The sequence below is a fragment of the Lynx canadensis genome, chromosome A1 (assembly GCF_007474595.2).
Source record: "Lynx canadensis isolate LIC74 chromosome A1, mLynCan4.pri.v2, whole genome shotgun sequence".
Taxonomy (NCBI): Eukaryota; Metazoa; Chordata; class Mammalia; order Carnivora; family Felidae; genus Lynx; species Lynx canadensis.
Genome location: NC_044303.2, coordinates 151,039,357 through 151,183,535, shown reverse-complemented (window position 1 = coordinate 151,183,535; position 144,179 = coordinate 151,039,357). Strand labels below are relative to the sequence as shown.

General features: G+C 36.3%; 1 protein-coding gene and 1 long non-coding RNA gene across 3 annotated transcripts; one reads left to right on the top strand and one right to left on the bottom strand.

Annotated features, from left to right (window-relative positions):
• Positions 1-30,605: 30,605 nt before the first annotated feature.
• Positions 30,606-32,334, bottom strand: LOC115520206. Its single transcript, XR_003970722.1, has 2 exons — positions 32,271-32,334; positions 30,606-32,033 (listed from the first exon to the last, which is right to left on the bottom strand). It is a non-coding gene; the product is annotated as an uncharacterized LOC115520206 (long non-coding RNA).
• Positions 32,335-32,457: 123 nt separating this feature from the next.
• Positions 32,458-103,491, top strand: TMEM161B (transmembrane protein 161B). 2 transcript variants are annotated; one of them, XM_030324354.1, is made up of 12 exons: positions 32,458-32,580; positions 56,123-56,226; positions 67,814-67,897; positions 69,983-70,080; positions 74,107-74,263; positions 93,630-93,781; positions 94,300-94,360; positions 94,849-94,989; positions 97,686-97,799; positions 99,847-100,021; positions 101,089-101,185; positions 102,381-103,491. In XM_030324354.1, exons 1-12 carry the CDS (start codon positions 32,578-32,580, stop codon positions 102,656-102,658), a joined length of 1,464 nt encoding a protein of 487 aa, XP_030180214.1. In that variant the 5' UTR covers positions 32,458-32,577; the 3' UTR covers positions 102,659-103,491. The 2 variants fall into 2 exon arrangements, with proteins under 2 accessions (XP_030180214.1, XP_030180224.1); XM_030324364.1 differs by lacking the exons at positions 32,458-32,580; positions 69,983-70,080 and adding an exon at positions 65,065-65,129 and having other exon boundaries at positions 56,139-56,226.
• Positions 103,492-144,179: the final 40,688 nt, after the last annotated feature.

The following is a 144,179-nucleotide window of genomic DNA, read 5'->3' as shown; positions in this document are numbered from 1 at the left end:
TCTGCCTCAAGAGGTAATGACTGGTTCAGATAAGGGGCCCAAATACTTCACGTGAAACATGACTCAATCCAATCACCTCATCCCTGATTAGGAGAGGGAAGCCAAGGCAGTTTTATCTAGAAAGCACTAGGGTAAGCCCTAGGGTGAGAACACAAAAGCTGCTTATGGTCCTTAGGAACTGAGGGCTGAAGAGTTTGCATGGCCTCCAATTCTGTGCATGTAGTAGATTATACTTTGCTCAGCCTTTCTCTACTATAGAATATATTCTTCGTAAGCATTCTGAAAAAGTGAAAATTGAAAATTAAAACTGGTGAATTAAGCAGGGCTAGATAAAAGATGGCATTGCTCCTTAGAAGAAAGGATAAGACCCTACACAGTTTAGGTACCTCAAGAATATCAGGAAAACAATGAGGGAAATTGTCTCTTTCTAAGAGTGCCAGAGGTCAAATTTAATGCGTGGGTATAATGAAGGAACATTGATATTTCTCAACTCTTACTACATCCCAGATATTGATGTGTTTCTAGAATTCATCTACTAATCTTAACATGAGGAGGTCACAGAAAGACTCCTAATGAGAAAAACACCAAAGCACATCATTAGCATGGAAAATAAATATTCCTCTAAACTGCACCTTAACAGTTAATTTAAAAGATATTTTCTTATGGTTTTAAAAAAATGATAAAAGTTTAAAATGGAACAGTGCCTAGTTCACTACACAACTCATGGTAGGTGATCAGCAGATGTTAGTGTTATCTTACTCCCTTAATCAAAAAGAATTAATAACCTTCATCCCAATTATAAAGTAGGTCAATTATAGAAATTTGGAAAGTTCTAAAAAGCATGAAAGAGAAAAAAATCACCTTATAATTCCACTATTCAAAGGTAAACACTTGAGATAGTGCTTATTCATTTTCTTACCAACATTCTAAATACTTCACACACACACACAAATCATTGAGCAAACTTCTTTTTGTGATTCCTCCAATAGTTAGATTTCAGGGCTAACAGTGATCCTTTAAAGAAACATAGTGAGATTCATCACACTGTATAAGTGAAGGGGATTGTAACAGAGGTGATAAGAGCTTTAAAAATTAGGCTCCACAAGACAGGGATGTCCACTCTCGCCACTGTTATTCAACATAGAATTGGAAGTCTTAGCCTCAGCAATCATACAACACAAAGAAATAAAAGGCATCCAAATCGGCAAGGAGAAGATCACACTTTCACTCTTTGCAGATGACATGATACTCTATATGGAAAACCCAAAAGATTCCACCAAAAAATGGCTAGAACTGATCCCTGAAGTCAGCAAAGTCACAGGATATAAATCAATGCACAGAAATCGGTTGCATTCCTATACACCAATAATGAAGCAACAGAAAGAGAAATCAAGGAATCTATCCCATTTACAACTGCACCAGAACCATAAAATACTTAGGAATAAATCTAACCAAAGAGGTGAAAAACTTATACACTGAAAACTGTAGAAAGCTTACGAAAGAAATTGAAGAAGACACAAAAAAATGGAAAAATATTCCATGCTCCTGGATAGGAAGAACAAATATTGTTAACATGTCAATACTACCCAAAGCAATCTACATATTCAATGCAATACCTATCAAAATAATACCAGCATTCTTCACAGAGTTAGAACAAACAATCCTAAAATTTGTATGGAACCAGAAAAGACCCCAAATAGCCAAAGCAACCTTGAAAAAGAAAACCAAAGCAGGAAGCATCACAATCCTGGACTTCAAGTGGTATTACAGAACTGTAATCATCAAGACAGTATGGTACTGGCACAAAAACAGACACTCAGATCAATGGAACAGAATAGAGAACACAGAAATGGACCCACAAATGTATGGCCCACGAATTTTTGACAAAGCAGGAAAGAATATCCAAAGACTATCCAATGGGATAGTCCAAAAGACTAGGATATCCAAAAGACGGGATATCCAAAGACTATCCAATGGACAGTCTCGTCAGCAAGTGGTGCTGGGAAAACTGGATGGTGACATGCAGAAGAATGAACATGGATCACTTTCTTACACCATACACAAAAATATACTCAAAATGGATGAAAGACTTAAACGTAAGACAGGAAGCCATCCAAATCCTCAAGGAGAAAGCAGGCAAAAACCTCTTTGACCTTGGCCATAGCAACTTCTTACTCAACACGTCTCTGGAGGCAAGGGAAACAAAAGCAAAAATGAACTATTGGGACCTCATCAAAATAAAAACTTCTGCATGGTGAAAGAAACAATCAGCAAAACTAAAAGGCAGCCGATGGAATGGGAGAAGATATTTGCAAACGACGTATCAGATAAAGGGTTAGTATCCAAAATCTATAAAGAACTTACCAAACTCAACACCCAACAAAACAAATCATCCAGTGAAGAAACGGGCAAAAGACATGAATCGACACTTCCATTCCAAAGAAGACATCCAGATGGCCAACCGACACATGAAAAAATGCTCACTATCACTCATCATCCGGGAAATACAAATCAAAACCACAACGAGCTATCACCTCACACTGGTCAGAGTAGCTAACATTAACAACTCAGGCGACAACAGATGTTGGCAAGGATGTGGAGAAAGAGGATCTCTTTGGCACTGCTGGTGGGAATGCAGGCTGGTGCAGCCACTCTGGAAAACAGTGTGGAGGTTCCTCAAAAAATTAAAAATAGAACTACCCCATGACCCAGCAATTGTATTACTACATATTTTTCCAAGGGATACAGGTATGCTGTTTCAAAGAGGCACATGCACCCCCATATTCGTAGTAGCACTATCAACAATAGCCAAAGTATGGAAAGAGCTCAAATGTCCATCAACAGATGAATGGATAAAGAAGATGTTGTGTATACACACACACACACACACACACACACACACACACAATGGAGTATTACTCAGCAATCAAAAAGAATGAAATCTTGTCATTTGCAACTATGTGGATGGAACTAGAGGGTATTATGCTAAGCAAAATTAGTCAGTCAGAGAAAGACAAATATCCTATGACTTCACTCATATGAGGACTTTAAGACACAGAAGAGATGAACATAAGGGAAGGGAAGCAAAAATAATATAAAAACAGGGACAAGGACAAAACATAAGAGACTCTTAAATATGGAGAACAAACAGAGGGTTACTGGAGGGGTTGTGGGAGGGTGGATGGGCTAAATGGGTAAGGGCCATTAAGGCATCTACTCCTGAAATCATTGTTGCATTACATGCTAACTAATTTGGATGCAAATTAAAAAATAAATAAATTATTTTTAAAAATTAGTTTCCATCCTTGGCAAAGGGAGAAGAGCTCCTATTTAAGCCAACTGTTCCACAAATAACAAAAATACATATGGAGAAAATATGAAAAACAATTATCTGAAGACATGGGAATATGACCAAAAGCAATAAAAACTGGAAGGGAGTGGAAAAAATTAATTGATAGAGTTAATGACACTAAGCTTCCTGTTTTTGTGGTATTTTTGGCCAGCTGGTGTCATACTTGGTAACTAAAAACTAGATAGAAACCTGCTGTCTTACTGCCTTAAATAACTAATATTCAATTAGGCTAAAAATTTTGAGTAAGTAGACACAGAGGAACAAAAAAAAACTGATGGAAAAAAAACAAATAGAAAATAAGTAATAAAGTCATAAAATTAAATACCACCAGATAATAGTTATATTAAGTATAAATTGGTTAAAAACTCCAGCTAAAAAGCAGGAAACAAAAAACCAAAAAAAACTCTTTGAAAGGATTAACAAAAGTGATAAACAGCTAGCTGAATGATCAACAGAAAATAAAAAGAAAACACAAGTTTTCAGTGTCAAGAATAAAGGGTGTATCACTACAGATTTTAAAGACAGTAAATGGATACTAAAGAAATATGTAAATATCTTTATGCCAATAAACATAACAGTTTAAATGACATAGACAAATTTTTTAAAATATTACTTTCTTTAAAGGGATGCCTGGGTGGCTCAGTCAGCTAAGCATCCTACTTTGGCTCAGGTCATGATCTCAAGGTTCATGGGTTTGAGCCCCATGTCGGGCTCTGTGCTCACAGCTCAAGAGCCTGGAGCCTGCTTTGGATTCTGTGTCTGCATCTGTCTCTGCCCTTCCCCTGCTTGCTCTTTCTCTCTCTCAAAAATAAACATTAAAAATTTTTTAATAATAAAATATAACTTACTCTAAAGACAAAAAGATGAAAAAGAAAATCTGAATAGCCCTTCAACTGAAGAAACTGAATTTTTTTGTGAAAAACCTTCCCATAAAGAAAGCTCTAGGCTTAGATAATTTCATTGGTGAATCCTATTAAACATTTAAAGAAGAAATAACACCTGCCATATATAAACTCTTTTAGGAAAGGTAGCAGGAGGGAGCACTTCTCAAATAAGTAAAATGTAGCTATTTTAAAAGCAGTGCAATATAATTTTAACAGAGAAAACATTAGACATTTGAGCCTTTAACAAAGTAAGAAAGTTAACTGTCTTAGTTCATTTGGGCTGCTATAACAAGGTACCACAGAATGAGTAACATAAACAACAGAAATTCCTTACAGTTCTAGGGGCTTGGGGAGTCCAAGATCAAGGCACCAGGATGGTTGCATTCTGATGAAGGTACCTTCCTGATTCAGAGCCCGTGCCTTCTCGCTGTGCCCTCACAAGGTAGAAGGGGCAAGGGATTGCTGTGGGATTTTTTATAAGAACACTAATTTCATTCATAAGGACTCCATGTGACCTAAGCACCTCCCCAAAACCCCATCTCCTAATGCCATTACCTTTGGAGGTTAGGGTTTGAACGTATGAATTTGGAGAGGAAACAAAAAATTTGGATCATAGCACTATCGTTTCTAGTATATAAACAACAGCAAAAGGGATAAGAAGAGTTCTCTACATGGCTTAATAGTTTACATTTTCCTTTTGTATTTTAAAAGGTAGCTTTAGGGGCACCTGGGTGGCTTGGTCGGTTAAGTGTCTGACTTCGGCTCAGGTCATGATCTCACGGTCCGTGAGTTCGAGCCCCGCGTCGGGCTCTGTGCTGACAGCTCAGAGCCTGGAGCCTGTTTCAGATTCTGTATCTCCCACTCTCTCTCTGACCCTCCCCCGTTCATGCTCTGTCTCTCTCTGTCTCAAAAATAAATAAACGTTAAAAAAATTAAAATAAAATAAAAAAATAAAAGGTAGCTTTATTATTGTTTCTTTGCTCATAAGTTGAATAAGTTATAAATATAAAGAGTAAAGAAAACAAACAAAATAATAATACAAGCTTTAACAGTTACAAGAATGTAGACAATGAAAGGGAAAATCTTCTCCTTCACTTGCCATCCTCTAGTCTCCATTTCCTTTCCCCAGAGGCAACCAGTTTTTAATTTCTTTTTAGTTTTTATGTTGATATCCTCTGCATGCATAAGTATATATGTATGTATATATATATATATATATATATATATATATATATATATAATTTTTAAGAGACTTCCTTAAAATATAAAATAGTGGAGGGGCGTCTGGGTGGCTCATTAGGCTAAGCGTCCGACTTCAGCTCAGGTCACGATCTCGCAGTTCGTGGGTTTGAGCCCCCGCATCGGGCGCTGTGCTGACACCTCAGAACCTGGAGCCTGTTTCAGATTCTGTGTCTCCCTCTCTCCCTGACCTTTCCCCGTTCATGCTCTATCTCTCTCTGTCTCAAAAATAAATAAACGTTAAAAAATTAAATAAAAAAATATAAAATACTGGAACATTTTAAAATAATTTTATTTAAGTAATCATTTGACCACTTTATTTTCTGTCTGTATTCTCTGTTATACTTCTCAAGACAGGGGGAATTGGATAGTCATGGGTACTTTTGGGAACTGGTGAGGGGGCAATTGAATTAAGGAAATCATTTAATTTGTATTTAGGGGAATATATTTGGGTGGTTCATAGTCAATTTGTGAAGTTAACTTTTCTTACCAACACTCCCTCATGTAGGAAAAGCCTTAGGAATTTTTTTACTGTGCTGACTCATCCAGGAAAACTGTGGAGCCTGGAGTTGTGATGTGAGTGTCTCATCTACCTAGTGCTAGAGGTTATATAGATGGCGTGAGGTGGTGGAAGATGAATAAGGTTGATATATACACAGCTAGAAGACAGTTTGTAGATTAGTCTTCCAATAATCAGAAATGCAAAATTATAGGGATGCTTGGGTGGCTCGGTCGGTTAAGCATCCAACTCTTGATTTCGGCTCAGGTCATGGTCTCAAGGTTCATGGGTTAGATAGAGCTTTGCATGGGGCTCTGCACTTACAGTTTGAAGCCTGTTTGGGATTCTGTCTCCCTCTCGGCCCTTCCCCCGCTTGCTTGCTCTCTTATCTCTCGCTCAAAATCAAAATAATAATAATAAAAGAAATGCAAAATTTTAAGGAAAGTAAATGAAGAGTAAAAAGTACTATAGAAATTCCAGGCAAATGGGGCACCTGGGTGGTTCAGTTGGTTAAGCATCCAGCTTCCACTCACGTCATGATCTCAGGGTTCATGGGTTCAGCCTGACTCGGTGTCAGGAGCCTGCTTTGGCTTCTGTGCCTCCCTCTCTCTCTGCCCCTCCTCCACTTGTGCACGCTCTCTCTTTCTCTCTCTGTCTCAAAAGTAAATAAATAAACATTTAAAAAAAAGAGAAATTCCAAACAATTAATAAAAATAATATATTATTTTTTCTGAATTATTTTACATTTGTAAACCTATCTTTATTTAAGATTTATAAACTTGTGGGGTGCCTGGCTGTCTAAGTCTGTAGAGCAGGTGACTTTTGATCTCAGGGTTGTGAGTTTGAGCCCCACATTGAGTATAGAGATCTCCTTAAAAAAAAAAAAAAAGTTTAAAGATGTATAAATTTGTAAAATGTTACAGTTTGTTCTGATTTCTTTTTCTCATTCTAAATATTCACTTTTTATCCAACTTTTAATTTTTGAATTTCAAATTGTTTTAAAGAGAAACCCCAAAGTTGTATAAGCTTCAGACTGTACAAAAATTAGATCTTCCCTGTTTAAGTTGTAGGAGAAACTAGGGAAGAAAGACGTGAAATTGATCAAGGGCAGGATACAGATGCCCCTTAATTCTATACTTTAAGCGAAAAAGAAGAAATATATATATATATATAAATATATATATATACATATACATACATATTTATAATGGAAGTTAAAATTTAAATGTCTAAAAGCAGAATACAGTAAGATACATAATTTCTAAGCCACTAAAACAAGAATGCAAGCTTGACTAATTCCACAGAAAGAAAGAAAAAAAAAGTAAATAATATAAAATAAAATGGCAGGAAGAAATATAATCACAATAAATATAAATAAGTTAAATCCTCCTTATTAAATAAAACCCATGTCTCTTGGGCTTTCAAAAATCTAGCTATATACTTTTGAAAAGAGTAAAGGAAAATGGGCTTTTGAATTACATTGGAATACACTTCTATCAGAATCACTTAGGAACTTAATACTAGAATCACATAGGAAAGTCATTACATTAGAATCAGGGGGTAGACTTTGGGATAAAAGGATTTCCTTTTTCAGGACTGTAGAAATTAAGTAGTATGTTTGGTATATCTGGCACTGACACTATGACTGCTTCTGGAGAACGAAATGGGGTACTGATGAACAGGGTAGAAGGTCCATTTACTTCCACTCTTCACCATATGCTTTTTGGGGCCCTTTTGAACTTAGTCTCATCTTTTTTTTAATTTGTTTTTTTTTTTTTTACCAGTTGAAAAATTGTTCACCAATTGAATAATTGTAATGTTTACTCAAATAATTAATAGGTTTAATAGAATATTTGGGAGAAGTCATCACCCATATGCAATTATGTGATTTATGACAAAGGTTCAAGTCACGGGAGGAGAGGGTGATTTTTTAATTAAATGATTCTGGATCAAATGGAGTTCTATATGAAAAAAAGAACTCTGACCCCTTCCTCACACTATATATAAAATTAACTTAAAATGGATAAAGATCTAATGTGAAGAGTAAAACAAAGAAACTTCTAAAAGAAAACGTAAGAGTATAGCTTCATACCTTTAAGGTAGCCAATGTTTTCTTAAACGCAAAAAGCACTAACTATGAAGGAAGAGACTAATAAAACAGACTTCATTAAAATTAAGATCTTTTGGTAAATAAACCTATCTTAATAAAAGGGTAGGGAGATTGTTGCTCTGGAAGGTCCGTAGTTCTGGCATTTGCAGAGGCCCTACCTATAAGAACTACTAAGTGTAATTTGTGGTCCTTTTGGAAAGGACGTGGCTTTGGGGAAAAAATCTCTTTAAAAGACAATTGGGACAATTATGGGTGTTTGAGTATAGATGAGCTATTAAGGAATGTACTTAGTTTTAGAGATACATGCTGAAGTTTTAAGGAGTGAACTATATCTAATTAATTTTAAAATGTTTCAGCAAACATAAGATAAAGCAAATATGGCAAAATGTGAAATTTGTCCAATATAGACAATGGCATGTGGGTGCTCACTTTTCTTTATTATTCTGTGATTGGAAATAGGAACTTTAATAAAGGAAGGGAAAAAATTAAGATCTTTTGTTTATCAAAAGACACCTTTAATAGCATCAGAAAACAATCCACTGAGTGGAAGAAAAACCTAAAACAACTATTGACAAAGGACTTACATCCAAAATGTATAAATCACTATTATAAATTAAAAAAAAAAGAGACAACTCAATGTTTTAAAAAATGGGTAAGACTTGAATAGCCACTTCAAAAATGTAGATATCTAAATGGTCAACAAGTAGATGAAGAAGGATTCAATATCATTCTTTATGAGGGAAATACAAATTAAAACCATAATCAGTTACCAGTATATATGAAAGCTTTTAAAATCAGATTTCAAAAATCAGATACCACAACTCTTGTACACTGCTGGTAAGGTGTAAATCCATGCGACTCCTCTGCTCCTATCATTTTTATTTCCCCTACTCTCACTAGCAAGTTCTTATCATGCCACAGAATCCCTTTACTCATCGTAAGGTGATAACTTTTCCTTTGTAGTTCAACTACCGACATCGAGCACATAATAATAGTTAAGTGTATAAATCTGTATTCCCTCCTTTCTTATTTATTCGTCCTACCTTTACTTTCTGTATGCTCCTTAGTTCCTTATTATAAATCAAAGGGGCCTGTGTTTCCTCACTTATTAATGAAGGGATTCTCAACCTATCATATTCAGCTTAACAGGTAAATGGTTTTGCATTGATGTTACTAGCAGAGACATCATTTGGATAGCTCCTTAAAGACAGAAAACTTAACATTTTGTATTACCCTTCAGGGGCTCTGTATGTACTAATCACTCTATAAGGAAGTAATAAATTTAACATGATTATGGTCAGAAAAAAATGACCAAGATATTATGGAAGTGAAGTTGCTCTCATAGTCTTGGCATGACAGGGGAATGACCGTCCTATTTTGTCTTGGTGTCACTTTCATTCTTTTTTTTTTTTAAATTGTTTTTAACATTTATTTATTTTTGAGAGAGAGAGAGAGAGAGAGAGAGAGAGAGAGAGAGAGTGCGAGCAGGGGAGGGCAGAGAGAGAGGGAGACACAGAATCCGAAGCAGTCACTAATGGGGCTCCTCATACGGGATACACTAACTTATGGTGGGAATTACTAAATGCTCATTAGCAAAGCATTTCTGCAGTGGGGTATATAGTAAAAAGCACTTATGTTGATTTTTATTTTCGAAGATTAATCATTTAAATCTATATTATAGAGTCATTTTGAGAATTATGTGAGTTAATAATTTCAAACACTTAGGACAAGTGCCTGGCACATGGTAAAGCTGTCAGTAAATGTCATGGTGATGATGATGATGATGAATATCATCATCATCTAAAAATTTCAGATAGATTCATTCTTCTATGATTATCATTTGTCCTGGACACTGAGGCAGATTCCACTGATACCAGATTCCTCTTCAGAGCTAAAGGTCTTGTTTCTCCAACTGCTGGGAATGCTGTTGGCTCACAGCTCTCAAGATGTGAGCTTTATGCAGGAACTGCCTATCCAAGGTCACATGCACTCGCTGGGGGCAGTCTTTATCTAATGACTGGTTATTGATGAGTATAAATACGTCTGGCTCCCTACCTCAACTTGGAATACCTCTGAAGGGCCACCCTGGCTTCAGAGCCATCCAGAAGGTTGGCTTAGGCTTTGTTATAACTCTATCACAGCCCAAATTCTCTCTCTACCCAATCCGGCATTTTACCTGCATTAAAATTCCCTAATAAGTTTTCCTGAAATGCAAATCTCTGTCTCAGGTTCTGCTTTCCAGGGCACATAACTAGAAACATCAATTGTTACTTAGTGGATTAAAAGACTCCATTAACAAATGTATCCTTTTTTATTCACTGGTAATTATTAACACAAGGTTCAACTTTGATATATATATATATATATTTAAAAGATTAGACATTTGATATCTTAAGTTGGTGGCAGAGACTAACAGAATAAATTATTAAATGAAATGTTTATCCTATTAAATATGTCTATTTTTAAGTTTAATTATTTTGAGAGAGAGAGCATGAGAGAGCATGATCAGGGGAGAGGCAGAGAAAGAGGGAGAGAGAGAATCCCAAGTTGGTGGGGGAGAGGTGCTCGATCCCACCAACCCTGAGATCATGACCTGAACTGAAACCAAAAGTTGGATGCTTAACCAGGTGCTGCCTAAATATATTCTTATTGGAAAAGCTGGCAACATATTCAGCTATTTATCTGATGTATAGAAAGCATGAAAGGCCATGTAAAGTTTTGTTTTGCTTTTTGAAAACTTTTATTTAAAAATTTTTTTTTCAATACTTTTTAAAAAGTTTCTATATGTATTTTGAGAGAGAGAGAGCATGCACCGGAGGGTCAGAGAGAGGGAGAGAGAGAATCCCAAGCAGCTCTGAGCTGTCAGCACAGAGCCTGGTGCGGAACTCGATCCCACCAACTGTGCTTAACCAACTGAGCCAGCCAGGCGCCCCTGTTTTTTGAAAACCTTGAACACAGGCAAAGTTAGTATACAGATTCTATTTGTCATGACAGGTTAGGTGATGCTGCAGTAATAAGCTGTAACAAAATCTTAGAGTCTTACACATAAAAGTTCTTATTCAGGCAAATCTACTAAAAGTCCAGGAACTTCTCCAGGGCAGCCCTTCATGTGGTGGCTCAACACTCAAGACCCACTTTGTTTTTTTGGTATCTCCATCTCATCGTGCTGCTTCAGGATTCTTTGTTCCAGGAAGGACAGCATGGTGAATAGTGCACTAGAAGTGACACAATGCCTCTGGCCATTGTCTATCTTTAGACCTAGTAACAGGACCCCATCTAATTTGGAGAACTAAGAAATGCATATAACCATTTACATATCCAGGAAAAGGAAGAGAATTGAAAATATTGGTAAACATTGGTAATGCCAGTCACAAGGACAGTCTTAGACACTAAGAGAGGCTAATATTTTAGTGTCCATAAGGGTCATCTTATAAGACATTTCACTCTTGAAACAAACTCTCAGTATAGATCTTATGCTAGCACTGGAATTAATTTTAAGCTCTTGTGTTTATCATGAAATTTGAACAATAGTAAGTTTAGTTAACTCTAAACAAAGACAATCAACAGCTAAAGTAGAACCTGACAAGACATGGATAGTCTCTTCAGTCATAAGATAAATAGTAAAAAACAGATCACAATTGAATGAGCTGTGAAAATTTATGTAAAAATCTCTTCCAGAGGCTTCCTTGAAAATGTGATGTAAAATTTAAAAACAAGAACAAAATATAAGTAAAAATGCGATGTGCCTGAATTTATTTCACATTTGACCATTTACACCTCTAAAGAAAAGGAGTAAAATTACCATCAAGTAAGTATACCTCACACCCTTCTTTCTATGCCATTCTTCAACAAGAAAAAATGTTTCATATGAGAAACATTTCACATTATTGATTACAAGACAGTTCAGAGCTAAACATAAAAAAGTCAATGAAAACAAAAATTGAATATAGATACAAATTTCCTTGCTTTCCAGAAACTCGAAGAAAAACATAAATTTCTGTGTGTTTGTCTAGTTCTATAAAATTTACCGCATATCAGAGATTAATGTAGTGTTCATCACAATTAGGATATAAAACTATTCCATTACTCCAAAGTAACTCCCTCCTGCTACCCCTTTATAGTCATACCTTCCCTCTAACTCTAACCACTGGCCCAACTGATGTGTTCTCCATCACTCTAATTTTGCTATTTTGAGGCTGTTGTAGAAATGGAATTGTATCATATGTAACCTTTTGATACTGGCTTTTTTTCAATCAGTATAATGGCCTTGAGACCCATATAAGTTTTTGTGTATATGGTAATAGTTTGTTCCTTTTTTTATTGCTGAGTAGTATTCCATGATATGGATGTACCACAGTTTACTCATTCACCCGTTGGGTGGTCTCCAGTTGGCTGTCATAAAGATTTAATGAAAATCTATACACAGTGGCACCTAGGTGGCTCATTCAGACCTCCAACTCTTGATCTCAGCTCAGTTCATGGTCTCACAGTTCATGATATCGAGCCCCAGGTGGGGCTCTATGCTAATAGCATGGGGTCTGCTTAGGATTCTCTCCCTCTCTCTCTGCCCCTCTCCAGCTTGCATTCTCTTCCTCTCTCTCAAAATAAATAAATAAACTGTAAAAAAATCTGGACACAGATTTTTGTACGAATTTAAATGTTCATTTCTCTAGAGGAAATATCCAGTAGTTGGATGTAAGTTTATGTTTAACTTCAGAAGAAACTGTCAAACTGTTTTCTAGAGTAGCTATATCATTTAACATTCCCACCAACAAAGAATGAGAGATACAGTTGCTCCATATCTTGGTAGTACTTGGTATCATAAATATTTTTAATGTTAGTTAGCCATTCTAACAAGTGTGTAGTGGTATGTCATTGTGGAGTTAATTTGCATTTTCCTAACGGCCAATGATGTTGGACTGTAATGCTTTACACTTACATAGTGTTTTGCATTTTTACAAATATTCAATTAATTCTCACAAGTATAGCTATGTATTTCAAGTGATAAAAGGCTGATATTATGTAAATCTGGAAAAGACAGACAAATGTAATTATACCAATGCAGAATCAAAACAATTTAAAACTCAAAAGGAACTGGAGGTAATTTAGTCAAACTTCTCCATTTTACAGAGAATAGAGTCTCAGAGAGGTTAAATGATTTCTCACACGGCAGGAATCATACAAAAACCACACTTCTGTTGCTCAAATCTCTTCTATAATGTCCAGTCAAGTAGGTGACAATTTATGCTTGAATCCTTCAAGTGACTGGGAATTCACTCTTTTTTTTTTTTTTTTTTACCCAGTTCTGTTACGAAGTGTTTCTTGACATTGGGCTGAAATGGCCTATAAACAAGTGAACAAGTCTGTAAGTGTTTTGACATTGAGCTAAAATGGCTTACTACAGCTCCTGCCAATGGATCTGGTTTCATCCTCTGAGACTTTCCTGAGGAAATGTGGTCCCTTTCCACATGACAGTACTTCACATATTTGAAGACAGCCATCATGCTCTCTAGGCTAAACATTTACATTTTCCTCTAACCACGTCTTAGATGAGCTCCTTTATCATTCTTCTTGCTTGTATTAAAACGGGTTCTAGATTTCTTACAGGGCAAAATACTGTACAAAATATTTCTAGTAACACAGCCAGAGTGTATGCATTTTCCAATTATACATATTCACTGTAAGAGATAATGAAATTTCCTTGCCTTTCAGTTAGTGTGACTATTTTAAAAATTTAAGCTGAATACTTTATTTTTAAAATTGCATTTTTTGGGGATGTGTTATATGCACATGGCACAAATTCAAAACATCCAAGATGGTTTACAGTGAGAAGTCATGATCGTTAGCCTTCTAGTTATATTAGCCTTCTAATATAATAAAAAATAATATAATATAATAAATATATTGCACACATCCTATTTTTAAGACACATAATACTGATTATGATTATGACATCCCATCATATAGGCTGTACATATCTTTTAAATCATTTAATTCTTAAATTTTTTGCTGATATAAATAATCTGTTATGGACTTCCTTATGTGTTCTTTATGGATATATTTTAGATTATTTCTTAAAGCAGGTTCCTAGAAAAAAAAAGCTACATAGTATAGTGTGACTTATATATAATAACTTTCCAGGGGTACCTGGGTGGCTCAGTCGGTTGGGCATCCAACTTCAGCTCAGGTCATGATCTCACAGTTCATAGGTTGGAGCCCTGTATTGGGTTCTGTGCTGACAGCTCAGAGCCTGGAGCCTGCTTCGGATTCTGTGTCTCATTCTCTCTCTGCCCCTCCCCCACTTGTGCTCTGTCTTTCTCTGTCTCTCAAAAATAAATAAATGTAAAAAAAAATTAATTAAAAAAATAACTTTCAAAAAATTACCATTTCATGTTTATTCCAATGGTATTCCATTTCACCACATCTCTGCATACATGGAATACTATTATTTATGGATTTTCTTTAAATTTGTTGTCTTGATTTGCTTGTAATTGAGAATGAATGCATTTTTAAAATATGTTTTTGGGGCGCCTGGGTGGCGCAGTCGGTTAAGCGTCCGACTTCAGCCAGGTCACGATCTTGCGGTCCGTGAGTTCGAGCCCCGCGTCGGGCTCTGTGCTGACTGCTCAGAGCCTGGAGCCTGTTTCCGATTCTGTGTCTCCCTCTCTCTCTGCCCCTCCCCCGTTCATGCTCTGTCTCTCTCTGTCCCAAAAATAAATAAACGTTGAAAAAAAAAAATTTAAAATATGTTTTTATATCTTTATTGGCGATTTGTATTCCCCGCTTAGGGTGTTTAAGACCTTGTTAAGTTTTAGAAAATCAATTTGTGTGAGCTAGAATATCAGCCCATGATCATATTCTTGAAAACTATTTTCTTTCCAGTTTATTAAACTCCTAAAGGTGTTTTACACACACACTAGGGTCTGTCCATCCCGCTACTATATGTAGTTAATTTTTAAAGAATTTTTACCAAATATGAGGCTTTACAATGAACACTTATGTTGTAATACAATTTATCTCTTTATAAGTCTGTTTCAGTCAACAGATTTTAAACTGCTGCAATCCAAGGGCAATACTTTAATCATCTTTCGAAAGCCTAATATAGAGTTTTGTACAAAGTAAATGTTCCATAAATTTGTGACATCTAAATGAGGGAATAAACTTAAAAATCCCTACTAGTTTGTTAGATTCTGCATGCATGGTTACAGACTTCCCCAATTTTATAAATTCTAATCATGACTATCTAGAATTTAGCCCAGAGTCAACATTAAGCTGTTCAAAGGCTTGCAAAATATTCTACCCTTTCCAACTTTAAACTGGGTAAAAACCTGATAAATATGTGTTCTGTATCCTCTCTCAAGTCAATGAAATGCGGTGTTGACCCAGATAGGGTTTGTGATTCTATACTAAAAAACCTCTGGAGATGCTGACTGCCATCTAGAATTCAGTACCCTTCGGGTGTTAAGTCATTCCCTGAAGGTACTATCATGTAGCTCCTCCCATCCCCCTACCCCTGGCCCCAGTTACTCATAAGTATAGACAAAAAATGTCAGTAATGCCTGTTGGGCACAGATAAATATTGTCTACTGTATATTTTATTGGTGTACTAGTCTAGTAACCCTCGGAAAAAAACATACAATTAGACAAATGAATTCTGATTTGTAAACCCACACTATATTTGGTTGATTACTGCTTTCTTTTATAGATATTTACAGAGCATTTTTGTAGCAAAACCTTTTAGATTCTTCCCTAGGTCAGTATGGTCCTGGCAGATAATTAGAGATGTGAGGAACTCTAAGTTGAATGAATAAAGTCTGGGTCAAGACAAGATTGAAGGTAATGTTTCCAAGTGATTGGATCTCCATTATTTATCACTGGAACCTCTTTACTTGTCCATAATCCTTTCTATTTATGAAAGTTTGTGACTTCCAGGTAATATCAAAAAAAAAAAAAAAAAAAACTTTTTCCTAGGGAAGTTTAGACAGGATTGAGTAAAATATTGGCATAAGGACAGCTATTACTACAGCGATTACTACTGCAAGAGGTGGGGTAGTAAAAAAAACATTTGTCAATCAAACAGAAGCTCTCTCAGATGACATGAAATACTCTTTGGGGAAACGCTGAATATTGGCTTGGCTTCCTGGTTCTGTCAATGCATGGGGTAACCCTGTCAGGTCTCTGAATTTCTGACAATCTCTGTCCAAGCAGAGACTGTATGGTCAGTATTTTGCTAACTCCAGTGTGGTTCACATATTACCTCCACAGTGTCCCTCAGACTTTCTCCACCCTCCACTATCCATTTCACAACCACCTCCCCAGCCCCACCCATTCCTTCCACCCCAGCAAAACCTAATCTACTAGGGACATTACTAGATTCTCTTTAAACTCTGTGCAGTAGCTTTGTAGGGCTGCCATAACAAACTGCCACAGACTGGTGACTTAAAACAACCGAAATTTATTATTTTATAGTTCCAAGGCCAGAAGTCTGAAGTCAAGATGTTAGCAGGGCTGTACTTCTACTGAAGGTCTAGGATAAAACCTGGTTTTTGCTTCTTCTAGCTTCTGCTGGCTGTCACCATTCCTTCACTTGTGGCCACACTACTCCAACCTTAGCCTCCGTGGTCACATGGCCACCTCTTCTCTGTGTCTTCTCCTCTGTCTGTCACATAAGGATACTTGTCATTGAACTTATGGCCGGGCAGATAATCCAGGGTGATTTACCTCCTCATCTCAAGATCTTTAACTTTGTTATGTCTGCAAAAGTCCCTTTTCCCAAGATTGTAACATTCACAGCTTCCACAGATGTACGACGTGGACATCTTTTTGGGTGCCACCATTCAACCTACTATATCTTGCTTAAGGATACATTTTTTTCCCCTTTGTCTTTCAAGCTGTACCTCTTGAAGCTTTGAAGAAATTAAAGAGGCCTGTTCTTTTTCTTTTTTTTTTTATCACCTTAGCTTTTAAGACTTATGTCTTCACTTTAAGCACTTCTTTGGAAAATTCAATCTATTCCTTTGTTTCAGTGGCTTTCTTTTGGGATTCCCCCTTCCCTGGGCACTAATGGGAGGGAGTATCACCAAGTCAAAAAGCAAATCATTCCAGGTTTTAGATTTCTACTTCTTACCCTGAAGGCAGATATTTGTCCGTGTTTCGAATAGGTGAATAATATTAATAAGTTGCTATTTATTGTCACTGCTCTAAGCCTAGCTTAGTTGTGTTTTGAATGTGTTACTTCCATTATTCAGAATAATGCTATGAAAAAGATATGGTTTTCTTCATTTTATAGAAAATGGAGGGGAAAAGGGGGAAAAGGAGACCCAGGTTCACATAACTACAAAGTGTTGAAACAGAGAATTAAACTCAGATTTGTCTGACCCCACAAACACACATAATTCTTTCTACTGTGTCCACCTACTTCTCATGTTTCCTTTGTAGAGAATGAAGCAAAATATTATTAGGGAGTTATGCTTTCTGTCAGCTGTAACCTTACACCAGAAGCTGCAAGTGGGCTTTTCCCTTCCTTGATCATCTTTTGGCTCTGAATAGAATTTTAAAAAGCCCATTCTTTGTCCTTTCTTAGCATTTTTTTGCAAGTCTCACCTCATTTGGGGGCTTCAGTTTCCTTGACACTATTCTTTTGGGCCCATGTTACCTTCTTATAATTATCCTTGGTATGTGGTTGCTTTCTCCCAAGGTTTCTGTCACTTCCAATTAGCCAGGCAATTCCTCCTTGTTGGTCAGAATTAGGTTCCCCAGTTGCTCTGCTGGGACATCAAATCATGAGAAAGGCAAATCAAATACTTGTCAGATGTTTTGCTTTTAGCTCAATGAAACTTTTAAAAGGTATCCAGTTATTTAAACTTTCTTTTTTGATTGGTGCACTGCTACAGGTATTGACAAATAGTATACTGTAGGGCACTGAGGTATCAATAATGAATTCTTTTATAAATAATTACATGTGGCAGTACATATTTGGAACCAGTTTTAAACCTCTGAAATAAAACATTCTAAAGCAGTTCCAAGCTCCCCATATACACCTGATTATACTAACACATTCCTGTTTCTAATCCCCCGCTCAGGTTCACCACATGGAGAAATGTATACATATATATTTTTATTTCTAATAAACTAATGCTTTGTGTATCTTATTTTTCATGTAATCCCAAACCAGAAAGTGGGAGGTGGGGTGAAGAATATGAACTTTCTGCAGTAAAATATATGTCAGGAAGTCTATGAACTAAAGTGATAACACAGAGGGCTGTGAATTTCAATGAAAAAATAGTATACCTTAAGTTTTGCTAACCTTTAAGTGAAATTTAGAATTTCTTCCAATTGTAACATAGGCAATAAACCATAGTGTTATTAGAAGCAATGGTGGCTTTTTCACCAATAAAATCACAGATATTTTCCTATCATGTTACTATAGTCAGATAGGATAGTTATAGTTGCATACTGTAGTAGAAATCTCAAGATACTATTGGTGTTTCCTATTTTTATTATTACTATTATTATTATTATTATTATTATTATTTTTGGTGTTCACTTCTTTTAAATTACAGACATTATTAGACCCTCTGCTAGGATTTGTTCTTAGGTGCATTAATAAAGAAGTACAGGTACAGTACACTTCTGTTGAATATCTTGATTAGTGTATTTTTGTATAATTTATTTCATTAATGATTGTATGCATATATTTTTTTAAATTTTTTTTTAACATTTATTTATTTTTGAGACAGAGAGAGACAGAGCATGAACAGGGGAGGGGCAGAGAGAGAGGGAGACACAGAATCTGAAACAGGATCCAGGCTCCAAGCTGTCAGCACAGAGCCTGACACGGGGCTCAAACTCACAGACCGTGAGATCATGACCTGAGCCGAAGTCAGACGCTTAACCGACCAATCCACCCAGGCACCCCATATATGATATGTTTAAAAACATGATTCTAAAAAGGGCTTTATAGGCTTCACCAGACTGCCAAAGGGATCCATGGCACAAAAAAGGTTAAGAATATCTGTTATGGACTCTGGCATTGTGGTTAAGAGCGTGTAGTTTGGTATCAAATTGCTTGGGTTCAAATTTTGCTGTGACTTACAGTATAAATTCGGCTAAGTTAGATATACTTTTTTTTTGCCTCAGACTCTTCATGTGTAAGATAGAGGTAATACTTACCTAAAAGTCTTGTTATAAAAATGAAGTAATATCTACAAAGCCCTTAACATGATGCCAGGCACACAGTATGTTCTTTATCTCCATATCCATCCAGATAATAAGGTTTCATTCAAATCCTATTTATATTTATCCTGTATACAAGCATTGTTTTTTTTTTTTTACTGTGTTGTCACTGGCTAAAATTTAAAATTATATTATTAAATATTGACAAGTTTCAAATGAATAGTTATAAAATACATGTATGACATTAGGAAGAAGGATATAATGAGGATCCATATGCCCTCTATCCAGATTAAAGGGGAAAAAGTTGCTTTAGAAAGGATGAATATATAATTTATGATCTAAACCAGAACATGATCTAAACCAGAACTCTCAAATATGAGAGTAAGAGTGCTATTAATTATAACACCAAGAAAATAGGTAAACCAGGTCTGTTCTGGCTAAACCGAAATGTAAAATCAAACTATTCTTGTATGCCCCTTCCTTATCCCAATCCCTCCTTCTGCAGCTAGAAAAAAAAATCACTATTTTGATTTTGTGGTTATCATTCACTTTATTTATAGATTTATGTCATGTGTTTGTACTCTTAAACAATATATTGTTTACTTTTATTGGTTCTTTAATTTATAGAAATGGAATCCTACTTTAATATTGTTTTGTGAATTGCTTTTTTTCTCAACATTGTTAGAGATTCTTCCATGTCTATGGATTTGTAATGCATTTTTTCCCACTGTTATATTCTACTGAATGAATCTACACAATGTATTTAACCATTCTATTGTTGATGGACAGGTGGACTGTTTCCAGTTTTTACTTTATAAATAATACTGTTAAGAATTTTCTTGCTCATATATCCTAGAACACCTCTCCTGGACCACAAAAGATACACATCTTCAAGTTTACTAGTTAATGCCAAATTGTTTTCCAAATTGATTATATCAACTTATACTCTAGCCAGCAATGTGTAAGTGTTCTGGGATATTGTCAGACTTTAAAATTTTTGCTTATGTGGCAGGTGTGAAATTGTATTTCCTTGTGTCTGAGCATCTCTTCAGGTTTCCTGTTCTATGAATTGCCTATTTGGGGCGGTGGGGTGTGGTGTACAGTATTATTTTTTAACTAAGTTGTGTTGGTTCTTTATACAATCTGAATAGTAATCCTTTTGTTAGTAATATGGGTTGTACAGATTTTCTCCCAGTTTATGGCTTGTCTTCTGCTCTCCTTCTGATGTCTGTTTTTTTGTTTTTTGTTTTTTGGCTTATTATAGAAAATGTTAAAACATATAGGAGTATGCAGAATAGAATAATAAGCTTCCTTTTACCTATTATCCAGCTTCAACTACTATCAACTCATAACCAATCTTGTTTCATTCATACCACTGTCCACTTTCCCCGTTTCTCATTATTTTGAAGCATATCCCACACATTGTATCATTATATCTCTAAATATTGTATATCTAAATATGTATCTCTAAAAGATAAAATGTCTTTAAAAATACTACTAGAACAGGGGCGCCTGGGTGGCGCAGTCGGTTAAGCGTCCGACTTCAGCCAGGTCACGATCTCCCGGTCCGTGAGTTCGAGCCCCGCGTCAGGCTCTGGGCTGATGGCTCAGAGCCTGGAGCCTGTTTCCGATTCTGTGTCTCCCTCTCTCTCTGCCCCTCCCCCGTTCATGCTCTGTCTCTCTCTGTCCCAAAAAAAATAAATAAACGTTGAAAAAAAAATTAAAAAAAAATACTACTAGAACATACCAAATTCTTTTTAATTCCATAATATCATAAAATATTTAGTAAGTATTCAAATTTCTAATTACCACAAAAATTTTTTTAAGTTTGTTTGAATCATGATCCAGGCAAAGTTCTGTGGTAGGTAGACTCCAAAATAACATGCAATGACTCCCATTCCCTGGTGTGCACACCCTTGCATAATTCCCTCTCACACTGTATCTTGGTTTTATGTAGGAACAACCTGTTGGTCACATATATGTATGATGGTATGTCACTTTTGAGGCTGGCTCAAAAGAGACATAAAAGCCATGGTAGTCTCTGCCTCTCTGTCTTGAATTACTTGCTTTAGGGGAAACCAGACAGCTCTTTGGTGTGGTGAGGCACAAGCAATAAGCAAAAGAACTGAGGCAATTTGTCAAAAGCCACAAGAGTAAGCCATCTTGGAAGTGAATTCTCTAGCACCAGGTAAACCATCAGATGATTGTAGCCCCTGCTGACAGCTTGATTGCTGCTTTACAAGACACCCTGAGCTAAAACCATTCTGCTAAGTTGCTTCTGGATTTCTGACCCTCAGATGCTGCATGAGATAAGAAATATTTGTTGCTTTAATTATTATGTTTTGAGGTAGTTTTTTTTTATGAAGCAATGAAAATTAATAAAGATTTTTGTGAAATGAGGTACTGACATAACAAATACCTAAAACAGGAGAGTGACGTTGGAAGCGGTGGTGGGCAGGACGTGGAAGAACTTGGAGGAGAGTGTTAGTGAAAGTTTGAAAAGTCTCGAAGAAATTTATTTACGGATGCTTGGTAACTTTGAGGAGGTGGCAGATGAGGTCTTAACAGATTAGAAAAGTCTTATTAAAACTGGAGTAAAGTGGCAGAAAGTTTAGCAAGTTTGCCAGCTACAGTTATATGCAAAGTAAAAAATATGCCTAATGAACTGGAGATTTCCAGCCAGAATGTTAAAGATGTCACCTAGTTTCCTTTTGTTTACTGTAAAATGAGAGACAGGGGAGGTAAGTTAGAGGAAGGACAGAACTTGCAGATTTGAGGATTCTCAGCCTCTCCAGGTGATGAGTGATGTTAAAAGTAGAAAATGGCTGTGAACAAAGAACAATTCCAGGGACTAACAGGAAAATATGAAATTGAGGGTGTAGAGGGTAGAGCCCTTTAGATGTCAGAAAGATATTAATGTGGTACCTCAGAGTAATTTCATACAGACCCAAAGGATGTGCCTCACAGAACTTCTCAATCAAATTACAGGGCTTCTAAGTTTAAGGGTATGGTATATCAAAAATAGAGAAGGGTTTATATAGAGTTATGGGTGTCACTTTGTCTAATGGCATGAACTCAACTAAAATTCACAGGATGCCCACAGAGTTTATAGGAGAATTATTAGCAAAATATACTTTTATAAAGAGACTTAAAAAAATATCTATTTATTTTGAGGGAGGAGGGACAGAGAGAGAGAGACAGAGACAGAGACAGAGACAGAGTCCTAAGCAGGCTCCATGCTGTCAGCCAGGGACCTGAATGCAGGGCTTGAACTCATAAGCCGAAAGATCATGACCTGAACCTAAATCAAGAGTCAGAGGCTTAACCAACTGAGCTCCCCAGGCATCCCTACAAGAAACTTTTCAGGGGGAATTATATTACCAGGCTATTTGCCAGCCTGGACTGAAAGGAAGAGAATACCAAATGAAAAGAGGTTTTTGGACATCCAACTTTTTACAGGCAGAAAGCAAGCAGACAACTACTATAGAGCTAGAAACATGGGAAAGGAAGGATAACTTAGCAAGTGGATCCAAGAGATCAGAAGGCAGAGTGAAGATCCACAGAAAAATTACTCTCAGGCTGTGAATCTTAATCAAGAAACTGCCAACCTGTTCCCAGGTGGAGGATTTTAGGATTTCTGTCAACCTGTATGCTCATTTCCCCCCTTTTAAATACACACATCTATAATGGTTATCCTATCTATTTTACATTAGGTTGTGGAGGCAGACACTGTATGTGTCTCTAGTTTACAGGTCCTCAGATCAAGAGGAACTCCATTTAAGGAGTTGTGCTTGAGGAAGTATACCTGAAAAGCCTCATCCACACCTGAACTTGATTTATATTTCTAAGATTTGAGCAACTGCTGTAAAAGGATGAAAGTTTTCAGGAGTTTTGGGAGAGGATGAGTGTATTTTGAATATTGGAAGAATGAATCTTTGGAGCCCAAATTATGTTAGTTCCCTCCAACACTGCAGCAGGGATCATCACCTATAGAATATAGGAGAAATAATGATATATCATTTGGATTTGGATCACATGCTCTGGGAAAAGCCAGGTGCCATGTTGTGAGGACACTCAGGCAGCCCTGTGGGTGAGCCATCTTGGAAGTGAGTCTTCTATCACCAGTCAAGGCTTCAGAAGATGACAGTTCGTGGGTGTCTGGGGGGCTCAGTCAGTTAACCATCCAACTTCAGCTCAGGTCATGCAAGTCCCACAATGAGCTCCACACTGACAGTTTGGAGCCTGTTTGGGATTCTCGGTCTCTCCCTCTCTCTCTGCCCCTCCCTTTCTTGTGCTCTCTCTCCCTCTCTCTCTCTTACACAATGAATAAATAAAAACTTTAAATAAAAGGAACCTCAAAATGGCAATTTTCTAATTCTATCATTCTTCATTCATTAATATATGTATATAGAGAAACTTCACCTCACTTACTATTTGGTTACCTGTGGTACAATCCACATAGAAAAGGCAGGACAGATCCTTGATTAATTTTATACACACGCTTTTTCTTTTTTTTAATTGGTTTTCAGAACAATGAATTGATTTGAGAGCATCCTCCAATGTTGACGAAGTGGATGTTTTTTGTTAGTTTAGCTATCATCATGAACTTGTGAATTTAAAGACATTTGATAATTTGCTGTTCCAATCGATTGCATTTGATATGTTCCAACCTGTGCTCAGGGGCATTTCAGAATTTCTGTAATCCTGTGTGTCCTTATTGACAGTCAAATTGTCCATTTTTGGCCAGTGGGATGCTTTTTAGTATCTCCTGAATCCATTTGACATGATTCAAGGAGAGCTTACTTGCTATCTTGCAAAACAAAATATTCCAGGCTCATCTTCTATATTTCCTGTGCCTAACTAAAATCACCTGCTACTCCAAGAGCTTATAGTGTCTTTTAAACAGAGGTGTTTTTTTTTTTAATGCTTTTGAATATAACTTTTTTCTTTATTGAGTATGCATTTCCCTACCATAAGATCATGAAGATAATCTTGCTATCTTATCTTCTGAAGGTTTAATGGTTTTCCTTTCACATTTAAATTTTAATTCACCTTGAACTGATTTTTCTGTTTGGTGTTAAATAAGGAGTTCCAATTTCATTTTCCTCCATATAGATATCCAGCACCATTCACTGAATTGATCTTGCTTTTCCTGCTGGCCCACAATGCCATCTGTCTTAAATCCAGATTCCTTATAAGAGTGCATGTATTTCTAGACTTGTGTTCCAATATAAATCATTATTTCCATCCCTAAGGATCACACTGTCCTAATTACTATAACTTTAACAGATTTATTGAGATATAATTCACATACCATACAATTCAGCCATTTAAAGTAGAAGATGGGATGCTTTTTAGGATATTCACAGATGTGTGCAACTATCACCATAGTCAATTTTAGAACATTTTCATTACCTCAAAAAGAAACCCCATTTCCTTTAGCTCTTACTACCTTGTGCTCCCATCTCCCTTAACCTCACCATGCCTAAGCAACTACTAATCTACTGTCTCTATAGATTTCCTATTGCAGAATGTAATATGAATAGAATCATATAATGTGGTCTCTTGTGACTGGCTTCTTTCACTTAACATATTTGCAATGTTCATCCTTGTTATAGCAGGTATCACTACTTCATTTCTTTTTCATAGCCAAATAATATTCCACTGTATGGATATACCACATTTTGTTTATCCTTTGGTTAGCTGATAGACATTTGTGTTGTTTCTACCTTTTGGCTTTTATGAACACTTAATTGGTATAATCTTACAATTCTTTCTGTCCGACAAGTTAACTCTCTCCATCTTAAATCTTTCGCTCCTGGAGTATCTTGAAATTCATGATCCCTTGCTCTTTCACAAAAACTTCAGAATTAGCTTGTCAAGTTTCTGGAAAAACTAAGCTGGGATTTTTATTGCAATTGCTTTCTTTGCAGGGGAGATTTGCCATCTTAACTCTAGGCTCTAAATACTTGAATGTAATTTTTTTCTTATCAGACATTCTTTAATGTCTTTCAGTAATCTTTTGTGATTTTTTTTCTCTTAAAGGAAAAATAATCTTAATTTACTCCTATATAACTTGTATTTTCAAAATGATATGGTAAATGGTATTTTTAAAAATAATTTCTAACAGTTTATGTCTGCTAGATAGGAATGCAGTTCACTTTTGTATATTAATATTATATACAGAATCATTGTAAAACTCTTAAAATTTTTCTGTAAATTGTTTCTTCAATCTTTTATTTTTTATTTGTTTTAACTGTCATACAATGCTAGCTGGGATCTCTAATATGGTACTTATTCCTGACTCTAAGGGACTGTTTAAAAATTTTCATTGTTAAATATATATGTTGTAGGTTTTATTGACTTAAGGAAGTTCTGGGGTGCCTGAGTGGCTCAGTTGGTTAAGTGTCTGATTTCATCTCAGGTCATGATCTCATGGCTCATGAGTTCGAGCCCCACATTGGGCTCTAGGCTCTGTGCTGACAGCTCGGAGCCTGAAGTCTTCTTTGGATTCTAAAAAATTAAAAAATTCTGCAAAACTCCAATTTGGCAAAAGGTTTTATCCATGTCTGTGTTAATTTTTTCAAAGGCTTTTTCTGGGCAACATGTTTTCTTTTTTGAAAAATTTCTACTGATTCAATCTCTTACATAGTAATCAGAGCATTCATATTTTCTATTTCTTCTTGAATAACTTTTGAGAAGTTACATTTTTCTAGAAAATATCTACTTATATTTTCCCACTTGTTATAATAAAATTGTTCATGATATCTCCTCAATCTCTATAGCATAATGTCCTCATTTTTGTTTCTAATATTCTTTGTGTCTGCTTTCTTTCTTAGGTAATCTTGTCAAAGATTTGTCAATATTATTATTAAAAGGTGAAACTTCTGACTTTGTTGCCTCTCTATATTATTTGCTTTTTGTTTAATTCATTAATTTTATTTCCATTATTCTTTCCCTAATCTCTCAGGTTTAGGACAGATTATTAGATCTCTAATTTTCAGTTTTACTTTAATATTTAAAATTACCAATTTCCTTGTAAGTACTGTTTTAGCTGCATTCTGTAAGTGTTGATATGCAGTATTCCTGTCATTGTTCAGTTCTGAATATGTATTTTCTATTTTACATTTCATTTTCTATCGTTTGTTCTTTATTTGAATGATTCATCTTACATGGAAATGAATTTATTTTCCAAATATGTTTCCTAAATTTCTATTAATTTCTATAAAATTAATTATACTGATTAGAAACTGTTATCTAATAATACCAATTCTTTGAAAATTTAAAAGACTTTTTATGATTACATTTTGTAAATTGTTCATGTGTACTTAAAGTATTTTTTATTTCTCTTTTTCTGCAATGATGGACTTGGAAATTTAGAATAGCCCTTCTTGTGAAAATAACTAGAAAAACTGGACAAAATAGAAAACAAAAACCTGAAGTCATTAGAGAACTAATGGAAAAATCCAGTGGAAATTTCAGAAGAAAAAAAGAGTTGTTGAATCAAGCATTAATGACAGCTTTTCCCCTGGGATATCTGCTGATCCTAGAGAAGATGGCTAAGAAGCTCGAACAGAACTTCTGACTAAATTATGGAGTTAAGAAGACAAAAATTGGAGTTCATGGCCTGCTCTGGTAAACTCTACAGGCTTCAAGTTGAGACATCAAAGGTCTATACCCTGGGGAAAAGTATGAACTAGAAGGAGATATGCTCAGAGTCCAATCATCTCAATCACTGACTCAAGTGATTTTAGCTTACTAGTGCTCAAAACCCCTGCCAGGAGACATAAATCCTTTCTGCAAAAAATATCATTTCAGGGCTAAAAGTATAATTTCTTCACACAGTAGTTCTGGTATTCAATCAAAAAATAACAACATAACTTAACAAAATATTATAAATAAAAATAAGCACAAATAAAAAAATAGTATAAGTAATATAAAATAAAAAAATGTAAGAGATGGGCGCCTGGCTGGCTCAATTGGAAGAGCATGAGACTCTTGCTCTTGGGTTATGAGTTCAAGCCCCAGGTTAGGTGTACAGATTACTTAGGTAAATAAATACTTAAACTTAAAAAAAAAAATGTAAGAAACCTATAGGTAAATAAGATAAATTTGGTAAAAAACCACAAGAAAAAACAAAGGAGCTTCAGATAATAGCAGACCCCAAAATTACTAGACACAGGTTTTAAAATGATTTATGCTTAATGTGTTTGAGAAAATAAAAGATCCGATTGAGGTAGATAACTAGACAGATAACTAGAAACCATAAAACCATAAAACAGAAACAAACAGAAATGACCAAAATGACAACCAAAAAAGTAACAATAAATGCTTCAACAGGTATGTTTGACAGGAGATTAGAGACTTCAAAAGAAAACCATGAACTCAAAGAAAGGTAAGAATTATCTAGAATGAACCATCAGAGACAAATGAATGGATACATAAAGGATAATATAAAATGATCTATTATACATTTGAGTGCCAGAAGGAGAGAAGGGGGACAGGATGGAGGAGAAGCAGTATCTGATAAAAGCTGAGAATTTTCCGAAAGAGAATAAGAACATCATATCCCAGATTCGAGAAGCATTACAAACTTCAAAAAGAAAACCAACAAAACCCAAAACATTTAGTTACATCGTAATCAAACTGCTTCAAATTTAAGACAAACATCTTAAAAGCAGCCAGAGAAAAAAGATTACTTTTAAAGGGACAAAAATAAAACTGACATTATTTCTCAAAAAAAATTATGGGAGCCAAAAGCAATGGAATATATCTTCAAAATGATAAAATAGCTGTTAATTCAGTGAAAATATTCTTTGAAAATGAAGGTGAAGTAAATGGTTTAAGGATACAAAAATTGAATTTATCACCAGCACACATTTACAAAAGGAAATACCAAAGCATGTTCTTCAGGAATAAGAAATATGATCCCAGACAGAAGCTCAGAAATTCAAGGAGTCATAAAGCACATAGACAAAGTAAATGTTTGAGTAAATATAAAAGCACAGTAACTGTATAAAAATGTTGTCTTGAGGAATTTAGGACATTAAGTATACACAATGTATATAACATGAAGTGGGGTGGTAAGTAAAGCTGATGTGTTCTCAGGTCCTTGTATCATCCAGGAAGAGGTATAATACAACCTAATAAAAGAATATATAGCTCTCAAGTTCATGGGGCAGGAGAAACAGAATAATTAAAAAATAATCAGAAAGAATGCAAAAAAAGGCAAAACCAACATAGGACAAATAAAGAACAAATAATATCATAATAGATTCAAATCAAGCATATTAGTAACTATGTTACACATAAATGGATTAAACACTTCAATTAACAAAATATTATCAAAATAGATTTAAAAAATCTATTCTTTCATACCACTCCTCAGAGTAAAATGCCTTTCCCATCATACTCAGAATAAAATCCAAACCCTTTCCTGGCTTTCAATGCTAATACAATTTAACCCTTTTATACCCCCCAAACTTATTCTTTTCTTAGTCACTATACTCCAAAAAGGTAGGCTTCTTTGATTCCTGGAACATTCCAAATTAGTTCCTGCCTTAAGGTTTGGCGTTATTGCCCTAGCTGCAAGCATGGTTTCCTCAATTTTTGCAAAAGTGGATATTCCCGTCAAATAGGAGCTTAAGTGGCATTTTCTTAGAAGCTTTCCTTCCTTCCTCACGTGATCTAAAATAGTCATCTATTTTAATTTCCTGACTACCACTGTTAACTATCTTATATTCTTATTTAAGGTCAATTATCACTAAAATGTAAATTCTTTCATAGTAGGGACTATGAGAGAGAGAAAGAGAGTGTGAGTGGGGCAAGGGCAGAGAGAGAGGGAGACACAAAATCTGAAGCAGACTCCAGGCTCTGAACTGTCAGCACACAGCCCAGCTCGGGGCTCGAACTCATGAAACACGAGATCACGACCTAAGCCAAAGTCAGATGCTTAACTGACTGAGCCACCCAGGTGCCCTGCAGTATGCTTCTGAAGAGCATGTTGTTTTGTTTTTCCCAAATGAGGAAGATGAGAATTATATGGAGGTTACAAAGCATACTTTTGAGAAAGAAGCCCCTTTCATCCATTCTTAAATAAAATAAAATTTTAAAAATTACCCCCTTACAGAAAGGTTTTAAGGGTAATTCCAGGAATGGTGATTGATATACTTTGGTTACTTTTTTACTCTTTGTTCTATGTTTAGGATTTTCTTTTTCACATCAAAGCAATCTTACTGGTCATAATTTTGCAGCCTGCTTTTAACTTGGAAAAGAAACACTTCCCATTAGAAAGACTAGTCTAGGGGACCCTGGGTGGCTCAGTTGGTTAAGCCTCCGACTTTGGCTCACATCATGATCTCCCAGTTTGTGAGGTAGAGCCCTGCGTTGGGCTCTACGCTGACAGCTCAGTGCCTGGCGCCTGCTTCAGATTCTGTGTCTGGCTCTGCCCCTCCCCCGCTCACACTTGCTCTCTCTAAAAAAAAAAAAAAAAAAAAAAAAAGATTAAATAAACATTAGAAAGACTAATCTACTTTTAAAAAATAGCTATATTTCACTAAGTATACATGATAGCATTTGACTCATCTCTAATTGCTAACTACTGTTTCTAATTTTTTATCATTATAAGTATTGCTACCACGAATACTTTTGTTCATAAAGCATTTTAAGAGTAATGTAACTAAAGTGATTTTTGTCCACAACATTCATTTAAATGGTATTTCTTAAGGGGAAGGAGGTGGTCAACACAAAAAGGTCTCAGCTTTCTAGGTATTTATGTGTAATTAGGAAAACAATATACTATAGTAATTTGGGGGGAAATTACAAAGGCACCTTGTAAGAAAGGACATAATAATCCTATTTATTAAAGCAAAGAAAAAGCAATTTTAATTTCTCAGAAGAGGAGCTAATCAGGAAAACATTTTGTGAACAATATGGAGCTGGTCTTTGAAACAGTGATAGGTCTTAATGGTTGAAAATGTTCCAGGTCATTGTGGGTGTTGAAGGAGGAAGTAACTTTTCTGCTGTTCTTAAGTTATTTGAGAACAGTTCTCACTCAGGACATTGCAACTTTTAATAAAACAAACAAACAAATAAGCCTTAACAATAAGCAACCAAGACTTGGATCAAAGATTAGACTAATTCCCTTGCCAAGAGTACTGAATTTCTTCCTAATCTCCCTTATCCACGTCTTTTATTTCCTTTCATAATTTTCCCTTCTTTTTATCTGTCAAAGACTCTCATCTATTTTAAAGAATGGAAATAGGTAAATCCCTCTACTTCAACACATGTAACCAATACAAAACACTGTAATTATTTGTGGGATAAAAAAGACAGGGAGATGCTGCCTTTAAACATATATGGTATGCATTTTAATCTTTAGAAAACATTACGTATGACAGATTTTTCACACTGTAAAAGAAATTAGAATATTAAAGGATATTAATCAAGGGTTATTTATCAAATTGTCAAATACCAAATAAGGAACATAGAACTCCATGATCTATTAAAAATGATAAGCAGATAACGAATACTGACTGTGATTTCCTCTCGTGGTTTTACTCTGGCAGGAATAGATTCCATCCTGATAATAATTCCAGTCTTACTGTCACATAGGAGGAGATGCTCTGTGAACCTCAATGAGGCTGCCAGGTTTAGGATGGATGTAAGAACCAAAGTGTCAGAAATGAAAGAGTAAGACTTCACAGGATGTGTTGTTACTGACAGACTGATAGCCAGTTTCCTTCTCCACCTTTTCTTCCTCAAGGATAGCAGCTGCTTCCCACAGATACACAAGCAGAACGACTCCAATCCTTCTCTACCACACTTATCATCTGCAGATGCCCTGGGGCTTGTCTATTTACAACCTTGTCCCTATAGAGCAGAGGTGGAACCCTCAGGGAAGTTCTGGATCCGTTAGCAGCCGGTCTGTTTCACAAACTATTTCTCAGCCCCACCCCACCTCCAGCTACTTCCAACGTTGGTACTTACAATTCCTGTATCTTTATCACATTATTCATCCCCCTTCCACCCCCACCAAAAAAAGAAAATTTAAAGTGAAAACAACTCATACACTCTGTCTCTAGGCCCCTTTTTCATATAAAGCATGCTTCTTTTGGGTGGCTCAGAAGTGGTTCCCATGGTCTTTCGACCATTTATAGCTTGGGTATCATGCTCTCCAGGTACATGTATAGCCACTCCTGCCTGCCCAACCTTCTTAAATTTCTTGTTAAGCTTCCTAGTTTACCTCCCAAGACCAGCTTTATAACAAAACTAGATACTGGCAAAAAGAGATCCTGTAAGTGAAATTGTAGATACAGTCACGTCTTAAACAAGGATCCCAAGTTGTGAGATTAATTTCTGGGTTAAAGGTGCTCTGTATATCCACTTCAAGCCTGCCTCCAGTACCGTGGCTTACAGCCAAATAAAAAAGGCACAGAGTTGCTGGGTACAGATTTTGGAAAAAAGCACAAATTAAGAGGTACACGGGAGTTTCACTTTTTCCCCAGCTGATGATATATATATTTTTAAAATAAAAGGAAACCGTCCACATTGGAATGTATTAAATAGGCAGAATTCTCCTCCTGGTTTCTCTGCTCTTGGTAGATGTTCTTCTGGCTTCAACTGGTATATATGAATAGTGAAGAAACATCTGAGGATCAAATTCCACTGCCCCGAGGAAGAGGAGCGCTGCAGGACGCACTAAAGCAGGTAGAAGAGATGACGGAGGGACAAACAGGTCTGTGGAGATCCGGAAAGTCTCCAGGAAGGGGCAGCCTGGAAAAGGAGAAGGTAAAAGAAAGCGCGTGGCTGAGTTCAGGCAATTACTGTTGTCTCAGCACGACCACGGCCTGTGATTTTTCTTCCTCACTAAATCCTCTGGGGTCAGTCCCCACCCCGTTCATCAACCTGCGCCTCCATCGCCTCCCCGGGCGAGGATGCGCTCCGGCCCAAACCACCCAACGTACCTCCGAGGCTCACGGTCGCAGCAACACCCCCCGCCCGCCCACCTACCTGTGCTGCGCCTGCGCCTCCCCCCCGCGCACTCTCAAGGTCAGCACCGCCCCCAGCCTCTAACCTAGCACCCACGGAAGTGGCATTAGAGGACGTCCTGCGTATGCTCACCTCTGCGTGGCGTGGGGTCGCAGGCGTTCAAGGAAGGGAGGGACTTCCTGTCCCGCGCGGGCAGAACTTCCGCCAGAGCCGGAAAACTCTCTCCCTCGCGTTGTTTAAGAGGCTCCCGTCTGCAGGGTGGGGAGGGAAGGTCCAGGACGGTCCCGGGGATTCCAGGGCGTCCGGTCTACGACCTGTCCTTGGCGCCATGGTGAGTCCTCGTTTGAAGACTGGAGTAACAACAGGGGGAAGGAAGGGGCCATGAAGTCAGTCCTGTGAAGGTAGCCAGTCGGATTCCCGGCTGAGGATGCAGCAGGCGAGAGCAGTGGGATTCGTGGGGGCAGGACCCCGCACCTGTCCCGGAGTGCTGAAGCTCCGGGGCCCCTGAGGAAGCGGCATCCAACCTGCCCAAAGGCGAGGTTTGTCCGGGAGTACCTAGTAGGTAGCCAGAATGTTCGTGGTCCATTCACTGTGTATGGCGTGTGGCGCCAGGTGGTCCCTAGAGCTGACCTTGCCGGGTTGATCATTTCCGCCCCTCCCTCCTCCTCTGCTGCTTGGCAGTGGCCAAGAACTTAAGATCTTAGAAATTCCTTTAGCTTTTCCAAGTTGACACAAAGAAACCCTTTCTTGTAGAGGATCAATACTTGTCACCTAAGATAAAGGGCAAAGTCAGCTTATCTTTCAGACTCAGCCCATTTGAGATTGGGAAGGGTGTCATAAAAAATTCAGACTCGGTAAAGAGGGATTTTATTCGAAAGGAATATTGCAAAGGTCTGGGGAATGGGACTATTGCATAGGGAGAATGCTCTAACCATAAGATCGGCAAGAGTCTCAAAGGTTAAGCAAAAAGGTTTTTCTTTTATAGGGAGGAGTAAAATAATGGTAGGAAGAACCATATGTGGGGAGGTGAGATGAAAGCATAGTACATTGAACAGTTAATCAGATTGTTTTACTCTCAGGCCAGTCTGTTCTGAGGAAGAGCTGTCAAAAAGGAGTTGTATGCTGCTTCAGACTGAACCGGGGGAAAGAGGATCTTAACCAGAATTTCAGTAACAAATGTTTTGTTTCAGTTGATCTGTGGGCACATGCAGTTCAGCCAATCACTTGTGAAACAACGAATGGGAATTTGTGGGCTCTGTCTCTGAGCTTGTCATAGGTAAACACGTGGGGCATCTGTGAGTCTTACCTAAGTCATGTGGGTACCAGTGGTTCATTGCAGTAAGCCCTTGACAAAACACAAAAGGGTGTAGGGGGTATTTCTGAACCTTTGCTCATTTTTTTTTTTTAATTTTTTTTTCAACGTTTATTTATTTTTGGGACAGAGAGAGACAGAGCATGAACGGGGGAGGGGCAGAGAGAGAGGGAGACACAGAATTGGAAACAGGCTCCAGGCTCTGAGCCATCAGCCCCAGAGCCTGGCGCGGGGCTCGAACTCCCGGACCGCGAGATCGTGACCTGGCTGAAGTCGGAAGCTTAACCGACTACGCCACCCAGGCGCCCCCCTTTGCTCTTTTCCAAGATCACAGGGATCTGGTAAAGTTCAACATTGTCAATTATTTGACTATATAAAAGATTTCAAGTTCTCATCTGGAAGGGAGTGTGTCTTGGCATTTAGTTTCAGTGTACCATGTTTATCCAGGACCAAATGTCGACCTTGTTCAGCTGTTGTGTACAATGTTGGACTTTCGAATGACTTAGAAACTTCAATGAATGTGAAAGAAAAGAACTTCAAAGTAATGTGGTTTCTGGTGTACTCTACCAGCTAATGTAACATATGATTCTTTTTGGCACTCTGTGTGTTTTTAACTTCAGTGAATAATACAGTTTTTGTTCATTAAGAGTTTTTTTTTTCTTTTCTTCTCTTTTATATCAGTGAAATTAAGACAAAGATAGGGTATAGTAGAATGAGAAGGAGCCAAAGACAATAATTAGCCTAACCACCTCCACTCCACTCTCTCCCTAATTTGACATAAGGAAGAGTCTGAGGTCTGGAAATAAGCACTGGTTTCCCTAAGATAACACTAGTTTGGCATAGTCAGACTACTACTGACTTAAAAACTCAGTAAAAAATCTCCACTTCTAAATTTAAGCTCAGTTTTGTTTTTTTTTTTTAATTTTTTTTCAACGTTTATTTATTTTTGGGACAGAGAGAGACAGAGCATGAACGGGGGAGGGGCAGAGAGAGAGGGAGACACAGAATCGGAAACAGGCTCCAGGCTCTGAGCAGTCAGCACAGAGCCCGACGCGGGGCTCGAACTCACGGACCGCGAGATCGTGACCTGGCTGAAGTCGGACGCTTAACCGATTGTGCCACCCAGGCGCCCCATAAATTTAAGCTCAGTTTTTGCTTATTGGTCTGAAAAGCAGAGGATGAAAATACAATAAAAATCCTTAAATGTACAATAGTCACAAAGAAGCTGAATGTGAACTTACGCCCAGTATTCTGTAATACTAGAAGGAGAACTCCTCCTCCTGCCATCTCAAAAAATATAGTTTTATTTTAGGTTGAGGTAAACTCATGCTGTTTCTCAAAATGCCACGTAAGAGAATGTCACCTGGAGAAGGTCACCAGGGGCCAACTAATTGACTCTCCATTCTGGTATTGCTATTATTTTTGTGTTAACTTACTTAACTCCACTTAAGTGTTCCCAGTCATGAAGTTGATAACGTCTGTATATGAAAGTTTAGGCAGTGTATGGAATCCTTCAAAAGAAAAGGTGTAGACATTAAATGAAGTGAGGGGTTGAATTTATTTTGAATACAGCTTGGTTAAATTGAGAACTTTTTCACAGCTTGGGCCTAATGCTATGCAAAACAGGCTGTACTTGAACTCAGAAGACCCAGATTCTGCCCATTATTAGTTCCATGAATTTGGAAAAAGGAGTCAACTTAGGTAAGGGTTCCAGTTTCCTCTTAGATAAGAGAAGTGGGGCTTGATGGAGATTAAAACATCTTTTTTTTTTTAAGTTTACTTATTTTGAGAGAGAGAGAGAGAGAACGAGCAAGCTAAGGAGGGGTGGAGAGAGAGAGAATCCCAAGAATCTGCACCGTTGCAGAGCCTGATGTGTGGCTCGAACTCACGAACTGTGATATCTTGACCTCAGCCTAAACCAAGAGTTCTTAACTGACTGAGCCACCCAGGCACCCCAAGATTAAAATACTTTCTAATTCTCACATTTCTGATTCTTTAACTTTCAGGACTTTTTTCAGAAGAGGTACATGTTTCTCATTCAAAAAATTTTAGTCTTGGGGCGCCTGAGTGGCTCAGTCGGTTGAGCGTCCCACTTCAGCTCAGGTCATTATCTCATGGTTCATGAGTTCGAGTGGGTTCGAGCCCTGCGTCGGGCTCTGTGCTGACAGCTCAGAGCCTGGAGCCTGCTTCAGATTCTGTGTCTCCCTCTCTCTCATCCCCTCCTCTGCTCATGCTGTCTCTGTCTCTCAAAAATAAATAAATGCAAAAAAAAAAAAAAATTTAGTCTGACTTCCACTTTTTTCCTTATGCACTTTTTTCCTTACCCTTTTGATTTTTCAAATTTGATTTTTTTTTCATTCTCCTTGTGTTTTTTTTTTATACATCATGTAGGTAATACTTGGAATCTTTGTACATATGTTTGGCCAGGTATTTCACTATTGTCCTAAGTACTATTACAGAATGGAAAGCAAAGCGTTGGGACACCTTGATTTTACTTGTTTTAATTGATAAAAATTCACTCTGTTCTTTTATTCCCTGGTACATTAAGTAGACCCAAACTCAGTAAATGCCTGTGCATGTAATAAGGTTCTTCTGTTGTGAGCAGATGAGAGTAGGATTATGGTCCAGACTAAAAATACTTAGTATTCACTCTTAAGTTTTTCTTTCATGTTGTAAAAATTGTTAGTCTATAGACAGTTTACTAAAGGAATGATGAAACTATTTCTTCTCTTATACTTTTCTTTTTGAAAATTACAAATCAGCTGTAATCAAATAGATCTTTTTACCATTTAAGCTTATTTGCAGGACAAAGTATGTAGAATAGAGCTAGTTCCTGGAATTGGAGGTATCTCATGGCTTGTTTTATTTATGTAGCATTCTGTGGTAATTTTTATTGCTGGGATTGAGCTATGTTGTCTGTTGGCAAAAAAAAAGGGCTGTCAACTTCTGCCTTACTCATTTAGAGTTAATGAGAAAGATTAGGGGGCCGAAAGGGGTATTGAGAAGAGAATGGTAAATGTTATAAGAGGTATGTATAACGTGCTCAAAGAATAGAAGAAAGAAATTCTAACAGTAGGTGTCACGTAGTAGGTGAGTTAACTGAGGACACTAGTTCTTAAATTTGAGTTTGTGTAGAATTCACCTGTGATGTTTGATAAAAATGCTTATCTGGGCCCCATTAATGGGAGGTAGAGTTTCAGAATCTTACTTTTAATGAAGAGTTTTACAGTTAAATCTGAAATCGGCAGTCCTTAAACCATACTTTGAGAGAACTCTAATGCAGACCTTACAGACTTTAGTGGAGATATTGGAGAGATTTGTGCTGGGTGATGATCAAACTCTGCAGTTTATTGATATGGTGGATTCTTTTAATTTGAATATTGCACTAGCCTTGCATCCCTGGAATAAATTCCGTTTGGCTGGGATATATAATTCTTTTCATATGTTGCTGTGTTTGATTTGCTAAAAGTTTAGGATTTTTGCATTTATGTTTATAAGAGATAAAGATGATCTGTAGTTTTCTGGGCTGAGTGCTTTCTGTTAAGGAAGGTTATTAATTGTTGATTCAGTTTCTTTAATAGATACAGGCCTGTTCAGATTGTCCATTTCTTATGTCAGTTTTGGCAAATTGTATCTTTCAAGGAATCAGTCCATTTCATCTAGGTTATAAAATCTGTGGGCATGGAGTTGTTCGTAGTGCTTCTTTATTATTTTAATGTCCGTGGAGTCTGTAGTGATGTCACCTGTTTTGTTTCTGGTATTAGTAATTTGTGTCCTCCTTTTTCTTCGCCTGACTAGGCTTATTGATTTTATTGATCTTTTCAGAGAACCAGTTTTTGGTTTCATTGATTTTTCTCTATTGATTTCTTCTTTCCAGTTTTACTGATTTCTGCTCTAATTATTATTATTTATTTTCCTTCTGCTTAGTTTGGATTCAATCTGCTCTTTTTTTAGTTTCCTAAGGTGGAATTTTAGGTGTTTGATTTTAGATCTTTTCTAGTATTTACATTCAATGCTATAGATTTCTGTTTAAGCACTGCTTTTGCTACATACCATAAATTTTGATAAGTTATGTTTTAATTTAATTAAAAATATCTTGAATTTGTCTTGGTTTTTCCTTTTTGACCCATGTGTTATTTAAAAATGTATTGTTTAGTCTTGACATATTTTGGGATTTTCCACTTTCTGTTTACTGATTTCTAGTTTAATTCCATTGCAGTCTGAGGGCAGACATTGTATGATTTCTGTTTTTTTTAAGTTTAAGGTGTGTTTTATGACCCAGAATGTGGTCTTTCTTGGTGAATGGACATGTGTAGCTTCACGGATGAATTCTCAGGTTTTATCAATTAGCCATATAGTGGCAGAGATTTGGGTTTCTTCCCACATCTCTGATTTTTCTTGTGACTTCTCTCCTTCACTACTTTCCTAAAGAGGCTTAGTTCAAATAATAGTAGAGACTGTTCTCATGGGTAGAATTTGGTTTATTTAAGATCGATTCTTAAGACTAGCTTATACTCTGGTTTTGTTCCACTTTTTAAATTTAGTTCTTTTGTTTGCTCTGGAGTAAAAGCGTAAAGCAAATTTGGTTGATTTTAGAAAATCAGAAGATAATTGAAAGTGTTCGTTTCTAAGAGAGAACTTATTTTCTTAATGTTGTACTGTGGTTTTGCCCTTGTTACTAAGTCGAGCGAACACAACTTGCCCCAAAGAAACTTTGAAGAAACTTGTCTGTAAAGTGTCTCTTTACTCTTTATCTACCACCTACAAAAAAAAAATCTTTGAAGGTCTGGTAGAATGAACATTCGCTTGGTTTTGATTGAAATGATTATACCTTTTCCTTCCCCAAACATTTAAAAATCATGGTCTCTTCTCACAAGTACTGTTTAATCGATTATTCACTATTTATTAAGCACCATCTGTATGTCAGGTATATCTGTATTCTTGGCCATAGGGATATAACTATATTAAACAGGGATAATACTGCCTTTGTGGAGCTTATGTTTTACTGGGAGATTCTGATGATAATGAAATGAGACATAATATGTGTTGGTTGTGATAAATGCAACTAAGAAAGATAAAAGCAGGGTGAGGGATAGAAAATGGTTAGGGTGGTTGTTTTATTAGTTAAGTTATTCAGAGAAAACCTAAATGAGGTGACAGTGGAACAAGTATGATTTAATATACATATGTATATATCTTCAACATATATGCGTGTTATCTGTGAGTTCATATTTGGGAGCTATACCCTAAACAATTACTATAATGTCAGGCACAAAGCTCATATTGTCTGTAGCTATATAATTCTTTCAATAAAGTTAAACATTATCATTTTTCCAAACAATGAACAGGTAAATAATTTAAGTATTTTTTTTTTTTTTAGTTTTTTATTTTTTTCAAGTTTATTTATTTATTTTGAAAGAGAAAGAGAATGAGGGAAGGGGCAGAGGTAGAGGGAGAAAGAAGGAGAGAAATTCCTAAGCAGGGCTCCACACCAGCAGCATGGAGCCCAACGTGGGGCGTGAACTCACAAACCAGGAGATCATGACCAGAGTCAAAACCAAGGTTCAGACATCCAAATTACTGAACCACCCAGGCGCCCCTTAAGTATATTTTGTGTTTTTTTCCTTAAAGAAACCTCTATAATAGTAAGTGATGTTTTATTTAATAGATTGGTTTGTGCCACATATTTTTAGTCTTTTAGTATATTTTTTGTGAGAATACAACTCATTAACTCACAATATACTGATTTTACATTCATATCTTTCACTTACATAAAACAGACTTAGTTATTCCATTGTTAAAGTAGACTAAAATATCTTTGTGATTTGCCCATAATCAAAAGATTTAGAAAAACCAGGTATCATTTCAGCTTTTGATTCTTTGATGTTGAGACTCAGGGTCTTAAGTTGTATTTATTTTTAAAAAATCTTTAGGTAGTATGAAAAGCCAATCTGCTCATACATGCTCATAAGGATGATTTTGGGGAAAGTACAATAAATATATGGCATGGAAAGTATGCTTGAACTAGAACTAGATGACCTCTGGGGTTTGACTCAAGTTTTTGTGATTCTGAATATGTGAAACTGAATATCACTGATATTCACTGATGCACATTTAGTTGAATGTATATTGAAGTGACTGACAGTGGAGGGAATATTCAATTTGTCTTTCAAGAAGAGTTTCACAGAGGATTGATTGGACTAGGTCTTTTAAGGGTAAGTAGAAGTATGTTAGGTGGGTAAGAAATTGAATTTTACTTTTCCTCATTTTATTTAAGTAAAAGTATTTATGTATCCTACTTACATTAACTCATTTAAATCTTCATGAAGTATTTAATCTTGGATTTTTTTTTTCCACCTCCACTTTTTTACCTGCTTTTTTTTTTTTTTTTAACCTCTATTCCACAGAGGTAGAAATGGAGACACAGCAAGATTAGAGTAACTCTTCCAAAATTAAACAGTTATTGGTGGTGGAATTTGACTTGAACGCAGGCACTTTGGCCATTGTATTGTTGTGCCAGTCTTACTGTTTACATTTGATAGGTTTCAACTTATGAGAGGAGTCATTTCCAGAACATTTTCCTATAGAAACAACATTAGGGTGTTATATTTCTAGAAAGTCTTTCCCAATCTAGTTAATAACTTCTATTACATCTCATATACTATTAAAGAAATCAATCATTACTGTCATGCATAGCACTAATGATTAGCCTAATTCAAGTGCCAAACAGGTCTGACATTGCTGCATTCACTCAAAATAAGAATTCAGTCCTTCATATTCTCTCCACCTTAATTGCATCCAGTTAAGGCACTCCTTCTGTACAGTATTAATTTCCATTGTGCCTCTAGTATAGACTTGTAGTAACATTGATGAGGTGAAGAGCAATTAGAGAACTGGAGATGAATTGGAATTTCTTGTCATTGTTAAGTATCTAGTGTGCTAAAAACCTGTCTCAGCCCATTTCTTTTCCTGAGGGCTTCTAAGGATTGGCTTGCTCATATCCTTTCACTTGGACTACCTGTTGCTTATAGCTAGAACTTAGTTTTCTCCCTGAGTTGCAAATAACATAGTATCATAGGGTACCTTGCATTCCCTACCATATGGTCAACGCACATGATAAAGGTTATTACTACCAGTAGATTTTTTTAAAAGTCACCTTGCCATGTTACTTACTTCCAGCTGATCATAACTGTTTACTTATCATAAAGGTCTTTTAGGGAAAAAAGTTGAAGCTCTGGATGATATTGATGAGTCTTTGCAATACATTCTTGGAAATAGAGAGGTTTGGATTGTGAAGAAGAGATGAGATGGGAAATAATAAGGGACACTAGAGAGAGAAAGGGAGACCTTTATCCTCCAGAAATTAATTATGAAGAAAGAACTTCAACAAGCTGTTCTTCTCTGTATTATAAATATATGAGTATAGATTGCCATCATATGATGTCACAAATAAGGCACTATAAGGCTATGGTAGGCTATGGCTTTTTTTTTTTTAAATAAACATGATACTTTTATCTTTTTGATAAGTAGTAGACGCCTTTTGAAATACTAATCTGATTGCTTATTTTTTTTTATGTAGTTATCTGTGTCTGCCCTTTACACAGTGCTTAGCTGATTTTTGTTATCTTTCACCATTTGATTGCCACTGTTTGCTCAAATACAATGATTTACCTAGCAAAGCAATGCCACACTTTCCTGCTTTTTTTTTCCTAAAAGAAAAAGTCATATTGGAGGATTCTGCTCCATCATGACTTCATTAAGTTCATTATGTTTGTTAAGTATTTTTATCATTTCAGAAGATTTTAGTCATTTTTATGATCAGTATAAATGATTGATTAAAAATGTTTCCAATTCTTTGTGATTTATGGGCATATGTATTCAAATATGAATGTTTATGTCTTTTGTTTCTGAATATAGTCTTGCTCAGAAGAGAAGCCATGACTTTTTTTCCTGAAAAGTTTTACATTATTAATAGTTACATTTATTAGTAGAATTTTCTTAAGTTTAAATTCTTGCTTATTGTCTTCTCCCTTCCCTGTATTAGGTTAATTAATATTAGGACAGTGAAGCTTCACTTTATCATTTATTACCAGACAGCTTTGTTGGTTGGGTGGGTCAGATGCTAACTAGAATTAGAATTAATTGTAAACTAAGTCTGTTTTCTAATCAGGAGGGACAGATAAGAAAGCTTTGGTAACATTCATTATAATGTTAAATCATAACTAACTGAAACATTAGTTGGTTAAGACTAACACTATTTTTGGGGCACCTCAGTGGCTCAGTTGGTTAAGTATCTGACTCTTGATTTCAGCTCAGGTCGTGATCTAATGGCTTGTGAGATCGAGTCCTTCATTGGGCCCTGAACTGGCAGCATGGAGCCTGCTTGGGATTCTCTCTCTCTCTCTCTCTGTCTCTCTCTCTCTCTCTGTCTCTCTCTCTCTCTCTCTCTCTCCCCCTCCCCTGGTCGATCTCTCTCTCTCTCTCTCTCTCTCTCTGTAAATAAATTAAGTAAATAAGTAAACTTTAAACAACTGTTTTCTAATTTGATTCTGTTATTTATTGAGTACTTTTGATTTTGATAGAGAGCTTCTCAATCATATTAGAAGTATTGAAGGTCATCATAGTTCTTTCTCTTCATAGTCACTGAAAAAGAACATTTCAGATCATCAAGAAAAGGAATCCTTTAATAGGTAGAATTGGCCAAGTATCTGAGATAAACTTAAAAAACAAAACAAAATAATATTGTAAAACTCTTGGTATTCACAAGTCTCCTGAGAGAAATTCCTGCAAACCACTAACAGAGGGGAGAATGCTGGGCAGTGGGCTAGGTATACTCCTTTACATCAGAGCTTGGAGCTCTGATTTACTTTCAGGTCTCCTATAAATGTTAGCTCATTTAATCCTTATGAAGAAGGGATAATTGTTCCTATCAACAGTAACTACACTTCACAGGCTTTGAGGATGGTTTAGAAATGGTAGGTGTGTGAATGCCAGTAATCCATTGTGTTTATTTAAAATAACTGCAATCATCAACAATAAGATCTTTTAAGAACTTGGAGAGCATTTGCCAACTCCTATCTTTTGTAGATAAGAGTGAGTCCCAGAGAGAGCTAGCTCCTCTATCTGTTATTAGTGACAGAGAAGTTCTTTGATTCTAGTATGGTTAATTATTCAGTACATTAAAATATTTACAGTAAGTGCATCTTTCCAACAGTTACCATTAGGAGTACACCTTAAATTTTCTTGGCTTTTGTGTGTGGCTTAAAATTTAGAGTTAAGCTAAAATTTTTATTTTAAATTTGTTTTGATGACGTTTTATTAGTGTACTTACCAAAGTTGTCATTCTTAGTTTGTTTAAAAGAAAATATTTGTAACACAGACTTAAATTGCATTAAATTGAGAGTATTATCTTATAGAAACAGACTACTTTCTCTGAGATACAGTGTATTGTCTTTTGATCTTAAAGTGAATAATTTTCTTTTTTATGCTAAAGTTTAGTGCTTGGCACATAGGAATTGAATGTAGTGAAGGAGTAGGCAAATTTATGCTTTATCCTTTTATTTCCTCTAAAAGGTAGTATTCAATATATATTGAAAACCTGCCATGTTAGGCACTTTCCGGGGAGTTCGGTTAGGGCTCAAGAAATGAGATGAGTAGCTTCATTGGAGGAGAGATCCATAAATTGTTGGTCACAGTTGAGCATGATAAAGACTGTTTTGGAGTGATGTATATATATATATATTTTTTTTTTAACAAGGAAGGTTTTATAAGGGAAGTGAATTTTTTTTTTTATATATGTATGAAATTTATTGACAAATTGGTTTCCATACAACACCCAGTGCTCATCCCAAAAGGTGCCCTCCTCAATACCCATCACCCACCCTCCCCTCCCTCCCACCCCCCATCAACCCTCAGTTTGTTCTCAGTTTTTAACAGTCTCTTATGCTTTGGCTCTCTCCCACTCTAACCTCTTTTTTTTTTTTTTTCCTTCCCCTCCCCCATGGGTTCCTGTTAAGTTTCTCAGGATCCACCTAAGAGTGAAACCATATGGTATCTGTCTTTCTCTGTATGGCTTATTTCACTTAGCATAACACTCTCCAGTTCCATCCACGTTGCTACAAAAGGCCATATTTCATTTTTTCTCATTGCCACGTAGTATTCCATTGTGTATATAAACCACAATTTCTTTATCCATTCATCAGTTGATGGACATTTAGGCTCTTTCCATAATTTGGCTATTGTTGAGAGTGCTGCTATGAACATTGGGGTACAAGTGCCCCTATGCATCAGAACTCCTGTATCCCTTGGATAAATTCCTAGCAGTGCTATTGCTGGGTCATAGGGTAGGTCTATTTTTAATTTTCTGAGGAACCTCCACACTGCTTTCCAGAGCGGCTGCACCAATTTGCATTAAGGGAAGTGAATATTGAGGGATGGGTAGGAATTGGTTTGAAGTTGATGATCTATAAATGCTAAATACAAATTTATTAGTTGTAATTAATAGCTTCTTTGGATATAGATCTATAGGGGTATTTTCTGTAATGTCAGAAAATACAGTTAAGGAAGAGTACTACATTTAAGAATGCCGTCTTCCATTGAACCTTTTATTTGTTACTTATTAGTACTATAATGGGACATTTATGAATGTCTTAGAAAAGGTGAAGTGGCTTGTTACCATATTTAAAAATACTACATTCTTCACCAACATTTTTTTAAAGATTTTTAAAAAATAAGTGTTTATTCCACACTGTATGTTAGCCAATTTGACAATAAATTATACTTTTGAAAATTAAATAAATGTTTATTCATTTTTGAGAGAGCATGAGCATGAGAGGGGTAGGGGCAGAGAGAGAGGGGGCCAGACGATCCGAGGCTGGCTCTGCACTGATAGTAGCGAGCCCAATGTGGGGTTGGAACTCAGGAACCATGAGATGATGGATGACCTGAGCAAAAGTCAGACACTGAGTCACCCAGGCACCCCTAAAGAGAATTTTTTATTTTTATTTACTTATCTTTTATTTATTTATTTTTATTTATTTTATTTTTATTTATTTATTTGAGAGAGAGAGAGAGAGAGAGAGAGAGAGAGAGTGCACACAAGTGGGGGAGAGGGACTGAGGGAGAGAGAGAATCTTAATCAGGCTCCATGCTCAGTGTGGAGCCAGACACCAGGCTCAATCCCACGACGCTTGGATCATGACCTGAGCTGAAATCAAGAGTTGGACACTCAACCTCAACCAACTGAGCCACCCAGGCACCCCTCTTCATCAACTTTTTTTTTTTTAAATTTTTTTTTCAACGTTTATTTTATTTTTGGGACAGAGAGAGACAGAACATGAACGGGGGAGGGGCAGAGAGAGAGAGGGAGACACAGAATCGGAAACAGGCTCCAGGCTCTGAGCCATCAGCCCAGAGCCTGACGCGGGGCTCGAACTCACGGACCGCGAGATCGTGACCTGGCTGAAGTCGGACGCTTAACCGACTGCGCCACACAGGCGCCCCAATCATCAACTTTTTAATGACTGAACAGTTATTGCTTTATATAAGATCTTGCATAATTCATTCAAAGTAACTGGAAAACTATCTTTTAAAATAAACAGCTGTTAATTTCAACACTAATGTTGAGATAGTTAATGAATTGTATTTAATTAGAATGCCCTCTGTTTTTTTATTTTTTTCCCCCTCTGTTCTTTTGAAAATGTCTATTTTTGCCCTATGTTGGTTGGTCTTCCACTTTGCCTTACCAATTTATGTCAAGAAACATGTCTTCTCAAGTTTATTTATAAATTTAATGAAATTCCAGGGAATGGTTTTATATCGTCATCTTAAGCAATAAGTCTGGAGTTGTTTTTGAATATAGTTATATCAAATTCATGCATGCTCCTATGTTGTATGTGTTATTAAGATATTAAGGATGTACCAAGGTATTTTATTGAGAATTTTTGATTTTTGGCCTTAAAGTACATTAAATTTCTTACTCTCAGTTGGAAAATAGCAAAAATTCCTGCTCATACTTTTTACTTTAAAGAATTAAAAGCACATTTTGTGCTGTGAAGCACGATGCTGGCAAATCAAACAAATTCTGTAAGCAATTAAATTCGAAAACCCATGTGCTTAAATTCAAATCAGAGCAGTTGGTAATTATGTTTTACAGTTTTCTTTCTCTGATTTTACCTTCTTATTTATATAATTCTATTGGTAGTATTATTTTGAGGTATATGAAGTTGCTGTTTGGTAGGTCAGAACAGTTAAGTATCTGTGATTTCATTAGATTCATTTAATAAATCTATATTATTAAATCAGTAGGTGACCTTATTCTTTAGCTGGTTTTCTATCACACCCTTTGATTATTTTCATTTTGTTTATTCAGCAAAGTTTTCCTTTTCTTATTTTCAGACCTGTTTAACTGTCTGTAAGGGCTGGGGCTAAGTAAGGACTAGCGTAGCTCACATAACGAACCCTAAGATTCTAGAAATAGTCTATTGGCAAGAATTCTCCTTGCTTGTTAATGATTGTTTAAGGCTGCTTTTACCTGCTTTGGCATTATATGGAAGAGTTTCTCATCTTGATTAAATCTATACAGCCCTTAAACCTATTAGAAGTAATCTTTATTATTATTATTTTTTTTAACCAGCTTGAGTCTGTCAGTCATCCACATGTATATCACACCTTTCTTCCTGAGTTTCTAGACCTCTTCTCAGTCACATTGCCAAGATCCTGAGCTTGGTTTGTTTATTCTTCAAAGTCTCTCAAACTTTGTCCATTCAGGTTTTAAATTTAATACATCTCTACACTACTTGTACTTCTCTTCAGTAGGACACGTCTCATAAAGTTTTTTTCAGCTTGCACCTTTGGTCTCATCTATTTCTGAATCTTAAGTGATTAAATTCCCACAAACCCGTCTCTAGAACATTCAGCACCCATCCAACATTGGTTCCTTCCCTTTTGCCTTAAGCATGTTTTATTTTCCTCCTTATGAGGGTATATTTTAAATATATTTTCTTTGTCAACCATTCTAGTATCCATCAGATTTTCCTGTTATTGCTCAGTTTCTTCAAAGAATAATTTTGTCCATTATTCCCATCTAATCTTTACATAATTGCTTAAGTTTTATTCTTATCTGCTGATACTTCCCTTACAGAGATAATTAATAATTTTATGCCTAATTCCCTTTTTTCTCTAAAAATTTTAATTTTTTGGTTTTTCTCTTCCTTTTCTTTCTTTCTTTCTTTCTTTCTTTCTTTCTTTCTTTCTTTCTTTCTTTCTTTCTTTCTTTCTTTCTGTATATCTGTCTATCTTTCTTGTAAGCTCTGTGCCCAGTGGGGGACTGAACTCACAACTCTGAGATCTGGAGTTGTACACTCCACTGACTGAGCCAGCCAGGTGCTCCTGGTTTTGCTTTTGTTTTTGAAGCTGTCTTAGTTCAGGCTTTTTGGTGTTCATTGGATTATTTCAGAGGGCTTCTATTTTACCTCTTTGCTTCCAATTACTTTTCACTTTAATTTTCTACTTGGTGGCATAGTTATCTTTCCAAAATATATATATCTTTCCAAAATATATATAATGGATTTGGTTCATTCCAGTCTTAAGATCCTGAACTTATTTCCGAGTACCTGAAGAAAAGTCCATTATGTGCAACCCCTATCAAAGTCTAAAGCATGTGGAATTGCTCATTGTTTTGGATCTTGCCATTTACTCTCTGTACAGGTGGGTGTATCTGTCTAAACTTTTTTCTTTTTCTGTGTGAGAGTGGGATACTTCTTTAACCTTTTAACACTAATTCACATGTCACCTCTGTGAACCAGTCTTTCCCAGCTCTCCCACTTGGATTTAATCACTGCCTTTCTTGGGGTGCTCCCATAACACTGGCACTGACCTCTACCATACCACTTATCACATATTATTTGTAGGTGGCAGTCAGGAGTGGTTAACACTGTAAGAGTTTGATACAAACACCTGATGCAAGATATGAGTTATTCTCTAACCTTGAACTTAGATATGGATTGGTTCCAAGACCTAAGATAGACTAGATTGTAGCCAAAGCAGTGGTATTTACATATTGAAAGATAGAATAGTTTTTATCTAGGTTTTTGTCTTTGGAAAGAGTATATCAATTGGAATCCCAGTTTTATCAGTTGAAAGTCTAGAAGTTTAGCCAGATTTAAACATATTTATCCATATCTATTTAGGGTTGAGAGTATTGTACCCCCTAGCTATTCTGTATATTCAAACTTCAGCACTGAATGAATGAGCTATCCCTCAGTGCTGCCTTTTGGTCTCAATCACTACTCACCAAGCAGCCTACTTATTATTTGACCTCCATAGGATCATTAAGACAGTGATTGAATGGAACACTTAGTGTACTTTAACATCTGATCTACTTGATAGTTTATGTTTCACTGTAAATTAGTTGATAAAATTCTTACAACCTGATTATTGCCAGTCTGTTTCATGTAGATTGGTTGTACCAGTGAAGCATTTTTTGTGTGTGTTCTGAAAAGCTGAGAATGTAGCTAAGTTGCTGTCCTTAGGAGGCCTGCCTGAGGCTTGATGTTCCTGCAGTTTTCATGCACATTGTCTCTAGGATTCTACAATCACCCAAACCAAAATGTCCTGAAAATATCTTTGAGATCGTCTTCATTTTTATTCTACAGTTGTTTTCCTTCATGTTCATTCACAAAGTTTGATTGGTTTTCTTCTGACATACTTTATCTTTTTTTTTTCTTAGTTTGAACTGCTTCTACCTTAGTCTTAGGTTTTCTTTTTAATTAATATATTTCTATGTCTCATTTTTCTTATATGTTACTGGCATTATTTCATCTTCCTATCCTGTTTGCTTAAAAGTCTTCCAAGGTGATCTTATGTGTCCTCTTGGTTTTGAAGACTCAACAATGTTAGATTCTGTCTTCATTTTATTTCCTCCAATTCTTTGCCCTATAATACAAAAAGCCTGCTTTGGTTGAGCTAAGATTTTCACTGTTGCATGGTTACTCTCTGTTTACATTTTCGTTTAGCCTCGAATTCCCTTTTACTCTTTATCTCTGTGATATTAGTTTCCATGTTAGGTTTCACTCTGTGAAACTTTTCTTTCTTCTTCTTTTTCTTTTTTTTTGTTGCTGTTTTATTATTTTTGAGAGAGACAGAGTGTGAGTGGGGGGAGGGCCAGAGAGAGAGAGGGAGACACAGAACCTGAAGCAGGCTCCAGGCTCTGAGCTCTCAGCACAGAGTTCATTGTGCGGCTCGAATCCACAAACCATGAGATCATGACCTGAGCTGAAGTCGGGGGCTTAACCGACTGAGCCACCCAGGTACCCCATCTATGAAACTTTCATATGCAGTTTGTTCAGTTTCTCTAGCTTTTGTTCATAGTACTGTCCAATTTTGTCCTGCAATACTGTCTTAATTTTTTGGTACCTAGTATGATAATCTTGGATTTTAAGTTCTGTTAAGACATATTCTTTTGCAGTGTTGCCATTCATTTAGTTGTTCAACAAATTTCAAATGCCCTATTATATGCCTTGAACTATTCTAAATGTCATTGTGCTAAGTATTTGGGATTTAAGTCTGTGAAACACAAAGTTCCTTTGCCAACTTCTTGATAACACCCAGCAAGATATTGGATATATGTTAGGCAGATAGCCTGTACTTGTAAATTAAATTTTTATTTGCTTTTCCTGTTTATAGATATAAATAATTTCTACAGTGATATAATTTGGATTTGTATCATTTTTCACATTGTTTGACCGAGACCCTAACCAATTTGTCACATAATATATGGTGATATACAGTTCTTATCACCAAAGTAAGAGAGATTATACCTGCAGTACTGCTACTGACTTTAGCACAGTTCTTCCTGTCATACCTGAGCTTAGCTATCTTAGTGCTGCGGGGTTAGCAATTTTTGTTGAATAGTGATCTGATCATACTACTTCTCATGGGTTTCCTGTTGCCTTTAGGTTACATTCTAAACCCTTTAGTTTTGAAGCAGATACCACTGATGGCTCATTCACTCAAGCTGAGTTCATTGGATTTTGACTCATGCTTTAACATCCAAAATGCCCTTTCATAGGTTTTTACCCTTAATAATTTCTTTCTCTCTCTCATTTTACTGTGTTCTCAGAATCTTCTGCCTATCCTCTCATCACTTTGTATCGTAATGGTCCCTTTACTCTCCTAGTTCCCTGGCTGCTCATTGGTGACTGGGACTCTGCTGTTTCTCCCTATTGCATTTGAGTGATCTAATGCTCAGCGCATGTACTTTGTTGCTCATTAAATGTTCATCGAATGGGCTGAATTGATTTAGTGGAAAAAACTTTAGGTTGGAAATTAAGGGTCTGGGTTTTGGATAAGTCTAACTTTGATCTTTGTTGTTTGAACCCTGATTTCCTCATTTGTAAATTGCTCAGAGATAGTTTAAGTGCTCGAAGTGTGAATTTGAAGTTTTATGTAAATCTAGGTTGAAATAACAAAATGTATACCTTTAAATTATTTGAGCATCTCTTAAGTCTATCTCAACATGTCTAGCTATCAGTAAAAGATGTAAACAGTCAAGAGACAAAAATTAGGAAGGTTACTGGGTAACGTTGGGTGCTCTGATCAGATGAGGGGCCACCAAATGTGGGGTGTCCCAATTGGATGGGGACCTGTGGCAAGGCAGTGAAGAATTCATCCAAGGCATAAGGAGATAGAAGTTTACTGAATACACTCAAGGGAGTGGCTGGCAGGACAATAGAGCAGAGGCTGCCACAGGCATTGGTGAGGGGCCACATTATAGGGTGGAGTGAGGGAATGTGGGGACTTTGGAATTTCCCCTTTTTTGGTAATCTTAGGAATTGTGCCTGGTTGTAATTGGTCAGTTAGGGCCTATACTTATTTTGAGGTGGGTTGCTTAATGAGCTTGTTTGCAATCAGCTGGGTGGTCTGTCTGGTTGCTGTGGGCCCTTTTGCTTTACTCAGGTTAGCTTTGCTCAAGCCTATTGCCTAAAAACAGCCTCTATAGGTAATATCCTCTTTCCTTTTTCTCCCTTCTAATTTATTCAGGGAGATTATACTTGAAATCGTTTGGGGGTGTCTGAGTCCCAAGTATATATGCAAATATGCCTTCTAATGTTAAACAGCATGTGCTTTGTTTCAGTTGGTTAGCAGGAGAGCTAGTTTAATGAAACAAAACAAAATGTCAACTCTACTAAGTCTGACACAGTTTTCTGAGTTTTATTTTCTGTATTGACAAGCAAGATAAAATGTTGATATTTGATATATTTTATTTCTTGGAGAGTTGTTTAATTTTCCTTGGTAAGAACTTTTTAAACCTACCCAGAAATGATTACTGACAAAACTTGAAATGATTATTCTTCTAGAGACTAAAGGCAAATAACTTTGTCTTGCTCTTCATGGCTTCAGGTTAATAGATAATAGAAAGTTATCTTAAGTTGAAACCTAAGTTGCCGTAGTATTTCACCCATCTTGGGTCATATGAGCTATTTCACGAACAACTTTTCCCACTTTTAGTTATCAAGAGAATCAGGGCCTACTGGCAATGAATCTAGACAGAAACCATCACTTTGGTTAAATTTTGATGCATTAATAAAAGCATTAGGGCTACTTGAGTCATTGATCCCAATGGTTGTGTTTGAGACTTGAGCCATGATGGACTTTGTAGCCTCACTGTATCTCTCCCCAGTTTAACAGTTTTCTGTTGTGAAATATTTGATTGTTTATGGCTAAATGTATTTAATCATTGTCTTTAATTAAAAATGAGAAATATTCAGGGATTTTTATTTTTAAGTTAAACAGTTCAGTAATCATGCTTTTGTATAAACTTAGGTGTACATAGATAGGCACACCTGAGTGGCTTAGTCGGTTGAGCGTCCAACTTTGGCTCAGGTCAGGATCTCATGGTTCATGAGTTGGAGCCTGGAGCCTACTTTGGATTCTGTCTCCCTCTTTCTCTCTCTCTGCCCCTTCCCCGCTTGTGCTCTGTCTGGTTCTCTTTCAAAAATAAACATTAAAAGAAAAAACTTAGGCATACTTAGATACTAAGTTGGGCAGTGAAGGCAGGTTATTAGAATCATTTTTATTTATTTATTTTTAGAATGGTTTGTTTCTAAATTTCAAATTGTTGTGTCCCTTAATGAGTTGAATATTTTTTATACTTTAACACATTAATCCCTAGAATGTACACTATAATTGCTAATTTCGTAGTAATGTCTCAAAAGTTTTAGTATTAATCTATTAAATTGATAATATATAACTGGTAACATACAATGTAATAATTTTGGTGAAATCATTTCCACATAATCTTACCTCCCTAAAAATTAGATAACATTCTAGGAAAGATTCATTGACTTCTATTAGAAAGTCAGAAGAAGACTGACTTATATAATAATACATTTAGGACAGTATATAGATGAGCTTTTGGGAAAATATTTCTAGCTTCGTTTAAAAAGGTAGAAGTGGCAGGGTGCTTTGGTGGCTCCCTGAGCCACTGGACACTGTTAAGTGTCCCGACTCTTGATTTCAGCTCAGGTCATGAACTCACGTTTCATGAGATCGAACCCCACATTGGGTTCTGCACTTGACCGTGGGGAGCCTGCTTGAGGTTCTCTCTCTCTCTGCCCCCATCCCACGTGTGCACTCTCTCTGTCCCAAAATAAATAAGTAAATTTAAAAAAGAAATCTATTTGAAAGAAAAAGTGGACGTGGCATAATGAATAGTGTTCAGGTTACATTTTTGCCTTGAACATTTTTTAGTCAAACATTAGCTACTACGTTGAGAGCGGTGTTTGCCTTTCTTGGGGTTCTCTTTAATTCTTCCTTTGCCTCTATATTTGATAAACTTTTGAGTTCTGCACAAAGATATCAGAATGCATTTCTCTTCTCAGTACCAGAGATACCACTGTAATTTAAAGCTTCATTATTTCTGGTCTGGGCCATTGTAGAAACCCAGTTCATATTTCTAATTATCCTCAATCCAGTTTGCTGATACTTGTTTTTGCCTTTGCATGGTTTACATCTTCACTTCTGCATCTATCAGCAATATCATGCTTAGTGATTTGAAGCAAAAGGAGAGAGTTGAGCTAAAATACCTCTCTTTGACTGTTCATCACATTCCATCATATATATTTTCCGTATCAGTCTTTCTGAAATGCCATTTAATACCTGTAACACTTACTAGATATGACTAAAATATGATTTCTGCTATTAAGGAGTTTACACTCTAATAAATTGGTATATGTATATTTGTGAGAGATTGTACTAGATGACCTTGAAGATTCTGTGATACTATCACTTATTTCTTTAAAGACTAGATTGAGGTTCACTTGGTCCACAAAACTTTCCCTGACTAAAAACTTATCTTCTGCTTTTAAGTCTATAATCTCAAATAGACCAACCTTCTGACATACTTGCTAATATATTTCTTGGCCTTGTTCTGCCTGAAAGAATTCTTTGTAATGGCATTCATTGTATGGAGATTGCAGAACTTCTATCACAAACTACACAGAAAATAGGGTAGTAAATTCAAGTGATAGGAAATGTGAAAGTAGAAAGGTAAAAATGTAACCTTTGATGTTAGGTGAATATAAAAGTGGTCTGAACCTTAACCCAGTTGGTAAAATTTAAGGCAGTAAAATATCCACAGTAAGACGAGAGTTGAGGCAGGTTTAAAAAGCATTTTAAAAGCCGTCCTGCTTAAGAACCACTTTTACTTCCTTTTTTTGGAGAACTGTCTGTACATATTTTTCCTCTTTTTTTTTTTTTTTAATTAGGCATTTGGTCTGTTAGTACACTAGTTATTCCTCCTCATCCCCACCATCCACTGTTTCACTTCCCATGATTTCAGTTACCCAAGGTCAATTATGGTCTGGAAGCAGATGATCCTCCTTCTGAGATACGGTCAGGTCAGTAGGAACCAAATGCTATGTCACAGTGCCTGCGACATTCGCCTCACTTCATCTAATCACGTAGGCATTTTATCATTTCACATCATTACACGAAGGAGGGTGACTGTAGTACAGTAAGATATTTTGAGAGAGAGAGACCACATTCAGGTACCTTTTATTACAGTATATTGTTGTAATTGTTCTGTTTTGTTATTAACTATTGTTAATCTCTTACTGTGCCTAATTTATAAATTAAACTTTATTGTAGGTATGTACGTACAGAAAAAACATTGTGGATATAGGATTCGATACTATCCAAGGTTTTGGGCATTTACAGGGGGTCTTGGAACATACCTCCCACTGATTTGGTGGAGGGACTACTGTAGTTGATTTGTAAGAACTCCGTTTATAATATCTAATAAGGAAATGATCCCTCTGTCATGTGAATTACAGATGTCTTTTCCCAGTCATTTGACATTGTTTATATCATTCTCTATTGCAGAAATTTGATTTTTCTTAATTCATAAAGTTTACTTTTTAGAGTAGTTTTAGGTTCACAGCAAAATTAATTGAAATGTATAGAGTTCCTGTGTACCCTTTGCTTGCACATGTTCACCCTCCCCCTCTATCACCGTTCCACCCCACAGTACTACATTTCTTACAGTGATGAACTGTTGGTGGCACAGTTTGTTATAATAAATGAAATTTGATTTTTTTCAACTTAGTTTTTAGGGTTTTTTTTTTCAATCAGGAGACTTGTCAGTTTAAAAAAAATTTTTTTTAAATGTTTATTTGTTTTTGAGAGAGACAGAGATCATGAGAGGCAGAGGGGCAGAGAGAGGAGACACAGAATTTGAAGCAGGCTCCAGGCTCTGAACTGTCAGCACAGAGCCTGACGTGGGGCTCAAACTCATGGAGTGCAAGATCATGACCTGAGCCAAAGTCAGAGGCTTAACCAACTGAGCCACCCAGGGGCCCTGAGACTTGTCATTTCTTGAAAGCCTTCTCTCTTCTTGAAATTTAAAAAGTTTTCTTACAGAATTAAAATAAAAACTTCAAAAGAGTTATAATAGAGGTAATAACAATGACAATAACAACAAATAGTATTCATACATATGGAACTTTCTCTGTATCAGGCATAATTTATAACCACAGCTTGATTAGGTAGGTTAAGTGAATAGCTTTATTTTATAGGACAGATAATAAAGGTACATACTGTTTAAATGACCTTTGCAAAGTCATGCAACTAGTAGTTAGTTGGCTGATTTTATCCCAGGCAGGTTAGGTCTAGAATCCATGCTCTTAAACCTGTATACTATACTGCTTCTTTTAAACATTTTTATATTTTTATGTTCTTATTTGGTGTATTATGTTTGAGGTAGGAATTCAGCCTTATTTTTGGACTGCTTGGATAGAGGGAGGAGCTAGCAAAGAGGAGTATGAAGAATTGATTGTCATGGTGTGAGTAAAGGAAGGCCTGTGGTAGGCCTTGTGGGATCCTGCTGAGATTTAAAATAAGGAAAGATAATTTGTTAAGATGAGGTGATCTTGATGGTAGATCTTTCAATGGAATGGGCTGAAGCAGAACGTCAAATGGGAACTGTGTGGGGATGTAAGAACATAGAAGCAACTGGAAATAAGTCTTTTGTCAAGTAGCTATGAATATTAGGGAGGAGGGCTGTGTAATGAGGGAAAATCATTGTTTTGTTTGTTTCAGAAAGATGAAAGAGACTTACAGATGTTACAATGTGGGTAGGAAGGATTCAGATACAGAAGAGATTTTAGAAGATATAGTAAGTAAACTATTCAGAGGTTGACGTTCCTGAAAATCAAAAGGAGGATGGGCTCTTAAGCACATTTGAAGGGATTTGTGTAGAAGATGCTCTTTATTTCCAGAGGGTAGAGGAAAAGATGGGTGCAGATACAAATGATTATGAGCTTCTTGGTGAAAAGGGAGGGTTTTCATTTAATGGTGTTTATTTTCTTTGTGAGTACAAGATGAGGGAGGTTGGAAGTGTGGAGATGGGGAAGGTTTTGACTTCGTTATAGTAGAGAATAGGGAGGGACTGATGAGAGTAAACTAAGGAGGCTTTTGGACATTATTGAAGGCCCACCCACTGGAAATTGGTGATGACAGCACAGAGTTAATTTTTTTTCTAGTGGTGACTTTTAGGCCAGTTCTGTCATCACACTTAATATGGTTAATGCTCTTTAATCATTCACTTAATCATTTAATTGTTCACTATCACCTTAGAAGTAAAAGGTAGGCATACTCCTTTTAAAGCTTGCCAAGCTCGTGTTTTAAGTGTATTGAATAGAGTAAGTTTGGAGAAAGATGGAAAAAGCGACTACTTTTTACTTCATTTGGATACCCGTAAATAATGGAGAACGTTTCTTGGGAATTGATTTTAAATGTGCATGCTAACCCATTTAACTTTTATTAACATGGATGTTACCCTTGGGGAATTTTGTAGAGGATTATGAGATGAGATTAAATGTTTTAAGTTTAAACATGTGGTCTTGAATGCTTAAATGCCAGAATAATAATGTATTTTAATTGTAAACTCATCTTTTTTAAAGTCTAATTTTTGGAATGTATACCAAGTTTTCCACCACTGTCCTCAAATCTAAATTTATTCATTGTTAAACTTGTTTGTTTGTTTGTTTGTTTTTTTATACAGGGTGTGATAGGTATACAGCTGGTCGTTACCATGGTGATGGCCAGTGTCATGCAGAAGATTATACCTCACTATTCTCTTGCTCGATGGCTACTCTGTAATGGCAGGTAAGGCAAAGTTAGGCTGACTGTGTCTGGTACTTTGAAATCTCTCTTTAGTTCAAGTCTCAGACTGATGGACTTACCAGAAGTTAAGCGTGAATTCCTGTTTTCTAAAAACATGACAAAGGGAAGTTATGAGAAAAATCTAGCTTCCTTATTTTTCTTACTTTAGACATTAGTAGTTTATTTTTTTTAGTACAAAGGTAATGGGATCATGGTGACAATTCAGTCCTCCCCCTTTCATGTCCATTGCCATTGAAAATACCACATCACTTTTCCCATAGTTACCTCCTTAAACAGTTGGTCAACACAGGGAGGAGACTATAAATTGAAGTGATTAAATATTTTTACCATTGTTGGGAAAATGACTGAGAGCATATATTTGATTATTGATGACTCATTTGAGAGTTTATTATGAGAATTAGGGATTCTTTGTTCTACTGCAAAGAATTTTAAACTTTAACTTAACAAGGAGAGGTCAAAGTTATTTTGCTGGTTTTAATTTTGTCTACTGTGCTGTAAGCTTACTACTATTCCCAATCCTTCCACAAAAGAGCTCAGTTGCCTTGCTGATATGTGTACAATAAAATAATGTCACAAGTAAGGAAGTTGAATATAGGGGATATGAGACAATTGCAGGAAAATGCCCTATAGAAATACATGCCAAAATCCTGTGTAATTATGAAAGGTAAGTTATAGATATGGTACCACAACTATAGTTTTATTCTAACTGTTCATCTCCAGTAAATAACTGCATTCTCTTAATTTGTAGGTCTAGTTTCTTTTGTTTAGACCTTTTGGAGTTAGAAAACAATGGATAGATCCTATCCTCCTAATGATATCATACACTGCAAGACAAATAATAAGCTTTTATGATTAGATCAAGGTCATTCTATCCACAAAGCTTAAATCTCCTTTATTGAATTTATTTTCTATGCTTCTGTTCATATCATTTAAATACAGAAAAATATTATTCAGGCTGCTTAAAATTTTTTTTGACCGCTGGCGCATGCACGTGTGCACACCCACACAGAATGTGTGAGAGAATGGCTATTTAAAAACATATGTTTTATTAGCAAAGTAAATAATAACTAAAGTTTTAGTAAACTTTAAAACCTCTGTCAGCGTTATTTATAAGAGAAAAGTCAGTCATCTGTAGCTAGTTTTTAAATGTGTAGTCTTGTTTACTTTTTTGCTTATCAAAACCCTTTTCCATAGATCATGAAAGGATAAACATCAGCTGGGCAAATTACCATTCATTCTAAATAAATGGAATCTGATTTAATGAACTAGATAAAAGTATGTTAAGGTAGCTCGTTTCTACTGAGAATTCATATTTATAGATTCTGTTTATGATGAATCTCCAGTGAGACTCCAGATCTCTTTTTGGCTCCAAAGATCTTCGCAGTCTCGTCTCATTTTAGGGTATAGGCAATTTCCTGTTCTTACATAATCTGCTTTCCATTTGTTTCTGTGAAACTTACATTTACTAGTAAAAACTAAAACTTCAGAGATTGAAAACCAAATTCTTTTCTCTTAATATTGGAATTATGTATTATAATTAAAATGGGTTTTTTTTCGACAAATATTAGCATGGATGTAAATATACATACTACGTGTTTTGTAAATACACATACTGCAGATTTGAGGGAGAGTTCAGCATTTAAAAATAAATATGAAGTTGATAATTTTTTGTAATCTTGATTTGCTTTTGTAAACCGATTAACTGTAGTGTTAATTAACACTGTCTCTAATTCTAAATCAGGTTCCAACTATAGCAATCAGAATTTTCTAGAAATAGTTACTTACTCCTTGTTTCATTTCCTCCGTTGTTTTTTTTTTTTTTTTTTTTTTTGGTGTGTGTGTGTGTGTGTGTGTGTAAGATTTATCTTTTTTTAATGTTAATCCTGGAATTTTTAGGTCATGAAGTTAAATCGCTTAATGTTGTTGCCTAACTGTGTTCAATAAGATCATTGATTTTATCCTTTTGGGATAATTAGTGTTTCACCAACCTTTAATGATATGAAATTATGCTGTTTTAATATTGGTAAAATGTAAAATCCCTTGTGAATTGCTTATGTAGAAATATTGATCAGAAATGACAGTTTGCATTTTAAACCATATGATGCTGTTGAGTTAAAGAGAAAGATCTGAGGGCATTCTTTATCATCTGTAACATGCTTAAAAGAATTTGAGGGGAAAGGCTCATGAAGACTCTTAAAATTATGAATAGTGTAGGAAGGCTTGGGAGTGACTGTACTGAATGGAACAACTGAATAGAACTATTCAAATGAATAGCTATGTAGATACCATGAAAGGTTAATCGTGAGTCTGACAGAAGAGAGTTGTTTTTAGGTTCTGTATATATCGTTCTAATATTTGTCCCACTAGTATTGTATCTTCATATTGTAAATAAATATTCATATTTGCCTTAAAAGTTATGGCCTGTCTTTTTGTATCATATAACTTAATTTATGTCCATCTCTCATCAATCTGTGTCTTTTTGGAATGGAGGGTTTAAAGTGCCATTGGATTTTATTATGTTGATTTAAAGAGTAAGCCTCCCATTTACTTAAAGAAGTAAATAAACAATTGAAGCAATAAACAATTTTTACTTTATAAATTACTGGCCTGTTGATTTTTAATATTAGAAAAACACTAATTTTCTAGCTCTTGTTAAATAACATATATTGCTGTTAGTATTGTAGATCTCTAGTTTTTTAAAAAATAACTGCGTAGTCTTTAGCCTTGTTTAATGCCATTAAATTACCTTTACAATGTTATAAAACTTCATACTGATCAAAAGTTTTATTTCTCTTATGCTGTTTGGATCTGTACACTGTGAATTAGTTAGGAGAGGAGATGCACTGGGGTATGTTATGACCTCAGAATCTCATTGTCTGAACCTAATGAAAGTTTCTGATTCTGTTTCCTCAGGCAGGAATCAGGGTCTTATGGGAGAGTTAGAAAGGGTTTGTTGGGCAGCTCTTAAGGTAGATTCTTGACAAAATGGTATTTAAAGATTCAGCTGTCTTTCCAGTGGTGACTTAGGGACTCTAGGCTTCTTCTGTCTTGTGGCCCTTGTATTCCTCCTGATACCTTGGAATCTTCTGTTCGATGTTGTATCTGTTGGCAAATAAAGGGAATAGGCTATGGATCTTTCAGGAGATGCAAGGGGTCACACTTAGAAGTCGATATATCATTTCTGTCCACATTCCATAGGCTGGGGCCCTGTGACTAATTAAGGCCAAAGGGCAAGTGTGTCTGGGAATGTAGTTTTCATTGTACCTAGGAAGTAAAAGCAAGATTGGTGAGGGTCTAGTCCTTCTCTGCAGTAGGTGATAATGTGTTTACGAATGAGAAAACTCATTTAACTACTCACAGTCACATACTGAAAAATGAAACAGATCTAAGCTTCTTATCCTGAAGTTCAGTTCAGTTCACAATATAGTCTTTATTTGATTTATGGCGCTCATCAACTCCAGACCTTGTCCTGGAACTGACATACTTGAACAGAGTTGGAATTTGGTGGAGGTGAACTTTTCTACAATTGTTGTGACTTCTTTTGGCAGTTTACAGAGTAATTTTTTAAGATTTTTTTTCTACCTTTTGTTCCTAGTGATACTTAGCCTTTTATAAGCTAATCCTACAGGTTATATATAGTTAGTGTATGGTTTCTCTTCACTTACTGTATTCTTCTGGCTTTTCTGTGACTGCGTAGCCACCTTTTATTCTAAATTAAAAGGTATCTCACCATTGATTTTGATTACCACAGACATGCTAAGTACAAAGTAGAGTTTAAGAAATATCATCTATTCAAATTATACTTCTTACCTCATTATTTGAAATTAAATTTGTCCCACATTACTAAATTATAAATATTTTGTATTCCATTCTTCCAGGGTTTTTTAATAGAAAAAATATTTTTCTTCTGAGAAATGTTTTTCTCCTTTTTTTTTTACATGCCTTTTTATATGACTATCAGATTTTGTTGAAGGGATTCTGCTTTAACAAGAACTTAAGTAATAAAATCTCTTGTGCCTGTAACCTGTGAGCATGTATTATTAACTTTGAAAACCCGACGGTGAACAGTCTAGTGCTCTCAGACTGCTCTATTACCCCCTCTCTTCACAAAGGGAGGAAAAATCATCGGAAGTTGGTTTGTCTGAGCTGCTTTTCCCTAACATAAGGAACACTTTTAACCGTCCTTCAGATCATTTGAAGATGTTCTTTATCGTGTCCAGCATACTACTGTATTGTAGCCATAGTATTCTCTACTTTCTATTGTAATTAAAGTTCCTTTCTGTTTTGAAGTTTGCTTGGCCCCTCTTTTCTTGGAGAGGTAAGTGATAGGTTACATTCTTTGTACATTTGAATAGTGGGTTTTGCATGAGGAAGTAGGATTTTGCTTTTTTTTTTTTTTTTTTTTTTCCCTGCAGTAGTTTCCTTGCTGAATCTGCTTTCCATTTCCCTGATTGTTTAGCTCAAACCTTATGCATTCTTCTACCCCTTTATCTCCGGAGGCTCTCACTTTGGTATGCTACTTCCTGTCATGTGTCCCTCATTGAAAATACATTATGGTTGGATTTACTCTGATTTTGTCTGATCCTGTATTGGGTAAAGAGCACAGTGTACCAACACCTTCATATTCAGTTGCTCTAATTCTTTTTGCCTGTTCTCTTTTGCATGTTGCCTGATCCAAGAATCTACAAGTTCCCTTTGGTGAGAGAAACCTACTATTCAAATGCACAGTAGGTGGGACCTATGACCTAAGGGAAAGGTGTAAACAGTCAGCTACTACCCTTGTGGAATGCCTGAGCCCTTGCTCTCTCCTTGCCTTAGTCATCTTAACTTCCAGTTCCAGAATGCCATGCTGTCCTATTAAAATTTCCAGTAAATAACAAGATAATGTGTGTGTGTGTGTGTGTGTGTGTATGACAAACGATATTTTAGCTACTTGTGCTGAAAGGTCTTCTAGGTTTTAAGCAGTATTTGTTTTCTCTTAAGTTTGTTTTTTCTCACTTGTCGAAATTATTGGGATTTAGAATGAAGACTGAAAGTGTCTATATGACCTGTGTTTTGAAATAGAGTTTTGTATTGATTATATATTAAAACTTTTTTTTTTTCAACGTTTTATTTATTTTTGGGACAGAGAGAGACAGAGCATGAACGGGGGAGGGGCAGAGAGAGAGGGAGACACAGAATCGGAAACAGGCTCCAGGCTCCGAGCTGTCAGCACAGAGCCTGACGTGGGGCTCGAACTCACGGACCGCGAGATCGTGACCTGGCTGAAGTCGGACGCTTAACCGACTGCGCCACCCAGGCGCCCCTGATTATATATTAAAACTTTTTTAGCTTGCTCTCAGTACTAAGTTTTTCTGTATTCTTGTTTAGATTTTCATTTCAAATTTCTGAAATTTTTACTTCTGAAAAATTTTGAAGTGGTTTGCTTTAAATTACATTGCTGTTTAAAATTTTTAAGGAGTCTACATCAATATATTTTATACATATATAAATGTATATATACATACATTTTCTGATACATATTTTTTCAGTGCTGTTGAACTTCAGTAAGAAAGGTAATGGCCTGTTAGTATGTTATGTAAGAGATTTACAAGAAAATTATTAAAAAATATTTCAGTGATTGAGTGGAGTGTAACCCTAGGTTGGCTTTAATTTCTGAGACACTACTGACAATTTGAATGACACGCAGATTTGTGAAGTGAACGTAAGTGAAAAAAAAGCCACTCAGTAGCCAAGGTAAATGTCATAAAATACAGTGAGATTAATACATTTAACTTAAATGCAAGAAGTTCAGTTTTTAGTGAGATCCTCTTAATACCTTTTATTTTTTAAAGTTTTTCCTCGTCTTTCAAACACAGTAATGCGTGTGATATAGAAAAAGGTAATAAATTGATAAAAAGGGAAAATAAGAGGTAATGGACTGTATTCTCATCAGCTAAAGACAATCACTGTGTACATTTTGTTGTATTTCCTTCTAATCTTTTCTATTCATATTTTCCTCTCATGGTTGTGATTATATTGTATGTGCAATTTTAGAACATTAACGCAAAGCATTTTTCTCTAATTGTATTTTTGTAACCATTCTTATTAACTGCTACATAGAATCTAAAGCTAATTAGCTTTTATATCTGTCTTCCAAGCCCATATTAGAAAGGCATGGTGCAGCAGTTACAAGCAGATTGCGAGTCATTTTGCTGAGATAGACATACCAACTAATAGCAAAAGACAAGACTAAAAACTGAGATCAGAGCTAAAGTATAGTACAAGGGAACCATATGGTATGGAATCCAACTGTGTACGAAGCACTGACTGTTGAGGAAAACTGTGCAGCTGTACTTCTAGATTTTACTTGGAATTTTCAGATCTTAGGTGGCTACTCCATGCTGCCTGGCTGTCTTTGTATGCTCCACTTCTCTGACAGCTTTTCAACCCAAATCCTCACTCCTCAAATAGTATGCATGCCTGCCTCAGCTTCAGCTCTTGAAGCCAGAGCTCTGCACTCATTTTCTCACCACCAAACCCACAACCCTAGTTACCTGTGCAGCCCCTCTATATTTGTAAAGAATGTTTGTATATTTTAATTTTGGCCCATGGAAGAGGTGTCCTGTCTGTCAGGCCCCAATTCCTACATTTGTGCTCTGTACCCCTTTCCCTCTTTTACCTAGACTGCTCCTTTGGCCATTTCCTTTCTTCCCTGTCGTAAATTGCTTCACTTCCATTGGGAATTATTCCTGTTAGCACACACACCCATACACATGCTTCTTCTTCCTTTTTTTTTTTTTTTAAAGATCTCTTATTAAAAGTAACAGCAACTACAAATAAAGAAGAGTTACAGCCCTGCCTCTGTCTTCTGTCTTAAAAAACAAAGCCTTTCCCGTGTCCATTTCTTAGTTTTGGCCTATTTCCCTGTTTTCTGTTATAGCCAAATTTGTTACATGCATTGTCTTCATGAACTCTACTTCTCACTTCCTTAATAACTGTTTAGTTTTCTGCCATGTGTTATCTTCCCCTTAGGTGATATTATTGATTCCATAAATACCACAATTGTGTAATGACCCCAGGTTATCTCTGAGCTCTAGATTCGAAAATACAGTTTTTCTCTTGATGTTTTCACTTGATATTTCATAGGTACTTAAAAACTCAAGCATGTTCAGATTCATAATTCTTCCTGTTCTACTCCATCTGAGAAAATGTACCACCATCTTCCTTAAATCAGAAAGGTAGATATCCTTCATTGTTTTTTTTTCCACTTCCTACTTTTAGTCTATCACTGTTGATTCAGTGTCCAAAATATATTTCCTTCTCTCCTTGCCTCCATATAATTCACAGAGCAGCAAAAAAGATCTTAAAATGTAAATGAAGTTATTTCTCTATCCTGTTTTGAGACTATTATTTTAGCATAAAATCTAAACTCCATACTGTGGCCCAGGAGGATGTGCATGATCTGATCCCTTTTTATCTCTTCCGCCTCCCTCATATGTTTCTCCTTGCATGTGGTGTAGCCGTCTCTTTGGCCTTTTGGTTACTGCAGCCTTCTGTGTTCTTTCATGCCTTTGTGCTTTTGGACATGCTCTTCTCTTACTCAATGCCGTTTCCCTCCATTCTTCTCATCCTTTAGGTTGCTGGGTAAATGTCATCTCAGAGAGATCTTTGTAACCTACAACCTAAGGCTTTTCTCTCTCATTCTCACCATTTGTTAGGTTGTTTTATATAGTATCCAACTTGTGGTGGGTTTTTTTGGTCATTTTTTACTTGGTTAAATTCTGCCCCAACTAGAATACAAGCACCAAGAAAGCAGGGACTTTATTGTATGTGATTACATCTCCATTGCTCAGCAGAGTACTTGACCATAGGGGACTCCATAAGTGTCTGATGGATGGATGGATGGATGGATGGATGGATAGATACATACAGAAGTGGCCCTAAGAGCACCCAGCAGCCTAAGGTTCCAGCTTTGAACAATAATTTTTCCTGATGAAGATGACCCATTTGTCCAGTAATGAGATTAAACAAGCTTGAGTATATTTAAAAAGAAAATGAGTCCTAGAAAATGTTAAGGATCTTAAAATATTTCATTATTATAGCATTCTGAAAGTAATTTAAGTTTTCCTATACTAAGAGTTCTTTTACAGATTAGTAATAATTAGCAATTATTCCTCAGTGCCAAACAACTAATTTCAGTCTTTATAAATGAGTTATTGCATAAGTGATCTTCTCAATGTTATGCACTCAATCTTTATCATTCATGGATTGTGTATTTATTTGCTTACTTGCTGAAGTTCGTTTGTAACCCCCCAAATTCATACTGGTGGTGCTTTCAAGATCATTCATAGACATATCCAGATTGGCAAAATATTTGAGTGGCCCAATGCCCACGTTCCCAGTTGAGGCCTTGTTTCACTTTTCATATTATAAACAAGTGTGCTTTTTGTGGTCTGTTTAATACCATGTTGTTCACATTTTAGCTTTAGCTTTTTGTTAATTTCACTATTTAAAATAGCCTCCAAACATGGTGTTGAGGGGTTGTCTAGTGTTTCGAGGCATAAGAGGGCTATGATGGGCCTTATGGAGAAAATGCATTAGAAATATTCACAGAACTCAGGAAAATACTATACTTATGATTATAGTTATTAAATAAGCTTTGTTCAGGTGTGAATTACAGTGCTATTGGCTGTGAATTTAATGTTAATGAATCAACAGTATATATTAAATAAGGTGTCTTTAAACTTAAACACACATAAAACAAGGTTTTGTATTTATTGGTTGATGAAAATGTTGTGACCAGAGGCTCGCAGGAACCTAACCCTGTATTTCCCCTAGGAGCAATGTTCAGTGTTCGCGGCGACTTTATAGAACATAACTACCGCGAATAACGAGAATCGACTGTAAGTTAAAATTCTGGACTTAAATCGAAATTTCAGGAAGTGCCTCCTCACCCATGTTAATTAGAGTTTAGTGACTTTTTGGTTGGGATATATTTAATTTTAAAACCTTTAAGGGGAGAACTGAATTAATTTTGGTTCAGTGATCCTTTTTGAGCACTTACTATATGCCAGTAACTGTACTAGTTTTGAAGTATACAATAACAAGTAAGTCTTAAAATCTTTACTCTAAGGATCTTTCAGTTAGGGGAGTATTTCATTTTAATGCAACTGGTCTGTTACCAACTGCAGTTTAATTTTGACACTACCTGGAGTTAATACAGACTCCATGGGTTAAAGACCAATTTCTCTGTAAGAATGCCTAGGTTTCCAGATGCCAGCTGCACGTTCTTGGAATCCTCAGGCCACCCGTATTTCTGTATACTGGCTACTGGCTACAGATTGGGGCATTTTTATGACCCCTCTCAGGTTCATTAATTTGCTAGAACAGTTAGAACTCAGGAAAGTGCTATACTTATGATTACAGTTTTATTATAGAGATGATATAGGAAGAGATTTCGGAAGAAGTGCAGTTTACATTCCCTCCCTGTGGAGTCAGGGCATGTCACCCTCCAGGCACATCATTGTGTTGACCAACCAGGATGCTCCTCTCAGCTCTAGTGTCCAGAGGTGTTTTGGAATTCCATTTTACATAGGTATGACTTTAAATAATTGGCCACAGGATTGAACTTAATCTCTAGCCCCCTTCCCCTTCTTGGAGATCAGATGGCTGAGGATCCCCACTCTAATCATATAGTTGGTATTTCTGGTGACCAGTCACCATCCTGAGGCTATCTGGAGGTCCACCTGGAGTCCTCTAATTAACATACCAAAGATATTCCCTATCACTAAGGAAGTTCCAAAGACTTTTGAAGCTCTTTGCCAAGAATGGGGGACAATGACCAGATACATTCTTTTTTTACACCATAGGGCAACTTGCCTTATAAATAGTAAAAGGTAAACTAGAAGTTTGCCGGATAGGGGCATTGATATTTATAAGCAGATACAAGAATATATGCAGAAACATCAAGGGATGAAAGAATTTGTAGAGTAAAATGTCACTTAGTCTAGCTAGAATGTCATGTTCCAAGGGGGAGTTGTTGAAGGTGAGTCTGGTAAAGTAGATAGTAGTCAGATCATCAAAGTTTGTGGAAATAGGAGGTCACAAATCCTATGCGCATATGAGCCTTACAGTGTGTATTCTAACTTTAATGGAAAATTTCAAACATATACAAAGAGTAGACAGACTAATACAGTGAATATGTAATGATTTTTATGATCTCCTATGTACATATCACAATTAACAGCTGGTGGTTAACATGTTTCATCTGTTTTCCCCTTCATCTCTCCTCCCCCTAACATATTACTTTGTAGCAAATATTATTTCATTCATAGATATTTCTGTGTATATCTTTAAAGTATATAAGCTTTTAAAATAACTGTAATCCTATCTTTATAGCTAAAAAAATTTAACAGTAATTTCTTAACGTCATCAACTATCCAGTCATTATTCAAATTGCCAGTTTTGCAGTGTTTTTAAAAAACAGCAAATCACTTGCTAACTTTTTAAATTGAGACATTTTACTTTAAAAATGTAGATTTTTTTGTAAGTGAAAAATTGGAAGGTTTAGCAATACTAGGTGTATGTTTCTCCTTTATAAAAACAGGGCCTTGATCAAAGTCTTTGCCTAGCTGCCACTTACTGTTTTACCTTGAGAAGACTCTTATAAAGGATTTAAACAGTCATTTACCTTAATAAGATTTGCATTATGGAAAGATAACTAAAGTTGGGACCAAAATGCACTGAGGAGAGTGTCCTGGCAAGACAAAGAGACCAGTTAGAGAGTGTTGCCAATAGAGCTAGAGAGGGACATGTGCTGAACTTAAAGTTCTTACAGGGAGCAGAGAAGTTAAAATTTTAAGAGTTAAAGAACAGAATTAATGATAATATGTGGTGAGGGCACATTGAAGATGAAACTAGAATATCAAATTTAAGTAGTGGGTAGGAAATTCAGGTGAGATAGGAAATTGAGAATGAACAGGTCGTTGCTTGGGAGGGAGTAAGTGATTTGTTTGGGTGTTCTAACTACATGGTGGAGGTGAATACACCCTGTTGTTGGTTAGTTAAACCCTAACTTAAAGGGTTTTGTAAATACAACTTTTTACTCTAATTCTTCAACACATAAAGTTTCAGAATTCTCCAGGTAAAGGAGGGGAGGATAGGAAAGTAAAGACTACCTGTAGTTTTGGGGACAAAGGATTCTTTTTAAGACAACTGTCAATTACTTCTATGTAAATGAGGGGTGGGTGGAAATTCTAATGTGCTCTTACCTGCAAAGTTCACTCCGTTTACTTTTAATAGTAAGCCTGTATAGCCTTAATATATATTAATACAATGTCAGTTTTAAGAAATATATCTACAAACAGCATTGCAGGGTCTGGCATCTAGTAAGTGCTTGGTAAGTGCTGGGTTTGAATCAAAACCCTTTTAAGGCTTAAGCAGTAGTATTTAATTCAGATGAGAGTTTTTCACCTGATAATTCCCTTCAGTGTCTTCACACGTAGGAAACTCAATAAGTATTTGTACCATAAATGAATAATTCTGGTGATTTTAATTTCTTTATTTAAAAGGATTCTTTTTTTCTTAGTTTGAGATGGTATCAACATCCTACAGAAGAAGAATTAAGAATTCTTGCAGGGAAGCAGCAAAAAGGGAAAAGCAGAAAAGATAGGTAAGTTATATTGTTGAGTTTGTAAAGTGTTAATATTTGACACATTTGATATAAACGTATTTTTTTACTTTGGTTAAATGAACATTTACTGCTTATGCCATGTGCAGTTAATACATTTGAGATCAAAATCCATGATCTAACATAATTTTAAATTACCCTTTAAAAAAACCCAATATGTAGTAATTTAATATATAAGCACAGCAGCGAATATTTTGCTCAAGAATGGTTAACTTTATTCTTCTTTGTGTTTAAATTATGAAAACAGTACAGCCATCATATTAAAACTTGGTGGGGGTTGACTGGGGAGAAAACCATAGCCCGTGTCTTTACCCTGTAACTCATTTACAGATACCTGTGGTTTGTTTTTTTCCCCAGGTTTTGCTTTTATTCAGTATTCGTTTTTAAATAAAAGGGGTAGACAGTACAACTTCTTAGGTCCCATTCAGTTGCTGCATATTATATTGACATTTAAAGTTTATGAAGAAAACTGCCTGCTAATAAACCTCACTGAATGGACGACCAAACTTATCTGTGAAATGGAAGGACCAAACTTAGTAATTTTCTAGGATCTCTCCAGCTTTAAAATTTTATATCTCTATTTAAATTGAATTCTCAAGAAAAGTACATGATAATTACCCTCTCTATATGGACCTTAGTGTCCTCAACTGAGGAGGATTTTAGGACCTGAAACTATGATTCTAATATATTATAGAATGTCATTGACAACAACTTGTCACCAAATTTCTCATGTGTATCATAAAAATTATATTAACCTGGGCTAATGCATTTGTAGGTGCTAGGTGCTAGAGTTTTTAAAGCATTAATGATTATTTGGCATGAAATTGAAAATTTTAAAAAGGACCTTTTTTTTCTGATCTTACTGCCATTCTCTTTTGTGCTTATTACAAATACACCTTGAAGATCATTGAATATTTAAGTGTAAGCCCTCCTTCTCTTTATTATTATTCTGAAAAGGCTTGATTTATTGACATAATTAATATTTTTACTGAGGTTTTCCCACAATAATTGAAAAATGTGTCTTGGTATTGTAATTAATGCTATTGAAAATTTATTATTTTCTGTATACATGTGATTGTCTTTAAAAATTAAATTTAGGAATGATCACATGTGTACCTGAAGAATTCTTTTATTTCTCCCATTTGTGATTCTCAGAGCAACTCCAGATTAGGTGTTCACATTATTGAATTTCTCATGCACATAAATCTTAGTGTATTTCTTCAACTCTGACTTGTTTATAGCTACAGGTTTCTTTATGTGTAGACATGTATAATTTCAAAGAGAAGTGCGTTTTGTCTTCATTTGTTTTTACTCTTATACCTAAAGAAATAGTTGAATAGTTTCAAAGTGAAATACAAGAAAAGATTCCAGTTTTTATGTGTCATGTCATAGTAGAGCTACTTTTGGGGCACCTAGGTGGCTCAGTCAGTTGAGCTTCCGACTTCAGCTGAGGTCATGATCTCCTGGTTCATGAGTTCAAACCCCACATTGGGCTCAGCTCAGAACCTGGAGCCTGCTTCAGATTCTGTGTCTCCCTCTCTCTCTGCCTCTCTCCTGCTCGTGCTCTGTCTCTCTCTCGAAAATAAATAACAAATGTTTAAAACAGAAAAAGAAAAAGAGCCACTTAACCTTATTTTAGGTTTTCTGAGATTTTCTTCCATTTGTTTAAATATTATGTGATAATGGTATTTCTTTAATTTTAGATTTGCTTTTACTCTTATACCTAAAGAAAGAGATGTTATATTGTCTTTAAATGTATAGAAGAGAGAATAAGAGAAATAGAGTGAAATGCTAAGCTAGCAATCAAGATTTTGTCACTAATTTAGTACCTCTTACCCTGGTAATCTGTATGATTCACATAATAATTTACATCTACGTTTCGTAGTCCCCCACCCCTTTAAAAACTGCTTTTGGGTATTCTACCTCCTTTTTTGATGAAATATTAGAAATTCTGCTTTTTTTTTTTATACTGTGAAATTTAAAACCTCTTTTGTGATTAGTTGATACAAGCACTTGGATAACAGTGTAGGTAACTTGTTTTTTGTGTCACTTGTCTGATTTTTATAGGAAATATAATGGTCACATTGAAAGTAAGCCATTAACCATTCCAAAGGATATTGACCTCCATCTAGAAACAAAGTCAGTTACAGAAGTGGATACTTTAGGTAAGGGGAATCTTGGTAAAGTGTTTTGTAAATCTCATTTTATACTATGCTAGTGAAAGTGCTTCCATTTTATCTATTGTGGCTAGATTTTTTTGGTTAGTTTTTAATCATTAAGTCCATTTTACAGAATACGAAATCTTTTTCAGAACTTAGAAGCTCAAAATGACTTCATTTAAATTCCTTTGTCTATTCACCTAACTTGTACTAAGAATTATTTTTCCCATTTTTCAGAAGAGGCTGACTTACATGTTTGTTATGCAGTTTCTGTTTTAGTCGAGATCACAGTCAGTTTTCATTATTTTGAATTCTAGACTTCTTACCATATGTGCCATTCTGCTCCTTTTATGATATGGCTTACAGAAATGCATTTGTGTGTTTGTATTTAATTACCTGTACTAGAATGATTCAGCTTTATGCTCATGTTTAGTAGAAAGGAAAGTGGTTTTAGAATAACAAAGTGGGGAGCACCTGGGTGGCTCAGTTGGTTAAGCATCCGACTTTGGCTTAGGTCATGAATGATCTCATTGGTTGTGGATTTGAGCCCTGCGTCAGGCTCTGTGCTGACAGCTCAGAGCTTGGAACCTGCTTCAGATTCTGTGCCTCCCTTTCTCTCTGTGCCCCTCCCCTGCTTGTGCTCTGTTTTTCAAAAATAAGTAATGTTAAAACATTGGATTAGGACTGGATTAGGAATCAAAAAACTTGAATTCAATATTTGCTTTTACCCACTGTGTATCTCTAATAAGTCATTTGTTTTTTTTTTCCTGTATATCAGTGTTTATAATTGCATAGTAACTATGATGATTTTAAATTTAAAGTGAAATTTATGTGAAATTATTTGAATCGTATAAGAGAATGATATCTAAGGTGAAACTGTATTAAACACTGATTTTCAAATGGGGCTGTACATCAGAATCATTTGAACAGCTCTTAAAAATAAAGATTCTTGGGGCGCCTGCGTGGCTCAGTCGGTTGAGCTTCCGACTTCGGCTCAGGTCATGATCTCACGGTCTGTGGGTTCGAGCCCCGCATCGGGCTCTGTGCTGACAGCTCAGAGCCTGGAGCCTGCTTCAGACTCTGTGTCTCCCTCTCTCTCTGACCCTCCCCCGTTCGTGCTCTGTCTCTCTCTGTCTCAAAAATAAATAAACATTAAAAAAATAAATTAAAAAAAATAAAATAAAGATTCTTCATATCTACCTCCGGAGATCCAGTAAATCTAGAGTGAGTTCTGGGAATTGAATTTGTATTTGTTAAAATGCTCTTAGTGACTCTTGTTTTTGACCAGTTTTGAGAACTAATGGTTTACATGATAAGTGAGGGATAAAAATAACATATTAAAAGGAATAATTTTGGTAATGTATAAATCATAACCACCCCAGAAAAGCCTTAAGAGATTCATGTAGCATCTCATATAGAATTATTTATTGATACAGAATGACTTCAAGATATTTGAAAGTTGATTCTATATTTACAAATATTTTACATACACACACACACACATATATTTATATACACACACACATATATATATACACACACAATAATATATATATATATTTTACATACACACACATATATATATGTATATGTATATGTATATGTGTGTGTGTATGTGTATGTATATATATATATATATATATATATATATACATATATATATATATCTGGGAAGAGTGTCCTAGAACCCAAAAAATGTCCGTGAGGAACGGTATAAATCAGTTGTCATACTGGTTTTCGACTGGTTATGTCATCCACTTTTTTTCTTTTTAATTATTTTTCATGCAAAATTTAAAACATTTAAAAGCACTTTGACTTTTTGATTGGTTGTCACATTTCTTTTACTAATTTTATATGTGTGCTTGTATAAAATGTTCACAGATGTGTAAATACAAGAATATATATATATATATATATTTATACATTCTCCCTGATTTCTAGTACATATTTTTGTAATTTTTACTAATAACTAATATTAAATGAGTAATTATCAACTTACTAACTTTAATAATAGCTTCAACTGAGGACTTGTCAGGCATTGTTGTAAGTGCTTTCCTTGTATTAACATTCTTGTAATTCTATAGGGTATGTAACGATTATCGACCTTTTTTTGGGGGGAGGTGCAAGGACTCGAACTCAAATAATTTGGCCAGGGTTACACACCAAATGTGGTAGAGACAGTCAGTGAGAACTAGGCTATTTTAACGAACTTACAAAGATTTAAATTATGTCTTTAGAACATAGCTTATTCAATATTTTGTTTCATTTGTACAGTTTTGAAACTAACTGCAAATGATATTAGTTTAACAAGTGGTCACATAATTTCAAGAGCAAAATAATGGAGAGAGATTTTACTTATGTTTATATTTACGTAATCATTTGTGAATGCATGCTGTGTATGTGTGTTTAGGTAAAAGTAGAGAATTTTCTGCCTGTATTTAAGGTATATTCACAAGCTTAACACAAACTACTAGGCTTGATGAACTATAAATTTTCTTTTGATTCTAATAGCCTATTAAAAGACACATATGTATATTATTGAATACAAAACAAATATAATACTTGGGTTAAATATGTAGCCAAGCATGTGTATAATTTGTACTTTTTTTTGAATGTATATATTATTGGTATCCCAGTAAGTATCCTGAATGTCTGTCTCAATTTGTATTAGCTCTATTACAAGAACCTCTTAAAGCGTATAAGAGTATTTGAAAAGTCACTTGGCTGTTTGCTGTGAGAGTTCTCTGGAGGAAGCTTCTGTGAATGTGAGCGGGCATGAAGATGTGGAACACTTACTTCACCTGTTATTAATAAAAATTGAAAGCCTTTAAATAAATGGATATTTGTCTATCTGTTCTACCCATTTCCCTGTCCTCCTTCTGGAAGGTTATTCAAAAGGATGATTGTAGTGGGGAAGAGAGGTGGCTAGAGGGTAAGAATCCCTCAACTGCTTGAGGGTAAATCAGACTGTTGTTCCTAGGCTATTACATCTTTCACACACAAAAAAGCTAACACACCCATAATAACTTGAAGCAAATAAAAAATTGACCCAGTCGTAGAAGGATTTGGAATTTTTGCTGTCTCACAGAGATGTAAGTCTGGTTGGTTTGTTTTGATATTGTAAATAAGTCTTACTTTGAGTCTGGTATTTTATTTTCAAAATACTTTTTCTGTGAGTGCGTGATTTTAAAATATCCTCAGATATTACAGTTTATAACTAAAATTTTTCTAAAGCAGCGTAGATCATTTTATTATGTACCAGTGGGAACGTAGGAATTGATGTTTATGTATATGATTTATTTGCACATTTTCAGGAGGGCTTCTACAAAATGATGTTGATATTTTGGACTCTACTCTGGCAGAAGTAAACAAGAATATCTGAGATGAAAAAGATAAAATCATTTATTATTAGAGAATGCTAATTTTAATGTAAACCCTTTGTTGAAGGGGTATGGTGTTAGGGAAAATTGACAGGCATTTCATCAGCTTTTCTTGCAGGAGCACAAGAGGGAATAAAAAGTATATTATTTCAATCTGTAGTAACTCACAAAATTATTAATCCTCCTTTAGTACAGTTAATAACTGTAACAAAGTTTACCTCTTCCTTCATAGAAATGAAAAATGTACATAAGTCTGTAGGACTGTATACCAAGTTAAATCCTGAAGTTAAAGTATCATCCTTGAGATTCTTTAAAAAAAAAAAAAAAGCTTTTTAATTTCTGTAAAAAAACAGCTACTCAGCTAAGAAAATACCAGCTCATTTTGCAATCATGTTTTTAATAGTTTAAATCATTTTTGATAATAATTTTAGGTTTTAAAAATTATTTAATTTATGAGGTATTAAAATTTAATTTTGGATGTCAGCATTCTTGGTCTGTTTTCTGCATTTTTAGATTCTCCTTTTTGCAAACCTTAACATTGCATATCAACAGATTGAATAAAGTTTAGCATGATTAAAGTTATTATAGATAAATCCTCCTTAGCTACTTATGAAAGTTTAAGTAAACTTTTTTTTTAACTTTTATTTTTCAGCATTGCATTACTTTCCAGAATACCAGTGGCTGGTGGACTTCACAGTGGCTGCTACACTTGTGTATCTAGTAACTGAAGTCTACTACAACTTTATGAAGCCCACACAGGAAATGAATATCAGCTTAGTCTGGTGCCTGCTTGTTTTATCTTTTGCAATGTATCCTTCAAAACATCACTAATATTTACTTATATATTTGTTCGTCTTGTGCAGCTAACACAATTAGACCTCATCTCTAATTTGAAAAAACTTTTAGATTATTAGAGAATTTTTCTTTGTTGAAATCCTCTATATTTAATAGAAAAAATTTTCCAAAGTAGAGGTAGTTTAAAAAGTGAAATATAAGAAAAGATGCCAGTACCTTTCCTTTGCTTTCTCATGTGAATCTTATGGCACAGAGGAGCCACTTTACCCTGTTTTAGATATTCTGATATTTTCTTCCATATGTTTAAATATTATGGGATAATGGTGTTTTTCTAATTTTAGATTATTGTATCATTCTCCCCCTTCCTTCTCCCAAAACAGTAAGGAAGTAACTGTTCTATCAAATCAGTAGTCAGTTTTAGTGATGCCCCTGAAAATATTATTTACAGGGGTGCCTGGGTGGCTCAGTTGGTTAAGCCTCTCAATTTCAGCTCAGGTCATGAGCTCACAGTTTATGGGTTTGAGCCCCACATCGGGCCCCGCACTGATGGCATAGAGCCTACTCGGGATTCTTTGTCTCCCTTTGTCTCTCTGCCCTCACGTGCATGTGTTCTCTCTCTTTCAAAAACAGGTAAGTTTTTTTTTTTTTAATACTATTACAGCAAAGCATTATGGTGTCTTATTACCTTCCTTGAACAATTTTTTTTATTCTCATTACATAGAAGCTAAGTTTTTTTTACAAAATTCTAAAATTTGGTAGTTCAAATAAGTCATTTCTGTTTTGTTTTCCCATGTAAGTATCTTTCTGGAGCTCTCAATTCTGTAAACTGACTGCATAGCTGTTAACCTGGGATTTTCTTCATTGACTTTCTTTTTTTTTTTTTATTTTTTAAAAAAAATTTTTTTTTTCAACGTTTTTTTTATTTATTTTTGGGACAGAGAGAGACAGAGCATGAACAGGGGAGGGGCAGAGAGAGAGGGAGACACAGAATCGGAAACAGGCTCCAGGCTCTGAGCCATCAGCCCAGAGCCCGACGCGGGGCTCGAACTCACGGACCGCGAGATCGTGACCTGGCTGAAGTCGGACGCTTTAACCGACTGCGCCACCCAGGCGCCCCTTTTCATTGACTTTCTAAGAATTCCCTGTGCCTGTTTTTGGATCACATCATCTGCCCTTCCTTGGCTTACTGTTTTGCCAGTATAATGTCCTTGATTATAATGTCCTTTTGCCTCCTATAATGTCCTTGAAAGGGGTGCTACATTTTTTTATTGATATAATCTTGCATGCCTGAAATTATTTTTTCCTCATACTCAGTTGATGGTTTGACTCTGTACAAATTCTAATTGTTGGGAAACTGGATGTCTTCTTGCTCTTGGAATATGCCTCCCTTTCCCATTGCATACACCCTCCAGATGCTTTTTCTCTTTTGGTATTATGAAGTTTTCATCGCTGATTGGGTTAAGTTCTTGGTTTAGCTTTTATATCTCGGAAGTCATCCTTTATTATTGGGCAATTTTTTCCCCTTTTATTAAAATTAAATATTTTCTCCTCCATTTCTACCTCTCCAGAGATAATTTCTTCCAGCTCCTTTCTGTTTGAGGTTTCCTTCCATATTTCCATGTGCATACAAAGCTACTGCTTGTTTTTAGTGTTAGGCTATAACTGTTACTATTACCATTTCATTCTGGAAATGAGGACTTGGCACATTTGTCATCTATTACTGAACATTTCCCATTCACCTCATCTTTTAGAGATAGTAATGTCATTTTTTAGAGGAATATTTAATGTTTATGTTGTAACTATATAAATACTATTCACAGATAAATATTTGCCTTAATTTTTCATTTGCATTGTTTTTTTCTTTTTAATACATGATCTTAATTCAACCTAAAACTCTTCTGGTTGTATAAATCTCTCAATATATCAGATATATCAGGTAGTATGTTAGTTTCATCTTTGAGAAGGTTCTTGTGGAGTCCTTGGACCCAGTTTTAATTGGTTAATCTTTCCACTTGATGCACAGCTATCCCATTGGGATCACCAGTTTTCACTGTCTTAGGGATTGTCTTTATTTCTCTTGACTTGGAGCTATTTTTCCTATATTCCATGTCTCTTCCTTGGTTTACTTTCTCATTTGGGTGGAGCATATGCTCTAGTATTAAGAAAGGTTGCATGAGAAGTGCATTTTTTGTGATCTTGCATTCCTGAAAATATTTTTATTCTGGCTGAAAATTACTTGATCTGTTGATTGAGAACAGAATTCCGGGTTTAAAGTTATTCTTTTGGTAATTTTGAAGGCATTGTTTTATTGTCTTCCTTTTCATTCTTTTAATGAATTCTAGTTGCCATTCCAGTTTCTGATTTTTTATATATTCTCTTTTTTTCTCTGGAATTTTTACCATCTTTTCTTTGGCTACGTAAGGTGTTGAAATTTTATGGTGATGTACCCTTTTGTGGATCTGTTTTCATCCATTTTGCTGAGACTTTACTCTCTGGAAATGCATGTTCTTAACTTCTAGAATATTTTTTTGAATTATTTGTGATTTTCTTTTCTCCATTTTCATTATTTCTGGAATGTTTATTGTTCAGATACTGGATCTCTTAGACTGGCTAAGATTCTGTTCTTTCTCTCATATGTGTTCATATTTTGATAGTTTTTAATTTTGTGGGAGGTTTTTCTCAATATTCCCAACCCTTTGAGTCTCTGTTTCTAATTTCTGCTACAATTTTTAAATTTTTTTTTTAATGTTTATTCATTTTTGAAAGAGAGACAAAGCATGAGCATGGGAGGGGCAGAGAGAGGGGGAGACACAGAATCTGAAGCAGGCTCCAGGCTCCAAGCTGTCAGCACAGAGCCCGATGCAGGGCTCGAACTCAAAAACCGTGAGATCATGACCTGAGCTGAAGTAGGATGCTTTTTACTGACTGAGCCACCCAGGCACCCCACTGCTGTAATTTTTGATTACTTTCAAGAGCTCTTCTTCTTTTGTTTTCCCGTCCCACCTTAAGGAAATCTGCTTGCTTTAGATTAGGTTATCTTCTTGTGTCTATTTGAGATGTTGATTTTGTTCAGAGTTGTCTTTCTGCCAAGTATGATTTTTATTGTAGGTTGCTTTTGTTTGCTTGGTTTGGTTGCAGTCTTTCATGTTAAGGACTTTTCTTAGCTCTGGTGATTGTTTTTGCCTGTGTGAAGTCTAAGCCACTAAAAAGCTGAATGAAAGTTTTAAGCAGATGGTGAGGCAAGTTGTTGAAACATCTAGATGGGCCAGGGATCATCTTTTTTACCTTCTCCAAAGCATAAATCTCCAGACCTGTTTGAGGTGGGCCAGTTTTAAAGTGCTGCTTTTTAGTAGTGCTTCTTTTTACTAGTCCTTCTTTTTAATATCTCCTGCCACCCCTAATAAGCACATTTGCCCTTCAGCCCATTGTAGAGAATTACATGGCATCTGACCACTTCTTATCCTACCTGGGAGCTCTGCAGTAACATCAGGTTTTATCTTAGCTTTCCATTTGAGTTTCCTCGTGCTGTTTAGTCAGTTACCATTTACCTGCCTGCTTTCTGGCTTCTGGAGTTTTACTGCTTTTATTCTTCTCATTCATTGTGTTTATGTACCCTAAAACAAGTTTTCTTTATACTGTCATTTTGGTGGAGGTTAGGGAGAGACCAAAAGTCAGTGCAAGTGCTCAATCTGTTATTTTTATCCACAAGTTTTATATTGACTGTTTAATAAGATTCTGTTTTTTTTTCTTCTTTTTCAGGGACTCTTGGTAATGGCATATTCTTCCTTTGAATGGTTCTTTAATATATCTCCCTTTTTCCACTTATTCTATACTATTTTCTTAATTTTTCTATGAATTTTCTCTTTTAACCCTTTTGTTGAATTTTTTATATCAACTTTTTAAAAACATTTATTTATTTTTGGGAGAGATGGGGAGAGAGGGAGACAGAGAATCCCAAGCAGGCTTCACGCTGTCAGTGCATAGCCCAACTCATGGCTCTATCCCATGAACCCTGAGATGATGACCTGAGCTGAAACCAAGAGTCAGCCACTTAACTGACTGAGCCACCTGGGCACTCCCTTGTTATTTTGTTGTTGTTTTTTTTTTTTTTAATTTTAAAAACTTGGAATGTTCTCATAGCATTCTTGTGTCATGGATACATAATATCTTTATATTTCTAAGGATATTACTATCTTTTAATTTTTAATTTGCACCTTGTATTGTTTATTTTCTGAGTATCCCTCCCCTTTTGCTTTAATCATTGTCATGTTCGAGATTGTTCTTAAATGTCTCATGTCCTTTGATTTTCTGTTTATATTTAATAAGGAAGAATTTAAAAATTAGAAGTTTTGTGCAGGTGGTTGCAACTTGTTGATTGGTGGCCTTTTTTGTGCATGATTAAGTGGGGACTTTATATTATCCTGGGGGAGACCTCTTAATATCAGTGTCTGCAGATTGTTTGGGTCTGTCATTTTCTCCAACAAGAGTTGTCCATTTTCTCATCTTTGGGGTATAAGTGTAACAGCCAGTGTTACAGATACTGATTGGGGAAGAAAACTCAGAGACTCAGCATTCAGTGTATAGGCATTAATTTAAATGCATGTCTGTGTCCCCCTTGTGCCCCTTGTTTTCAGGTCTTCATTGCCACCCTAAGTTTTGCATAAATATTCCCAAGCCCAGTCTTTTCTGGTTTAACATTTTCTCATAGTATTTCTTCTAAGGTTCTGCCAGAGTTAAGGGATGACCATCACCTAATCTGTATGATTAGGCAAGAGAAGTTGTAAGAAGTCTAATTATTGCTAACACAGACATACAGCCTATCCTGTTTTCATTAATTCTGTAACCCTGCCTTCAAAGGTGCCCACTTATCTCTAATTCCTGACTTTTCCAGAAGCTTTTTATGAATGAGTTGGCTTTTTTTCCACTGGATTTTTTTTCCCTCTGTAGACCCAGTGTAACAGAGAAAGCTGAAACCTAAATCAGTTTTTGCTTGTCCCATCTACTTAGATGGTCTTCCAACTTTTGCTGATATTTCTTTTCTAGAAACTGTTATCTCTTCCTGTTTTTTGTTTCTTATGGCTTTTAGTTTCTTTCCTATATGGTTTAGTCAAATTTTGGAAGTAAGAATAAGTGCATGTCCTACATCTTCTATATTCAGCTAGAGACTGCTGAACTATCTTTTAATACTATAAGTGGATACTATTTTAAATATATGGTATGACTTGGCATTCAACACCAGTATGTTCTTTGTTGACTCTTCTGGATTGAGTTAGGTATAACGTAGACCAGAAGAGCCAGAACAAAATCTTAAGAGTTGACATCTTTACCAGGTATATATTCTGTTGGATAGAAATACTGATCATGTGTGTCAGTTGAGAAACATCCCCAGATGTCTAGTGCTATACTCATTTCAACAGGAGATTAAGTTGAAGCATTTAGAATATTACTATTTAATTCTATAGTATTAAATATGTGAAAGTACTATGCAGTCAGAATAAAGACCCATCTCTAGACATCAGGTTATATAAACACCAAAAATATCTTAACTTGGAAATTAGCACTAGTTCCCATGTTAGTTTTTTCATACTTGAGTTCTCATGTTCTCTGAAACATCGCTTCTTTTGGAGTATGCTTGTCTTCATTTTCTTCATGGTTGATAGCATGATGTCAAATAACGTTTGTGATATTTATGTTGAAATGCATAAATAGTGCATTGATAACCAGTTTGATTTAATGTGATACAACCCTTAGTACCTATTTACCAGAGAAATTAGAAAAATGTACCTCTTAAGAGCTACTCAGACTATTGTTTATGTGAATAAATTTCATCTTTCATTTCACTCAGTAATGCCTAATAATGTGAGAGCAAAGGTCCCACACAGTCTTCAGCACTGAACTGGCTCTGCTTAGTTTTGAGTAGTGCACTCGGGAAATGCACCAAACAATAGCATCTCTGCGGGAATCTAGTAGCTGGCTGTCTCCACCATCCTAGAGAAGACAGGAAGTGCTGAAGGGCTTTAGAATCCAAGCTATTTTCTGCCAACTTTGACCCTTCACAAAAGGGATAGGGAAGAAGGAAAGTAGAATTGTGTATATGTTGAGGTATGTGATTTTCCTTCAAACTTGAATCGTGTGAGAAAATGATCGACTGCCTTCAGTAGTATGCAGGAAACCAGAATTTGAATGTCATATCCAGATTAGCACTAGGGAGGAGTCTGTTTATAGCCTATCTTTTATCTTAGTTATAACATATCTGGTATGCCTTTCACATCGTATGAACAGAGTATAACTGCTGTGACCTCTGTTTGGCTTCTCTTTATTTTCTTATTGTATGTGCCTACTTATTAGTCAAACACATGTCTCCATTGATTACATAGGACAATAGCTCCACTTAATTCCAGAGTCACACACACATCAGTTAATTCAGAAATTCTCTGCAGTTGTTACTGATAAAATGTCCTTTGTTAAAGTGTTCCCAAATTTAGACACGTATAATAACTTAAATAATTGGTTCATTTAAAAGCAAGGAAGAAAACTTTTATTTCTGCGGTCATTTTGTTTTTGTCTCCCCATGAGTTTTGTTTTACATACTTGTAGGGCAACAATTAGAACTTATTCAGAATCTTGGAAGTTCTAAAAGCATAGGAATGAGTTTTTTAAACTTGTGACACTAAAATCTTGAACCTGCTACCTAAAACTAGGCTGTCTTTTATCATCAGCTCTACTTGCTATGTTTCAGCAGAGTTGTACATGCATCTCAGCTGTCACACCTTCCAGTCTCACTCCTAAACCCAAACTAACTCTCAGCTTTTCTCCCTTGCCCATTTGTAATTGTAACCACCTTATTTGGTCAAGTGTGTGTGTGTTCCAATTCCATTTATGCTGAGTTACATGGTATGGGGAAGGTAAAAGGTAAAGAAAGCCTTACAGTGAGGATGGAACAGTTGTGTTAATTGTCTTTCCTGCATGATGGTCCATGAAGGCTTAGAGTCACTGGAGAAATGTCTACTGATTTTATAATATGAAGTATATCATTTTTATTTATGAGTAAAGGAAGACAGAAAGGTAAAAATGATGCTTTCAAAAAATCCAGTAGTCCTTGGGTGGAAGTAAAACTTTTAAAAATTAAAACTCTACTATCTATGGATTTTTATTTTCAAAGAATCTTTCCTTATGAATAAGCTATATCACGGAGTAATATTGAGTCAATTACGTGAATTTGAGTGAGAAGAAAGCTATTCTACAAAGAATGATAAAGCTTCTCAGTAGTCCTATTATATTTGGTTAAAGGACTGGATCATTAGTCACATTTCCACACTGCTTGTATTTTACAATGTGGATGGTTTAAGGTACAAAACCCTATTATGTATGTTTTTAAGGCTATGTTTTAAATTTTTAATTTGCCTTGGTTGCCAGCCATGCAAATTTTACACAACGACAAAAGTTGGGAATGGTTTAAATTGAAATAAATTCTAAGGTTTTCTGTGTTAAGTATTTCAGGTTTTTTTGTGTAGATTTGTAAATTAAATGTTTGTAAATTGAATGCTGCACTTGTTTGCTATAGGAAATAGACAGCTATAGCAAATTATCACAACTTGTCACCTTTTCTAAATTCCTTAAGGATTCTAAATTGCTGTATTCTTACTTTACAAAATGTTCTGTTTTATATTAACAAGAGAAATGAAGCACTAAACCCTAAAGTGAACTGCATAAGCTATCACGTCTCCTAGTGAGAAAGGGACAGAGTAAAAGCTTTTGAATCTAAGCCAAAGTACTTGTTTGAAAATTTGTACATAGCATGGTGTGTCACAGATTGTTTTATAAACTTTTAAAGGTCTTCTGTGATACCAATGTTGCCAAATTTTTTACCTTTCAGGTTGGAAACCTAGAGCTATATAGAGAACTTACTTTGAGAGATAAAATCAGTATTTCTGATTTATTAATTTATAATTGAGATTTTTTTTTCCTCTTTTAGCTAGGAAGTGAGAATTTTTCTCCTGCACCTAAAAATTTAAGGATAGTCTTCATTGTTCTGCTATATTTTTTTGCTTGCTTTTGTTTTGAAATAAAACCTGTGTTTTATGCTTTCAGAAATCCATGACCATTATTTCCTTCCACAATTGGGCTAGGTTGAGGCTGTGTCTGTAAGCTTTTGTGGGACAGATTTTAAACATGCAAAAGTTTTTGCTTAAATCTGAGAGAAATTTAGGTTCTGTTTCTTTTCTCTTTAAAATAATTGAACCTTCTTCTCCTAGAAAATAGGAAAAACTTCTTTAAATTATCCAAGTTGGTTGTTTTGTTTTTTAAGTTGGAAGACAGGATCAATTCTTTTTAAAAGGATTTTACTGGATAGGTCATTAAGGATTAATGTACTTGTTAGTTTTCATTGTACACACTGTAGCAGAATCTTGGTATAGTTTTTAGGTTTCTTTGCAGTGAGAATGCAAAGTATAATGTGTTTTGAGTATTTTGGTTGCTTTTTATATAAAAATAGGTGTTAAGAGGTTTAGCCATTTGAATAGAAAACAACTTTATTGTTAGTGGTCACCAAAACAAGACCATAATCTTTCACAGAGTAGAGAACTTTCACTTTAGATGAAAATGACTGACTTGAGTGGAAACATGATTTTAAAAAGATAACCATAAATTTTGGGAAAAATTTTTTGAGAATCCTCTGTTATTAGGATAGTATCCATTATATTTGTTTATTGGCAACAAAATACTTATTCTCAGAATATGATCTTCTATTTCCTTCTCAAAAAAAAACATTGATAAATATCTTTGAATAATTTCAAGATGTTAGGATGTAGAAGACATTTTCTTAATAGGAGAATTGGGTCTTTAAAACAATGTAAGTACAAACTAAACTGAAACAGTGTCTCCATAAGTATATGTTCTTTAAGTTGTTATCCGAGATCTGAGAGAAATTTGCCATTTTAGATCTAAAAATTAAGCTTTCTCATTATTTAAAAGCTCTTTTCTCTGGCTCAAAGATAAATATATTTAAAATGTTTCCTACTGATTGAATCTTTCCACTTGTCCTTGATTTTTCTTTCCTGTTGTAACTTTTATATTTGCATCTATAATGGCCTAATTTCGGTTGCAAAAAATGTTGATATTGAATTAGAACTTTAAAAATGTCAGCCATGTGGCCGAAAAAAATTTATCCCACCCCTAATGTTTTTCTTTAGCTCAAAGGTTGAAATTTTATGATCTAAAATAAATTAGCCCTTAAAGTATGTGATCCATTCAGCTAAGAACTGAGGGTTAAAAGGGAAAAGAAAAAAAATTATTAAAAGAAAAATTTTGAAAATGACCATTTGCATCAGTAGTTTTGCATATACAATTTTGAATATTTACTAATATAATATTCACTGTGAAAGTCTAACAGTTATCAATGAAAATAATAAAGGTAGCAGGAAGAACTTATAGAGAAAGCATTTGACCATTATTTTCATTAAATCGTAAATCAGGAACTGTCTTGTCTTTTACATAGTGTTTTTTGTTATGCATGTCTATAAATACAGAAGCTTAATTTTTTTGGTCTAATGTTATTTACATTATCAGGTTGTATTTATTTATGAAAGGACAAAAGTAAGTATATCTTATTCGGAAATTGTGGAAGAAAGAACAGACTTAAAGTGTTTTAGAGAAATTTCATTTTTAAATTATTTAAATTTAAGTTATTTTACATATAAGAAATTTTATTTTGAAAGTCATTCAGATACCTGAAAGTATTTCAGGTGTGGTTTATTATTTGTTTTTTTTATATGAGTAATTTATGTTTAATAAGCATATTCATGAGATTGGAGCATAAAAGGATTTTTCCATATTTCAAAATCATTTGTTACATAGGTATTAGAGAAATTTGATAAGTAGCTCAATAAGAAACTTTGTTACTATCTCAGCTAGTACAGAAAGTTTCTGTAAGTGATCTCAAAGTTACCAAAGTTGTCAGTGAGGAAATCTGATTTATATTCTCTTACATCAAATGCTAACAAAAGTCTCTCTCCTTCTCAGGAAGTTTTTTAGTCTATTATCATATACTACTGTTTGGTCTTATTATATATTAACTGAATAAAATACACATTGCTCTAAAAGTTTGGTAAAACAAGCAGTTGAGTTTTGAGTTGAAACATGGTGAAGATTCTACAAAATATAATCCCAGGATAGATGTCAGTTGGTTCAGCAATAAACTGGCCAGGAATAAACCGTTAGGCACGGGGGTTATTGCCGGAAAATACACAGATTTTTTTATTTTGGAGAAAGAATAGAGCTCTTGGAAAAGTGCCTGTTTAGTTCTTTATAAAATAGGTTAAATATTTGTTCTGGGTTGTTTATACATCAGGTCTTTGTCAGTGGATGGATGATTAGATTGTTTTGAAATCATAAGGATTTATGATGATACTGTTCCACAGCATTGAAACATTTCTAACAGTTGGTTAGTATTAATTACCATTAACATTTCGGTATATTTTAATAGGATGTGGAAAAAATTTCAGTGCATGTGATTTAAAAGGTAGTAAAACATATACATGTGCTTTACACTGTGAATTCATAAGTAGTTTTGGTTCTGTTAAACTCCAGGACACAATGTACTTTTTTCTGGAGTTGAGGGGTATGTTGTAGACTTTATTAAAATCTAGATTGAATTTCTTAAAATGTTAACTTTTATCAAATAATATGTACACATAGGTTATATAGACAAGTTCTTAATGCGTTAAAAACCAAGAATCCCCTTCTTGACCCTCCTTGCCACTTCTCATGTTTTTAGCTGATTATTTTGGTTTTTAAAAATCTTTGTATTTCTAAATATAATGCTTACACTATTAATTCAGTTCTGATAGGTGAGGATTTTTTTTCTTAAATTATGCCATCCTCTGTGCTTCTTCCTCTCTTTTATGTTGTTAGTTTAATTATTTTATAATTTTACTGAAAATTGTCAATATCCAGTGATAATTAAACCTATATAAATATTATTCATATGTGAGCATTATAAGGTATTATAGCTTCTGTAATTTTTTCATTTTTAAAAATTTATTTATTTTTTCCTTGTATTTATTATTAATTCCATTACCTTTCCACAAGGTTGCTTATAACTTTTTTAGTTGTGTCCTGTCCCCATGTCCCCCTGACTCCCCTTCCCCAATGGTCCCTGTGGAGATGCTCTTCCTGGAGACCCTCCATTCTCTAGCTTTTATCTGGAAGGGTTGCCCTTCAGGCCTGCTAGATAATCATCCTTTTGTTGTTATCTAGGAATTCTCTTTGCCTTTTTCCCAAGTTTCATTTCCCATTTCCAGAATTCACTATTTTTCTCTTTTTTGGTTTGTTCATATATTTTGCTGGAGCTTTCTGCCAAAGTGTGCATGCAGAGTAACTAGTTTTAGACTGCTGTCTTATCTGTACTCTCATTAACCTGGATATAGAATTCCAGGTCATCAGTATTTTCCTTCATAATTCCGAAGACATCACACCCAATGTCAGACTTTGCTGTTAAGGAGTACAGTGTCATGATGTGTAATCTTTTTCATATGATTTGTTTTTCTTTATTTTTCTTTTCAGGAAGTTTTACAGTTTTCATTTGTCTTGTTTTTGAAGATTTGTGATCTTGTAGTACCATGTTGGAAATCTTTATTTCATTCTTTGTGCTGGGCTTTTGGTGGGCTACTTTAATTTTGAAACTTCGAGTTTGGAAATTTATTTTATGATGCCTTTGATAACTTCTTCCCTTTTGTAATCCCCCCCACCCCCTGTTCTTTTTCTGTCTCTTTTGTTAGTCAGATATTGTACCCCCTAGATTGATTCTCTTATTTTGTTACCCTTTACTGCTTGACGGAACTGTTCTTCAACTTTATCTTTTAAACCTATTTTTAAAATGGATTTTGCCTGTCCTATTCGAATTTTTTCTGAGCTTATTTTTGATATCTAACCATGCCTTCATAGCATCCTGCTCTTGTTCCCAAGATGTATTGATCTTTGTTTAGCCTTATGAAATACAGGTATATCTCATGTATAGATATCTTTGTATAAAAACATGTGTGTATCTATTTGTATATATATAATTTTTTTTATTCTGCCGGTATCATCTTTCTTTTCTCCAACAAGTTATTTTCCCCTTTGCTCATTTTTTCTCTTTTATGTAAGATGCTACGCTCTAATGCAAGGATTGATAAACTGACTTGCTTTCGGTTTTTGTATAGCTCTCGAGTGTGGGTTTCAACATTTTTAAAAGGTTGTTTAAAAAAAAATTAAGAGGGGCGCCTGGGTGGCGCAGTCGGTTAAGTGTCTGACTTCAGCCAGGTCACGATCTCGTGGTCCGTGAGTTCGAGCCCCGCGTCAGGCTCTGGGCTGATGGCTCAGAGCCTGGAGCCTGTTTCCGATTCTGTGTCTCCCTCTCTCTCTGCCCCTCCCCCGTTCATGCTCTGTCTCTCTCTGTCCCAAAAAAAATAAATAAACGTTGAAAAAAAAATTTTTTTTTAATAAAAAAAAAAATTAAGAAGCATACAGAAGAATATGGTACAGAGACTGTTGATGGCCCACAAAGCCTAAAATATTTACTGTCTGTTCCTTAACGGAAAAAGTTTTCTGATCCCTGCTCTAATCTCTGGAGATTCCTGGCTTTCCTTTTATGTTCGAGAGTCAGGCACTTTAAGCAAATTGGAAACTATATGTAAGTAGGGCTTGGTTAGCTTCACTGGAGATTATAGCTTGGTAATTCTGAAGCTAGTTTTGTTACAGGTAGATCATAAGGTCATTTTCTATTGGTCTTTTGGACCTTTTGATTTCTCTAGGAGAGTCTAATCTCCTTGCCTGAGTATATGAGCCTGTTGCACATGTTTTGAAGGTGAGAAAACCTTTGAGTAGGTTTTCATTTATTCTAATTTCAATACAGTTGCCTTAATCTAAATTCTGTACTTCAATTTTAATTTTTTAACTTAATTTTTTAATGTATTTTGAGAGAGTGGGAGAGAACACCAGTGTGACCAGGGGAGGGGCAGAGAGAGTGGGAGAGAGAGAATCCGAATAGCTACCAGAGAGAATCTCTGATAGTACAGAGCCCGGAGTGGGACTCCATCCCGGGAACCATGGGATCATGACCTGAGAGCCAAAATCAAGAGTCGGACGCTTAACTGACTAAACCACCCAGGTGCCTGTAAATTTTGTACTTCAGATTCACTTTCTTCAGAGGCTAAATCTTCATTTTCTGCTGGAGTCAGAGTGAAGTTTGTTACTTGGCTGCCCAGGGGGTGGAGAGTTGGGCATCCATTTTCTACTTATACAGAGGTCAACTCATACCTATGTTTTCAGCCTGACACAACACTGTTGTGTTTTATAGAGAATTGTACCTTCTAGATTAGCTTTTCATGGAAAAGCTTAAAAGATTTAAGCGTAATTGGGAATTGTATCTGAAGTAAAAATAACTTAATTTTTTATTATATAATCTATTTGTCCTAGTATACATTCCCATACTACTTTTTTGGTATTGGAAGTTTAGTATTTTATTTCATTATATAGAAAACAAGTTATTGCCAAGAACTACAAAGAAATCTGTAATATTCAAAAAAGCCCTCTGAGGTGGTAAAAGTATTAGTTGCATTTTACAAGTGAAGACATTGGAGGCACAGAGAAATTATACATGGATGATCACATAATAGCAGTAGAACCAAGATTCATCCAGGCAGTCTAGATCTAGAGAATGCTTTCTTTCCATTTGTGTTACACTGTAGTTCAAGATAGCACATGATATACATAGCAAATGAATTACAGTAGTGAGCGCTTTGAGTTCAGAAGATGATGAGAATGGTCTCGGCTGGAGAATTAATGGTAAGCTTCATAAAGCATATGGAGCTTGAGTTGAGTCTTTGACTAGGTAGAGGGAGGGGAATAAGGTAGTTCAGGTAGTGGGTTATGATTTACGACAATATAGCTGTGAAATTTAGGAGATGGTAAATACAGCATTCTGATTTAAGTGGAAGCTTGAACATACGGGTATAGCCAGATCATAATACATTTCAGAATACTCTGGATATTTTACACTGTGGGTTATGGGAACATTTCTAATCTGGGACTCAATGGATACATGGTTTTAAGATTCATCCTAGTATTCAATTTGAATTGAGGATGCAGAAATTATAACATTTTAGGTGCTTGTGGTTAAATGGATTAAAGTAGTAGTGATATAAGAAAGATTATGCCTCATGCCTGGATTAGATTGCCTCTAATTTTTTTTTTTTCTTTCCTTTAGTGTTGACATATTTTGTAATTTAATTATTCTTTGGTAACAGAGTTTTGCGGTGGGTGTAAATCTATGAGAAATTTCATTTTGGTCATTTGATACCAGTTGGCTAAAATGTTTTCTTCTTCATTGTAAAAGGAGTTGGAAATTATCTCCAGATTCTTGTATCCATTTTCAGTAAAAATGAAGCAGTGTTTTTCCAGTCTGGGCTTAGGTCCCTCAGGCAATGGGAGAGATCATAGCTAGTTCTCAAAAGCAGTTCAGTTGTGATTGCAGGGGGTGGGGGTGTATTTTCTTTTTTAATCTTACTCCTCTTTCCTTTTTCTCCCCCAAGGTGTAAGCTTTTATTATTATGCCAAGGAAGAGGTAGACCTGTAGTGTTTGATACTAGTAAAATGAACCACCAGCTTTGTTTGTTTTATTTTTAAGTAATGGAGAAGAGTTAAATGAGTAAGGAACACAGATTCAGAATATCCTAGAGGGAAAAATTTGAGCATCTGTGTTCTAGAATTTCACCATCACTCTTAAGCAGTGTTTTGTGTTTCACTCCTTAAAAGCTGAAAGTTAAGGGGAAGTTTAAAAGACTTGTAAAGTTGTTCCTAACTTGCTTTCTTGGTGCTCAGAGATAGATTCTCTACTTCATTATAAGACACACTACCATTTACATGGCGAAAAGCTTCAGTAGTCCTATTTATTTGAGAAATCAGATTTTTGTTGTTGTTATTTGCTTTCATAAATTTCACACTTAACCTGGCTTCAGCTCTTACCGAAGTGATGAATATCACTTAATCATAGATATAATGAGGTTATGCCTTTAAATTTGCATAATTTAAAAAAATAATGGTATAATAGAATGTTACATGTATAATACTTTGTTTTCTTCTCTGAGAAGTTAGGAAGTTTTAAGCAGAGAAGTCTTAACTTTGTATTTTTTAGTAATTGAACCACTAAAAAATAAATCATAATGTAAATTTAAATTACAGTGTGTTTACTTTGGTTAATTAGAAAACTATCCCACAAGGTAGTTTAGATTAATGCTTTGTAACTTTTTTTCTGCATGCACACACAGCTGGCTCCTCTCAGAAGCATCTTTCATTGCAAACAATGTGTTTTCACCCAGGTTAATGGAAGAAGTTTGCACTGATGGCGTTGCAGACCTTGCCTTTATTTCTGTTCACTGGAGACTCTTGATTACTGTCAGGGTCCTGTCTTGGGTATATAATCTTACTATTTTTTTTCCCCTTGGAAAGACTTTTATTTTAAGCAACTATGGACTACCAGTGTTTGTCTTTGATGTGAGAGCATTATAGAAATGGAGAAAAAAATAGTGGTAAGATATATGTAGTGATTAAGTTGTAGAAAAGTTAAAAATAATTCACATTACATCTTAAAATGATGCGGAACCTAAATGTGCTTTGTTAAACCCTCGTTAGTCATTTTAATTGAAATTGACATCCTATCAATTTGACAGTTCTACTTAAGCTGACTATTATTACAAAGTCGTGCCAACTTCTGCAAGGATGCAGTATACTCTTATTGTTTATAAATGATTTAGTAGCTTTTAGTAGCCAATATAGAAAGAGGGTTGACAAATATGTTTAGGGAAAATTTGTACAGTAATGTTAGATGATTTTAGAAAGAATTATGAAGGAATAGCACATGGAATATCACAAAATACTGCATTGCAGAATAACAAGTGCAAAGTAAATATCACTTTTGAAATTCTTACTCTAATTTGCAGAGATTATTGGTTTTGCAGATTTATAAGACTTGAAGGTTTGTAAAAATAATTTAGCTTCCCCTTTCTCCCTTATGCTCAATATCATAGAAAACTGATATCTATTCTTGCATGGGTTAGCTTTTTTCTTCAGTAGAGTTTCAGATTTCTCTATATTTCTATAACCAGAGTACTACAAACTTAAATTGAGCAAGATAATTTTCTGTTAGGGTGCTGAATATTTGCTGTGGGTAATAATTATAAACTAATGGCATTTGCTTGTTTATTAGTCTTATTTTTTTACACTAAAGAAGTAATTTGTTCAAATACCTAACCAAGTGTATGTTTAACCTGAGTTATAGTGGATATCAGAAGACATTTAGAATGCCTGATAAATGTCTTCAGAAGGTGTATGCTAAAGTTGTATAATTGTATTCTGGTTATATGTATCCTAAAGCAAGTATTCATTATAGCAAACATGAAAACATGCAGAGGTGTTTTTAATAAAAAAGTTTAGAGATTATCATCGAGCTTTCCATTACCTGGTTTTGTCTGGTCTTTAGAAGCAAATCAGGTGCTTTATTTATAGAATGTAGCATTGTAAATATAGTCTATGAAGAAATAGGTTAAAAAGTTGAAATTAATTTCTAGTACAGCACTTTGTAGGTAGTCAGTACCCAACTTAACATGTAGATTGTATTCTTAAATGTTTAGGCACCTGGGTGGCTCAGTCTGTTGACCATCTGACTTCAGCTGAGATCATGATCTCACGGTTCTTGGGTTTGAGGCCCGCATCTGGCTCTCTGCTGTCAGTGCAGAGCCCACTTTGAATTCTCTGTCCTCCCCACCCCCTCCCTCTCTCTCTCTTTCAAAATAAGCATTTTTAAAAATTTATTTAAAAAATGCTTAGAAATAAAATATTTTTCTAGAGAAATAATGCTATAAGTGGCATCTCCACCTGTAATATTAGCCCATGAACATTCATTTGATCTATAAAGTAGCATACAAAACTATATTTTTTTCAAAGAAAATAACACTAATACTAATACGTGATTAGGAAAATAGATCACAGAAGTATTTATCTGGCATCATGGCATTTAAGAAAAAGATTTGTGTGAAAGAGAGATGAGCTATGGTGCAAATAACCAAGATGAGAGCAGTGAAAGGCAGGAAGGGGATGATACTGAAAAAATGAGCTTAGTAAAGGGTGTTAACAAAATACCCACACACTGTTCTGGGGGACTGGCTGAGCCCCTGTACTTTTTTTTTTTTTTTTTTTTTTTTTTTTTTTTTACATTTTAAAGGGGGAACTATAAGCTAAATAAGCCTTAGGAAAACAAAGTCATAGCCTTTATAAAACCCAGGCAATCCTTTAAATTCGTAACCATGGGTGGTAAATAATTTATATTGTTGTTATTACCAATGAAAAAAACAGATCGTTAGATTAAAACTTCTTAAGTTTTTAATGTTTATTTTAGAGAGAGGAAGAGAGAGTGGGGGAGGGGCAGAGGGAGAAGCAGGCTCCAGGCTATGAGCTATCAGCACAGAACCCAACATGGGGCTCGAATTCATGAACTGCAAGATCTTGACCTGAGTTGAAGTCGGAAGCTGAACTGACTGAGTCACCCAAGTGCCCCAGACTAAAACTTTTTCTGCGTTGTTTTTTACTTTGAGTATATTATTCCGGGGAAACAGTGTTGTTTTTGATACCATTCTTCAAAAAATCTATTTTACCCTGAAAGCATAGACTCATTACTATTTCAGCTTACCTAAACTACCTTGTAAAAACATTATTTCTATGGCAAAATTCACTCACTAATTGTTTGAGTACTTACTATATGCCAGACATTTTTCTTGGCATTCTAACTACAGAAATGAACAAGGGATAAGAATCTTTGATATAATTAACTTTGCATTCTAGTGGAGGTTTATTTCAAGTTCTTTTGAAAAATGCCAAAGAGTCGTCTATCTTTATTACTTTAAATTGTCTTACTTTATGATAAGTGACCTTAACTAGTGTAGCTGTGATGCTCCATTTATACCCAGTATCCTAGGGAATATCCAAAAGAAATAGAGAATGGGTAATAAGTATATTAACCATTTTTAAATAGGGCAGAAAGGAATACCTTTTTAAGAAACATGGAAGAGAGTTCTTACCCTTTCTTAACTTTTCATGAAGAAGGATTCTTCTGATTATGAGAATGTTTTGAACTATTCACATCTATCATGCATGGCACCTCTATTTTTAGAAGGTTTCAAGTGGTACCACTCAACTACCATATAACTTAGGTGCTGTTTACAGTTTAGAAGAGGCAGTATAATAAGTTAAGTGAATACTCCCTGGATTCAGATCACCTAGATTTAAATCCCTGCTTCCTCTAATTTAGCTGTGTGATCTTGGGCAAGTTACTTAACCCTTTTGTGCCAGTAAAATTTTAAATATATAAAGTAATGGTAATAGTTGGTTAAGGTGAGAGTGAAATGAGTTAATTGGTAAGGCCTAGCACTTATAAATACTAAGTTACAGCTGTTACTATTTGTCATGCTTGACACATAGTTGATGTAAAAGTTGCTTTTCTAGATTTTTTTTTTTTTTTTTTTTTTTTTTTTTTGCCAAGCACTTTATTATTTTGTTTGGCAGGTTTATGCTTTCAAGGAGAACAATTTGATATAATGGAAACCTGGGTTCTAGCTTTGGATCATCCACTAGTTTGGTCAGTTAGTTGTGGGAAGGGCTCAGATAAAATAATCTCTTTAATATTTTTGTATAAGATTAAACCATTTTAATTTTTTTTTGATAGGTGAGCATGTTGAACCTTTGGCTGTTTTTGAATGCTCAACTAGAATTTATTTTCTCTGGAGTTTTTTGTTTAATGGTACTGTGAAATGATGATCCCAGATAACACAGTTTACCAGTGGCTATTAGTAATTCTCAAATTTTGAATTATTGGATGGTTTGCAGATTTCTGTGATGTGTGTTTGTGTGTTTAATTCTAAATTACTTGAAAAACATGCCTAATAAAAGATAGCTCCCTAAAATAACCTCTACCTTGGTGTTTCATGTCACTGGGAACCTATTTCATAAAACTGTTGTAATACTCTCCCAGTAAAATTTGAGTCAGATAAAATAGAAATAGATTTTTTCCCTAGTTACACAGTTTAATGTGTGTATGCACTTTTCATTAATTTAAAAATGTTATAAGCTTTGCTAAAATTTGCTTGTTTTTATGTCCTATTTCCTGGAAGACTAATCAGATTTTCATTACTTTGTCACTTCCTTCCAAAGGATACCTTGTAGATAATGATGTTGTGGAATTAAAATAAATGTTGTAGTCAGATTTTACTGGAGTTCAAATCCTGTAAAGATGGTTGTATTTAACTCCCCACAAAGTTACTTGTGGTTTTTCCTGAACTTTTCCTTCTGCAGCAAAGTTCTATTTTCATTAACTACACACTATTTTAAAGTTGAAGATGGTGGTGAAAGATCAGTCTGTGTTACTTTTGGATTTTTTTTCTTTGTGAAAGCAATGGCAGTCTTGATTGTAACCGAAAACTATCTGGAATTTGGACTCGAAACAGGTAATCATTTCAAATTACTTTAAAAATCAATTTTGCTTTATCAAATGTTAATATTTTTTACTTCATTATTTAATTTTTATATCTGATACATTTTTAAAATTAGGGTTGAGGTGTTTATTCTGTAATGTCCTAAATAATTAACTTTTATTATTCTTAAATAAGATCTTTTTTGTAGTTGTTTTAGCTGAATTTTTTGTTACCTTTTTTCAAAAATGCACCCCTTCCCCCTTTTTTCCTTACAGTTAAGTAAGTTTCTACAGTGCTAAAGTTTACTCACATAGATAAAGATGCAAATTTTAATGCAAATTTTATGCACACTTATGGAATGTACAAATATCAAAGGGATGTTTTCAAAGACTGTTCCTGCTAATAACCAAATTTTATTGCATTATGGCATACTAATTAGCACATGAAAGAGCTAAGCTAGTCACTTCAACATTTAAGATGTTCTGTTTTCTAACATTTTATTTCCAAAGAAAGATTCTGTATTAAGAATTTTTTTTTTTCTCTCCCTGCAGGGTTTACAAATTTTTCAGATAGTGCGATGCAGTTTCTTGAAAAGCAAGGTTTAGAATCTCAGTAAGTTTTTAAAAATACTAAGTATCACTTAAATTTTAATTTTTCCATTTTTTTGTACAACAGCATTTTGTGGCTTTTTGTTTTTAATCTGTGAGGATTTCTTTTTAAGTAGATTGTCCCTTTTAGAAATATCCTTGCTCGTAATTTTTACATGTGTATAAAGTTAGTATGTTTCATAGAATTCTTATTTGTATTCTTATTTGGTTTAATTCCTTAAATAACTTTATGCTGAGTTGTATATCAAATTCTATGTTGAATTTATAGGTTGGGTTGTTACCAATGTGGCTAGAGAGGCCTGATTTAGTTTATAGTTCACCCAAATATGGCTCATTATAATTGAGTAAGAGAACTCTTTTTGTAAAAGTTTACTTAGTTTTTATTAGTTATTGTGGTTTGTAAAGTAATGGATTAGAAGAAAGGCAATTCCTAGAAAGTTAACTTAGAGAACTTCTTACTTTTTTAATTTATTTTTATTTTTTTATTTATAGGGGTCCTGTTTCAAAACTTACCTTCAAATTTTTCCTGGCTATTTTCTGTTCACTCATTGGGGCTTTTTTGACATTTCCTGGATTACGACTGGCTCAAATGCATCTGGATGCCCTGAATTTGGCAACAGAAAAAATTACACAGTAAGCGGAAAATGTACATAAGCACATGCAGATAAATATATGTTTTCCATCTTAATGAAGGTATATTATTGTAATGAAATAATAAATTATTGTATTAAAAATTAATAAATAACCGTTTGATGTCATACTACTTCCTCTTCTAGAAGCAGGTTTCTTTTATTCACTTCTAAATTTTAAGTCCTATGTTTAAAAACATGTATCATTTACTCAATTTCCTTTTCACTTGTTAAAATGGAAATGTCAGTACTTCTGTTAGTTCTTTCTAAGTCAGAAGTCAGTGTTTATGAAATACTCCCTATAATTGAACTAAGGATCTGTGGAAATTTTCTTTAATCAGAACATTTTAATTAAAATATTTTATTTAAATTTTATGTAAATAATTTTATGCAAATAATTTTTTACTTAAAATGTTTTTATTGTTTTGAAAGTTAAAACTTTGTACATAAGAAATAAGTTTTGTTTTTTTCTTTTTTAATTATTGATCTGTTTATGAGACCCTTGTTAAAATAATACATTATTTTATTTGGAGATTGCTGATACTGTACAGTGTTAAATATCATAGATTGCTTTTAACTGCCAAATCCTATTTTAGTTCTCAAATGGAGAAATAATATTTGAATCTCCACATATAGTTCAAAACCCATTTACCATATTCTTTGTGGTTGTTACAGATGTTTTTTGTTGACTGTTAGACACCTTGGCAGAACGACAGGTTTATATCTCTCTGAATTCATATCCAGACCAAATTTCCGTCTTGTCTTCATGTTTTGCAGTAGAAGCCCAAGTTGAGAATATTCCATTTTGATATTTGTGTATATAATCTTTGAGTTTCTCTGAGTGATCATTTTTCCCAACATTTCTGTTCTTTAAAACCCTGTATTTAATGAAATTGTTTCTCTAGTCTTTTCACAGTATCTCTCTTACCTATGTCATTTTCCTTTATTTTAATTTTGCAGTCTTTTTGGTTTTCTCCTTACCTCTATTTTTCGGCATATGTTCTATGTGTGTGTTTACTTATTCTCACTTCCCAGTAACCACTTCTTCCTCCCTCTTTTTTCCCTTCCTTTTTACTCAGCATGCTCTTGGCTACATCCTGCTTTTCTCCCAACATCCATCCATCTCTCTAATGGCTTCTTTTAAAACAAAACCTGGTTCTCCCCCTCCTCTCTACACACACACTTCAGTCCACTAACCCCAGTGTTAGGATTTAAATAAGCTGAAAGGGTGGGTGGAGGGGAGCCCTTCACCAGCTACTGAAACCGCTGTGGGCTGCTCCTTGATACTAGAGTGTTCCCTAGCAACACTGCATACCTAATACTGCTGCTTTCTTCCCCCGCACCCGGTGGTTTACCCAGGCTGGGGGATGAAAGAATCACTTTATAAAAACATTTAAAGCATTTGGTGGTAGTTTAGGGTTGGGAGGGAGCCTATCTTCGTTTCCTTTTCAGTAAAATGTAGCTTCTTTTTAAAAAAATTTTCCCTTTGGGGTTGGGAGCTTTATTTTCAGTTCATTGCAGCCCCCAATCGTGTTTTAGCACTCTGCCATGATACAGGAGTGTGGGCAAGCTTGTTCTGTTGTGAGAATAGCAGGACTGGCACAAAGCGCGGCATTCTCCTCACCCCCACCACCAGGCACTAGTATGTGTTTTCATGCCAGAGCTTAGAACCAGAGTTGCACCTTTTTCGGTCAGGTTTTCATGGGTTTCTGACCCAGGCCTGTTTCCTCACACAGGTCACTGTCATTTGCATTGTAGTGATGATTTTCAAATGTTGCATGTATGTATTTAAAACTGTCCAGTTAAGCCCTTCACTGTGGTTAATCATGAAGCAATGTATGGTAATAAAGCAGAAGAATTTGTCTTTTTCTAAAATAAGAACTGTCTTTAGTAGTCATCTGCCTTTGTGGGATACAAACTTAGAACATTAATTAACAATGAATTATAATTCAGACCTAAAACCTTTTAGTGTATCAGGTATTTTGGTTTTCTGGAGTAATGTAAATTTCCTTGGTACATACAGGATAGGGAAATTAATTTCAGGCATGTTCATAATATGTCATGAGGAAATAAAAATATTTGAATCATGATTTTAATAGTCTTATTCAAACATTATGCATGATCATTGCATTTTGAAAGTTTCCTTATGTGTAAATTGTTGCAGTAGGTTCCATGTGCCCTATGCCTGCTAGTATTTGGACCTTGCTAACACTGTTTCTTTCTTATACATAGTAAGGAGGCACTTTGTTTTAGCTGCACTGAAAAAGTATCAAAAGATGATGCCTGTATACTGAAAATCCATTGGATTCGTTGACTGTGGAAAGTTAGGGAATCATTTAAGTACCTGTGTATTAAATCAGGGATATCGTGGGAGATTGTTAAAGAACACTAGAACAGAACTGAACAGATTTTGATTTTAGTGCTAGGTCTGCCTTTAACCTGTGATACTCCCATGAGCAAGTCACTTAGCTTTCCTGAATCTAAATGTTCTCATCTGAAAAATTCAGATAATGAGGTAGTTTTGCAGGGGCTCAGATCAGTGTCCTGTAATAAGGATAAAAAAAAATAATGATGTCAGTAATACCTTATTACAGAATACTGAAAATAAGTTTCTACCTCATTTTTTAAGTTCCAAGTTCCTGTAGTTTATTAGTGTATTTTATTCCTGGATTTTTATGTTTTTTTCTTACATACTTTCAGAACATTACTTCATATCAACTTCTTGGCTCCTTTATTTATGGTTCTGCTCTGGGTTAAACCAATCACCAAAGACTACATTATGAACCCACCACTGGGTAAAGAAAGTGTCCCTTTGTAAGTATGGGTATTTGGTGGCTATTTTTTGTTTCCTTATTGAATCATAACTTTTTCAAAATGGTATTTCCTGTATTTAAGTTTTTTAATGATAATATCAGGACACTGTACTTTTAAAACATAAATAGAAATGCTAAAAGATGTGTTCTAAAACTAAAGCTACTGGCAAATCATCATTTAACCTTTTTATGAATGTGAACAATTATTAATCCACACCAATATTGTCTTGCACACTTGTAAGTTTTTCTGCTTCCTCACATCATGTCTAGTTGTTACCTGACATTTTTCTGGTTTGGGGCCTGTTTTTAAGATACTTTCTGCAGTTCTTTTTTTTTCCCCCTTAATTGTGAAAATTATGGAGGAAATAATGAGTAGTACAAATGGAAACTCATGTTCAGCCATTATAAGAGTTGTTGATATTTTCCATATTTGCTTCCCCTTTTTTTGGTTTGTTTTTTGATGCAGTAGTTTTTCAAGTGAATTAGAAGTCTAATATTTTTATCCCTAAGAGCTTTAGTATGCACCTCTAAGAAATAAGGGCATTTTCCAACATAATATTATCATTATACCTATCAAATTTTAAAAATAATGCCTTAACATTATTAACTAATATTGGGTTATATTTCCCCTTTTAACAGAACTACACAGTAAGGAAACATAGAAACAATTTATTAAAAGGTGCTAATAACTGCATTTGATATATTAACTCATTAACCTTGTGGAACCATATTAGAGTAATAGAAAGAATCAGACAAAGCTGGTTCAAACCCCAGTTGTGATCTTCACTGAAACTGTCACTTGAGGGAGATTATTTAACTTCACTGAGCCTCTGTTTCCCCATCTGGAAAATGAAGATAATAGTATCTACCTCACAAAGTTGTCATTGGAATTAAATGAAAGAATACATGTAATGCAACCAGCTGGAAGTAAGTGCTTAATAAATGTTTCCTTTACTGCTCTGCCTCACCAGAATTAAAGTGGAAAACCTTGACTAGTCATTGACTACACAGTATACATTTTATATTAATGTATTTCTTTTAGATCCTGGTACATATTTGTCTTGGAGTACTCAGTGATGACCATGATTTTTTTTTTTTTTTTTAAGAGTTAATCTTAATGAACTAGGGAAGTATCTTTTGAAGTTGTAATGTTTTTCCCCCATACAAGTAAGTCTTAATGGCAGTTTTAACTTGAAAGATTCACAAAGTTTTTAAAAAGTAATTTCACATAGTTCACTGTCCTATATTAAGCACCTGATATGTGCTAGAGATTAAAAGAGATGCTGAGCATGGTCTAGGTGTTACTTTCCAATTACTCACAGTGTTACCTTTTATCGAAGCAGAAACCATGGTCTTTTAAAAACATTAAACCACAAAAGGACATCAGAAGTTACCTCTTCTTTCTAAAATCCTCTGAAAAAGCATCATAAGGGTACATCTTCTCACCTGGAACCCTCATCTTAGTCTTGAGGAATTGCTCACAGCTGAGCCAGCTTGAGCACATAGGTTAAATGACTTGATAGAGAGGATTCTGAGCCATCTGATTTCTTCATAATATATCAGAATTACTGGTTTTCCAATGATCCCAGTCAGGAGCTCAGCAGAGAGGTCATATTGAAATATCTGTATAATCAGACAAAACTCTAGGCATGGGTTGTTGACTTGGTAGTTCCACATGCAGTCCCCTATAGTTTCCTTTTTTCTTAAACTCTCCAGTTTAAGAGCACTCCACTTCTCTTCATTTCACAACCAATTTTTTTTCACAGACAAGGGTAGATAGAGAGGAGGATCCCATGTACTTTCTGCTTTTTTCTTGTAGATATATGTTACTACTTTACTTTCATGATCCATTTATCTGTCTAGTTCTATTGTGCAAGTCAAAGTATTCTATAGTAAGGCTGTAGTATAGTGGGATACTTTTGTTTTATATCTCCAACTGTAGCTACATATAGATATCCTGTGTTTTATATGGTGAAAATTGACATATTTAACTACATGCTAACATATTTTGGTTTTTGAGAGCACCATATCAACTTTTTGACCTGTAGAATGACAGAAGCTACATTTGATACTTTGCGACTCTGGCTAATAATCCTGCTGTGTGCTTTGCGGTTGGCCATGATGCGCAGTCACCTGCAAGCTTACTTAAACTTAGCCCAGAAATGTGTGGATCAGATGAAGAAAGAAGCAGGGAGAATAAGTACAGTCGAGCTACAGAAAATGGTAAGTTTCATACTCTAGTCACAATGAAAAATAACAAACACTGTAAGAAAACAAAGCCTTTGATTTCCTTTAATAGTAATTTCATCCCATCATACTCTTAACGAAAATAAATGGTATAATCCTAAGTTGATACATATTAAGAGACCTCAATCTGATTGTGGGGCGAAGTGAAGAAAGAATCTCAAGTCCTCTTCCTGCCTTAGTACTTTAAGTATCATACAGTTTGGGTTGCAAAGCTATAGTATGTCTACTATTGCTAAATGGGACCCCAATTGATTTGGAAAATACTACAATATATTATGTCTAGCCTTTAAGACTTGCGAGGTAGGAAACACTAGTTTTAGTGACTAAATTAATTCCATTTAACATTCTTCCAAGTATTTGAACATGAAATGTAAACATTGAACTTAATGTGAATTCCAGAGAAGGAAAGTGCTAGGAATCCATGCACCATTATAGTTAACTGGATCTATATAACCTGATCTTGTCTTTTTTAGAATTTTGATGTTGGGTCCCCTATTTTTCACTCTTCTTTCATAGTCAGGGACATTTATCAAGACTCAAACACTTTTCTTTTGTTTTACTGTACAAATTTTCACACTCTCTATAGTTTTACCTCAAATTTTAGTTGAATATGTTCATATAGAATGGGGATTTAATGTTTTTATTTATGAGGGGTTAATGACTCGGCATGTTATTTTTATTTGATGTTTTTGGTGTCTGTCTAGAGATTTTAGCATTTTATTTTATATTTGAAATGTAACTGAATATGCCATTTGAATTTAAGTGATTATTTTCTCCAATTTATATTAATCGCTTAAGAAGAACTATTTTTAAGGAATTTATTTTAATATTTTCACATTTTAAAAAACTCATTTTCAAACTAAGCCTTTCTGAAGTCCATTTGGGGGCATTTATAATGAAGTGTAGACTTATTAGCATTTAGCTTCCTTCCCAAGATGGAATTACTTATCTCTTAAGCAATTCATTTTGATAATTACATGAAAGTTAAATTCACCCATAACACATTCACCGTATTAGACACTTAAGGATGTTGTTGTTTGCAGGTGGCTCGAGTCTTCTATTACCTTTGTGTCATTGCACTGCAGTACGTGGCCCCTCTGGTAATGCTGCTTCACACAACTCTGCTTTTGAAAACACTAGGTAGGCATGCCCTGGTGACGAGAAAGGGTGTCGGTTTCCTTTCTGCCTATAATTAATAATGCTTTTTGTTACCTACAAAGAAATAGGCCTCTTAAAATTGTTTTCTGTAAAAGTTTTAAGAAGAAACATGGAAAACTTTGAGCTGTAGAAGTTGATTCATCATCTTGGATTTGAAAACTCAAGTCCATATAGTTTTATAGTATTATGCTCTATTTGTTTGTAAGAATTGTTTGCTGAAGGTTAATTCCAAAATTTACTGAGAAACTCGAATGAGCACTCTTGGTCTTAGTTATTTTGTGTTGTAAGAGGATGATATAAGATTTTTGTTAGTGCCTAACATTTAAATTATTGTAAGGTCCTTGTATATTTATATGAATTGCAAGATCCTGTAGTGAGGTCTACTTTAGATATTGACAGGATAAAGATTTCTCAGCGGAAGAACAAAGTTCTCCCATAAGTCTGTTCACTAAACTATCAAGTTCCTGTGTGGTGTTATTTGAGAGCTATCCATTATTGTATTGACCATTTCCCTTTGCTTAGATCAGGCAATCAGCCAGTGTGGGGGTTTAAGAAGCCCAAAGGAACTAGCAGTATTAGTTGGGTGTGCTTAGTAGATACTATAGAGCTGATGACAGATGTAAATGGCCTTTAGGAATCTATGGAACCTAAAGAAGTAGCTCAGTTATAAATTATGTGACTCATATCCTATCCAACATAGTAAAATATATGATGAAAAAGTTTCTGGAAGCTAGCTATTAATAGTGTCTCACATTGAAATCGTAGATAGTTTCTGAGAAAGAAATTTATTCTGATATTGTAGAGGTAGAAAAGATTTCTAAGAAGTTACTGAGTCTGTCCCTGTCACTGCAGTAGAGGTAGTTGATTAATGTATTATACAAGGAAAAAAATGTTTTTATTATTTTACCAGATTTTACTGCAGTTAATTAAAAGTAAATTAGACTTTTTATGTGTACTTTTACTGATAAGGCCAGACTGCAGTCTAGTCAAGTTAAATGAATTTTTACCAGGTATGTAGAAAGGTTATTTTACTTTATTTTCAACGTGAAATAATTTGTTGTACCACTAAACTTGTTCTCAATTTCAAGTATAAGTTGAAAAAATTATTTTATTTTTTTAATTAGAAGCTTTGAAATTAGTCATTGTTCAAGTTTTACTTGTGTCTTGAATTTTCTAGGTAATCATTCCTGGGGGATTTATCCAGAATCTATCTCTACCTTGCCAGTGGATAATAGTCTACCCTCCAATTCTGTTTACTCTGAATTGCCATCTACTGATGGGAAGATGAAGGTAACTGTTACACAAATAACAGTGGCACTGAGCAGCTTAAAAAACATTTTCACTCCTCTGCTTTTTCGGGGACTTCTGTCTTTTCTGACCTGGTGGATTGCTGCTTGTCTCTTTTCTACAAGCCTTTTTGGGCTTTTCTATCACCAGTATCTGACTGTGGCATGAATCTCCGTTAACAGAAAAGGATATCCAAGCCACACTTTGAATTGAAATATCTGTGCCCTTGAAGGGCTATCGGAAACTAGAAGAAAGCAAATACAAAGGAAAAAGACATATCAGCATATCTTGTTTTAAATGCTTCCTCTGTATTCTCAGGGTGAATCAATGGTATAATATTTAAAATTACAGAGTAGATTATTAACTACTATACTGTGGCATTGGAATTTTAACTCCTTGTATTAACTGATGGTGAGAGGGCTATCTACAGAGGTAATACTTATGATTACCTTGGTTTACAGAAACCTCCAGCAGTCTTTGAAACTTCTCATATGACTCTAGTTCTTGATCGATTGCTCTTAATGGTATAACGGTACTGTTAATATTCATAGTGGCTGCCTATAGAACAATCTTCAAACTGAGCCATGCTTTGGAGGAGGGAAAGGAGCTAAAGTCACCTCTGTTGGTAATACATTAGTCACTCTTCAAATAACAACAATAGCAAAATCCAACAGAAAGGAAGAAATAGCTACTGTATATTACAGTAAAGAAAGCTGCATAGTAATTTTACATTTAATGGAGATGTACATGGTTAATATCTACAAGTATTGCTGCTTGAGAGTAGCAAGAGTATTGTTTTAAAATGTATTTTATCCAACTTGAGGGATCTTTTAAAATGATTGGCTATATGAACATTTGCTGTTAGGCTTGGAACTCCCATATTTTATTTTATTCTTTGATCCTAAATATAGTCCTTTTAATAGTCTAAAAATATTTATCAATATTGATCTGACTTTTAAAAAATTACTTTAATCCTGCTGACTACCTGTATGTATTGTATATATATTATATATTAAATATATAATATATTGAAATTATAAAAGATGAAAATATTGAATCCTTAAATATTTTAAGTTGCTGAATGTATATTAAATGTGACTGAATGAGATGTCTTTGTATCTAGAAATTTTCTTTCTTTTTGGAATGAGATTAAAATACATTTTGAAAGTTCATCAGATTAAGCAATTTATTTGCGTTGCCTATGTGTGAGACTGCTTAAAATTATATAAGTACTTAGGTGATTTCTCCCCAATAAAAATCTTTTTTTTATCACTTTTCAAAACTCAGAAACTTTCCCACTAACCAAATCTACAGGAATCATTTAAACATTGTTAAGTAGGATTTGTTTTAAGTTCATAGTGTTTAGAATTAGAAATGTTAATATTTTATTTGATAGGATGAAATTCAGGTAATTTGAATGATAAATTCATATGAAATGAAAAGAAAAAGTAAATTTTTTTGATGCTTTTTACATGTAAAACCTAAAATTAAGGGTTTCAGTTATAAAGGGAATGAATGTAAGAGATAAATAAGGTTTGTGTGTGTGTTGTTTTTGTTTTGTTTTGTTTTTTAACAGAATTTATAGGTAAATGTTCTTCCATGTTAAGGTCTTGAGATTACATATTAGTGTTATTGTTTCAGTGCTATTATCACTGTTGAAAGCACTTTTGAAGCTCTTTTGGAATTCCTTCCAAGGCTTGTGGTTCACATTCATTCAAATAATGGAATACAGCAAATTCCTATCTTTTGTTACAGACTAAATATTTTGTAATTAGCTGATACTTTAAATATGACTGAGTAATAAGTGCTTAAATTGGATAAGATTCTTTGGTTGAAATGAATTGTTAATATAGCCTAATGATAGTTCATGCGTATTTCCAAAAGAAACATTCCAAATACATCTTAAGATAACAGAATCCATGAAAATAAGGATCTTCTAACAGGATGACAGCATTTATAACAAGATTATGACATTTATTTTGTATGTGAAAGTTCTGATATGTTGGACTTGAAAAGAACCTCACCTGATATTTATAACCATTTTTATTAAAGAGCTACATTTTAAAAATTAGAATTAAAGTTACTGTTTTGAGTTTCAAAGATTGTACTGTGGTAGAGTAATATGGAGGGAAAAAGGCATAGAATTTATTATTGGATGAAATAACATGCATTTCTGAAATACTATTGATTCACTCTTTTTAAACTTGAATTCTCCCTAAGTATACTGTGAACGTGTGCAAACTGCACATTAATTTAAGTAATGGGTTTGGTTTTTTTTTTTTTTTTTTTATTCTTTCCAAACAAATTTAAAGAGAATGATTGTTACAACTACTAACTGGTTTATTTAAGCATCTTGTCTTTGTACACAAATTCTGTTCCTAAGTGTAAAGGGTTTGTACTTTATGTAAAACAAACAATATTTTTAATTGAGATATAATTGACGTATAGCATTTTATTTGTTTTAGGTGTACAACATAATTATTTATATATATGTATGATTCCAAATAATATTTTAATATTGTTAATTAGGCCAGTAGAATTCTTTTATTTTTTATGTTGGATTCTGGTCAATATAAATGCTTCATAGGTCAATTACTTTACATTTCTGTTAAAGTAACTAGGAATCCTTATAATCTTGCTTCATATAATTTGTGGAATTGTATTTGATAATTTGTTGACTCCTGCCCCCCTATTCCCTGCCCATTGCACTATAAAAATCAGAGCTCTATTCTCTCTCCTACCCCCATTGAAATGTCTGAAATGAAAAGCATATAATTTTATCTTAATATCCGTATGCAGTTTGATTATCTTTGGCATTTTCCCCAGAATTCCAATTGCTATGCATAAATGACCAACTCATCCAAGCAGAATGGGCTCATTGTCTTATTGTTTCTGATATAAATATCATTGGTAAAATAGTGACATTTCTTCTTGAGTTATGATTCAGAAGAGATATTCATCCATTAATGGAATTGATAGGTCCAGGAAGCAATAAGTAGAATTCATTATGAAATCTATAATTGGAACTTCACTGGATAGATTTTATTCTTTCAAATGAAAGATTAAATTCTCAGTACTGAAAAGCATAGGGTCTCAACATTCTCTGAATTCAAACACACTTTCTGAGCCGTCTCATAATTGAAAATGGTCTATCATGGTATATGGCTCTATTCAGCAAAATAAAACTAAGTGATTTTTGAATGTGGATCATCCTGCATCTTCACAGAGCTTTAGGTGGCTTAAAGAATCAGATTTAAACACATTTATGATCCTAGACCATGAACCTAGTATCTCAGATATTTCTACAGTATCATCTTTTAACTCCTACTCCTCTCCTTATGTCTGTACTCTGGGTTTCTAACTCAGCTGGCTATATGCCATGAAAACTCTGACCTGGACACTAAGGATGATCACAAAGCTAATGTCAACCTCTCGCTTCTTTAAAGTGGTAAACATTTTACTTATTTTATTTCTTCCTAAGAAAAAGAAAAACCAGATTGAGCCTGTCCTTATGCTTGTCTTTTGTTAGTTGAACTTCTTTCTTTTTAGCTACGAACTGTTAATGTTGGATGGGCCTATCTTTAATGATTCAGACGGCGTGTCTTTTTCTATTTCATTGTTCTTTCCTTTTTTTCCCCCTCAGAATCCCTTTATGTGGTTACTCCTCTCCTTTCTCCCACTTGGCCAAAGACTGTTCATTGTCTTAAATAAGGAGAAGCAGCATAATTTTGTGAAAAGAATATTAATTTAACCACCAGGAAACATCCTGTTTCTGCCTTCAATTAGCTATTTTTTGCACTTCTTACGCATTCAACCTATACTAATTAAATAGAATTGAATTATCGTCACTGTTGACCTCAATTTTATCATAAAATAAAGAATTTACATTAAATGTATGGCTGTGTTTTTCTAAATCTGATAGCAGTTTCTCTTCGTGTTAGCGTGAGAAAGATAAAGAGCAATTTTTGGCTTTAGGAATGGTTACAGATCGTGTTAGAGGACTTTGACTTACTGTTTGTTAAAAACTACTTCACAAAGAGTGTTTTCTCCAGGAACATTTTGCTTTGTGCTCATTTAATTATTCATTCAGAAAATATTTATTGAGTACATTTTATATTCCCTAAACTCCTCTACATACAGCAGTGAACAAAACATCAAAATCCCTCCCCCCCAAGGAACATAGAGTTTGATGTAGGAATGTAGCAAAATGAATATGAGTCAAATGTAGGACATATTAGATAGTGATAAGTTCTTTTTTGTGTGTGTGTGATGTTTATTTTGAGAGAGAGAGAATGCACATGCTTGTGAGCTGGGGAGGGGCACAGAGAGAGAGAGAGAGAGAGAGAGAGAGAGAGAGAGAATTCCAAGCAGTCTCCATGCTGTCAGCACAGAGCCTGGTGTGGGGCTCAAACTCATAACTGTGAGATCATGACATGAGCCATAAACAAAAGTGGGACACTTAACCAAATGAACCACCCAGACTCCCTTAGATAGTGATATGTTCTAATGAGTGGGAAGGAATCCAGGAAGGGAGAATATGAGGTTGGAGCGTAGGGATTGAAAGAAAACCTCACTGAAAAGGTAATTTCTGAGTAATGACCTGCAGGAGATAAGAACCACCATAGTGTTTTTTTCTTATTATTCCTGTAGTTCATTGGTTGACAAAACACCCTGATTGCTCGTACTTTGCTATTTGTGAGCTCCCTAATGAAATTTTAGAAGAGATGGACAATATTGTATAGTCCCCTTTTCAGGTTGGTATATTGTACAGGAAGGATTATAGGCATGGAATTTAAATGCTGCTTGTTTGCTAATGAATAGTAAAGCATGTAACAAATGTAATCTCCTGAGTCCACTTGTTACAGTTTTTCTGTCAGGTGCTTTTTAACTTAATTCAAACATGTTTACATTTTATTTCAGTAGAACTTTTAAAGACTCACAGGATTTCAAATGAGTTGCAGGACCCTAGAGCAATATGATGTGTCCATTTGGCAGTCAGATTTTACCCACCAGTTCTTTAATCTGTCAGATAATCTGTTACACAAAGGTAATTTACACAACGGGTAACATGACTGAGGAAAAATTTGAATTAATAACATCTTATCAAAATTTTAAATAGATAACACAATTTGAGTAAATCAAGTGTACCTACTGCTAAAGTACTAAAAATGAAGGAGATGTATTTTTTAAAATAGTGCTCTATAGAAGTTAGCTTTAACATCTGTTTTATTTATTTGGAATGCATTTTTCTTTCTGTAATTCTTGAAAACAATTTATATTTATGAATAGAAAATTCCAGAAGACTAAACAAATGAAACTATGTTAGTAGAATTACTTTAAATAAGTAGCAGTGGTTAACTTGTAGGAATTACTGTGATTGCGTTTATGTGTATATATACTTGTTCTGTTTCCATCATTTCCTTAGAGCATGAAATGCAACTTTTTCCATGTATTTAAATCTCTATCATTATAGTAGATAGTCCATGTACCAGTTTTGGATTAGTGCCTGATGTCTAAAGTTGAGATTCTGTCAACTGAATAGTCTGTTGAAACTGAATATCAGCATCAGAGAAAAAAACAGAACTATAGGAATAAACAAATTTTATTTAACAGATTTTAACCTTAAAAAGTTTTTGTTATGTAAGTAGTGACATTTTAAAGGAGTAGCATTGCTAGCGCCTGGGTGGCTCAGTCGTTTAAGCATCCGACTTCGGCTCAGGTCATGATCTCATAGTTCGTGAGTTCGAGCCCCATGTTGGGCTCTGTGCTGAAAGCTCAGAGCCTAGAACCTGCTTCAGATTCTGTCTCCCTCTCTCTCTGCCCCTCCCCTACTCGCATTCTGTCTCTCTCTCAAAAATAAAATAAAAACATAAAATTTTTTTTTAAAGGAGTAGCATTGCAACAATCGAGAAAGCGGAGTCATTTCAACTGTTGTCACTAAAATAGTCACGGTTCAGAAAATGAACCTCAATCCTTCATTTGTAGTATGTAGTACTTCACACTACACACAAAATTTAATTCAAGAGGGACCATATACCTCATTGTAAAAACTAACACCATACAGGGTGCCTGGGTGGCTCAGTCGGTTAAGCATCTGTTAAGCGTTCGACTATTGGTTTCGGCTTGGGTCGTGATCTCCCAGTTTCGTAGGTTCAAGCCCCATGTCAGGCTCCACATTCACAGTCCGGAGCCTGCTTGGGATTCTCTGTCTCCCCCTCTCTCTACCTCTTCCCCACTCACACTGTCTCTTTCTCTCAAAATAACTAAGTAAACTTTAAAAAAATTAAAAAGAAAAATTAAACCATGAAGTTTTTAGAGGAAGTCAGAATAGCTTGGTAATTTTAAGGGTGGACAAAGGTTTGTTAGTATGCAAGCAATAATCAAAGTTTGTTTAAAAATTTGTTTAATGTTTATTTCTGAGAGAGAGAGAAGGAGAGAAAGAGAGACAGTGCTCCAGCCGGGGAGGGGCAGAGAGAGGGAGATACAGAGCCTAACACTGGGCTTGAACTCATGAACCATGAGATCGTGACCTGAGCCAAAGTTGGATGCTTAACTGACTGAGCCACCCAGTTGCCCGAAATTTGTTTATGATGAAAGAAATTTCATAGAGATTTAAAACTTCTCATCAAAAAATTTGTTAAGAAAATAGACATGTCACAACATGAGGTAAAATGAGGTAAAATATTTGCAAACATGAGGCAAAGTACTGGTGTTCAAGACATATAAACAACTACCAAAAAAGAAAAAAAAAAAAAAAGATGAAGGAGTGGGCCAGAAATTTAACTAGACCCTTCACAGTTGACCAAAAAACACATGAAAAAGTACTCAGCCTCTAGGAGTTGTTGTTGTTGTTTTTTAAGTTTATTTATTTTGAGAGAAAGAATCCCAAGCAAGCTTTGTGCTATCAGCACAGGGCTTGACATGGGGCTCAGCTCAGTCTCAAACTGTGAGATCATGACCTGAGCCGAAATCAAGAGTTGGATACTTACCTGGCTGAGTCACCCAGGTGCCCCAAACGCTAGCAGTTTTAATATGATGATCCTTATTATAATTTTGTTATATTTCTTTTACTGAATTTGTTGAGGTTCTTAGATCACCAGGTTTTTATCTCAGGTCAAGTTAAAAGACTGAACATTTTTTCCATCTTAAGGAAATAAGTTCAAATACAGTTGCAATGCATTGTTGCATTTTACAGTTTTTTTGACTGCAAGTTGTCTCTTGCAGACAAATGTGTTGAAAGAAAAGAGTGTTTGATTCTTAAAAGTTAGGATGGTTACATAAAATGTTAAGTACTAGCACTATCAAGCATAAAAGGTTTTTCAATTACATGATAAGACATAAGCAATAAATTTGATAATAGTTTTCTTTGCCTCTTTAAGTTCTGATTCTGCTTGAGGGTATTAAAAGTTCTTGGCAGAAGGAGTGGATTTTAATTTCACATTTTAAGTGAGCGAGCACTTTCTGGTCTTGTCACTTCATTTGAGTACCTCTTAGAAGTACCATGTTTGTAGTTATTAAGCTATATTTGTTGCTGGTTGTAAAGCAATTAAAAAAAAAAAACCTTTTTGTCTGTTACTTTTAAATTTTTTTTTTCTCAACGTTTTTATTTATTTTTGGGACAGAGAGAGACAGAGCATGAACTGGGGAGGGGCAGAGAGAGAGGGAGACACAGAATCGGAAACAGGCTCCAGGCTCTGAGCCATCAGCCCAGAGCCTGACGCGGGGCTCGAACTCACGGACCGCGAGATCGTGACCTGGCTGAAGTCGGACGCTTAACCGACTGCGCCACCCAGGCGCCCCTGTCTGTTACTTTTAAAAAAGTAAATTTGTTCCACAACTCATTGACACTGTTTTCTTTAGATGATTTTTCCTCTCTGTTTATTTTGGATAGTTTTTATGGCTATATGTTGAAGTTCACTAATTTTTTTTTTTTTTTTTTTTGGCAGTGTCTAGTCTGATGTTTAACTCATCCAGTGTGTTTTTCGTCTCAGACCTTTTTTTAATCTCTAGAAGTTAAATTTGGGTCTTTTATATTTCATACATGTCTCTCCTTAACACGTTTATTCACTTTCTTGAACATGTAGGGTATAAGTTTATAATAGTTGATTCAATGTCTTGGTCTAGTAATTTTATCAGTTGTGTCACTTTGGAACTTGTGTCTGTTGATTGATTTTTCTTCTCTTTGTGGGTCAATATTTTTTCATTTGTTTGCCTGCCTGGGAATCTGGATGGCAAACACTGAATTTTGCCTTGTTAGGTACTGGATATTTTTGTATTTCTTTAAATTTTTCTGAGCCTTGTTCTGGAATGCAGCTACGTTACTAGGAGACAATTTTGATTCTTTCGAGGCCTGTTGTTAAGACAAGGGTAATCTTTAAGTTGGTGCTAATTTTTACCCACTAGTGAGGAAATACCCTTGTGAGTACTCCACCAGTGCCCACTTTGACTTGTGGGAGCAGCAACTATCCCAGCCCATTTGAGTCCCAAGGATTGTTCTGCCTGTTCCTTTCTGGGGGTTCTTTCCTTAGCATTGGGTGATTTCCTCAGATGAATCCATTGATCAACACTTAGCTGAAGACATGAAGGGACTTTGCCAATCTCAGAGCTTTCCCTCTGCAGCTCTCATTTCTGATACTCTTCCCTGATTTTTTTTTTTTTTTAATGTTTATTTGTTTCTGAGAGAGAGAGAGAGAGAACGTGAGCAGGGGAGGGGACAGAGAGAGGGAGACACAGAATCCAAAGTAGGCTCCAGGTTCTGGGCTGTCATCAACACAGAGCCCAACCCGGGGTTCGAACTCATGGGCCACAAGATCATGACCTGAGCGAAGTTGGATGCTTAACCAACTGAGCCACCCAGGCGCTCCTCTTCCCTGATTTTTAGTTGCCTTTTCCTCACAAAACTGTCATCTCTGGGAGACCACTGGGCTCAGTTTAGGTTCTTCTTCCCTGTGCTGTGGCTTCAATGCGTTAGTCAGTAAGCTAGAGCAGAGTTCACCTCCTAATTTTCTTCTTTCAGGGATCACCACGGTCCTCTGCTGCCCTTTCAATATCTGAAAAACTGTTGTTTCATGTATTTCGTTCCGTTTTATAGTTCTCTAAGATGAAAGAGTACATCTGATCCCTATTAACTTCACCATGGCCAGAAGTAGAAGGCCCAGCTTCCGAGTTTTAATTTTTTACTGGAGATTTTTTATTCTCCATGAAGAGTCTGTTCAGAGACAGCCTTCCATTCACATATATTTTCAAAGATTTGTCACTTAACATTGTTTGTCATCAGGGAAATACATATTTAAATCACAATGAGATAGTGATATATACTCGCTGGAATGGCTAAAATTTAAAAACTGACACTGCTAAATGATGACAAGGATATGAAGCAACTGGAACTCTCATACTCTGTGCTATAACTACATTGGAAATGATACAATCACTTTATTAAAAGCTCTAGTATTTTTGTTTTTAGTTAGGCTCCATGCCCAACATGGGGTTCGAACTCACGACATCATGATCAAGAGTCACATGCTCTACCAACTGAGCCAGCCAGGTGTATTTCTGGTAGTTTTTTTTTTTTTTTTCTTTTAATAAAGCTAAGAATACAGCTGCCCAATAACCCCACAATTCTACCCTTAAATGTTTACCTAAGGTAAGTAAAAATAAATCCACAAAAAGATACAAGATACGCATAGCAACTTTATTCATAAGAGCCCCAGACTGAAACAGATAACATGTTCATCAATAGTAGAATAAACAAACATATCGGTACATGTGTTCAGTGGAATACTCAGCATAGTAGTGCATAGTAATACCTGCCTAGTGACTTCCTTACAAAGGGTACAGTGTGGAAAGGGGGGGAAAAGCTCATTTTACAGTGGAGAAACCTAATAAACCTCACCTTAACAAAGTGATCAAGTTGTTAACATCAGTAAATTATGTTAGTAGTATGTACCCTTAATAATGTGATATAATGAGAATGATGATTTACTGCTATGGTTTCCCTCCCCCAAACCCATAACACCAGTATAATCATGAGAAAAGCACCAGAAAGAGGTCCCAATTGAAGGACATATTATAAAATACCTGACCAGTACTTCTCAGAACTTTTCAAGAATGTCAAAAAGAAGGAAATTCTGAGAAACTCTTAGAGCCAAGAGGAGATTAAGGAGACATAATGACTAAATCTAATGTATCCTAGATAGGATCCTGAAAGAGAAAAAGGGCATTAGGTAAAAACTAAGGAAATCTGAGCCAAGTATGGACTTTAGATAATAACAGTATATTGATATTGGTTCATTAGTTGTGATAAATGTACCATAATAATATTAAGATGTTAATAATAGGAGCAACCAGGTATGAAGTGTATAGAGCTCTCTGTACTCCCTTTGCAGTTTTTCTGTAAATCCGAAGTTGTTCTACAATAAAAAGTTTATTTTAAAATATATGTGAAGTTTATCTACAGTTTTATTAAAGTTACATAAATATTAGACTCCAGGAATACTGAGGAAGAATAGAGGTCATAGGTTTCTAAATGCAATGGAGTGCTTATTCTTAATGCAGCAAGATAAGGAGAATAGGACAATATAATATATTCTTCATGAAGCTAAGTTGATATAATTTAAAGATTTGTTCTTTATCCTAAGTTTGTTTCTAGAGTTTGTGATGTTACAGTATCTTTTGCTTTGAATTGATGCTGATAGCAAATTTGGTCGACTCCTATACAATCTCAGTAAGAGTTCATTATTAGACCCTGAAATTAAAAAAATCTGAGCCACCGCCCTTTTCAGTTCATTTCCTGAAATCTTTGAGAAAATTTATCTCCCTCCTGTCTAGAGCCAAATACTGTTGCTTTATAGTATTTCTCTTACATCTACCTTTACATATTTGAAGAGTCTAGATACATATCTGATACTTTCTGTCACCCTTGAGTGAAGGAAATAAAAGCAGAAGAACCAATGAAAGAATTCCCACAATCTCATCTCACATCCATGCAGTGGAGAAAGGAAATGCCAGGATCTTCCAAAGTCAGATTATCAACTCATTAGGTAGAAAATGAAGGCCCTGGAAAATAGGGCAGCCCAGGTCAATGGATTCAGAAAGTGGTAGAAATATGCCTATAATGGAACCCAAAAAGGTTAATCATGGGTTCTGTGTTTTAGGGTGGAGTGAGGTAAGTTTTTTTCTTCCTAGGTTACAAGATTTGTAAGCTCCACTGATCTTTTGAAGCTACCTGAAAATAATTTAAACCTTCACCTTCTACAACTGCTATTACCTTGTATGGTAATGCATTTATTTTTTATTTTATTTTATTTCTTTGATTTTTATTTGTATTTATTTTGAGAGAGCACAAGGCGGAGTGGGGGGGGGGGGAGGAACAGAGAGAGAGGGAGGGAGAGAGAATTCTAAGCAGGTTACGCACTGTCAGCACAGAACCTGATGTGGGGCTCCATCTCACGAACCATGAGATCACAACCTGAGCTGAAATCAAGAGTTGGATGCTTAACCAACCAACCCACCCAGGTGCCCTCCCCTTTTTAACTTAAATACATCTATGTATTTTAAAGTTTGTTTTTGAGAAGGAGAGAGTGCAAATGGGGGAGTGGTAGAGCGAAAGGGAGACCGAGGATCCTGTGCAGACTGCACTGACAGCAGAGAGCCCAAAGCCCAGTGTGGGGCTCGAACTCTCAAACCATGACATGAGATTATGACTTGAGCTGAAGTTGGACCGCTGAACCCACTGAGCCACCTAGGTGCCCCTGGGTAGACATTTGCAGTTAAAAAGCACAGTGAAATTTCAGGTGTTCTCATTGATAGCCATACCTCTGTACCCTAAGTGTATGTTGTAGTGAGTATATCCTCCATTCAAATGTGCGTTAGTTTGCCCAGCAAACGTTTAATGGTTCCTCTCAGCCACTATAATGTGTGCTATGCATATAAATGTGAACAAGACAGTCTTTGCCTTGAAGTGGCTCCTAATCTAGTTGAGAGACATGATTGCCATACAGTATGGTAAGTACTTTGTTAGAGATTAGTGTAAATTTGATTTTTAGGGGAAACTTTATGAAGGACAAAGGCTGCATTGAAAGTTGGAGTTTATGTAGTTGAATTGGCTGAATGTTAAGAAAATCAAGATGTTAAGAGTTATCAATACTCTTAATGTTAAGAGTAATCAAGGCAGAAATTTCAAACTTAATAGTTGGAATAATATTGAAATAAAAGATATATTCACCAATCACTGATATGGTGGCAGCTGTCTAAAACCTTATTTAAACCACTGTTTAAGAAGCCTGGGAATTTGAATTATAAACTTCCTCTTAGTAGGATTCCGTATTTGTAAGATGAAGAAAAAAGATAGTCTGTCAAGGAAAAAAAGAGATGGTCTGTGTCAGAGTCTACAACTCCTTGTAGTTACTAATGGGACACAAAGTAGAAAACATTAAATGTATAAAGCAGACATTTGTCCAGAGACTGAGACAAAGAGAGGTGGAATTTAGATTAGAGACAGTGATGGGACACCTAGGTAGCTCAGTTCAGTGTCTGACTCTTGATTTCAGCCCAGGTCATGATTCTGGGGTCTTGGGATCGAGCCCTGCATTGGGCTCCACACAGTGTGGAGCCTGCTTGAGATTCCCTCACTCTCCCCCTGCCCCTCTCTCCTTGAGTGCAGTGTCTCTTTCTTTCTCTAAAATAAAAAATAAAAAAAAAAATTTTTAAAAAAGATTAGGGACAGTGGAGGAAGGAATGAGTTTTGTACTGCAGAGAGGGGAGAGGTGGTCTAATGGCTGGAATGTGGAATCCTTCCACATTCAGTGCCAAGGCAAAGACCATGTTATCATCTCAAATGAAGATCATTATATGCTACTAGGCAAAATGAAGAAAGTTCTATCAGCTGTTTTCCTGGATCTCTTCAATTTTGACCTTCTCTGAAAAATTTACAGTTTAAGGTGACTGACTCAAACTCACACGAATCCCTGGTTGTGCTGCTCCTGATGTTGGATGGTGTTGAAGTGTAAAGTACATCGAGCTAAGGGGAAGTTGAATTGCCGATATATGTTATTCAAATTTAGTGGGGTATATTTATGTGGTTTTCTGTCACTTCCATGTGTGGTTATTGTTGGCTATCCAAGTAAAAGACTGACTTCTAGAATAGTTCTAACTTCCACTGTGCTAACTGACTCATCCAGCATCCTGTCATGAGATGCCAAGCCAGAAGTATGTCATTTAATAAAAATATATTGGGGATGCCCGCATGGCTTAGTTGGTTAAGCATCTGACTCTTGGTTTTGTCTTGGGTCATGATCTCATGGTTTGTGAGTTCGAGCCTCATGGCGGGCTCTACGCTGACAGCACAGAACCTGCACAGGATTCTGTCTTTCTCAAAATAAATAAACTTAAAAAAAAAAACAAAAACACAACGAATATGTTGTTTCACTGTATTTTGTGACATAGTTGTTATTTTCAATGTTAGAATAATTGTGATGTGATTTTTTTCATTGTAAGTAGCTATTCACTTTTTAACCTAATTCTATATACATAATTATATATTTTTCTTCAAGAGAGTTCCCCAAATTGTTTATGCTTCAAAACCCACAAAACCTGAATCTGCCCATGTTTAACTCATCTAATAGGACTTCAGCTCATTCTCCCTTCTGCTCCAATAACCAATCAATCAAACAAACAAGTGACAACAATAATTTGTCCATCTGCCTGCTGATGCATGTAAGTACGAGAAGGTAAAATTTTATTTCCCATTTAGATATACAAATCTTTAAAAAGGACGTGCCTATTTGAGGTAATATTTCACCTGGTTGAGTTTCGGTTATGTGTAATCGGTTAGTCCAAAACTCTGACTCCCATATAGTTCCTACTTCTTTTAACTGCGAGAAAATGAAGGCACACGATTGATTCTAGAGATGAGGATACATTATCAACAAAGAGGTAAACAGGCCAGAGGAAGGAGGCTGAGAATTTAGAAAGCCAAGACCAGCCACATCCCTATTTATCCTGGTAGAGTTACAAACAGAAGCTTTGGACAAAGGAACCATTCCTCACTGGGGAACTTTTAAAAAGTTTTCAGTGACCCTAAAAGCTGGACTGTTTTTTAGGAAGCTGCCTCCAGAGACCACTTAGCAAGAGGATAACTATTAAAATAATAATTCTTTAAACCTCCTGAGAGGTTTGGCAGCTTTGGTAGACTTGATTTTTCTCAGGTGAGTGGGAAAATGGTCAAAAGATTTGGCATGTGGAGGAAGCTGATTGGGCAGATAAAGGCTGAATGTAGGACTCTAGATTTAGTTGGGTGAGTTTTAAGCACTATTTTGTAGGTAAGAATATGTAAGTGGAAGATGCAGGGAAAGACCTGGATTCAAATCCTACTTTATACTACTTGATATGGCCTAGTTCCTTCTGCTGTATTTTGAAGATAACAGCAACCCTCCAGGGTATTCAGGGTTGTCATAAAAATAAAAATAAATCAGTAACTGACACATAGGCCAGGGGTTCATAATCTGGGGTATACAAATGGCCTTGAAAAAGGAAAGTAAATCTTAAAATTTCAGCTCCACAAACTCAAAATTTCATTCAAATATTTCTCTGTGTGAACACTTTGAGGAGAAAGTGGTTCATAACTTTCATCAAATTCTCAAAGAGATTTGTGACTAAAAAGATTAAGTGTCATTGAAGTAGGATCTCATTTATGTTTGAGAATGAATTGCAAAGAAAAAGGTTTGAAATTCTCCCGAAGTAGAATAGTCACCAAAAAGTAAAACAGCTGGGACAGAAGAGAAATAGGTTATAGTGAGGAAAATGATCAAGTTGACACTGATTAGATAAAGTAATTCTATATTTGTACTCAGTACTAGTCTTTGTAAGTATATTTCTGTTTCTATAATGAAAAGAATATAAAACATTTTCCTCTTTTTTCTGCCATGAGAACATGGTTGATATATTTTCAATGCAGTAATTTTCAAAGGCATTGGAGTGAGAGTTTAAAAATTAATAATGTAGTCCTGGCCCTACCACCTGAAAAATTATGCGATTTTTGTGCAAGTCATTTGCCTCAGTTTCCCCAAGTGTAAAGTAGTAGTGGGAAACCATTTCTTTTTAACACTATGTCTCAAAAATTGACTAATAAATGAAAATATGTTAACTTTTTTTTGAGGAACGAGCTACTTAAAATCAAGATGTTGTAACATATTTTTCTTTCAAAATTCAATCTCTTTACAAATTTTAGCAATAATGACATCCCAATTCATTGTAATCATTTGTCGAGGAGCTTTAACTTGGTATCTGCACTTTACAGTCCTATCATATTGATAGTGGATATCATAAATAATCAGTTCCTTTGCATGTGTAGTTTTTACACAGCTAAATCATACCAGTGATATCCTATTGCCAAAGTCCAAAATCGCTATGTCCCACAGCACACAGACTCACACACCCTCATTCACCCATCATCCAACACAACTGTATGCATCATTATATACTTAGCGTAAAGATCACCTTGGCAGGGCTGGAGGGCGGGGGCTTTCTTCAATTTCTGCAGTTGAACAGCTTCCTCTCTTGCCCTTAATACTTAACTTGTTCAACTCTGTTTTCTCTGCCAGACTATAAGCACCAGGTGGCAGGAGTTGAGTTTTTCCTACTACTTTGTCTCTAGGACTTAGCAAACAGCCTGATTTATAACAAGCCCTTAAAAAAGATGATTATTATTACTTTAGTTATTTTGAAACTGTCTTAAATGTACATCAAAGTTTCAAGGATAATACAAAGGACTTTTTAAATTTGCTCAACTATTTGATAGTAAGTTGCTCACAAAATGCCTTTTCTATCCCTAATCCTATAGTGTTTTCTTGCCAAAGACATTCTTCTGTATAATCACAGTACAACCAGCAAAACCAGAAATTTGATATTGATACGACTTCCATCTAACTTTTAAACCATAGTCAGGTTTTGCCAATTTTCTCAGTTATATCCTTTATGTAATCTAGAATTTGACTCCCTGAATTTAGTTGTTAGGCCCTTCAGTGTGAAGTAGCTTTTTAATCTTATCTTCGTTTTCATGGCCTTAACCATTTTGAAGATTTTAGGCCAGTTATTTTATAGGATGACCCTTAGTTTGGATTTCTCTGATGTTCCCTTATGAGTAAATTCAGGTTATTCAACTTTAGAATTATCACAGAAGTGATGTCTTGCTTTTCTCATTGTAGCCTATTGGCTGGCACACAGTTGATGATGTTCACTTTAGCCCCTTGGTTAAGGGGGTGTCTGCCACTATAAAGATGTTTTCTTATCCCTTTGTAATAAGTATTTTGTGGAGAGGTACTTTGAAAAAATGTAAGTATCTTGGTCCTCACCAAACTTAGAATTCATTTAAATCATATGGACTACTGTTTATTAATGAGTCATTATCTGTTACTATCATTTTTTAAAGTTTATTTATTTTGAGAGAGAGAGAGAGAGAGAGCGTGTGTGCACGCGTTGGGGAGGGGCAGAGAGAGAGAATCTCAAGCAGGTTCTGCACTGTCAGTGCAAAGCCCGATGTGGGGCTCGAACCCACCAACCAAACTGTGAGATCATGACCTGAGCCAAAGTCAAGAGTCTGACACTCAACTGAATGAGCCACCCAGGTGCCCCTGTTACTATCATCATTTATTTTGATGCTCACATTGTCCCACTGCCAGTGCAAGTTCCTTCAAGCTGGCTTTTATGACCTTTGGACATGTCTCCATTGTTCTCTGAGATCTTCCTTTCTGGCACAGCCAGGCATTCTAGACTCATCTTGCACTTTCCCTCTTCTGGAATCAATTATTTCTCTAAGAAACTTGAGTTTCTTGTAGTGAAGAATGGTATTTAGAAACCATGAATTTAGCATTCAGGTGTATATGGCTGTTGGATTGTCCTTGTTCCCAGACTTTCTCAGAGGACAGAGCCATGGGATAGAGGAGTGTAAGTGCACGTACACACGCACACACACTTGTGTGAACATGCAGACACTCATTGACAGTGATGTTTATTTTCACATTCCATCTATGTTTGTTGATAACCATAGCAGTGCCACCTTCCCCACCATGGATGGCCACCTCAAGCCTTTAAGTTCAGCATTGTTCAGGAAGGGGAGGGGATCAAAGAGTACCTTTTAAATGTCTGAATAAAAACGCACTTGACATGTTACTCACCTGTGTTTCAAGTTCATCCAGCCTCTTGATGTGTTTTATCTCCTTTCCAAGGCTAATCTGCATTTCTCTGGGTGTACGATAGGGAGGGCTCTGCCTCATTGGAAGAGGAATATAAAGAGTCAATGCTTTTTTACCTTTATCCTAAGTTTTTTGTATTTGTTTAGCTCAGTATTTCTCACTTGGTCTTTGGCAGGAAAGAAATGCTTTATTTTAGGATTGTCACATACACCAAGGTATTTTGTATCCCTCACTCTACATTCGCTATTGCCACCTGAGGCCCAGCACTTAAAAATGGGATAACTAAAAAGCAAAAACAAAGCACTTTTACACATTTCCAGCTGCCTTGTAGGAAGGCCACCTTCCCCTAGTGGAGAACCCCTAGAGCTCTTAGCAGTTTGTTTAATAGTTGTTTTCTGATACATTCTTAGGTTCACGCTAATTCACATGGAAACTCACACAGAACAGTTTGACTACCTCATTCTATTCTCCATTGAGTGGGTTAGCCTTGTAAAATCAATGCTTTCTTTTTGATCAAGAAAAATAACACAAATTTTTGACTTGGTAAATGTCCCCTGTTGATCCTATTTTGGGTACTGAGACCCAAAACCAAATGCTGCTTTGTAAGGAGACTTTCTTCTGTCATTGAAATGTCCCTTGAATTAATTGAAGTATGTAAGCCTTAAATACAAAGCTGTCTGAAGCAATTGGACTATCAGTATTTAAATTAAGGCCCCAATGCCATATATGAAATGTGTGTTATTAGCTTTTTAGCTATATGTTTTCATAGGATTGGTAGATTGTTTAGGCTTAGGCAAGTTAGCTTCTAGCTAACAGTCAGGGCTATACTCAGCAGGCTCGTAAACAGAGAGGGATTCAGTGCTGTCTCTCCCTGATGGACAAGGAAGGGCCACATTTTCTCCAGGCCAACAGGCTACAAGAACAGGTCCATCCTCCTTCACTGGTGGTTTGTACAGCGGCCTACCTGCACTGGGAAGATAGCACAGTCTTCAGCTAGAGTTGTTTCTTTCCCTCTGTGTCTCAGTCCTTTTAGGCTGCTATAACAATATCATGAGTAGGTGACTTATATATAAACAACAGAAATTTATTCCTCATCCTTCTAGAGGCTAAAAGTTTAAGGTCAGAGTGCCAGCCTGGTTGAGCTCTGATGATGGCCCTCAGTGAGGGCCCTCTTTTCGGTTGCCGATAGCTATCTTCTGACTGTGCCCTCTTGTGATGGAAAGAGGGGCAGGGGGAGATCTCTGGGGTCTCTTTTAAAAGGGTACAAATCCATTTAGGCGGGCTCCATCCCATCTCTGACTTAATCTCCTAATGGCCCCACCTTCTAATATTATCATGTTGGAGTTTGGGATTTCAACATATGAATTTCATGGGGACAAACATTCAGTCCACTGCACAATGGGACTCTATAAGAGTTTCCTTGTGCCCTGTTCTGCCCTGAGTTTAGAGGAGAAAAAATCTCCTAGTTCCACCATCAAATATAGGAAGGGGAAATAAATAAGTTTCAACTCATGCTATGCTTGAAAAATTACTTTAGACTTGAGAGTAAGCTTTGTATGAATACATGATAGGATTTTAAAACTTAGTGGGGTGCACTGCTCTGTTTTGGGTAGAACCCATGAGAAAGATATTTACTGCTTACCAAATATGTGTATGTTCCCTCATAACACTCAGTTCTTTTGCAGTTAGGTGGGGCTGTGTTGACTGGTTCTACCAACTAAGGTGAGCTAGGGCTGTGAGAAGAGTTGTGTGTCACCCAGCCTCAAATTTATAAGGATATATTCATTTTTATGAATGCTTTCAAGTGAACTAAATTTGAGTTGTACTAAAACTGGACAGAGATTTCTGAGATAATTTCCAGCCATCCCAGGAAATGAGAGATATCATTACATCATTGAATACCTCCATTTAGAACCTAATGTGTAGTTTTATTTGGTTTGGTTGTAAACAAGTTTGAACCAGGGTTGATATTCATTACCTGAAAGGACCTAATCTGAATGGGATTGCTTCAGTAATTTAAAGAAAAAAGCAGATTAGAAAATTGTGTCAACATGACAATATTTCATTGCTCTTCAGTTAATAGTTTAAGCCATAGGAAATTTATTTTAACTCAAAAGGAAACTCACACACTGTAAAGTACATAGTTCTCCTCCTTTGCCTTCCCTTCCCTTCCTTTTCTTGGGAACCTGGTACATATTATTTCAAGGGCATTTCCAAAGACTTGCATCAGCAATTTTTATACCTATGAGTGGCTTCTTTCAGTTCACTTAGGATCCTGGACAGATATAACATACACACCTACCTTGGGGTATCTTATCTAAAATCAAATATTTCTTCATCTGAGAATTTTTTTAGGATTTTGATCACTTGGTGCTTTTGAAAAATGAAGATTTTGCACACTGTGTCCTTATGACCATTTTTTTTTTTTTTTTTTGTATTTGGTGAACAACAGAAACAAGGAGAAAAAACACAGAACAATTTCACACCTCAAATTGAAGGAGTTGATTACCGTCATTTTGATGATGCGCCTTTTATACGTTTGCAGTGGTTAAGAAAGACGTTATGGTTTGGAGCATGAGCACTTTAAAATGATTCAAAATTATTGAAGAGCTACAAATTTTATAAAGTGCTTCAATTTGTTACTGACTAGAGCAGCAGTAGAAGGATTCAGCCGAGCTTTTAGTACTGTGCACAGTCTGCAGACTCTCTCATAATCTTTCCAGGTGTTGCTCCTTTACACGCAGGGGCTCTGTGTTCCTGCCCAGAGACAGCTCTCCTTCTGTTCTGGAGACCTGTGTGCCACAAAAGCAGTGCTCACACGTGGGTGTGGTTTTAGCAATGCTGCTAACTCCAAAGCAGCCTTCTGTTGTTATTTGGCTTTACCAGAATTTAAAGACTGTAGGTCTAAAAAACTACTAGACTTTTGGTCACTTGATTTAGTGTCTGGATGGGTGTAGGCCTACAGGGAGTGGAAAATAAGTGGCATAGATGTAGGCAAGGTGGCTTAGAGAGTGCAAAATTAGAAAGTGACCTTTTAGTCCCTTTGAGACACACAGAGACTAATGTTTAAAAAGTCGGTGCTTTTAAGAGAGGCCAAAACTTTGTAAAAGCGGGTTTTAAAGATTTCTTTCTGCTTTGCCATTAGCTTGCATTATTTTGTTGGACTTTGATTTGCATGTTTTAAAGCACCAGTAAGTCCTGCTTGTGTAAAATAAGAAAAATAAGGCACAGTCATTGAAATTTAAAATGACCATGTGCTTTAAATATTGATTTGTAATGTGGGGTTCCACTAAAGCACATGTATAATTCTACCTTTTAAAATTGATTTACACCCCTGAGATGTCCTGAATAGTACATGCCTCCCCCATGTGTTGGCTGTAAATGGCACATTTCAGTTCTTTAGAACTAGAGTTGTAGAGCTTAGCTAGTTCATTAAGGAGAAGGAAATCTTAAATCAGAACAAAGCTAAATGCATAAAAGTCAGTTCAAAGACACAACCAGTTGCGTTGGTGGGCTGTAGGTGGTGGTGGCATTCAGCAGGTCTCTAATTTGTGAGTTTCTGGCAACATGAGGTGTCCAATAAACCATGGTCTATTTTGTTACCTCACACACAGATGATTCTTGCCAGAGATGAGGTTAGAAGCCACGTTTGCAAGACTCCTTTCTAACCAGTGTGTTTTTAGCACTGTGCTTTAGATCATTCCTATTTAAAAGCATGATGTGTCCTTTTAGAAGAGGACTTGTTAGAATATAGCTTATAAATAAATTTTAAAAACAACATGATACTCTAGTTTTTATGCATGAGAAATCTAGAATTTGCATTGAGATTTAAATAGTTCATTTGAGTGCCCATCATCCCCAAATTCAAAGGCACTAAGCATTTCTCCTCATCTGGCTGTCTTGGTGGTATTTCCAGTGAGTACCTCTGTGAATCCCTCTTTTTTTTTTTTTTTTTAAATTTTTTTTTTCAACGTTTATTTATTTTTGGGACAGAGAGAGACAGAGCATGAATGGGGGAGGGGCAGAGAGAGAGGGAGACACAGAATCGGAAACAGGCCCCAGGCTCTGAGCCATCAGCCCAGAGCCCGACGCGGGGCTCGAACTCACGGACCGCGAGATCGTGACCTGGCTGAAGTCGGACGCTTAACCGACTGCGCCACCCAGGCGCCCCTGAATCCCTCTTTTATCAACTAAAATAATGAAGCAAAACTGATTTCTGACAAGATCCAAGATGTCAGAGCCACAGTATGTTAAGGTAGAGGTTCCAATTCATCATACTTCCTCAAGGACCACAGTGGAAAAATTGTATGTCATTTTTAGATCAGAACTTTCTAGAAAAATAAACTTATTCCCCCACCTTCCTTCTTCTCTTTTCTCCTAAGTGACCTAATACATGTAAAGAACTTAGAGTGTTTGACTATTATTACCATTTTATCATCTGTTATCATTATTTCTTCCTTTTCTTTACTCAATTACATTTTTTTCTCTAAATAGTCATGTGTATCATTGTCTTTTTTGAGGTATTGTTTTCTCTTATCAGGAAAATTGGAATCGATGATGACTCCCAACTCTGTTTAGAGGGTGCCCCAGATAAAACTCTTCCAAGGATGTGCCCCAGCCCACCCTTAGTGTCAGAACCTGTCTGTCCCTAGTTGTGCTCTGCTGGGGAATTTCAGCCAAATTCATTTAGGTCTACCTGATCCACTTTGTGGTTTATTTGATTAAAGTGTGAGCACCTGGATATTTGTAAACAGAACATTAAAATATTCAGACATTCTGTTTTCATCAAGAAGATCTAAGAACTGCAGATGGAAATTGCCAAAACTTAGTAACATAATCAAGAATGAAAGAGATTTATTCTTATTAACTAGGCGACAATCAACCCAAGTAAGGGACATTTGCATAGTGAATTAGTATTATATTTTAATTCAGCTCCAAAGCCAAGAAGATATGGCATGAAACTTTTTTTTTTTTTGTAATGCATGCTTTTTGGGTTTTTGCTTGTTTTTTAAATTTATTTTTGAGAGAGTGAGCACAAGCGGGGGAAGGGCAGGGAGAGGGAAGGAGAGAGAGAACCCCAAGCAGGCTCCACGCTGACAGGGCAGAGCCTGACATGGGGCTCGAACCCATAAACAGATCATGACCTGAACTAAATCAAGAGTGGAACACTTAACCAACTGAACCACCCCGGACACCTGGTGTGAAACTCTTTAACATTGGCTCAAGAATGTGGTTTTGTAGGGCTCTTGGGTGACTCAGTTGGTTAAGCGTCTGACTTCAGCTCAGGTCATGATCTCTCAGTTTCTGGGTTTGAGCCCCACATCAGTCTCTGTGCTGACAACTCAGAGCCTGGAGCCTGCTTCAGATTCTGTGGCTCCCTCTCTCTCTATGCCTTGCCCACTCACGCTCTGTCTCTGTCTCTGTCTCTCTCTCTCTCTCAAAAATAAACATTAAAAAACAAACATGGGAATGCAAGCTGGTGCAGCCACTCTGGAAAACAGTATGAAGTTCCAAAAAAAACTAAAAATAGAACTACCCTAGACCCAGCAATTGCACTACTAGGCATTTATCCAAGGGATACAGGTGTGCTGTTTTGAAGGGACACATGCACCCCCATGTTTACAGCAGCACTAACAATAGCCAAAGTATGGAAAGAGCCCAAATGTCCATCGATGGATGAATGGATAAAGAAGATGTGGTATATATATATATATAATGGAGTATTACTCGGCAATCAAAAAGAATGAAATCTTGCCATTTGCAACTACATGGATGGAACTGGAGGGTATTATGCTAAGTGAAATTAGAGAAAGACAAAAATCATGACTTCAGTCATATAAGAACTTTAAGATACAAAACAGATGAACATAAGGGAAGGGAAACAAAAATAATATAAAAACAGGGAGGGGGACAAAACAAAAGAGACTCATAAATACGGAGAACAAACAGGGTGGCTGGAGGGGTTGTGGGTGGGGGGATGGGCTAAATGGGTAAGGGGCACTAAGGAATCTACTCCTGAAATCATTGTTTCACTATATGCTGACTAATTTGGATGTAAATTAAAATAAAATTAAATTAAGCATAATAATAATAAACTAAAAAAATTTTCAAAAAAAGAACGTGGTTTTGTATACCAAGATGATAATATCTAAATATCCATTCATTATCGGTATACAGTTGGTGTAAGAAACAAAGCCTGATTTGCCTTGAGTGCTTATGAAACTGTTACTTTTTCATTCTGTAAGTCAGGCTTTGTTTTTAAGTTAAATACATTGAATGAGTACAAACATTTTATAAGCTGGATATTATTTTGACTTAAACCCTTTAATGCCCTGGAAAGCTCTGCCCTTCTCATTTCTCCCTATCAAAATCCTATTCCTCATTTTCCGCTGGATATTATAATCATCCTGGCTTAAAGCAATCTTTCCCTCCTTTAAATGTCTATTATAGCACTTGCACAGGTGACCCCTGCGACATTTATCACACACTGCAGACTCTTATTCCTAATACATCTTACTACATCTAATTTCCCAAACCTGATTGTCAGTTTCAGAACCTTGTTTGGACACAGTTCATTCAGTGTTTACTCAGTGCATGTTTATCAACTGACCACAAGGTGCAAGAGCTGTGCTAGGCACTGGAGGTACAGTGGTGAAAGACCTGGCCACAGACCCTTTGGAGATGAACTGTAGGATGAATAGATAAATGAGGGTCAAAGAAGGTGTATCATTTACAGTATTAAGTTCAACGCTGTGACCACTGTGATGATACTGAAGGTACTTTTGAGGAAAGATCTGTGTTGGTAAGCAAACTTACAACTAATGGAATGCCAACTGTTGGTGTGTATGCTTTTGCTACAAATAGGATTTTCTACTTTATTGAAGTAGCTTTTGAAAAAATATGTGGTATAAATAAATATAAAAAAATCCAAGATTGTCTTGGGGCACCTGAATAGCTCAGGTCCAACTCTTCGTATCAACTGAGATCATGATTTTATGGTTTGTGAGTTTGAGCCCCTCATCAGGCTCTGTGCTGGCAGCACGGAGCCTACTTGGGATACTCTCTCTCTCTGCTGTTCCCCCACTCATGCTGTCTCTGTCTCTCAAAATAAATAAACTTAAAAAAAAATCCAAGATTGCTGTTAACACTAACATAGGACCCCCTGGAAATAAACATTTTAAATCCATTTCACATTTTGAAACACACTTGCAAAAGAAAGAGTTATGTTTGGTCATTCAAATCATCAAAGATAGTGCCTTCCTACCAACTATCTAATTTATACTGTCAACTAAACTCAGGTTCATGATTGATTACAAAATGCCAATAAAAAGCAATAAATCAGATGTATGAAATAAGTAAAGTATGAACAATATAAAAAGGTTTTTAAATTTTTTTAAACATAAGCCTCTGGTTCAACATGGCAGTCTGACCCTAAAACATTAATAAGTTATAGAAAACCATCTTTAAATAACATAAAAGAACATAAGGAGAATCTAACTACAAAAGAGAGATTTTGTAAAAGTTCTGGAAGTTGAAAAATAGATGGAGGAGAGGCAACTAATGAGCCAGGTAGGAAGCAGTCACAACCCAGAGTATATGCAGAGGTGACTACAAGCAGAGAGGGATCCAGACTGCCCTGTAGAACCCTGGAAGACTCAGAAGTAGGTGTGAAAGAGGATGGGGGTAAGATGTGTGACTAAAAACAGGCATTTGGTTGATTATATGTGAAACTCTCAGTGCCCCACTCCAGTGTATAGAGTATAGACAATTGTATCATTTTCCAACATAATGAAAGGCCTTCTTTAGAGAAATTGTCAAAGTGGGTCCAGGGAAGTTTGTGCAGGCATTGATATTCCAGAACAAAGACCTGTGAATTATGGCAAGTGTGTGTCCTTCAATAAAATGACCAGCTTCCTAGTCCCATTTTATTAATTGAACTGCCTGTAAATAAGACCCTACCCATGTTCAGAGAGCAAACAGCCATTTTACTATTTCCTATTTATAAACAGATACTAAGCATCTTAATCATTTGAGGAAATTCAGCACTATGAATGAGAAAGGCCCCAAAAAAGTCATAAAAAAAAGAGAAATAGACACAGAGATGACAGAACCTTGAAGGAAATAGTTGAGGAACAACAACAGAAAAAAATCCTTAAAAATTCTAATCCATACCACAGAAAGATTAGAAAGCATAGTACATCAGTAAAAAAAAAAAAAAAAAAGGATGAAATGCTATGGAAAAAAAAGATTATGTATGAAGTAGGTGCTCCTTGCATTTAAAAATATGATTATCATACTAAAAATACAATTGAATGATTGAAGAATCAAATTAAGTAAATTTCTAAAGAAGTAAAACAGGTGGAAAAATAGATGGAAAATATAATGGACATGTAAAAGAGAAAGAATTAGTCTTAAAAAAAATTTTTTTTAATGCTTATTTATTTTTGAGAGAGAGCGAGCAGGGGAGGGCAGAGAGGGAGATACAGAATCCAAAGTAGGCTCCAGGCTCGTGCAGTTGAGCCATGTGTCAGGCTCTGCACTGAGCACTCTCTCTCTCACCCTCTCTCTTTCTCTCTGCACCTCCCCCCCCCAACCTACACACACAATCTCTCTCTAAAAGAAAAGAAAAAGAAAAAGACAACTAAAGAGAGCAACTAGGGTTGAAGGCCATGAGTAATTTGATTGAAAGTATTCATTCAATGCTCAGAACAATGAATAAATGCAGACCCACTTTCGATACATCATTTACATGTACAGAACAGTAAGAATAAAGAGAAGACTAAATGTTTCCTGGGCGGGGAGGGGCACTTGAACTTTTACAACAGGAAAAGAATCAGATATAATCAGTCTTTACATCAGCCATAGCAAAAGATAGTGGATCAATGTCTTAAATTTTCTGAAGGAAAATATTTTAAACCTAGAATTCTTTACCCAGCCAAATTATCAATAATATGTGCAATTGAATAAATACTATTTAAACAAGAAAGGACTCAGAAAAATTATCTCCTCTGTGACCAGTATAAAAGTTTACATGAGCCAAATGGGGTAAGTAGGGAAAGTGACACAAAAAAGAATGATATGAGTTCCATGCAGAAAATATTGTCTACAACCCAGGAAAGTAATGAAGGCATGTCTCAGCCTATCAGTTGTAGACACACCTTGAAGAGAAATCTGTCAAGATTGAAGCAGAAAAGGAAAAAGCTCATGGGGGGAGGTTTTAGACAAATAGATTTCAAAGGTTGATACCATCAAAACTTACGGAAGCAACAAAGGCAGAGAATTCCAGGAAAGAAGGCAATAGGAAACTCCAGGAAAAACAAAAGGCTGTACAAGAGAAAATATTATGGTTGTTCAATAAATAATATTTAAATTGTCATGGAGCACCTGCGTGGCTTAGTTGGTTAAGTGTCTGACTTCGGCTCAGGTCATGATCTCAGGGTTGTGAGTTCGAGCCCTGTGTCAGGCTCTTTGGTAACAGCTTGGAGCCTGGAGCCTGCCTAGGATTCTGTGTCTCCCTCTCTCTCTGCCCTTCCCCTGCTTGCGTTCCAGCTCTCTCTCAAAAAGAAACATTAAAAAAAAAAAAAATATATATATATATATATATAAATATATATATATTTACATTGTTATAATTGTAAAACTTTATTGATTTTCAATTTTATATTTATAAAAATACATAAACTTAATTTTATGAATTTTAAAAGGAAAATGTAATGTCATCAAATTTGCTAAGGTAAACACAAAATACAGAAAATACAATTTCAGTGGTGAGAGATGAGAGGAGAGCTAAAATGTGATATCAAAAGATAGTATCTGAGGTTGTTTCATCAAGAAATACATATGAAATATATTATTTAAAATTAAAAAGACAATGTAGAAAGTAAAAAATGGTGATGCAACTATATTGGGAAAATGTATGGGAAGTGGTACAGGTAACCTATATCTGCATTTCCAATGGAAGGAAGTTAATGACAGTGGCCAAAATTAATAAAAAAGTAGATGTATAAATATAATATTTAGCAATATGATAGTAATCACCAGAAAAAAATTAGAAACAATTGAAAACATTTAAAATGATTCTTCATGAGGGGCTATAATGGAAGTGAAGAAAGGACAGGACTCTGTGCCTTTTCATTGTAAGTCAATCTATGTTATTTTTTTACATTTATTTATTTTTGAGAAACAGAGTGAGACAAAGCGTGAGTGGGGAGGGGCAGAGAGAGAAGGAGACACAGAATCTGAAACAGGCTCCAGGCTCTGAGCTGTCAGCACAGAGCCCAATGCGGGACTCGAACCCACGAACTGTGAGATCATGACCTGAGCTGAAGTTGGACGCTCAACCGACTGAGCCACCCAGGGGCCCCTCTACGTTATTTTTTTAAACCATATATATCCTTTACCTTGATAAAAATTAAAAATAATTATATAACTGGGGCGCCTGAGTGGCTCAGTCGGTTAAGCGTCTGACTTCAGCTCAGGTCATGATCTCATGGTTCGTGAGTTCCAGCCCTGGGTCGGGTTCCGGGCTGACAGCTCAGAGCCTGAAGCCTGCTTTGGATTCTGTGTCTCCCTCTCTCTGAGCCTCTGCTGCTTGCACTCTGTCTCTTGCATTGTCTCAAAAATAAATAAACATTAAAAAAAATTTTTTAAACATATAATTAAACATATATAACTAATATATAATTTAAAAATATATATTAAGAGCAGAGAGAGCTCTTCTTACAGGGAAATTAATGACCAGATTAAACAGACTGTGTCCTTGAGGCACCTGGGTAGTTCAGTCAGTTAAGTGTCCAGCTTTTGATCTCAGCTTAGGTCTTGACCTCAAGGTTGTGAGTTCAAGCCCCACATTGGGCTCTGTGCTGGGCATGAAGCCCACAAAATGAATGAATGAATGAATGAAAAACAAACAAATAAATAAATAAAAGTCTTGTCTCCTCATTTCAAGCTCCCTTATGCCCTTGTACACACCTTCCTCATATTCCAGGCCTTGTCCAGATGAAGGAAGATGAAGATGTCTTAATGCTTCCGAGACAGTACTTTTAGTGGGTGCAGGGAGATTGTTTGCAAGTTTATCTCTGAAATACAAAGAATATAACTTTGATTTCATATTAAGTGTGGCAGATACAATGTCTGAAGACATCAGATTGGGAAAAATGGTAGGAATGTTGTGGAAGTAGCTAGAATAGCCTAACCCAACTGAATATTGGCATTTCACTTGAAAATAGAGGCAATGCTTCAATTAGGATCCAATTCAATCCTGTAATCTATGTCATACATAATAACTGATATTTATTTTATATGAAGTACTGTGTATCCATTATATTTAATCATTACAATTCCCTGAGGTTAGTATTTTTATTGCCAATTTACAGTTGAAGAACTGAGGCTCAGAGAGGTTAGGTAACTGGCCCAAGGTCTCCCAGCCCAAAAATGAGGACTCGGAGATGTTAACCCAGCTCAGCTGACTCTGCAGTTCATGCTGTGCTGCCTGTTTATTTGCCATGAGAAATAGGAGTGGGATGTTTGGATTCTCTGAAGCACCTGTTATTTTTCTGAATATTTCTTTAATTCCCTTGTTCCTACACTTCTTTCAACAAATTATGTGACCATCAACTGAACACTGTTTTGTGTGAAATACCCCCTAAGTGGCTAAGAGCTCTGTCTAGAACCAGACTGTCTCTATTTGAACTTTGGCTCCGCCATATACACTGTTATCGGCATCTCTTGCCTCTGTCTCCTCACCTGTAAAATGGTCATACTAGTCCATGTCTCAGAGTTTTCCTGGGAGATTGAATGAGAGAATTCACACAAAACACTCGGGACAATGCCTGACACAATAATCTCTTGGCCTTACCGAGGAAGTTTCATTTTTACTTCTCCTATTTCTAGCAGTTGGAAGAGTTTTAAAAAGAATTTTATGATAATGGACTGCTTAATTTTATTTCAGATTTATGATATGTATTTAGTATTTTATTATGTTCATTTTGTATTTTTCATTTAAAAGCACTTCTAGGAACTATCCTAGGAACCACTAAAAAGCTGCCACTTCTCCAGTGATTCAAATAGTCAAATAGACATTGAGCACCCTGCATATTTGTTCATTCATTTATTAATTAACTCATTCTCCCATCTTTGTGCCAGGTACGCTGATAGGAATAAGGTAAAGACATGCCAGTGTTCTAACTCTGTCTACAAACAGGCGGGCAAAATATGGTGCCCATATTGGTATTTGATCTTCTATATTGTATGAGTGCTAGCTGAGGTAGGAATTAAGATAATGATATCTGGAATTCTGAATGTGTCTCTGTTAAGTCACTTGTAATCTGTTAACATTTAATAATTAAATGGTTGTGGGCTAGTGCAGCAGAATGGGGCCAAAAATCCTGTCAATGAATGCAAGAGGATCTTAAGCAGCTTATTGAAATAAAAAGAAAGGTAAAGTTTCCAAAATGGTATTTAGCCTTTATTCTGTGATGGGAAGAAAAATGCCAGTGCTTTAATTGCAAACATGGTTTCTTAAAGCATTCCAAGTTTTCCTTGGAGACTTTCAGAACCAGGGATTGACTATCCTTGTGCCTGCTTGGATAGAAAAGGGCTTGATAAAAGTGCTATGACTGCTGGCACAATTTAATCACTTAATACCTTGTTCCAATTGAAAACATAACCCAACCCCATTCAGATGATTGAGCACCTCCACTTGATCTGTCTATGGCTTGTGCAGTCACTGATATTTCCAAGGGAAGTCTTGTGATTGTTGAAATGGAAATTAATTTCATAGACTTGGGCCAAACTGAAAAAAAAAAAAGTGTTCATTGTAATCTGCTGCTGCTGATTGTTGAAAATGTTGCTTAGACTAAATAAACCAGGTCAGCCTGGAAGAATGGGCCTAAGTGGCGAGTGGGTATTGGGAATAGAAGAGGAACTGAGGGGAGAGGGAGAACTGAGAAAAGATTATTACTGGAGAAAAAGACAACTTCAAGGACACTATCAGAGAGCATATTCTCCACATAGTTCTTGATTCTTATAATCACTGAAATGAACTAGCTGTCTTCCAGAGAAAGTTATAAAATTATCCAAGGTATTAATTCACCAACTTCAATAATGGCTGGAGGAAAAATTTAAGCTCTTTTTAGGGTCATAAAATTCTTATGGATAACACCATTCCTGAGATTTTCATTTTCTACAACTAGATGGAGTGCTATTGTAGAAGTTCACATAGCATTCAGTGCCCTTAAATTACTTTAAGAACTAAACCTTTCATCCATGCAAAGGAATGCCAATGCAAGGATTGCTGGGTTTGTTGTGTTTTTGACTATGAATGCTTCCAAGATAGATCTTTGGTTCATAAACTGTTTTGAATCATGAATCTCTTTGGGAATCTAGTGAGATATGACCCCATTTACAGAAAAGTGGATCTATGCATCAAGATACACACTTCTTTATAATCCTTCCTGCATTCCCTTGGATTGTTATGGGGCAATAGATCAGATCAGGAATCCTCCCAGAGAGTTAAAACAGAGTATTATATAGACAGTTAAAATACAGACTACTTGTACAAAGTAGCCAGGAAAATGTTTATTTTGATATTAATACTGTCTTTATGTAACTGCAAAATACATGGAAGTCAAATATTTTATAAAACTATAATTTTTGAACTGTAGATTATTTAGTTCAATCCCCAAAATTAACAAAGCTGAGACCCAGGAAGGAGAAAAGACCCAGGAAGGAGAAAAGACTATCTGTGTGTACTAAACTTTCAAACTGCAATATGAAGAGAGTAGATTTAAAGAACAAATTTAACTTTTAAAAGTGTATTGTTGGGGCTCCTGTGTGGCTCAGTTGGTTAGACGTCCTTCTTCAGTTCAGGTCATGATCTCACGGTTCTTGAGTTCAAGCCCTTCTTCAGGCCTCTGCTCTCGAGCACAGAGCCTGCTTCAGATCTTCTTTCTCCCTCTCTCTCTGCCCTTACCCTGCTCATGCTCTCTCTCTCTCTCTCTCTCAAAAATAAATAACATTAAAAAAAATTAAAACAAAAATAAAAGTGTACTGTTGTTTGTCAATAATATCTATTCTGATTTGTACTCCAACATATTAGGACATTATGTAGCAAAAGGAAGAATTAAATTCAGAAATGCTTACATCTGTATTTATTAAATCAAAACCTTATTAGGATAAATGTTTTTAATATCTATTTGTGTTTTATTTAAATTTTTTTTTCAACGTTTATTTATTTTTGGGACAGAGAGAGACAGAGCATGAACGGGGGAGGGGCAGAGAGAGAGGGAGACACAGAATGGGAAACAGGCTCCAGGCTCTGAGCCATCAGCCCAGAGCCTGACGCGGGGCTCGAACTCACGGACCGCGAGATCGTGACCTGGCTGAAGTCGGACGCTTAACCGACTGCGCCACCCAGGCGCCCCTCTATTTGTGTTTTAAATGTCATCTATTTTTAGCACAGTTGTGTAAAAATACAGTATATTTTTTCAAAGAATTCTGGAAGCAATTACTTTTCATGAAGCTTTAAAATCAAGAAGAAACTGAACACTGTTTTCCAGGGAAGATTATTTGAAAATAAATACTTCTTGAATTGTTAAATCGATCAATTTGTTAAAAATCAAATGGTTTCAGTTCACGAATCAGACACAAACAAGCAGAACAAATCGGAAATAAATTAGGTGCTATTAGGAAGGATTTTAACATTGGAATATTATTGTAGCTGTGTATGAGAACCTTCTGTAAAGAATCACCGGAGGGTGGAGAGGGGCCCTGGCGTCTGCTCTCCTTGCCTGGCAGTTGGTCTGGGGCTCACATTCTGAGACACCCAGACGTTGATAGTCAGCTTGCCCTGTGGAGGCACTGCGGTCTCCTCTGGAACTGCTATTGTCTTTAAACCCAGTGGTACATCTGAGACAAGACTTGTCCCCACTTCTGTACTCATGCACTCATGGTCTACCCTTAGAAGCTTTGGGAAAGGAGTGTTGTTTTGACCTTAAGCTCCTTCCAGAAGACTGAGTTCTGAAGGGGGTTACTGCCAGGTGATTAATTCCCATTCTGGAGGCTGTGAGTCCCCTGGAGTCAGCTGGTGTCTGTTCTGGAGCGCAGGGACGACTTCCTGGCCTCCCTCGATGTGCGCTCTGCCACTCTGGGCCCGGAGCTCGGGTCAGTGCAGACTCCTCCCCCCCTCTCCCTGTCTGCCAGGGCTTTCAGGGTTCAGGTGAGCTTTAAGCACAAACTCACTTCCAGAGAACTTTGGTCCTCGTGGCCAAACGCATTGAAGGCTCAGGATCTGGCGCCTGCAGGAAGCAGAGGGACTGGCCTTTCGCTTCCTAAAAGTTCTGCCAACTTTACTTCGGTCCATTTCCGGACCGGCTTGCTTTGCTTTCCGAGCAAAGCTGGGGAGGATAAAATTCTTTCTTAAATAGCTGTGCTGGAAGGGGCAGGCTCGGTGGGTAAGGGAAGAAGCTGGGGAGTCAGTCATTTTGGCCCTCAGCCTCTTTTCCAGGCCTGCCCCGCTGGCGCTTGCCCAGTGGGAACGTAGGAAATGGGTGAGAAGTGGCGCCCCCGAGTTTTGCATTCTTGTTTTTTTGCTAGAGAACATTGCTTGGGGTCTATTTTTTGCTGTGCTTTAGTTTTTTTGATTTCTTCTTTTCCCGTTCTGTTTGGGAACATGCACCTGTTTTTATTTACCTCTTTCGCCTCCAACATAGTCTCTTTGCCCTTTTTCTGTACCCCTAACCTCCAAGGTGAACGTATATGTCGGCAGCTGTCCTGACTTCCCTCCAGGGACCAGAGTCCACAGCCTTAGTCGGCCATCCTTGACCTCTCCCCCCCTCCCCCGCTAGGGGCCCGGGGAGGTCATACAACTAGATTCCAGGAATGGGGGTCCTTCGATATCTGGGCATTACTTCTGAGATTTTCCCGCTTATCACTGATGGAAATCAGATAGCAACCACTGTCAAGGGCTCTTAATACAGGAGCGGGAAGCCCAGGAAGAGCTGGGCCAAGCCCCACCCTCATCCTCGCGTTGGTCTCAAAGACTTTTTAGGGACTCTAGTCTCTGCTTTATCAGAGCTTTACATTTCACTTCTGTTATAAATTCCCAGAAGGAAGGCAGGCGATGGGGGAGGGAGCGTGGAGGAAAAAAGAAGAGCGAACAGGAGACACTTGGATTATATATTTATTTTATATAAAGAAATGATACATGTGTAATTTTAGATTTTCTTCCGAATTAGAGTTCTGAGGCTATAGAAAACCTATTTTTAACACCCCCTTCCCTTATAACGGCCTTGATTGCTTAAATTGCTTCTAATTGGGTGGCACGTATTACTGGAGACGAAGGACGCATGACAAGCAGCCTTCATTCTTGCGCAAATTTAGATAATGTCTCCGGATGAATATCTTTTCCGATCAGGAAAAACTAGAAAACTCTTAAACTGCCCGCAGTTTTCCTAAGGGGTTTGTGCAATAGAAGAGACATGTCCTGACCATCACGCAGTCATGCAAATAGATGGCATTTTACAGAATACATCGCATAACAATCCAGTGCTAACGTTTTCCTCCGGGTCTGGCGTGAGCACCAAGAGTAAACATACTTTTATTATTATTATTTTTTTAACTCACTTCGTCTTCCTTCTCTTACTTGGCATCTGTAAAAGTTTTTAGGAAACCTCTTTCAACATACATGTTAGCTACTCCCTCTTCCCTACTTCCCCTTGCCCAAGGTTTGGGCGGCTCTAAGCTCTCGTGGCGCGGCATGCCCCGACAGCTGAGCAAATGCCATTATCACCCAGAAAGGCGCGTTTCAGCACCTCGGGGAAAGTCAGAGCCTGGCAGATACCCAGGGGCGAGGGGTTCTTGCACACCAAATTGAGTGTGCTAAGGGCTAGGGTCTGAGGAGAGCGCTGGTTTTCCTAAAGTGCTCTCTGGCCATTGGTGGGTAGTTCGCCTCAGAGAAGCACAGACATCTGAAGATGGTGGAAGATGAAATGTTATGGTCAACTGGACAAACATGACATGCAGACACACTTCTCATTATCTTGCCAAACTGCAGTTTCACTGTTTGCATTACCCCGACACAAATACATAGCCAAAGGTATTATCTGAGGCCAGAGGAAACAGGACGAGAGGAAATACACTTTTCTGTGTCAACTGTAGAGGCACTGGATTTTCCTTGCAATTCTTCCCGGAAAGAAAAACCCCAGAATGGCGTGGGAAGCTCCTTCAGGGCACTTTAGGTTGTGTCACAAGCAAAGTCCCGGGTGAAGCTGGGACACACCAGGGTGAGGGTGCTTATGGGTCCTTCAAAGTGAAGTCCTACCCACGTCACCTGCCTGGAGAGTAGGGAGTGAGCAGTGTCCTTAGGGGTTAGCCTGTTTGCCTTTCCCGCAAAACCCAAGCACAAGTTTTCTTTTCCCTTTATGCATCAGAGCGAGTATAACTTGATTTTGGATTAATGTAGCGCTATTACTGCATTAAAGGCCCACTGCTATGTATCTTTACATTCTACATTGGCCCTCAGATTGAATTTATTAACCTGATGAAGAAAGATTTGGGCAGTGAAAGATTTTCAACGGTGGCATTCCAAATTGGTTACTGCAGTAGGCTTGTGCCTCACCTCTGGCCTTGGTTGGGTTGCCAAAATGCTGCCGAAACTCCCTGGCTGTCTTTAGAAGGTCCTCACTCATGCAGCTGCCCCTCTATTAGTCCCTTGATGGGCAGAAGGTGCAACGCGCAGGAAAACACCGCTGATTGGGAGCACCTGCAACTCCAAAGGGTCAGGACAATCCCTCCCATTTAGGAGATGCCTTCCGGTGGCAGTTTAAAAACTGAGAGGCAACATCAAAGCTTCCCCTTTAAAAGGGGTAGCCGTGATAATTCAAAACCGATCTTTGGCTGGCAAAGAAGCAATTGCCTGAAACGAAATTGGCATTCAAATAGGGTCAGGTAAAGCCCAGAGCCCCTAGCCACATTTTGGACCCCAGAAGGGCACTTCTTGTCCCCAACTCTTTTGGAAGGAGAAGGGAAGAGGAAGAGAGAGGGCCGAAATGGGGAGAGGGGAGAGTGCAAGAGAGAAAGAAAGGGAGAAGAGGGGGATATTTAGCAAGTTAAGAGGTTAAATATTTGAACAGATTTGTAAATATATAGACAGCCCTTGTTATTTGGAATGTGTAATAATGCCTTTTGTGATGCGTCTGGCTGGGAGGCTGCAGGGAAAGACTTCTCCCTAGCACCTTCCTCCCAGGGAAATCAACTGGAAAGCTCATGAGCTCGCAAAACAAAAACAGGGCTACCCTCCTTTGGGAAAGGGGGATTCTCCCTCTACCCTGTCTTAAAAAACAAGATGTAAAAGGAAAAAAAGAAGAGAAAAGCAGAATAAATGAAAATGTTTTATTTTTCTTAGGTATGATTTTTCAGGAGCATCCCAGAAAGCCATCTTCAGGCTGAAGTAATTTCAAAGTATTGTTTAAGCTGATGACATAGTCTAGCTCTCAGTTATCTATTGTGCATCCATTATTTCTTTGAACCTAACTCTCCTGTCTGACAAGTGCGCGTGCGTGCGTGTGTGTGTGTGTGTGTGTGTGTGTTTAGAAAACCTGGGTCCACTAACGGTTCTCCTGTGGCTTAGCAGGGTGGGTTTCTTTACGTTTTTCTCACGTTAGTATTTTCTGGAAAACTGTACTGATGGCAGCTGATGGCATCTGCCTCTGCTTGTGCCCGTGGGCGGAGGACACAGGCTGTGGGTGTGTCCCGCCCACTGTCGTGCGTGCGTGTGCGTGTCTGTGTGTGCATACCCGCATTCTCTCGTGTGTGCCTCAAATAGAGCCATTTTTTTGCCCCTGTCGGCGTCCTGCGTACATTAGTATTATGCAAATAGAATCATTCTGCTTGAGTATTTTTTGAAGGGGGAGGGGATGAACCATTTAAATTATTCTCTCTTATTTTCTCGGCAGTGTTTCCATTGCGTGTGAATTTACTTGGATAGCTTCTCCGAGGTGTGTGTGTGTGTGTGTGTGTGTGTGTGTGTGTATGTGTTTGTAGCGGTGGTGGTTGTGGTGGTGTGCTGGTCAGTGGGTGTGTGCCTCAGCGTTTGGGCGAGTGTGTACAGCCTGTGAGCACCTTGTGAGTGATGCGTGTTCTCTCCGGGTGTCCTGTCTGGCTATGCTCCCCCCCCACCCATGTTTTGTGTCCTCAGGGTGATTATGTGCGTATTTACATATGTGTGCCTATTCCCCTGCCTACATGTATTGTCTTTCTCTATAATCCACACATTTCATATATATTCTCTTATCTTTTGGCAAAGTGCCTTTTTTTTATTCCTGGAAGAATATTTATTGATGTGATAATCTGAAATGAAAAGTGGTCTCCCATGAAGGAGATGGAAGAGAAAGGAGTGTTCATCTTTCTTAATAGACGGGGCAGAGCCAGTTGACTGGATCACAGGGTTTCTCTGCACTTTCTGCGTGTGTCTGTGTGTGGGGGGTGGGGGCAGGGACGGAGGGGGTGGGGAGAAGAGAAAAGGAGCCTTTAACAGGAACAAAGATGGGACATCGCGCCCCCTCGCGGCCAGGCTTCGTATTGCGCAGACCGGGCCCTCTCGGGCTTTCTTTAGCCAAATGAATCCTGTAATTTCCTCCGTTAAACCATTCAGCAGCCTCCTCTCAGACCCAGCCTCCGGCCGTCATCCAATCACCAGGCGCCATGCAAATCACCTTTTCCGTTCTCCAAACCCGCGTACGCCTTAGCAGTTGCTCTTGCCGCCTCGCCGGCGTCTCCTTCCTCCCTTCCATACCCCCTCCCTCCGCTCCCGCCCGAGCAGCTGCCGGGGAAGAGGGCAGTGCTGGGTGCCTCATGCATATGCAGATAATCTTCCTCCTCCCTCCTGTTTCTCCAACACCCCCCGCCCTCTCTTCCCCCGCCTCAAACCCCGACCCACCCGCCCCCCGCCTGCAGCCTGTGCCTCCTGCGGTTTCCCCGCCGCGTCCGCGCGCCTAGACGTGCACTCCTCCGAGCTCTGGTCCCGGGCAGCTGTTTCCCAGAAGGAGGCCTGCGCGCGCTATTGGAACAGGAGAGGGAAAGGGAGGAAGGTACTATCCTTGAAATCCTCTCGAAGGTCAAGTTTGAGGCTTGCTGAGCAGGGGCGAAAGGCGTCGAAAATGCCTCTGCAAGTCTGCGGGAAGGTTCTGCACGCAGAATGATTTTGAAATGCCTTTCTCCTCCTAAACACCAGATTAATTTCTCTGAAACACACAATGTACTGGTCACGTCCAAAGGCAGGATGATGATAGATGATTTTGTAAGCCCAGAGCTACAGTGTGTATTTGTCTTGTACATCAAGGCTACACAGCTTCTTAAACTGCAAAGAATTGGAGATGAGATCAAACAGCATTAGATCTACTTAGTAGTAGGAGAGAGAGTGGGGCCGTGGGGGTAAAGGGCAAGTGGTGGCTTAAGACCTGCTAAAGGCGCGCATTTTAATGTCAAAGCCTTAAACCGCACAGGTGAGCAGACTTAGAGCACATACGCAGACCCATGAAAGAGAAGCAAATCCTCGAAGAAGAAAGACCTGGGCGTAGTTGGTTGCTATTGTTACTTACATCCAAACTCTGGTTTCTGGCCTTTTGCAGCAACCCATGAAGGGTATTCAAGCTTTGAATACTACTCTGAACTGACCTTGAGGCACACTGATGGGACAAATGTCACTGGAGAAAATCGCTGTTTGTGTAGTGCTTTGAGAAAGCAAGAAAATCGTCATCTTCTTTCATAGATGTCTATTTGGACATGGAAACATTTCAAGAACTTTGTAGTAAGACATGGAGAAGAGAGTAGAGAGCACAAGACTGGGAATACTTTGTCATCATTTGTTCATCCAACACACTTTTCTGGAGTACTTACTGCATGCAGGGCACACAGCAGCCTCTTCCATGTGAAGCACATTGTATGTGCCATGATTCTCAGGTGTGACGGAAATTAGGGAGAGGTGCAGGGATTTGGGATGGTTTCTGCCCTGGAGTTGCTCATTGCCTTGCAGGGAGAGGAGACAGAAAAGATAAATGTGGTATAGTGTAACATGGAGCATGGAAACAGCTTAAATGTCTGTCGAAAAGACAGTGGGTTAATATACTAGCATATTCCTATAGTGAAATACTCTGCAGCAGTTAAAAATGAACAGAATGTCTTGGAGGAGGCAGTGTTGGATGAAAAAAGCAAATGGCAAAAGAATACATGTGATATTAATGTTAATATTAATAACTGTTCGTATAGAAATATTTTTGAAGCTTCCCAAATATAAAAGTTGTTCATATATACTTATATAGTAAAAGTATACAAACGTGTCAGGGAGGGGTGCATGCAACCTCAGGATGAGGGTAATCCCTGGGGAGACAGGGATCCTTTAATCACATGGGCTTTAGCTATGTGAATAGTGCTTATTTCTGTAAAGAAAAAAAAAGGGGGGATCAGAAGATAAGAGAACATAGAGAGTATGGGAAGAATCTATGGAAGAGTTGACATGGAGGCTAAGTTCTTGAAGTGATAATCACGAGTTTAATAGGCGTAATCAAAAATAATTGTCTCTTTCTGAATACATAAGAAAAATACTGAAGCTTTTACACCTTTTATCTAATTTTTAATATTCATACAGGAAAATTTACTTTTGGGGGGTATACTTTTCTATGAGTTTTACAAACACAGTCATGTAACCACCACCGCAAGCAGGAAACAAAACACTGTCATCACCCCACTCCCCAAGTGCCTTTGTGCTATCCTTTGTAGTCAACCTTTACCATTTGCAGTAAATTCCCCTGTAACCTTAAACCTTGGAAACCACTCCAGCCCTATGGTTTTGCCTTTTTCAGAATATCGTATAAATGGAACCACACAGTATGTAGCCTTTTTTTTTTTTTTGCACCTAATTTCTTTCTCTTAGTATAATGGAATCATCTGTGTTGTTAGATGTAGTTTGTTCCCATATAATTTGTTCTTTTTGACTACTGAGCAGTATTTCATTACATGGACATACCACAGATAGTTTTTCCTTTTACCAGTTGAAGGCCATATGAGTTGTTTCTGGTGTACAATTTCTTTTTCTTTCTTTCTTTTTTTTTTTTGAGTAAGCTCTATGCCCGACATGGGGCTTGAACCCATGACGCTGAGGTCAAGCGTTGCATGCTCCACCCACTGAGCCAGCCAGGCGTCCCTGGTGTACAGTTTCTTGTTTCCAGGGACTGGACTCATTGTTGTCCAAGGTGTTGTCATTATAATGTAGGTCTTCTATTACTGGTCATTGTATTATATCGATAAATGGGTTCGTGTATTTCCCCCAGAGGTGAAATCTGTAATCTGATATTAAGTACCATGTACTGTTGGGCTAGGTACAACTTACCCAGCCAAATATATAGAAAAACACACATGTTCACAGTCATTTGGAAGTTGCCCTTCAATTAATTTAGTTGTAGCAAGTGCAGTAGGAGAGACTAACTAGAGATGCTGATGACCTGCATTTCTAACCCTTTGAGCACCTGTGTATTTCCAACTGTGGAACTATGGCTTGTTTCTAAATATTCCCTAAATCCTTTTTGAAAGATGGACCTTTGCCCTTTGAGGTCCAGGTTGAACTTTAGTGGCAGGCTGAGTTTCCATGCATCTGATACAGGGTGACAATTTATATCACCAGTTTAGAGGTTCTCACTACTTCTAAGGATTCTGTGTGATTCCAGATCCTGGTCTATACTATCAGTCCTCAAAGGTTTGGTTTCTTCTTGTTTGGTTTCCTCTTTGTTTCTCACGGGGACCCTGAGAAGCAGACACCTGGGCGGTACAGAGTAGGTGCTGATTCAGAGACAGAGTAAGCCTGTGGGGATATAAGCTTAGTATACATGCCTCAGAGTTCCAGAGTCAAATATCAGATGTTTGTGAGTTAGCTGCTACTTAGGGCCTTATTTATTTACTTATTCAAAAAACCTCTAGCCCTGGGGCCTCTGGGTGGCTTAGTTAGTTAAGTGCCTGACTTTTGATTTCAGCTCAGGTCATGATCTCAGGGTTCAGAGGTTCTAGCCCCACATTGGGCTCCGTGCTGATGGTACGGAGAGGAGCCTGCTTGGGATTCTGTCTCCCTCTCTCTCTGCCTCCCCCCCCCCCACTCTCTTTCTCTCTCAAAATAAATAAATAAATAAACAAACAAACATTAAAAAAATTAAAAAAAACAAACCAAAACAAAAACCTCTCGGTCTCTCATGGTTATTTGAAAGCTGTCTTTGTCACAGGCAGCCAGCCCAGTATTAACATGCAGGATGGGAAGGAGAGAAGCAAATGTTGTAGGCTGATGACTTTCTGGGTGTGGTTTAGAGTAGAGAAGAGGACAGTCTCAACTGTCAAGAGTGGTAACAGTGTTGTGATCAAAGGAGTGCTGTTTCTCATCTGGTTCCCTTGCTAAAGCAGGCTGGCTTTCTAATTTAAATTGTATCCAGTCGCTACACTGAGCCTTTGCATGTCACCCTTAGTCTTAGTTCTGATAATTAGCATCACCCTCTGGTAAATGACTCTAGAAACAGAAGTTTCATTTCACTAGTCAACTAAGGGACTAGTTAGTAAAATAGCCGCTCACATTTTACTTTGAATACATTGTAAGTAAAGGTTATAGAGGTTATAAGTCAAGGGATATAGAGTTATAAGTCAAGGTTGTAGAGGTTATAAGTAAGGTATATAGAGGCCACATTTGAGCTTTGTTAAGGCTTGTGAGACCTTGAGAATGAGGTACCGTATGTGTACCACAATTTTCTCACTTATAAAAGGGCAAAGGGGCAAACATGTTGCTATTTTTTACTTTAAGATTCCTCCAGCAAGAGAACTTTATGAGCCCTGCTTCTCTTCTAAGTTCTTTGGCTGGTCTAATAATTAAATTGATGTAAGATGGGAGCCCCGCAAAAATATGAGGCTCAAAGGCAGCCAGGTAATTGAGGCTTATATAACATCCTGCGCGAAGGAAAGGGATTGGGATCTGGGGATACAAAAGGAAGGAAGGCCATTTATAGGGAGGCAGAGAAGTTTGGAAAACAAACGTTGCCATGTTATGCAGGTAACTTTTTTGGGTAAAAAGGTATCTCTGATAATAGCCTCTTTCCAATGTAAATTTAGGCAGTTGAGGAGGTCGAGATAGAGAGTTTTTCCTGAGTCTACTGGGTTTTGATTGCCTTTAGCTCCAAATAATCCTTATGGCAAAGAAATGTATTTTGGGGTGGCAGAATCTGCTCCCCTTTGCAGCATAAGTGAGTGCCTTATCATGACGTTGGAATAATGACATCTCAAGGCTTGTATGCTGCATTCACAATCAAGAAAAGTCCCAGAACGGGGTTGACTCAGCAGTACCTGACCAGTATGTTTAATGCAGTGATGAATACCATTGCCCCTAGGAATTAAATATAGAGGTGCTTGGAGCTTGTGTAAAGTTCCCTGTGCCATTTGAAAAAGGTACTCAGAGAAAAGATAGGCTGATTTTTAAT

Excerpts from the sequence above, each read along its gene's own strand:
- TMEM161B (XM_030324354.1), top strand. Across the intron at positions 74,264-93,629 it reads CTTGTTTTATCTTTTGCAAT|CAAAGTTCTATTTTCATTAA; the intron begins GTATCCTTCAAA and ends TTCCTTCTGCAG. Across the intron at positions 94,990-97,685 it reads GCAACAGAAAAAATTACACA|AACATTACTTCATATCAACT; the intron begins GTAAGCGGAAAA and ends ACATACTTTCAG.